Source organism: Aquila chrysaetos, chromosome 26 (genome assembly GCF_900496995.4).
Source record: "Aquila chrysaetos chrysaetos chromosome 26, bAquChr1.4, whole genome shotgun sequence".
In the NCBI taxonomy this organism is placed as follows: Eukaryota; Metazoa; Chordata; class Aves; order Accipitriformes; family Accipitridae; genus Aquila; species Aquila chrysaetos.
The window spans coordinates 10,096,298-10,240,476 of NC_044029.1; the positions used below are offsets into that span (position 1 = coordinate 10,096,298).

A 144,179-nucleotide genomic window follows, 5' to 3' on the forward strand; every position below is an offset into this window, starting at 1 on the left:
GGGTATTCATGTCTTCTTCCTCCTGTGATCAGTTCTATGTTTTTGTAAGGAAAATTGAACTGCAGTCGCCAATGTTGGGCTTTGGGGACCTGTTTTCAAGAAGCCAGTGACTATCCCACAAGGACAACAGTACATTCAGGCTGTTCTAAAATATAAGGATTATATTCCAAAATGGGTAGATCACTGGATTCCTTTTTCTGATTATTTGCGCTATTGATCAAAATGATACATGTTTTTTCCTACGTGACACTTTTAACTTATTTTGAAAAAGTGGAGTTTTTTTCTATAGTGCTAGTTCATATAAAAAAAACCCAGAGTTTTGTTTGACTACCAACTAAAGAATATCTCTCTTAGTCAAAATATAGAAATTCTGGGTTTAGTTCTGGTTTAGAAATTGAAAATTCAGGTTCTGCAGATTTCCTAGTGTATATTATTAAGAAGTAGTCAAATAATACTGTTCAAGAAGTAAAATATAATTTAAATAAACTTTAATATCTGAGAGGTGTTTAAATGAAACTTCTGAGGGAAGGAAGTATAAATTCTGAAGCATAAAATTTTTTTTAAGGGAAAGAAATAGTATGAAAATCCTTTTAGTATTCCACATCAATAAGCGAGGCACAGGCCTTACGATGGCTGTATTCCCTGTGCGTGTCTGAGTAAAGGATTTTAACTTTACACTAAAAATATTTTCAAACCGAAACACTTTCCCTCTACATGCCAAGACCCTCTGGATTATGTTTGTCATACTGTAGTCTTTGGCTATAGCATATATAGGGCATCCCTCTCCTGGCCTGGCCCCACTTTTTTTAGCCAAAATCAATAACCACAACTATATTTTCCTTTAGCTCTGTGACCCAGAATGCCTCTGAAGTAACAGAAGTGCTTTCCTACTCTGGAAGAGTGTTTTTGTTTGAGAAGCACTGGAGTAATGCTAAGCCTCCACACCACGCCTCAGGCCGGATCAAATGTTGCAAAGTCACAGAGGACTCCCTAGAAATACGGGCTTTATAATTCCAGCATAAAGGAAATAAGTTTTTCATGGAAGTGAGAACTTAAAGTGCCAATGCCTCATCTGCAGGCACGTCGGTTGCTTAGGCCACGCAGGGATTTAACACCAAATCAAAGAAATAAGCCAAAAGTTCTTCCTGAACCCCATCGCCTTGTAGACCACGCGCTGCTCGCCTGCTGGGAGCAGGAGACCAACGCAAGCAAGGAAGGCCCCTGGCCCTCAAAGCCATAATCTCCTTTTTTTTCTTACCGCGATAGCCAACCCTGCTCGTTCAGCTGGTATGGGTGACGGTTAGGAAGTCATCCCCAGATGAGGAAAAATCTGGGATCAGGTTCCCCCAAGGACGGTGCCTCCGTGGGACTCCCAGCCGCCGAAGGGGCTGTTCCCTGGGCTCGGGCCGGCTTTGGGAAGGCGGCGAGTCACGCAGGGTTTTGCAGGGTCCGCGCTCTGCCGTGGGACACCAAAAGCGGCCGGGTGAGGAAGGGGCATCCCTGAAAGTTCGGCCCTCCCCGAGGACCGCCATGCCAGCTGGCAGCCCCGCGGCGGCACCGGAGGGAGGTTGAGCAGTGCTGGGGCCGTGCGGGCAGCCTGCGGAGCCCAAAGCCCCGGTCCAGCGGTAGCTAGGAGGGGGTCACGTCTGGACGTGCCTTGATCCCGCTCGCCCAAGCAGCCGAGCGTGTACGTCGCTCTTGGCCATCGCTACTGGTCTCCCCGGGAACGCGGCGTTCCCGTACCGCCACCAGCTACTGAAGGCAACGTGGTGTTTACGCGCCCGGAGAGCAACTTCTGCTCGTTTTGCTGAAGATTATGCTTTCACAGAAAGCGAAAGTCTTTGGAAATCTGAGTGACAAAGGATGAGGTATGCCGCAAAGGATGTGTGGGAGGAGAGGCTAGATAAACTTCAGTAACGCTGTCAAGTATTTGTAATGGTACATATTACTACAGCATAAACATAGAAAGTAAAGCAGCTGTCTTTCTATTAATATTCAGAGCCAGGGATTTAAACACATATGCAAAATTGCATACTTGAGTTCCATTTTCCACTAAAGCTGAATTCTCTCAGTCTGGCCCCTCAGCAGTGCAAAAATCCCAGAAGGAATACTCCTTAGGGGTAAGATGACTCCATCGCTTTTATCTGCTGTGATTTTGTAGTATATATATTTGAAAGGCTGCTAAGGCAGTGGAGAATTGCCGAGGGATAACTGAACCACAAAGGCTGTAGTAATAAAGGAGGACGGAGCAAAATTGAAGCTGTAATTCCAAGATTTCTTTGTTATGTGGGAATGTAAGCAAATTTTAATACTACACTAGCATAGTCCCTGTCTAATTTGTTTCTCACTACAGCTTGTTGCTGAGAGCCTTCTTTGGTGTTTCGCTCAGTAGGAAGCAGCTGAAAATATGTTGTTAAATACCAGGAAAAAAAAGACTTGTGAAGGACTGCTTTTTCTATGCCGCCACCACGGTGGGCTCTTTATTCCTGCTCCAGGAATAAAAAAGTCTGGTCAAATGGTTGAATGTGTTTAATATAGAGCATTTTCCTGATAGTCTAGCTGACTGGCCTATACGTAACTTTACCAAATATTTAATGCCACTGTATTAAAAGTATATTTTAAGCTTTGAGCATGATGTTTTACATACACACTCATTGCTGTCCAGAGAAGCTGCAAGTGCAGGAGTTGGATTGGTATCGGATCAACTCAATAGATATATATCTATGTATATATGTATAAAATTGAGAAACCACATCAATTCCATAATTATAAAAATGTATACACCAGTAAACCACATGGATTTCTGTTGTATATAAGCAATAATTAAAAAAAAATTAACACGGAACTATTAAAGATACAACCAACTCTTAATTAGCCACAGATGACTTATTTAAAATGCTGAATAGCTGTACTCCAGAGACCCTAGAATTGTGTATAGCTGGTCCAGGAGGTTTTGTGTTTCAAACCCAGAGACCACTCAGACCCAGCTGCGTTACATCCGTGCTTGGCTCAGGTCTAGAAGTTGGCTTTTGTGGGCCTTTCTGGGTCATTACCAGACCAGAGCTATGCTAGTCTCAGGAGGAATCTCTGTTTTCTCTCTTCACCAATATCTTCTATTATATGGGTGATCCTTTTATATAGGTTATCCCAATTCTATATTGCTTCAGCTAAGAACAGGCAGAAGCCTTGCCTTTTGTATGTTAGGTGTTTAAAGGGATGAAAAAATGCACCAAGAAAAAACAAAGAAGAGTTGGGAATAGTTTAAGGAATACATTCAAAAAGGGGAAGGAGCTGTATTGTTCACCGGTCTTTTCTATGCCTGTCGGCATGTTTCACTGTTGTTACCCTTAACGAAGAGGCACGGTTGCATCTGTATTGTCCCTACACATACCTCTGCATACGTAACATTTTTTGATCCATTTTTAGACATGAACTTCTGGAAGAAGCTCGAAGAAAGGGTTTGCCTTTTGCACAGTGGGATGGCCCAACAGTGGTTGCCTGGCTGGAGGTGAGTGTTGGCCATAACTTGGAAATGTGAGTCACGTTTGTAGACTGCTTCTGTGTGCTCGTCCTTACAAATTCTAAAGGAGACTATTAAAGTCTCCTCTCTCCCTTGTGTACTGTGCCATGAGCACTAAGAAGATTTTGACACTGGATGGCGTAAAGCAGAGACTAGAGCTGAAAAAAGTAAGACAGGATTACACAGGGGGATGGGGACAGGAAAAAAGGCTTATTAAACACACTCAAACCCCGAATTTATGAAATCTTATAATTTCTCAGTCTCTAAATATCTAGGAACTCCACAGACAGAGTTTATGTAGGGTGATGTGCTAAGGACAAAACAAAAATTAGCTATCAAATTTTATTTGAGCTTAACACAGAAGTTGCATCTTCAGAATTTTTAATAAATTTAAAGAATTTGTAACTTTCTGGGTTTTTTAAAATATAATGGGAAAGGGCTGATTTACCTAGATATCACTCAGAACAGGAAAAAGAGGTGTTCCTCTTGGCACTTTCACCCAGGGTGTGGGAGATCTAGGTTGAAATCTGTCCGATTTGACAGGCAGTACCTTCACCTCTGCAATCTAATCTGCAGAGAGCTCTCCTTGATTTGGAGAGCCTAAATGAGTGGATTTTGGAACCCATCCAGAGAAACATTCAGCAGAGCTGTCCATCAATCTTGACAAAAATCAATGAATGTTTTAGGTGAAAGAACTATTCAAAAAATACCCAGATGCTGAGGGGAGCAGAAGGCAGAAAGTAAGGGTGTTCTTATACAAATACATGGTCATTTTTACATGACAAGGCTGTATCGCTTCAGCGGAGATACAAGCTCTTCGTTTGCTCAAGGAACAGGTGTCTCTATTCCTTGTCTATACCAAGTGTCTCTATGTATTCCCACCAATTCTCAGGTCTGCTGAGGGTATCATCCACCCATCGATCATCAGATAGAATTTGTAGAGTTTTTCCCTGCAATTAAAAAAAAAGGTTCCTCTCCAAAGCTTTAACAGGAGTATGTTCAGGGAATAAATGAAGGATGAGGAATGAAAGCAGCTAATGTCTACAAAATTTCTTCTTCATATTGGAATTGCTGAAGGTACCTAATGAAAAATATGAAACAAAAACCGCAGAAAGGCAGTTCGAGCATTTGCGTATGACCTTGGAAAATGGGATGGTATCTTCCTTCCAAAAAATATCTCTGTTAATATGGAACATTCATTAACTTGGCCACTACCTGACTTTTTCATATGACTTTGAGAGTTCTGTAACCAGATTTGTATCAGTCAGAAATATACAATATTACAGTCAAAGCTGACTTGCTGGACATGTGAACATACAAAGGTCTATACATTTCTGAACACTGAGAAAAATCTGCCCTTGATGTCCTCCAGGGTGACCCAAAATTTGAAGACATTTCTAACAAGTTAAGCCCTAGTCTTTTTTTCCTTTGATTCTTAGCTCTAAAATAGGATATGCTTCCTGTATGTCTCAGAGAGGGGCTGTAAAGAGAAATTGATGTCTATGAACGTCCTGGGAAATATGATGAGAGTAGCACAGGAAAGCCCATGAGGAAGTTTATGTTGCAGTATTCAATGCAGATTGAATACTGATGATAAAAAGATATGAGGACAGAAGTACCGTATTTCTTCAGTGAGCATCAGTGCATTCAGTCAGCAGATGGACACTGTGTGCATTTCATACTCTCCTGGGGAATATATAATATGTGACCCTTCGACTAAAGAACAAAAATAATATTAAAGGAGACAAAGGCCCAAAATAAAGAAGTATATGTGATAGCAATTGTGACTTTTCCAAACTTTTCAGGACATGACTTTTCAGCCGTAGCATTTATTCTGGTCATTTGTATGTAGCACAGATGTAGATGAGATGTATTTTAAGAACTGTGGCTTTTCTTAACTAATTCTGGAAGAGTATATCAATCTTGATATCTGGGTTCTCGGCATAGAAAAATTAGTGTGCCCTCTTCTTAGAGACTGTTTTCATCTAACTGCACTTTTTGGTAGAGACAGCTGTTTGTTAAAGAACTAATTTACCTAATGAGCAGCAAACATTTGAATCTATTTCTGCAGGGTGAATAACTCCCAGTATTTACGCTTTCCTGCTTTCAAGTGCATGTATGAAAAAAATTAATGTCAAATTAAATGAGAATATTAAATACATTTTAAAGCTATGCATAGTTTCCTCATGGCCCTTTGTTTAAGTGCAGCCGGGTGTAATCTACGTAAGTTTTGTTTTCATTTTTGGACTGTCATGAAACTTTGTATTTTGTTAAAGTTAGTTGGAATTAGATCATATTTTTGAGGTTCAGACTAGCATTGGATGGAGGGCAGTGGCTCATCCCATCAGTGGGAAGGGCTTTTTGAAACATGATGCTGTCGTTCCTCAAGCTCTGTGATACATCAGGAGTCAGTACAGAAAAGCCTGACTGAGCTCTTTTGGAATCTGACATTCAAGTCTGTTTTCCCTGTGACATAACAGCGATCTAACAGCTGTCTTTTAAGTAAATGTTTCCCAGATAAGGTATAGACTCGTTAATAACCACACAGTAGTTCCCTGTACTGCAAGAAATTAAATAAAAATCCTTTCAATTGGTCTCTGCTTTCCAGATTTGTTGGTGAATTTACTGATGGCATATCTTGACTCCTTTCCGTGACCTTGTGTCCTCTTTTAGTAAGCCATTATTAAGAGAGAAAATTAAAATAATGAAATGAGCTAATTCTGATGGCCTATTCGAGATGCACCTAGCTAGGCCTGTCTCTGTTTTCCATTGCATTATCCCAAAAATCTCAGTGATTATGGCATTCGCTGCTTACATCCAGTTTTTGCTACAGCATAACGTATTTCATACTGTGACAAAAACTTCCCACGTGTATGTATCCCTGCTATGGAATTATCTCCTTTGGGAGCAAAGAGCTGTAGACGCTGACAGTCGTATTAATGAGGCAGCACAAAGTGAGAAAGCTGAGAAAACCAAGAAGAATTCTTAGTCAGTAGGTCCGAGGAAAGACTGCTAGGAGTGGCGAGTACCTCTTACAAGGAAAGACTAAGTGGTGAAGCAAGGGGCTGTTGCTGACCTCAGCTGGTAAGGCTAACATGAGGAGAGGAAAAGCATGAAGCCGCAAATACGTATCTTCTAAATGCACAGGTGATGTAGCTGTGCTCACGTTTTGCTGCAACTTCTAACCAGTATTTTTAGCTGGGATGTGATGCCATACCAGACTGTTCCCAAATTTACACTAAGCTCAGTCCTCACTAGGTCGGTTATGTGAACTGTGCTTGGTTTATTTCTACCAAGAAAATAAAAGCTGAGAAATGTAAGACTGTGCCCCATGAGTACACCATGGGGACTAAAATGGAAAAAGAGAGAAAGCCATTTTGGTCCAAAAGTGAAAAAATTAATTAATTCCTTTTAGATTGTTTTCCGTATATAAGACAAGACTATCAAATGGGCAGTAACACTGGCATGTGCCACTACTTGCTCCTTAAAGCATAGGAAAGGAGTAGGTGCTGGAGGCACAGCTCTCAAAATAATTCAAAGCATCCCTTGCTTTAAAGTTCTGGTTACAATAAAAGCCACTAAAAGAGTTCATATGAAGCCATGGCAATTTCAAAAGTTCTGAAACAATTCTGGTTAATTAAAGACTATGATATTCATACTTATTTGTGTGTATTACCATGCTGATTCAGGCTGATAGGTGCCTTGATGATTAATTTAATTTGAGAAATGAAGCAATGCTTTGGGTGAATGTGTCCTTTCTCTCAACAGCTCTGGCTAGGCATGCCAGCCTGGTACGTTGCTGCCTGCCGCGCCAACGTGAAGAGCGGAGCTATTATGTCTGCTTTGTCCGATACCGAGATCCAAAGAGAAATTGGAATCAGCAATCCTCTTCATCGCTTAAAGCTGCGATTAGCAATCCAGGAGATGGTATCACTGACAAGTCCATCAGCACCTCCAACATCCAGAACAGTGAGTCCTGTTCAGCTAACTCTTTCTTCCCCACCACCCTGCAGGAGTCTGCAGAAAGACTTCTGTAGTACGAGAGTGGCTCTGTGGTAACGCTCGCTTCCCGGTCAGCGTGAACTGTCCTATACAGACTTAGAAGGACCTGGTCATCACTTGCTTGATTGTTGATCATTGATATTTTTCCTTTAGCAGATACTCTTTTTTTTAAGTCGTGCTTTCGATTAACCTTGATGTTACCTAAATGATCGGTATTGAGCATCTTATTTGTACTTTTGCCTGTCTCTTCCTTTAAGTCATCTCTCCCAACCAAACCAGATTGTGTTTCTCTTTTTTTTGTTTCTCTTTTTTTTTTTTTTTTTTTTTTTTTTTTTTTTTTTGAGGGGGGGGGGGGGGTGGGATGGGGAGGAGCAAGGCAGGAGCGGGGAGATGTTATGTAGGAACACAGCTCCCTTGAATCTTGTTCCCATTCTCCTTTTTTGCATCTTTTCAAATGTATCTAATCTGAGTTGGCTGGCTTTCGGTTCTTCATGCTTTTAAGAGAAGCAGTGATTGGAGGTGTGAAAGGAGAGTCTGGAAGGGAGAAGTGGAGTGTGTGCATTTGGTGAGGAAGGGAGAGAGCACCACAGAAGACGGGAAGGAAGCAAGTAAAGAAGAAACACAGAGATACAAGTCTGAAAGGAAAGGGCAATATATCAAAAAGAGCAAGAAAGTAGATGAGGGGAGAGTAAGAATGTATGTGCTATAGATAAAAAGCACCTTTTAGTGGAAAATGAAGAAAACCAGGCCAAACTGATGAGGAGATAAAGAAACAAGATAACAAAAGGGGAGTTTCATGCTGAGAGGCTGATGGTGATGGCTATGAAAGAGGCAACAGAGACTGTAATAAAAAAAAAAAAAAGTCTTGATCAGATGGGAAACATGGCATAGAAGTGAAGGACAAAGACTACTACTCAAGTAGTGCAGCCCAGACTTCTAATAGTAAGATGATGATGATGATAATAATAATAGTAATAATATTTATTTTTTTTATCTCTTATCTTCATGGAATTCATGGAGAATCTTTTGGTGGAAATGAGGGGTACCAGATCCACTGAGCAGCATAAGCAACTGGGCAACAGGACTCTAATGTTCCTATTGACTGGCCTTTTATCTTCATGTCATATATGTCATAACCATGGTAATACTATGAATCATAATGGATTTCACCTAAATAAAGCAGTATAGATTCAACAGGAATTTGAATTACTAAACAACATTAATTTTGATTTTAAAAGCATAAGAGCATATTTCAAAGCATAAGAGCATTGACAGTTATGAAATGAGAAAACAGTACATTCAACTAGAAACATTGGGAATAATTCTGCCTTGTTTTTTTTTATTTCTTCCTGAGTAATTGGCAGCACAAAGCTGCCCTGCCTTGCAATGTGCATTTCCAAGTCCCAAGTCTTTCTGCCTCCCCTCTTTCTCAGGAAAGGAGTGAATTTACTTCAGCTCTCAAGAAAACACAGCAGACTTCCACACCCCCTCCCTGCCTCATCTCATTGTCCTAGTAATAATCTGACTGAAAACAATAGGATGAGGAAAAATAGTTTTACAAGGGAATTCTCTTGACATTTTTGATTTACAGACATGCAGCGGAAGTAATCATTATTTAGATTACAGTATGAGCATGTGATGTGTGCAGAATATTTAGGCTGGAAAATCTTTGAGAACTGAAGCTTACCTCCAGACAGCTATGAGCTAAAGGTTGTATTTGCCACTTGTGTGTGAAATGCAGCTTTAATTATTCTTCTTTCCTTTGTGACGGTGGTCTGCCAGATTTCATCCATCAGTTCTAGTTGAAACACCCCATCAAGTCTGTTCAGAATCCTCTAATTGAAAGATACAAACCAAGTTGTCTGAAGTTGTCTCTAGTTGCAGCTCGGTAGAGGCAAGGACGTGGTTGTGCTGATGGTGATGCTATACGCTGTTAACTTACAGTGGTGCTGCCTTTCTTCTTTACCACTGCTTACCTAATGTGGATCCCACCTGCCTTCCTGCGGGCCTTGTCCATAGCCCTCAGGCAATGTTTGGGTGACCCATGAAGAAATGGAAAATCTTGCTGCTCCAGCTAAGACGGTTAGTCTTTCCACTTCCATTTAAAATGGTTTCAGTGCTTGAAAGAGAACTAGGATGTATCTCGTCTCCTTTAACACAGATGCCATATCTTCTGTAGGATGCTTCCCAAGCATGCCAGTAGAAGGTTGCAGGGAGAGTCGTGAAATTGAATCTAAAGAACAGTTACATCCTTTCTCAGCAAAAGAAATTACAAAGTGTATTGCAGTCACAAAAATTGTGTGAACCTAAAACCAGTATTGGAGTTTTACAGTACATAATAGTTTCACTGCCAGTGTGAAACCTCATTTAATGAAATGAAATTGTCGCGGTTACAGGTGCAGCATTTCCCCTGTACTCTACTCCCTAAGAAGTACCTCTTCTAAATATAGTTTTATATTTGCTGAAAACAGAAGGAACTAAGAAAAGGCTTGAGAACGGTGCCTTACACAACTCAGTGTTTTCATTAATGCTGAGTCTTTCATGTCCATACTTGTGGATTCATGCTCTTTGATTTAGGGTGCATGGAGTGTGTCATTTAGTTATTGATTTTTGTCAAACCTCTCCCTGCTTTGGGGGGACATAAATAAATATTAATAGATTTTATTCCATAGTTCTGACTTTTTTCTTTTACTTGGAACATATGTTATTTTAGGTTTTGTTTTTAGCATTACATTATAACAACTCCATAACAGTGCTTATAAAACGTAATACAATCCTATAGTGATATGTCTGAAAAACCTGTCTTCAGATTAGAAAATGTTATAGTCAGCCCAGTCCATAAATGGTGGGGGAGGTACTGAAGCTAAATTTTGATGCAATAAAGACTTATTTCTTAGAAATTTATGCTTGCTATACTATTTTAAGTTTTCTCATGAACATTCATGAAGCAGATTTTCATCAATAATTTTTTTTTTTACAGCTGAGCTCATTTTCAATTTTATTATGTTGGTAAAGATAAATACAAATATAATAACACTCAACTAACCAGAAGTAGAGTTGATCCTGTTTAACTGGCCAGCCAGAAAAATATAGTTTTGCCATTAAAAATGTTATATAAAAAGCTCCTTTACAATACATTCACAGGAAGACACCTTTTTGTTGTGAATGTTGCAAAATCTAACTAGAAACAAAAAATGGCATCTCTAATGCCCAATTTTGTAAGTAAATGGTTGTGTTTTGATTGTGAAACCCTAATAAGTGTTTAAGATAATGCTGTAAAGGTTCACCAAACTATAACGATTTTATATCTTGAAAACTTAGCTAGATTTGCCCGGCTAAGATTTTATGGTTTGGGTCTTGTAAACTACCTTAAAGGGTAGTTTAGCCCAGAGCATTGCCGCTGACTGGAGTTATTTTATCGGCACATTTTACATGTATGTCTTCATTGGTTCTAAGATTAACGTACACGTGAAACCCACATCTTTTTATAACTCTTTTTTATTGTCTTTTTACCTGCTTTACTAATTGCTTCCTGCTGATAACACAGAAGGAGTCTGAAGAAGGCAGCTGGGCTCAGGTATGACCCTTTCACGTGATTTTTTTTGAACGGAAAGCTAATAATAATGTAATTAACAGTGTATCAATATGCATAGAGCAGTATAGTATTGTGGCAGTATCTCGACTGAATTATGATTTACACATTTTAGAGTTCTTCTAATACAAAGAAAATATTCTCTGGACAGGTTTCCTAGGAAAAGCACAAAGAGGTACATATGCTGTAAATATTTTTCTTAAAAGAATCAACTACATTCCAGAGACATCTTCTACCTCCCAGCCAAATCTAGAAAAAGTATTTTTGAGAACAGGCTAATTAAATATGCCAAGAGTTTGAGATCTAACATTTCTAAAATTACACCAGATTTTTTTTAGAACAATTGTATAAATCACACCCAAGTATCAGTCTACAAATAGTCTTGTATAATTAGGAACAAAATTTTTCACTTTAGTTAGACTAACAGTTACTTATATTTTTCAGCTTCTTTCTCTAATATATGCACACTCTTACACAATCTTACTGTCTTTATTTATGGCATGGCTTTTCTCTTCAAAATCTCAGGAATGAGAGATGAGGGGACTATATTTTCCCCCATAGAAAATATATCCAGCTCACTGGGTTATCCTTTTGTCTATGACAGAAGACATTAAAAACAAAACCAAAAAGATAATTAGGCTTGAAAGCGATGTTCAAAGCTGAGCACGATCCTATTGAAGAGGTGTTAATTTTTTTATTTATGAGTTCTCTTTTCTGTTAAGTTTTAGTAGTACAAAATAATTGCCAATAGTGAGATGTAAAATCTATTTTGCATCTTAATTGTGCAACCCACATAAAAATAGCTCAACAGGCGTATGTTTTTTTCATATACTTTCTTCCTCACCCTATTGAAATTTCAGCTGAACAATGAAGTCGCTTAATGCCTGAATGCTAGCTTCTAGGAGGAATCCGGTTTGCTTGTATCTTAAAGAATCAATTTATTGAGCTCTGCATATGATGCACTTAGGTTTAAGCTGTTCACAGCTGAAAATATCTCATTAATAGAATGTATTTGGTCACCTGCTCTGACTGATGGTGAAGACTGATGGGGAAGGTAAGCTTGGTTAACAAACAACTGAAATGAACTTTTAGTCCCCAAAGGACTACAGGTGTGTAACCATGAAGTGTCATTAGCTCCTATTTAGGAAATCCTAGCCCCCACTAAACAATGACACAAACTTCAGTGGATTCCCTGGGGCCACGTTGTATTACCAAGTTCAATGTAGGAATTGCCTAGCATAAATATTCTAGAAGGTCAACTGAAAGCAAGTAAGATTATGAAGCAAACACATTTTGATTGTGTAATAAGTTTGCTTGCATTTAAAAGTCAAAATTGAAACTACTATTTCTTATTACAAAAAAATTGCTTAAAATTTACAAAGATAGAAAACAAGACACACCAGGCAAAACTGCTATCGGTAACAAATATCTCACGGTGGCTTCCACATCCAAGGCCAAAACGATGTAAAAATGAAGCGTTGGGGGTTTTTTTAGACAGGATTTCTAAGCTAGGAAGTCTCGCTAGAAACGAGCAGAGCAGATAGATGGATAGATATTCTGTCTTCAGTCTGTGGTGCAACCTGGAAGAAACTCAAGAATTTATTCGCCCTCTCCTTTTTTTTTTTTTCCCTGCAGACCCTGGCTTATGGCGATATGAACCACGAATGGATAGGTAACGAATGGCTCCCCAGTCTGGGTTTACCTCAGTACCGAAGTTATTTTATGGAATGCCTGGTAGATGCGAGGATGTTAGATCACCTGACAAAGAAAGATCTGCGTGTGCACTTAAAAATGGTGGATAGCTTTCATCGGTATGTTGGTATAAAGACTATACCTATAAAGACACACATAGTCTGATGTAGTGTTCAGTGCTGCACAGAATAAAAACTTACTTTCTGTTGTTCTGGTAGAAAACCACACAGAAAAGTGAATGCTGAGTGTCAGAAATCTGAATTGAGAGAGATTCCTTTAGTAATAGCAACCGCATTGCAATTATGTGTCTCAAAACTAAGATATTGGTACAGAGAAATTTCATAATGAGTGGGGAACCATTAATACATAAATAAAACCTTGACACTACAGAAACAGTCATAATTTATTAAGTGGTTTAAAGTATCAGAAAGCGGCAGACTAAGATTTGAAGCCGTGAGATCTCATAATAATGAAAAGCTATTGTGTGTAGCACATAAAAGCTGTTAACAGTACAAGCAAATTGACAGTTGTTCGCGTTATCTAGGGATATAGCCAGGAAGCTAAATTGGAAATATGGAAATAAAGGCATTTAGACTTTAGGGAGAATGATGTTTATGTGACGGGAAAGGGATTTTTTTTTTTTAATGTACTGTCTGTCACTTTTTTGAGGCCTGATTTGACAAAACATTTCACGGCTCGCAAGGGCTGACCTTTTCTGAATGTGATTTTTAATGTTTTGCGTTTCTTATGGTAGAACACTTATTCAAACATACTCATTTTGGTTTTGTCCATTTCATTTTTGAAATCTGTGGAGTTTTTTTAATGGTTTTGCTCTGCCCTCTGTCCTCAAGATTTGCTACATGGGCACCATGAAACACCTCATGTGACATGCAGGAAATACATCCTACATATGTTCCCATCTTCAAAATTATCTTTATTAACTCTGTAAATGTTTCTTTTTAAATAACAGAACAAGCTTGCAATATGGAATCATGTGTTTAAAGAGATTGAATTATGATAGAAAAGAACTGGAAAAGCGAAGAGAAATGAGTCAGCATGAAATAAAAGGTGATAGTTCCTGGGAATGAATACTGGGAATGTTTCTTCTTTTGAAGCTTTGACACTATTAACCCCTTGTCATGCCATTTTAGCAAAGCATTTAAGCATGTGCTTTAAGTAAAACTAACCTAAGTCCATCTGTCTTCAGAACAGAAAATATCTCCTTATATTAGGCACAGTTAAGTACTTTGCTAAATTGGGGCTGCAATTCTGAATGGTGGTTTGATACATACATTTTGCTAAATTGGATTTTGGGGACAGAGCTTATCGTTGCCTCTTTCAGTTTTAGAAGCAGGCGGCCAAATAGCCTGCAGCTCAGTGGGATGTGCTGGGGGCATTGCTGGGAAACGGCAGCACTCAGGACCCTAACGCTGTGCTCCTGCTTTTGAAAAACTTTGCCTTTGATTTCTTGCTTCAAATTATGTACCATAGAAAATGTTGCTTGGAGAGGTGGCCGCTGAGGCAGCTGGTTGGTATATAAGAATAGTTCCTAACAGAACTGGCCTTATGAGAAGATTTAACATCTGATTTTAAAGTATTTTTCTGTGTGAAGCTCTCTAGAGCAGTTGCAGGCTCGCTGCGCGGTTCCTTTTATATGTAACAATTAGTGGTGTTGGTTATTTTTTCCATTACCAGAAGTGAATCCTTTGATTCCTTTAAGCATTTCCAGCTCTAGCAAATACAGCAGTTAACACTTCTCAAGCACAATGCTGACTGGAAGAGCTAAAGAAAAAAAGGGAATTATGAAGGGGGAATGGCTACAGTGAAAGCGTGCATTTGCTCAAGGCAGATGGTGGCCAGCACTAAGGCGAAGCCTTTGCCTTGGATGTGGAGGCATCGGCGTCAGTCAGCCTGAGAGGGTATAGCTGGAGACTGACGTGGGGGAATTGGGCATCGGTCCCAAATTTGGGTGTTGCTTCAAGGCTAGTCACTGCTAGGACAAGGGTGATAACCCCCAGCCTCCTTCACCCAGCGCTGCCCCGGTCGCGGATGGGTCAGTTAGACACGGTCCCAGGTGGGATGCGGTCTCAGCGATCCCTGGCTGCCACGCTGTGTTTCAGCTGATCCCGACCCCAAGGTCTGGGATGCTCTTGGTCGGGCGATGAAGAACGCCTGCTCCCACGACAGCTACGTTAGGGGGACTCCTAAGGGTTCAGGAAAAAGCCTCATCGCTCAGTAACACAAAACTCAGTATTATGTTCCCTACTCACAAGTATAAAGATCAGTATAAGTAACTGTCTTTTAATCTTACAGGCAGGGTAGAATACTTCTTGTTATAATAGCCAAATCCTCAGAAATGGTTTCCTAGCTTGTTTTGCTGCCTCAGCTTTATAATTGGCATGGACCTTAACAGCTCAACCAGCTTTCCGAACAAAAATAGGTTTAGGCTCTAAAATTGTGAACTCATCATTTGCTTTATGGCATGTTATGAAATGGTGACCCGAGTCTCAAAATGTTTAATACAAAACTTTCAAGTGAAGCCTTGAGGAACGGATATTTCTCCTGTGCTCTTGCACTGTTAAACTGTAAAATCTTGGCTAAGAATTGAAAAGGCTATCTACAGGAGGTGGGAGGAATTGCATTCTGGAGATGCCCTCTGGAGGCACCTTTCTCATTTGGACTAAACATTTAACTTGAAGGTAGCTAAAAATCACACAGGATTTTGGAGATATTAAAGCTCTATGAATAGTTTGCTGGCATTCCTCATTTAAGAAGTAAAGCAGTATGACATCCACAGTGCATGCAGAACTACATGCATGCACCTGTAGAGTTTGGAAGTTGTCAGGTATCAGGAGACTGAACTGGTGTTATGTCCTTACAGATGTGCTGGTATGGAGCAATGATCGAGTCATACGCTGGATACAAGCTATCGGCCTCCGGGAATATGCAAATAATATTCTAGAAAGCGGTGTACATGGTTCACTTATAGCGCTGGATGAAAACTTTGATTACAGCAGTTTAGCTTTATTATTACAGATTCCAACACAAAACACCCAGGCAAGTTTGCGCATGCTACTTCTGGTTAATCTGTACGCATTATTGCCTTTGATTCATCTTCAACCATTTTAATTTTTTACTTTGGTATCCCTAGGCACGGCAGATCCTTGAGAGAGAATACAACAACCTTTTAGCACTAGGAACTGAAAGACGACTTGAGGAAGTAATTAATTTTATTTTCAGTATTTATAAAGTATCACAGTATAATATAAAAATTAAATTGAATGCAGGAAGACATGTTAATTTGCACACTGTTAAAAAGAGTCAGTTACAGCTTTAAAAAAAAATTAGGAAATGCCAGTCAAGGTTTTTAAAGTAACCTCAGTATGACTACATATTCATATCATTTTGGATGCTAAATTTGGCAGTGCACTCTTACTTTAAAGACAAACATTTTCCATAGAGGAAACATGCAGAAAGGAGTAGAATTTTCACTGGCCAGAGCAAGTGGTGGTGGGGTGGATGCCTGTGCAACCTGTTCTTTAGGACACTTACACCCTTTCTTTAAAAATAAAGAAGGAAGAAAAGTGGATTTTTTGGTGGGTTTGGTTTTTGGTTTTTTTTTGGTTCTTCAAAGTTAATCTGTATGTAATAGAGTGGGATTTGGGGCAGTTATCTAGGATAGAGAATCTCACATCCACCTATGGAAAATATTCATCTTAAGGTAAGAGTCCAGTGCAAAAATGTTCAAGGCTTGAATTTCTGCATGTGAGGAGGAATAAAATTTTTAAGGACTTGCTGAAAATGTGAGATACCTATGAATTCTGGGCATGCACATGAATGTTTAATTCTTTTTTAGCACTTTATGTAAGCCTCCTAATGCAGTAACAAACCACTTTCTGTTACTATGTTTGGAAGAGAGCTGACTTTTAAGAAAGTTCTCTTTCAGTTGATACTAAAACCCTCTACTATATGGAGCCAGAGGTTTAAGAAGAGTTTTCCACCCTAGCATTTAATATTTCTAAAGCATTTACTTTTACAAGAGTGTCTCAAACGCATTGCAGCTACTGGATGCAGTGCAACAGAGCAGGGTAGGTGTAGAACACATTTGACACTGGGAGAGGCAGCAGACAGCAGGATAATTAATCAAAAAAATTCACTTTGCTTTATCAAGTACAACTCTGTGTTGACAGAGCGATGACAAGAACTTCAGACGCGGCCCCTCCTGGCGACGACAGTTTCCTCCGCGCGAGGTTCATGGGATCAGCATGATGCCGGGCTCGTCGGAAACGCTGCCGGCTGGGTTCAGATTAACCACAACATCAGGGCAGTCACGGAAGATGGCGACTGATGGTATGCAGTCATTTCTGCACTTACTGTTGAAAAGCAAGCGGCTTACTCCAGCATGCTAAATTGACTTTCTGTGCATGTCTGTCTTGCACCAGGATGGCTGTGTTCACATAACTAGGATGAACATAGTCTGGGAGAGTTGAATTAATTGGGGAATGGACAAGCACTGACTTGGCATGCTGTTGATTTTTTTCAGGTTTGCTTCAGAGTGTCAGTGTTTATATATATATATATATAAAAAAAAAAAAAAAAGGCCACCTAGCCATCCTAGATCTGCAAAGGAAACATTAGAAATAGAGGAATTAATTTACTGACTTTCAACTAAGATTGCATATAATATCTAAGCAAATTTTTCAGCTCATTAGTCTCTCCAGCAGGTGGAATGTATTTTAGAGAATGAACTTAGAAAGGGCTATCACCTTTATTTTCCTATTTGCCTTTCAAACTAACTAGCTTAGCCTTGACCATCAAATAATTCAAGTTGCTAGTAATTAATAACAATCAGATGGGTAGTGTAGTTAGCAAATACTGAACTTCAGGTACTAACTGAGTTACTGTATACTAGTCTTCATTTTCTCTGGAAAAATTTTAATTTCCAAAAGATACACTAACTCAGCAATGATTGGAAAAGTAACAAGCAGATCATAATTAAAAAATAAGTCAAATTTAAAAATCATTGTAAGAGGGCAGGCAGAAGGGACAAATCCCATTGCAGCTACTCTGTCAGGTTTATGGATGATAAAGCCAAGTATATCTGCCTGAAGTTCTGAGAAGTACCAGTACACAGATTGGCCCATTTAAAAATACTGCTGTTCATTTCCTCATGAGAGAATTTAGGTCTATGAATATACTTGTCTCAAAGTAATTTAATACACTGCTTGTAGTGATTACATTTTGTAACTCTTGAATAAACTTGGTATGACAATATTGCCATCTAAATTCCATTACAGCCATCTAAATTCCATTAGTTTCTCACCTTTAAAAACAAGACTTCATAGTTGCAGTCACAGATGGAATAATTTACTGGTTGCATCACTGAATTCCATTGACTCCACTGCTCATGTGCACGCTTTGCTTTTAATCCTGTACTTCTTAGCAATGATGAAGCTGAAAGACAAGAATCCATTCCAAGGCAAATTCCATGTACAAATAAAGGTACTAGCTCCCTAGGCACTTCCATGGCCCACATTACTGTAGTAGCCAAGAACCTTACAAACATTCATGGATTTCATCTTCTAGCCATGCTATGATGTAGAAGATATTATTGCCATTTTACAGATGGGGAACTAAGGCACTAGGGAGATTTAGTGATTTACTTGAGGTCTTCCAGACAGTTTATTATTGAGCTGGGTACTGAACTCAGTAGACTTAAAGGTAGGTAGCTTTGAAGACCAATGTCTTCATCCAGGATTTGGTTTCCTATCTCCCAGTGCTAAGAACACTATAGTATTTAAACAGCATGATAGGTACAGTATTAGGACTTCCAACAAAATAAAGACAAAATTGACTTTTAAACTGTAGTCACTTAAGACAGATTTCAATAGTACACCAGATATGAAGAAACTCTCAGTTCTGAACTAGACCATGCCCTGATCATGTCACAGAAAGCCACAGAGCAATTTAAGAGCCACCCTTCCAGTGGGAAACAGACTGATTTATTTTCTTCCTGATTCTAAAGAGGTTCTGGTTTGTTTCTTTTTTTTTGCAATTTGCAGTTGCTTCATCACGACTGCAGAGGTTAGACAGCTCAACAGTTCGCACATACTCATGCTGACAAGGCCTAGCAAAGAAGCCAGCACTGAATTGTTGTGAGTATTCATAAGGGGCCATCATGAAAGCTCCTTATAAAACTGTACACTACACCCAATATTCCTTGGCATTATTCAAGCAAGAGCCAGCATGGCACAGAGGATCTAACTCAGACTCACTAGGGTGGTCATTTGATCATGACAACAGTCTCAAGCTCAGTCTAAGAGAGGCTATGCTATTCTTTTCCCCTTCTCAAACAGCAGATTCTTTCTGCTGAAACCACTTTAGCAGACAAGACAAAAGTTTTCAGAGAACTCTGTTCAGATGATAGCTCACCAACCACAACATATTTTGTACGCTCTCAAACTTAAAGGTAGAGCTGGGGAGACAGCAGTAGGCACAGGGCCTGAATTTACTTTGAGAACTTGAAGGAGTTCTACCAGGAGCTAAGGAGAAGGGGTGGGGGCAAAGCTAGTAAAGCAGAAGAGATTTACTTTTCTTTTTTTTAATGAGAGATATGGCTCAATTTAGAACATCAGGTAGCTGCACAAAGCTAGAACAAAACTTCCCCTATACAGAAAATCTTCCAAAGTTATCTATTACAGAAATTCTTGCACTTCTCAAATCATTCAGAATTGACTAGTGACAAAGAAAGGATATTCTGAGCTGAATGCAACTTTGGATCAGATTTAGTACTGGAATTTATGTTACATTTCTCACCACTTATCTTTTGAATATGGCTATGAATCTCACAAATGCACTCTTCCAGAGTTCTGAGGAAATACAATTTTCTGCTACATCACAAGTTTTGCAAAATACTAACATGATGAGCGCTTTCATCAATATGGCACCATTTCATGCTAATATTTTCTCAGTAAAACAGTTTTGTTTTCCATTTAGTTACTCAGGGGATTGTAGGGGAGCTGGAAAGAATATTTGGATAGCACCAAAACCTCACCAGGTATTAAACATGCTTTGGTAGCTGTTACATATTATAGGCAAGATATGCCAGGATCTGCAAGAAAGTCCTTTTTTTAGACTCCCAAGACTAGGAGAGGCTTGGGGCCATCGAGATTTTACTAATTCTGGGCAGGTTCAAAACGTGTTTAGGAACAGCAAATGTTACCAGTGGAAAATATAGATTGCTCAGGATCCTACTGATGATATAAGCATTACTTCACAGATCTTCAGGAGACTGCAAGAGTATAAAATCTGAAAAATAAGCACAGGAGATTTTATTTTTTTTAAATAGGTATGTTTAGCAGCTGGTCCTACAAAGATGATGATGAAGAAGCACATGAACTATATAAATCTTTTAATGTGTACATATTTATAGATTAGAACTTGGTGTTATGTCAGTGAAACCAATGACAGTACTCTCAGTGGGTTCAGTAGGGGTAGAAACTGATAGCAGAGATGTGTATCTTTTCTCCTATATGCTTCAGAATTGCACTGCTGAAAGCAATAAAGTATGACCAAAAATTAAGTTCAAACACCAAGCTATCTATTAGGCCAATAGTAATAGGCCAGGCACATGAGGTGATATTTTCCAATAGGTTTGAAGAGTGCAGCAAGGGCAGAAATTGAAAATTGGTATGTTAACAAAAATTAACTTAAGATTATCCAAGCTGTTTATTCCCACTGTATTCAAAAACGGTCTAAAGAGTAGCAATCCACAAACAGAAGTAAAGTAGCAAACTTTGCTGGCACTATATATATATGGGAGTTATGCATTTTGAGCAAAAAGATGTTTATACAAAGTTGTACGAGCTGTAGAAGTTAACTTCCATTTCTACAGGAGTTAGTAGTAGTGTTTCAAGTATCAGTGATATGTATCACATTGGTACTTGCTGCTTGTCCACTATTCTGCCAATTACATTCTAATCTTAAGTGCTTGAGAGCTCTATAAGAATATCAAATTTACATCTAAATTGCAAAGGCTAATAAATGAGGAAGACTGACACTAAAATACTACTATTTCTTTTCACTCACCATATACTCCTTTTAAAGAAGCAACAAGATGGTGTGAACTACAACATTAGTATATGCGCTGTTTGTAAGTGCAACTTCAAAATGTCATGCAGGTTAGAAACCAAAGAGCAAGTTAAAATAATTTTGGATTTCAGTAAATTACATTAAAAAATATGCAGGTAAAAGATTTCCTTCATTATTATATCAAACTTGAAAACTTAAACAAATTACCTGAATCTCAAGGATGAATGCATAAACAAAAACTGCTCCTATGGGGGATGTGAAGTTGGCTGAAGGGCAACAGAAGAGTTTTGTGATCACAGTTCCTGAGTAACAGTTTCTTCATGATGCCTCCTGAAATTTTCCAGATCCAGGTCAGACTGAGACCCAGGCTTGTAACACCTTGCCTAGAATACATCAGTAGCTGTGTTACTCTGGTGACTAAATTATCTGCATGCATAGAATCAGGGACTGATTCTAACTAAGAAGCAGAGGGGATGGATAGCTGGATGAGCTATCACACAATAGCAATATAAGAGAATTTTTAATATAGTAAAGGGGAATATGCATATGAAGAGCAGACTGAAAAGAGAGCTGCAAACAGGTTGCACGTGGAACAAATGAGATGATGGCCTGTGATCACAGCAGGCTGCAGATTCTTGCGTTCTGCTACTCACCTTTCTTACAGAGAATGTCAGCACCTCGTATTTCAAAATAGTTTATGCCAACAATACCAACTGGGTGCAACCTTACAGTGTCTTACAGTGTTTCTTCACAACAGCTGGGTTCAATTCATATGCTTTCAAGTTGCATTTCAGGCATTTTTTTAAACATTTGTTGAAACCACCCTGACAAGCTGCCAGAAGCCATGAACTGACCTTCTCAGAACAGTTACATGAGCATACTCTGCGCAGCCCAGCGCGCAGCACTCTCAAGATCAGAAATTTAAGAACACTTAACACTGCTGGTGTCTGGCCATTTAATCTTGCAAAGAAGGTTACCGTAGAGCACATGGGACAGGTCAAGCCTTCTGCTGTGGTGTAGGTTGCCCAGTTGAGCCTCTGCAATGCCATTACACAGCCAGTGGACTGGGCAGTCACACTGTCTAAGCTTTCCCAACGCCTTCTCTTATGAAGTACTTGTCACCACCAAGTCAGAAGTCAGCCAGGACAGTTTTGTTGCCACAGGCTGGGGCAATAGAACACACTAGTTTCACTTTTATCCTAATGAAATGTCAAAGGGGATTTGGCAAAATCAGCAATGCACTTTATCAATGAGGGATTCCAAAGAGGATTTGTAGAGACAGATGGAGAAGAGTTCCAAAAAGATGTGAATAATCTGGAAACAGCTGGTCCATAGCAAAGGAATTGTCAGGGTGAAGGCGGCAAATGCTGTCATGCTGCAGTGAACAAGACTCACAGGGTACATCAACAAAGTCTATAACACTTAAAATGTGTGTTCAGCCTTGTGCCACACAGGCAAAGGTCTCCAGATGCAGGAAACTAACGCCAGTGCTGAATCAAAACAGCAAGAAAACAACTGTAAAATGAACATAAGCAGGAGTCTGTTTTGATCTAGGACAAAAATCAGTATACATTAGTAAAAGATTAAAATGCATTATTAATAGATTTATGTTGCAGATCTAAAATTAAACAACAAATGCATGTCTCGTGTTTTAGTAAAACATGCACTAGCTTACTTAGTGCTATAATATTTTCTGGTGTCATTGCATCCTACACCAAATTAGAATCAAAGCATCTCGCTAATTAATGTTTGTTTGTTTTCTCCCTTAGATGTCATCTCTTTCTTCTACTTTACCTGAAGTGCACTACCACTACTTAGGAAAAAGAGCATTAAAACTCTCTGCAAGAACAGGGTAATAGGGAAGAGAACACATAAGGTTTATCAGACAAACAGATATGATGTTCCTTTCATGTATTGGTTAGTTTAAAAACAAGAATAAAAAAAATACCTAAATTACTATTAAAAAAAAAAAAAGAAAAACAAAACAACCTCCCCCTTTCCTCTCAGCATCTCTGTCATCAGAAATTTGGCAGTAGTGCACATCCAAAGCTTTTATCAAATGAAGCCACTCATTTTTACATTGTTCCATCTGTTTTATTGTAAAATACTAGACATTTACGTATTTACTGTGTATGTATTTCTTTTAAAATGTGTAAGTCTTATGTAAATGGATATAAATATGATTTTTTAAAAATAAAATCTATGGTACATGGGGTCTCAGTGCAAACATTTGACAATACAGTGTCAATAATACTGTTTGTATCTTTCCATTCCACCATTTTTACAGTTTTTGGATTGTAACAGTCAAATGAATATGTTTAGCAGAGTTAGAAGCTTCAACATGTTCCTACTGAGAAAATCTGTCAATATTTAAAGCTGAACACCTGCCTCTGATGATGTATAATAGAATGACATAACCTGGAACTGGAGCCAAAATGGACCTCTAAAGACAAAATGGAAATGTTAGATATCTATAGAGAAGCACCATAATGGCTCACCTCTTAAAAACAAACAAATAAACCCAGAAGAACTGTTTACAAAAAAAAAAAAAAAAAGCAATTTAATAAAACATGATTTATACAAAAAACCAAAAACTTTCTTCTATGTTACCTGCGGACCAAGACGAATCTTGCTTTACCAAGAGCCACCTTTTCGTTCCAGGATCTTCAGACACCAGCCAGCATTGGAAAATTAAATCTAATATTTGCATAGAATCAGATTCTTGTTTCCAGATATAGTCAACAAAGAAAAAGAAAGAAAAGAGAAGCCAAACCCCACCATTTCTTCATAATAACAGGGCATTAGACAGGCTCCTGTCTAACGTTATGCTTTTAGCCAAGATGGCCTTGCTGAGACTTCACAGAAGTCAGTTTTATCAGAGGAAATAACTGAAAGACAGAGTGATTAATATATAGTGTATAAAAGTTTAGAAGAGCAACTATTACCTGCTGTGGCTTTATTTGGTGGTGTTATTGTTGTTTATTCTTTGTTTAAATGGGAAGTTTCAAAGTAAGACCTACTTAATAGTCATTTACCTATTTGCTATTTTTCTGCTGCTTGATCTTAGCTCAAGACCTGTCTTTTAGTTATTTCTTTTAGCAGTTTGATCTGCAATGTTTGCACGTACATAAACATTTGTTTTGTCTATTTTCATTTGGCAAATTTCAGTCAATCAGATGGTGAAAGATTTTTCTCCCCCAATGTCAATAAAAAAGAATTCAGTGCTATTTGTGTTTATAAGTCTATTAAGCTTGGTACGTAGTAGCATTAAAATAGTTTGGATGCCAGATACTTCTCATAGCTAAGCGTAAGCACATTTTGCCACTAACAGGTGGGAGTCACGATGGAGTTACTGGTCAGAATCTGCCACAAGAGGGAGCACGGAACTTGCTGATGGGTGATGGCCTGGGTTAGCACACAGCGCTATACAGACACGGATCTTACACACAGTGCCTGGGGTTTAACCGACATCCTTGCTGATGTTCTGTCTTCTCCTCCCTCAGCCTCCTTTTGGATTACTTTAGTCCAGAATGTCGCGAAGTAAAGCAACGCAAACACCATTTTCAGTGGTTGCAGTATCATTTGAATTCACTTCCCCTCGTAAACACCAGCTCCTATTTTACAGAATTTCTTTTTCAGCCCACGCTGTCACAGCTCACGCTCAAATTCAGGGGGCAGAAGGGGATGAGGTGTGTTGGGGAAAAGAATGAGCAAGACCTTGCAACCAAAGCTGCTTGCAACCAAAGTTGCCCCAGGAGTACGGCAGCCCCAAATTATTTCACACTGGAAGAAAACCAACCAGAAGAATTAAAAATGTATTTTAAAAAGAGGATTATTGTGGACTTCAGTTTTGATCTAAGGCTCACATATAAAGTCTCCTAGTACATGCCTGTCTCCCCCATACGAGCTGAAGCTCTAGTCTCAACAGCTAGAAATTGTGGCTATTCTAAATGTTGTCTAGTTGGCTCCAACCCTTTCACTACGCTGGGAATAATTACTACATCAACCTCTTCCAGCCAAGTTTCAGTAACTCCCTGACCATTCAAATCTACCCACATGCTGCTTCTCTCTAAAAATAAAATTAAGAAAAGCAGTGCTCTCCTACCACTTGTTAAACAGGCTTGTTCTTCCTTGATGGTATAACCAGGTTGCTGGGCAGCACCAGAGCTGTGCACAAGAATGACTACTCCTTCTCCCTTCCTCCAGCTCGGCACAAAGCTAAAGCTGCAGACAAAGCATTCTGCAATCACAGTTCCTCAGCAAAAGGCTCCTCTGGAAAACAAAAGCAATGCCCGTGAAACAACTACTTTTCCATACTGTACTGCTGCAATAACGTGGCTTGCTTTGTCTGGGTTTTCTGAATACTGATGAATGAGACATTTGGCATTTCTGGAATCCTCCACATTACCAGGGCAGGAGCAGAGTGAGTACACCTGACCACTCTGCCCCTCTCTTTTATCCCAGTCTTGATCTTAAATGATTCCCACCAAAACAGAAAATAAAAAATTAAAAAAAAAAAAAAAAAAGAAAAGAAAGAAAATTGAAAAAAAATAAAATAAAAAAAAGTCAGACTTCCACAGAAAGCACAAGTTATTACAAATATTTTTATCGTGGAGACACTCTAAGAATGCTAACTATTCAAGCTCTTCACAAACAGTTCAGAGGACAGATGATTGTTTCTTGTCAATATTAATGAGCAAATAGCCCCTCAGAAAGGTAAGTGCCTAAGTATCCATTACTAATGGGGGTTTTGTTTTGTTTAAAAGGTCCGATATTAATTCTCTCTTCCTTAAAAAGAGAGCCCCAAACTAGAAAACGGGTTACCTTTCCTTACAAGTGGAGAAACTGGTGTAAGAACGAGATGTCATTGGGAAAACTATACAAGTTCTAGGAAATAAATTCTCTTCTCCTACATCCTATTGCAATATCTTTACTAGAGGGCTTGTGCTCTCACTAATTAGTTCCCCTCCCCTGCTTCTGCAATTACAGTGTGATGGCTGCAGCCAGGATAACTACAGCAAACATATACAACTTAACATCTCAGCTTTCATTGTACAAAAAAGTAATGGCCATGCACCTCGTGAATGTGCCAGTTTCTCTGTGATAAGACCCTTGTAGTTTCTCACTGATATAAAAAAAAACCCATCAGGGACAACTCCCAAGATCGACCTCTTGCCCTGTAGCTATTCAGCATAGGTTGCTAAGTTGTAGCATTGTGAAACTGAAAAATACTCAGCAGTCTCTGCACAGCACGCCATTATTTGGCATAGGCCTCCTATTAAAGCCTTGCTACTTAAATAATCCATCCAGAAGAAAATAATATCTTCAACTAACTGCAACTTATATAAAAAAGTATTTAAAGAAAGTTTTCAGGACATCTCTGAGGAGCAAAATTACTCCCACATAGAAGTCACTAACCTGTACAGTTACTGTATCTACCATAAAGCATCATTAGCCTTTACTCACTCTTTAAACGCTTTTACTCCTTGTTCAGATTGTGATTTTCAGTTAAATCAAATAGCTGAACAGGGTGGCTACCTTATGCAATTATTTAGCAAAAAACAAGTACAGTACAGCACAGACTCAAACTAGGCTGTTTTATTATATGACTGTATGACCTGCTTCAACACGGTTGGCTCAGCTGCGTGCAGTCCCTAGTGAAAAAACACATGGACATTTTATTTATTTCCTATGTAACTGGTAGAGCTCATTGACTTTACAAAAAGGTTACAGGCACAAGGCAACACTGGAGTATGGCTCATGTTAATTAGCACCTATCACCTTTTAGCTCCTACATCAATCTGCTGGTTTATTTTATCCCTTAACAGGGCTATCATGCTCACCTCTACGCAACAGGAGGTAACAGTATTTCTGGACTTTTTTGAGGACACACTGCCATAGCAAAATATGTCTAGACTTAAATTCTACCTTAGCTTAGCCTAAGTACAGAACCTCTCTTTTATACCAACATCATCTGAATTTGCATATGGCTTACTGTTTCTTCCTCGGGAAAGCATTGTCGAGTTTGAGTAACTTCTCTGCTTTTACACTTTTCTGTGAATGTGTATTTTAAATAGGATTTTTACATTTATTGTTCAATTAAAAACCTGCAGCTTGAGAAGTAGCGCATGTAGGGAGTGTATCCTCCATCCCCTGCTTTGCTGAGAACCCCATAACTATTATGAAATAGCCTATGAAGTCAAGAATGGGCTGCCTAGTATCTGTATTTGCTAAATTTCCTGGTTATATATAGCTCAGTGAGCCTGAAATGTCTGATTATGTCAGCAAAAGCACATTCTGGTTATCCTTACCATAAGTGATACAAGCCACAACAACCAAATTATCAGAAAATGCAAAGGGTAAATGCCTGCCTTCATTTAAAATACATTGTTTTTATTGAATATTATTATGGAGAAATCAAGATTTTCACAGATTTGAAAGCCAGAAATTATATATCATTCTACAAAAACGACACTTCACAAAGTTATTGAGTAAAAAAATTATAGGAATCTATTTTATAGCAGAAAGACTTAGAAAAAAACAACAGAGGATCAAGAAAACTAATTTTAAAATTTATAAAAATTTAAAAGATATAAAGGCTCATAATTTAGAAGTGAGGACAATTTATGTCTGCAATAATTTTCACAGTAGAATTCCTATTTATTACTGTCCTCAGTTCATGACTTACCTTTTTTAAACTGTTTTAGCCAAAACTCAAGTTACTGGTCACATTATACAATAATGGATTGAAATGTAAGGTTACATGACTTCATATGAGACAGATAATCCAGTGACTCCTTCCATTTAAGGCTATAGAAACATATGAATTCTATTTGCAATTCTTAGCAATCTTAATATCAGCATATAATGACAAAATGCAGAGACTTTAGTATGCTTCATTGGCTGTGACAATATGGTAAAGAACACAGAAACATTTCTGAAGTAAAAAAATTTAGACCCAAATCATTACTAGTTTTTAAAATGTGGTATTTCCTAACAGAAAGTCTCTTTCTGTACTTCAGTAACTGACACATTTGTTATCAACATTATTATCCCATTTAATTTTTCTTTAGCACTTCTTCAATGTGTTTAAACACACTAGCATCTTCAATGGTCGGTGTTATCTGAAAAGGAAGAATATACAGAAGCATGTGATAGTAGATTGTGGTCCTTCAACAGTAAAACAGAATTTCATTCCGAGAATCTTCTAAATCTAGCCATCAAAAGCAAACAAGAAAAAAGTATCTGGAAAGCTCTGGAACAAAAAATCTTTTGGGTAAGCTACAGTAGAAATAAAATACAATGTACTACCTGAAGTCACGGACCAGTTGCAGAATGGTCTAGAGAATTGAAACCGTGATGTTGTGTCTTTGACGTGCACATGTGCCTAATTCATTAAAGCATACACCTCCAGCTTACCTTATAGGGCTTTCCACTGACAAGTGCAGAAAGAGCTGAACGTGGTATCTTGCCAGAGCGTGTTTTCGGTAGCTGTTTCACAAACACCCCCTTCTGGAAAGCTGCTACTGGACCAATGTTAGTTCGAACTTGCTCAACAACCTCTTCCAAAATCTTCTCCTCTTCTGTCTTTACACCTAGTGAAGAAGTTCACATACTTTACCTTTTCTGGGACTTTTGCAAGCCAAAGTAACATCAGCATCAGCGGGCTCTCACCTTCTCTCAGTACACAGAGCGCAAATGGAACATGTCCTTTTAAAGGATCCTCCTGACCCACAACAGCACAGTCTGCCACAGCGTGATGGAGGAGAACACACTGAGGGACAGAAAACAACACTAAACTGAACTAATAATAACTGAACATTTCAGTGAAAAAATTCCATAGGCATGGACATAAAAAATAAACTTATTTCCTACATTTTGACAGCAAGAAGTATTTAATCAGTACACCTCAGGATTCCAATTACACATTGCAGATGCACATGTGTGTATACTTTCATACACACGTGTAGTTTTCAAACAAACATGAGAAATAAAAACTACAGTAACACAAGATACAAATATAGAACAAAGCAAAGGTGATTTCCTGACAGCTTTGGTAGGGTATCACATCTGTGGTTTTGTTAGTGAAATCTTTGCTGGAACAAATAACATTAGTCTAACGTTACCAATAACATGGAGTTAAGTGTGTGGAGTAAGGACCAAAACCACAGAAGCAGGGCTATAAAGTACATTGGTTCATGCTCTCTGACTCCTGTCTTTTTCATTCTTTGCTGCACAAAGGCATAGTTCCAACCAAAGCCAAACACAGGCCCAACCTCAGCTTGCAGCTAGCCTAGTTCAGCTCCTCACTCTCTTGGAAATGCTAGGTCTCAGCCTCCTTAGACAAAAAAGGGAATTAAACAAGAGTCCCCTCCTTCCTACTACATATTTACACAATTATACAAGTGATGGACAGTAGCACTAATATCTCAAACTCTCCTTTAGGGAAAAAAGTGAGAAGATTCTCTTTTCTTTCCAATGAGCCAGCTCAAGTTGTCATTTCCTGGAGAAAAGTCACCAAGAAGTCTCAGTACATACTGAGATGTGTGCCACCAACTCCGGGACAAAGTTGGACTTAAGATACCAGCAGTTGTGAATCCTCTTCCAAAGCAACTGGCTCTTTTCATGTAGATATCAGTGTCCCTTGGGGCATCTTGCTGTCAACAGTGCTTTCAACATGTCCTCTGTAACTCAACCCCAAAGAGGACCTAACATGATCCTACACAAAGGCAATACAGAGGCCACATAATTATTAATTTATCTGTGCATACAAGGATGATGTGTTTGCTAATAGCAGATCTTCACATGCTGGTTGTCAAATCAAAGGCAGTGGGATGATTGAGAGGAAGACTAACTAAAAGAAGTTTTAAGAATAAAGTCTTTTTTTTTTTAATTAAGTAGGAACACCACATTTGCATTGGCTACTCATACAATGGCGTGAGCATGAAGAAGACAACAGGAAAGGTACAGAGAAGACAGGAGAAAAAAACCTGAAGGAATGGAAAGCTTAATCATTGTTGTTCCAATTAACAAAATGAAGGCTCTTGTGTGATCTAGTTGTGAAACTGATGGTGGAGGGAACAATTCAAAGGGTCTCCCATAACCCATCCTCAAAACAGATTTCACCATCCTTAAGATCTGTAGTCAAAACAGGAAGGAGAAACTGGATCTCTGTTCCGTGGTCACTACAACACACACCAACTAGTTTTTAGCAAAAAAATCTGCACAAGATGTGCTTTGTTTGACAGAGGGTATACTCATTTCACAAACTATGATCCTAGAAATGTCCCATGTTACAAAAAAGCAAATGGGAAACACTTAGCTTAATAGTAGAGGCATACCCTATCAAAGTACAAAAGCATGACTGTTTACGCACAGGTTTTGAAACTCTATTTTTCAAAGAAATTAAATGGGATATACACAAGCCATATATAGAACAGCAAGTGCAACAGACTGGAGTTAGTTCTGGTGAGGCTTATCCCAGAACTAGAAGGGCAGAGGAGCCTGCTGCAAAAATGCTGAAGTTAAATATCCATAAGTACATTTGAACTCAGATGCAGCCTACTTTGTCCAGAAGTCATTGTATCCAAACTGACATATCATACAGGAATGAATCTTAGCAACTCCAAATCTCCATCATATTTCAATGCATCACATACACTTAGGCTCTTCGGTCACTTCTAGTCCAGAGCCTCAATAATGCATTCCACTTCCTGCTATAAATACCCATTCTTTCCTGCTCCGACTTCTCGACCCTGACCACAGCAACCTGATTGACATATGTAACACCCCCCACCCCCAAAACCCAAAACAACAACAAAAAAAAAGGAAAGAAAAAGAAGAAAAGGCAATGAATTATGGAAATGTAGACTAGTAAGGTCTACAACTAGAGTAACTATAGTTTTTCACAGAAACGTAGGAAAAAGGATTTCTCATGCTAAATTCCTCGATTTCAAGTCTGTTGCCTCAGATAGGCAAGAATTGATTTGTTTTTTTTCAGGAGTCAAGGCAAGCAGGGACACCATAAATATACAGACAAAAGAGATGGATAGATCAACACAAGCTGAGGTTACCCTAATGGCTAACATTCACTGATTGGCAAGGTAAATAGTAACACCTACTGCACTGCAGTAAAGATGGAGCTCCAATGATACTAATAGATACCTTAGACAAAGAAACTAATTGTCTGGAACATAGTAAAGCTGAAATTCTTAGTGAAAGCACTAAGGAAAACCTTGTTAAGCTTGTAATGCAGCTATAATGTAAATGCAGATAATATACTTGCTCAACAAGGTGACTGTCACTTAATTAGATGGCGATTCAATGAACCTCTAATTCTGTATTTACTGATCTTACTGAAGAGCTAACTGTGGTCTTGTTAATGCTTTCCCATTTAACTAGCAATTTGCTGTGCATGCATTAGCAACACTCTTGTTTTTTTAGCTTTGTTCAAAAGGTGAATAGAAAAGCTTCTAGAATTTTGTAGTGATGAAAATTTTTTTGTTTCTAGGGAAAAGACCTAACTAGCAGGGAGAAAAACAGACACTGAGCTTGGGATGATGGATACAAAGGTAATACAGCTGAGAAGGGGATTCAATTCGTCATTTGTTAAAGGAGCTTCAGATTCAGCCTGAAGTGAAGAAAGAATGCCCAAGCTCAGTCCCTGAGCAGTCGAGCAGTCAGGGGTGGGGATGAGATTCTCCGCCGCGCTTTAGTAGAGCAACACAGAAAACTGACTTCAAAGGGAAAGAGGTTTAAGTGGACTGAAAACCACCTTTATGTCTCCACAGACCCAAGTCAGGGCAGCAGCTGGTTCAGCTCCCTGGCTGACCAATCCTCAAAGGATTGCCTATGTTTACCTGAATTTGTTCACTTCTGTGTAATCAGAATGTCTTCTATTCTAAGTTTTCTAGCCTTTAAAAAAAATAGTCACTAGGCTAATAGACATTATAAAGCAAAAAAATGACTAACAGATTAGTTTGTGATTCAGTGAACAGTTAAATTCTGAGTTCTTAAAAGTGTATTTTTCCCTTGTACGTGCCCAGCACACCTTTTCCTATACTCCCTGAATAAGCAATTGATATGTCATCAGGGAAATTTGTAACTGGCAATCAATCACAGTGGTTCCAGAGAGGTGAGTGAACAATGATATGAAATTCAGATACTATTATGAACTGCACTATTTTCAACTTTTTGAGTTGAATGGGTATTACATTAATACTTTCAATTTAACAGCAGGGGTTTTTTACAGAAATTTTCATTGTTCATTTAACACTGCTCATACAATAAGAGACAAAACAGGTCTCAAGAAACTGTGAAGGAAACTCTTCAAATCAAGAAAAAGCACTGGATGCCAGTCTATGTGAAAAGAATTCAGCCAACACCACGCTCTTTAAAAAAACCCCACAACTAAAATCTGTATTCTAGGAATGAAAGTTTCTACTCCTAAGTAACTACAGTAGCTGGTGAAACTACTTGGCACACTGACCCTATGTTATCTTAATGTATTCCCAAATAAATATGTTGTAAGAGCTTACAGGAATGCTTCCCATGCTACCATATTGCCCCTTAACTCCACCTTCAAATGTCAAATCATGCCTCTCTTATCAATCCCAGGGTACAAACTGCTTATTGTTGCCTAAATTTATTATGGTACTGGAAAGCACCTTAACAGGAAGGACCTGAAACAATTGGTGTTTTGCTTAAAAGTACCAATGGAAATGCAGTCAAAGAAAGCAGAAAGAAAATGAGAGAGTTTGTGAGATTTTCAGTCTCAGCTTGCTTTATTCATCTCTCGCTCTTCTATTTTACTGTCAGGCAACACTAACCTCTTCAATTGCGCCTGCTGAAATTCTGTGTCCGGCAATATTGATCACATCATCAGCTCGAGACAGGACGTATAAATAGCCATCTTCATCCATATAACCTGCATCCATGGTATCATAATACCCCTAAACACAACACAACCAAAAATAAACTCAGAAATAGTACTAGGAACATCCATTCATCTCCCATGAAACCAACAAACAAAACTGACTGTTTCAAATGAAATACAGTTTTGGTGCCTGAAAGATTTAATTCTGTAATATTTTTTACCATTCTTACATCATAATATACCATGCAGCTCCCTTTCCAGAAAGGTTTTGTAGTCTTTGTTAAGACAGAACAGAAGACAACACATAAACCTGGATTTTTTCCAACTCTGCTTACTTTGATCCCTGACAGATTGGAGAAGGATGTTGCCTGAATCGACACAAGGAGAATGGAATGGTTACAATATAATGACAGTTGTCAAATTGTTCCTAAGGATATTCCTGTTCGCTGGATCCAAACATACATCATCATCATCATGCAAGTGCACACAAAAAATAATTTGCCTGATCAATTCACTCATTTACCTTCATTGAGGCAAACCTTCCATTCTGGAAATTCACACGGGACCAATCTATCTATTCCTGTAAGGAAAGGAGGAAGCCAGTCCTTGGATAGTCAATCTGACAAGGAAACATAACTAATGCAGTAAGGAGCCTTCAATGTATTTAGGTGCACAGTGAGCAAGTGTGTATTTTGGACTGATACTAAGTTAGTATGACTGCATGTCAACAGCAGTAGCATATTTGAAGCTATGCTAGTCTAAGGTTGCGAGGCTTGTTTCTTTTATTAGATCAAATGACATGAAACAACTTTTCGGCTCAGGAGCTTGCAGTTTACTTCTTCTGTTTCAGATCTTAAAAAAAAAAAAACAAAAAAAGTGCCCCCAAAAGCTTTAAAGTATGGATGAAGAAAGTTTTACCTTGAAATGTTTTTAACTGTATAACATATATCAAAGATCTCCCATTAAAATATGATAATTTTGTATATTATCCAGTTTAAATCTACTATCGTTCAGTCCTACAGGATTACCAAAAGTTTATATAATTCATTTCATAATTCTTACTGGAAATTTTTGGAAATATAACTTCTGGAACGTTTCCTGATTTTCCCAAAGACCTGAGAATGCTCCAGGAGGCAAAGGCAACCTTAAATTAAAAAGAGCAGAGGGAAGTAGTAAGAAACACAGATATAACAGGTACAACTCATGCTCTCCATTCATACTTCATATTCAAATAAATAGTCATTGGCCATAGAATCAGAAGACAGTTCAGCTTAATAATATGCTGATAACAGATCACAAAGACCATACATTTATTGTGATCACATGCATATAGCTCTGAACTGTATCCAGACCATACCTTATATATAACATAAGCATCTCTGGCATTCAGTAAAACAATGTTTGGTCTAGTAAACACTATATACCGTACTATAAATATGTTATCAGCATTCAGCTTTCAACATTTCCAAGGAAAAAGTATGTCAGAAATGTGTGCATATATGCTATGATACAGACAACTTCGTTATTACAGGTATCTCTCTAACACACATACACACTCACACATGCGTAGACATATTAATTGAATTATCAGACACACAGATCTTCAGTTTCTGTAAAAAGATATAACTCAAATGACTTCAGTCATGAGAATCTGAACAAAAATGCTTTTCTTTATTTAAACTGTGCATAATATTACTGGAATTATTGGAGGAGTTCTTTAAAGTATATTGATACAAGTCACTTTTAGAACTTTCTAAAATAACTGGACTTATTTTTATTTTTTTAAGAAGCGAAGCTCCAAAATTCTGGATGGGTTTATTCACTGAGTTTTCAATGCATATTATACACTCATTCTTCAGTCAAGGACATGGGCATGACAGAATATGGGACACTCCACATACATATCTGCCAGAACAAAAGAAGCTACAGAAGTCTCAGCTAACAAAGAAGTGGTTGTTTCTTCCTTCAAAGCTCTGATAGAGTTAAACACAGCTTACTTGAACTGCCTAAGACACATATTCAGGCATATCAACACAAATTTTATGAAGCTTAACCCCAGTAACAGAGGGAGAATGATCATGCAAGCAAGCATATTTATACAGATAGAATCATACGTGCCTTATACAGGTTTTACTATCATATGCCTGCATTCGTAACCACCAAATCTTTAGCCAGGGGTATTTTATTTTCTACTTCAGTAGTGTCCCTGTGACACGAGAAGGCAACATCTCTCTCTACCACTGAAACACACCTCTGCAGTGTAGCAATACCAGTATCATTACAAGTCTCCTATGATGTTCAGGTCACAAGAATAGGCGCTACCAGCTCAGTGACATGGACATTTCTAACATCACATTTACAAAAAGAATAGGTTTTTCACATATATATATATATATATACACACACACACATTTTTTTTTTTTAACCTAGATTTGCTGTTGTCGTGGTTTAACCCCAGCCAACAACTAAGCACCACGCAGCTGCTCACTCACTCCCCCCCTACCCCCAGTGGGATGGGGGAGAAAATCGGGAAAAGAAGTAAAACTCGTGGGTTGAGATAAGAACAGTTTAATAGAAAAGAAGAAACTAATAATGATAACACTAATAAAATGACAACAGCAATAATAAAAGGATTGGAATGTACAAATGATGCGCAGTGCAACTGCTTACCACCCGCCGATCGACACCCAGCTAGTCCCCGAGCAGCGATCCCCCCAGGCCAACTCCCCCCAGTTTATATACTGGGCGTGACGTCCCATGGTATGGAATACCCCGTTGGCCAGTTTGGGTCAGCTGCCCTGGCTGTGTCCTCTGCCAACTTCTTGTGCCCCTCCAGCTTTCTCGCTGGCTGGGCATGAGAAGCTGAAAAATCCTTGACTTTAGACTAAACACTACTGAGCAACAACTGAAAACATCAGTATGCGAAGAATGTTGATAACGCTGAACTCAAAACATAGCACCGTACCAGCTACTAAGAAAACAATTTGCTCTATCCCAGCTGAAACCAGGACAGCTGTTAATAGTACAAGCTACACTGAAAAGACCGTATCCTCTAGTAATGATTCAAATCCATTATTTTTTACAATCCCAAGTTTTTTCAGTTTAATTCAGCTCGATTAGCATAATAGAACACACTACTATAACTATTACTACTTTCACTGAGGGTTCTGGCTCAACACATCCTATAAATCACATTCCCTGAAAGAATGGTTAAAGCAAGGCCAGAAATGGCAAGACACTTCCCAGGTAGTCACCCAGGCTGCAGGAGGGCAGGTTGGCTTCTGCCCATCTGGAGGGAATTCACTGGCCTATTTTAAGCCTTTCAAGCTTAGTACGCATCTTCGCGATACACAAACATGACCTATAGAGTATTTGCCTGGGAAAAAAATAAATTGGAAAAACAATATATTGATCCTGGTGTCTGTGTATGTACGAGTTCAAAAGAAAAATCTCTTGTTTAGATTCAAGAAAAACCACTACAGAATGGTAGTTACTATGGTTGTTGCCTGGTTGCTAATAGCACAGCAATTCGTAACAGCCTCAGTCACTGCACATTTTGCACTTTAAATTTATTTAACAGTCTGAAGCATCCTTGTGATGGGAGAGAAAGGACAATTCATATTGACAAAGTCCTTAATAATTTCTCCACAGCTCTATTCAGTACTTTGCGGTTAGTCATTAAATAGAAAAACCAATTTCATTGCTGAAATCAGAGAAGCACTTTCCTTTCTGTAACTGCAAGTGTTTAGAAATCTAAACCCAGAAGTACATAACATATCACCAAAAATATAATTCCTGCTCCCACCATTTGGTGGAGTTTGTTTTTTTAGTTGTGGGGTTTTTTGTTTTGGGGGTGATTTTTTTTTTTTTGGGGGGGGGGGGGGGGAGGCCACAGTGTTTGGTTTTCCTGTGGTTGGTTTTTTTTAAAGGAAAATTGCATTGATAAATACATGCACAGTGCATATTTCATAAGTCTATGGAAACCAGACTGCTAAACTACTGGCTACCACAGGTATGTCCATAGTGCAAATCATAGCACAATACAGACACAATCTGAAAATGTGCTTCCATGGCTTTCTGTAAAAGATTATTTGCAGTTTGGACTCCATTCCATCTACAAAGCAAAAACTGAATGCCATCTTCCATGTGTCCATCTTTCAGGCAAAATAATTCCAGAGCAATAGGCACATACAATTCTTCCGTGATAGTAAAGTTCTTAGCATTATGACTGACTAGAATTTCTAGGTGCTGTGCAAACACAAATAATTAATAAAATTAATAAAGGTAGAATTCAGCTTGCCAGAACATAATTACATGTATTGGAATTTTGCCAGGATATCAGAATTAAAATGCCCAGAGCCAAAAATACCTCCATCCCACTGCTCTCAGTGGGAATGCTGCCATGAATTCCAAAGAGAGCAGAACTGGATCATAATTATGTGCAAGGAGCCAAAGAGAGAAAATGAGATAGTGAGAATATAATGGCAACCTGAAAGCAAACACCTCTTCCTTTCCTCAACCCCCCCATAATAAAGGAACATTTTGAGATGTTGGCTTTGGCTCTATTCTCCCTAGGAAACAACACACACCTACAAAAGTTCCGTATTGAAAAACTCTTGCCTCTTTGTCCAAACACTGAGTTGATGCTCAAGGCCTTTTGGGGTTATTTTTATTAAGAGGATATATTGACCAAAAAATGCCAGGTATGCATAAGTAAGCATGATTGCCCCAGAGATGGTCCCGCTTTGCTTTCACAAGTGACGGGACCACGGAAGACCAAGATAGGAGGAGGTAGGTTCCTCCATCATCACTTCCACAACATACAAAGAAGTTGCTTTGCTTGGTTTCCCTTTGGGCCATATTTACTGTATTTCTCTAGCTATCTGTTACCTTCTCTCTCTCTCATGCTGCATTGCCAAGCCACAACCCAGTCAGTGTTGAGCCTTTGCATCTACTGTTAGTTCCAAGATAAACCCACCCTTACACTATTCTTGCTTTGATTTTTCATATGGTCATAACTCTGGTAGCATCTTCTATCTCCTCATTGCTTCCTAATTCTGGAGGGGACAGTCACAAGCTTCAACAAATACAAATCCAAGACAAGCTTGCCAGCTTTTTCTAAAATATGAATGTGTTACCAACTATATTGGATCAGTCTAACTACAGTCAACTCATCCTGTTTAACTAGCAAGAATAGGCAGTTTCAAACCCAAGCAGAGGTTCAAGCCAAAAAACCTACACTGAGCTGAATCAAAACATGTGAACTTGAGAAAAGTTTACCTTTGGATTGCAAAACCTCAAAGAAGATGTATAGGTCTGAATTTTGATCTCACTCATGCCAATTTTTCACCAGTACAACATCAGCAGTATAAATGATGCTATTCTCCATTTACTCCAGTGAAATTAAGATGGTGATTGTAGTACTACAGAAATACAGATCCAGGTCCATTTCTCACTTCAAGGTTGAATACATTTAGAACAGCATCAGGAAAGCTAGGTAAACTGTGTAAATTAATGATGTAAATTATATGGGTTCATTTTGCAAGGATCCACTCTGGTTACATTTTACAAAGATAAGAAGGTAATTTCCTTATAAATTGGAGAAACTAAGACAGATTAGGTGAGCTTGGCAGCATCACAAAAAAAGTCTGAAGTACTTTCACAGTAACTGTTTTCTGCTAGAGAATTTTAAATGACAATCATTATCTGTTTTTTAAGCATTGGTTCACAGTTCATTTATTTCATACAACGGTGGCTGACCTTACACAGAACAGCCCACCTTTAGCTTAGCCCAAGAAAGTCTGACTCCATGTGTCACATCCTTTCAGCATGCCACTCATCAAAATGGTGTAAGATTTCTTTTTGATGGAACAAAGCAATTATAGACACAGCACTCAAAAGATAATTTACACAGAAAAGCAGATTTCTCAAAGTACAAATGAAAGTCAAAAACTAGTAGAGATGCTACCTTGCTGAGTTTCCGAAAAAACATCCTTTTATTTTATGGTAGACAATGGTACTCACAGGCTGTTCATTACAGCCAGTCAAAGCAAGTATAAGCCATTGTTAAATGAGTTTGGGCTTGTGAATGGAGCTAAATCATCTTGACTGGCAGCTATATTATTACTCAGCATTTATGTAGTGCTGTGCATAAACATCACTCAAAAAAATTTTTGATTGCAAGTTCTAAAGCTATCGGGAATCTAGAAGCTTTTTCAGACACTAGGAACAACAGCATAGGAAAAAGGGTGGAGAAGAGGTAAGAGAAGAATAGAGGATCTCAAACATTCATCAGTCTGCATGAAGCACTATTTTAGTTAGCTGAAAAGGGTCACAAAAGTAGTTGGTCTCAGTGTGGATTTTGCAGAAAAAAAATACAGTTTAGTGGGGAAGAGAGAAAGCCATCAAAAACTAGTGAAAGAGCTTGGAAAAAGCTAAAAGTAAAGAAAGTTCAAATGCTACTCACACGTACTCAGCCAGAGATCTGTTAGAAAACTTATCTTGGGCCAAATTGCTCTCACATTGAAAGTCCTACTCATTGTTTCACTCATAAAGGGAAAAGACAAAGCTGATAAACGTGGAAGGCTGGCAGGGAGAGAAATTTTTTGCACAGATTCTTCATGATCATCTAATCTGACCTCCCATGTTACACAGGCTAAAGGATGCCATCTACTAAATCCTGCCTCAATCCTGTAACTTTTAGTTAAAATGGATATGCAGGTTTGACCTAGAGGTATCAAAGAAAACCACCCTATTCCCAATAAATTGTTCCAATGGTTTAATACTTTCACTGTTAAAACTGTGGTTTATTTCTCATCTGAATATATCTAGCTTCAGCTTCCAATCTCTTTATGCTAGATTAAACAGCCAACTCTCAGAGATTTCTTTGTCCTGTAGGTATTTCCTGACCTTGATAAAGTTATCATTTACCTGATCTTGGATGAACTACATACCACAAGTTAATCTGTAAATTTCTTTAAGCCAAGCTTTCCAGCACTCAAGTCACTCTCATATCTTCTCTAAAACCCAGTCACTTTCTCATAGTCTTTTGAAATATGGCCATAAAAACTGAACATAATGCATTAATGGTTTTTCTAACATCATATCCACAGATAGTAATATTAGCTCCTTTTCAGTTTCCCTACTGAATGACAAGGAATCATATTGCCTTAGTCATACTAGCAGCTACATTTCATTCAAAGATCTTGTGTATTCAGAGGTTTATCCACTGTAACATAAAAAGCTCCTCTGAAAGTCACTGCTTTCTAGGGCACAGTCCTTCAGCTTATAAATCTAGCAACTTTTCACTGTTCCTAATTGTATGGCCTTTACTTACAAGAATGTATTGCAAGTGGTCTGTGCAGGATGACACACTTACTTTACACGATTCTGCAAGCAACGCTTTTCTCCCTCCAGCAATCTTCCTTGGGGCCAAGCCACTCAGACCAGTCTGCAACATGTCCTCTGTTGGGTTGCCTTTAATTTTCTGCTACCTTATGTAATTTTTTAATTTGTTTTATATTAAAAAAAAAAACCCAACACATTAAACACCACTTCCAAAATGGCAAAGCACATCATTAAAATGACAAAAAATAAAAACAACTCAAGCAATGGAGATATAGCTTAATCCCCTTCAGACAGTCTAGAACAATCACATATGACAAAGAGAGACATTTCTTAGCACATCTAAGTACTTGAATTTTGGGCATTATGACATTCATAGAAGGAAATCTCAGAATATTGAGTCTTGTTTCTTACCATTGGATAAAATTTAATGATAAAAGTATAGAGTCTTTTAAAAGCACAGAACAGCAATAGCGTCACACTTACAAAAAGAGAAAAATTGACACCATTCATTACTGAGACACTATGTAATGATAAGATCTTCCGTGGCTATTTTGGCATCTCAGGTAGCTTCTATCTAACCGTCTGTCTTCTGAGCTAAGCCTATATACCCCTCTCCTGGCTTCAGATGAAGTCTCCCCTCGCTTTCCTTATCTAAAAACACTGCTATTGCCACCCGGCCTCCTTTTCTTCCTGGGAAAGGGAAGAGTGCAAACGAGAGCTGTGACCTCTCTCATGTGCATATCCCAAGTTAGAATGCCCAAATGCTGATCCATCAAGTCTTACAAGATTTTTCTTTATTTTCTTTAATGAAATACTGAGGTACTATGCTGTGCTACGAAAGATTACATCTTTTTCTTTCCCTTTTCTTTTCTTTAAGCTCTTTTGGTTAGCATTTCTATTGTGCATCTTAATGACTACATTCCTGGCTTCAGGTTGCTTCAGACTTCCATGTAGATACTGATTTATTTTTTTTTTAATGCATTATAAGAAATACTAAATAAGTAAGCTTTTTATTGAACATCTATTTGCTCTCTAAATACTGTATAAAGATTGAACACAGTACCACAAATAGTGAAACTGTGAATGGGTTGCTTGATTCTGAACAATATCTCTTTCACTAAAGGATATTAACTTTATGGTATTTGCTTCAAACTCCTGTCACATTTCTATTCAGCTAACTTAAAATCTAAAATTATAAAAAGCTCTAAGTTTATCATGACCCTTTCTTTATAAAACCTCATGAATAAATATTATTTTTCAATACTTTACACTCTTAGAGCACTGTACAGAAAGTTTTGCATGATTTTACTCTATATAATGGGGTGGGTCACCATTTCAATCATTTTAACTATTGACAGAACATTATAAGTTTCCTTCCTCTTCCTCCACTAATCCCAAATTCACAAAAAAACCCCCACAACATTAATGGTCTGCAGCACCTTTTACACAGTCACTATTCTTAAATGCAATTTAAGCAACACAAGCAAAGCATTTCAGAATCGCTGTATGATGTATCTACATTGTCTTACCTCTTTCTGCATATGGAACACAAATATTTATCAGTAAAACAAATTTGTAAATACTTATCCCATAAAACTCCATTATTATGGCACAAAATTAACTATACAAACACTAGAGGAAATGTAACTAGGATCTACCAGGAAATTTACTCACAGGCATTACTCTCTGAATAGCATGAGTATATGGCAAATGTAGTCCTCTTGCTGTTGTGAGTGAACATAAAGAATAATGCTAGCTAATGAGACAGTGCCAACAACTGCTTCATAAAAAAAACATAATAGGTTTGTGAACTTTATAATGTACAGGAGCAAAACTGAGTTTCCCACTGCACTGGAATTTAAATTGGATTTCTTTTTGCTAATGTTCCTTATAAGAACAGATAACTTTGAAAATTCTCATGGCTAATCATGATTACATATACACACACACACATTTTCAAGTGTGTATTAATTACAGGCAGGTGAGAACAATGCAAGCAGAAGTGTGTCACTAAATCAGACTGGTCTTACTAATGGAAGTGGAGGTCATTGCTGCTATCATTTTCACTTCAGAATAAATCCTCGGTTAATTATCTTTCATGTCCAAAGATTCTAGCTCAAAAAAATGTAAATTTAGAAACAATTCATATGAGCACACTCTCATGAGCTGCAGTTGTCTTCGTTCTCCCTTGTCCTTTCATCATAAATGTTGTGACACTGCATTTGATTACTTTATCCTGAGAGACTTGTGAAGTCAAAAAGTTTACTGTGTTGTCTAGGTAAATTAGCCTGTATGAGAGTTCTTGTCAGCAAAAATCTTTCCAAAGGGCACAGATGATGGTTATATGAAAAAAAAAAAAACCCCGATATCAGTTGGTAGATGAGTAAACAAAAGAATGTACTTGGGGCAGAAAGATGGAGTAATTAGGTGTAAGAATTACTTATCTAAAGTATTTGACTCCTGCAGGATAAAATTAAAGTTTAAAACTATGTTGCAAGCATATTTTAAATACTAAACTTATGAGCACCACGGGCCTCAAGCAGCCCCCAATAGTCTGTACGGGGAGTTAGGCTGGGATAAAAATAACGAAGAGCAGCAGCATCACACTGCTTTTGCACAGCTGGTATTGTAGGCAGTGTGAGGCCAGTCTCCTCTCCAAGAAATACTGAAGAATACTTCTCAACTCACATATGCTGCAGATAAAGCAAACACTTTTGTTTTTTTCTAAAACGGTACACCGTATTTTGCTGCTGAGTGTATGACAGAGTAATAGTTGAAACTATCCTGACTCCCCCATTTTCTTCCAGCTGTATGGGGACATGTCCCTGGGGTGACCAACAAACACTGCTAGTAACAAGGATGATCCCCACTATTTTTAAGGGGCCTGTACATGTAGAAGCCTGCTGAAGAGATGAAGAGCGGAAAGGCTTCTTTGCAGGAGGGCTTTTTGAAAACTAGGTCTAATCAAAAAATGAAAAAAGTTTACAGCTAAATAACTGCTTAGCTGAATGATGCAGAAGATAAAAAAAAAATGTGATGCCTTAACCTAACGGCCAGAGATTTTTATGACCCAAAAAACCAAGTGAACACTGCAGAAAGTTGTCACTTACCAGGAAACCTGGAACAAAATGTTAAGACGCTGCAAACCATAATATCCTAAAACCAACTTCTGTTAACAGTCCACAGATTGAAACCTTGGAAGTGTTAAAAAAATCCACAATTGGCCTCCTAAAGCTGATCAATACCTTTGCCTTGGTTTTGGGGTTTGGTTTTTTTTGGTTAAGCTGCAGAATGAATTTTAAGAGAGCCTATTGTCTCAAAAGAGTAAGTCAGAAAAAAGGTTGGAAGAGAAAGAGGGGTGATAGTTAACCTACCTCACACTTGGTTTCATATCAACTATGTTAATGATACAATTTAATTTCTTCCCCCCCTGCTCTCCCCCCTATTTCAGAACGGACATTACAATACATATGGACATGATAAAATAATAGTGTCCCTGTGCCATTACTCTTTCTTGAGTGATCCAATGAAAAAAAAAAACCAAACCAAAAGTAAAACCAAAAATCTCCCCTTTTTCCCTATCAATTTATTTGACTGCAGCAGAAGTCAAGATAAAACAAAACAAAACAAAACAAACAACAACAACAAAAGTCAATATATAAACACATTTGTAATCCCTTAAGATAAATGCCTAAACATGGGGCCACATTAGGGAAAATAAATTCTGGCTTTAAGAGTTTGACAATAAGCCCAAACAGTATCTTCTAATATGGCAATATCCACTCCTGACCCGCACTTAAAGATAATAATGACTCAGAAACGTATGCACACATCTACCAACATTACCTGTTAGTAGATGTAATTCGGGTTGTTTGGCAGAGTTGCTAAGGATGGAGTTCATTTTATTTTGCTTTTGGTAGATAATGCTAAGCACCTACCCTAAGCTAGCTGTGTTACTCCTGCAGTCAGTGGAGAGACAGGGGCACAGGTAGGCAATTTATTCCATCCTAGCTAAATGCCTAAGACGGCTAGGATCAATTTTCTTACAAAATACCTTTCTCTCTCTCCACTGATTACAAGCTTACGTTTTATTATGGCATCAGGCACTACAGAGGTGAGAGCTTCAAAAGATAGCCCTCCACTCTGACCTGGATTACGGATACTGCAAACCACAGCTTATTAAAGCCCGGAGCAATTTTAATTATTCATATTCAGCAATGGAATGAATGCACAATCTTACATGTGTCACAGGAAAACTACGCCTAAATACAAGTCTGCTGCTTTGGGGGAGATCGTGTGTGCACTTAAACACGTGCCTGTGTGTCTGGTGGCTTAGCCCAAGATGCTGAAAATTAGGCAGGGTATAGACCTCATCCTGAAAACAAATGTTTGTGTCACACAGTACAATAACTTAACGTGAGACTGTCTTAGCCTCCACAGGGGTCTAGTCACATTAGATCAGTAGTACAGCTGAGCAAAAAACCTCTGTACCTTCCCAAGGAAGCGCTCTGCAGCCAGCCAGCCTGCATTTTCAGCGCCGCACGCCTGCAGCACGCTCCGGTGCTTGTCGCTCTCGCGCATCTCATCTCCAGCTCACGTGGCCACTGCCTCAATCCTCAGCTAACTTCTGTCTTCAACGACTCATCAGAATTGGTACACCTCTCCCAACGCTTTGGCTTTTGACAGAATTTCAGTTCACTGAAGGTTAATGCTAATCTTCATATTTCCTTCCATTCATCTAAGCAAGCAGTGAAGACTCTGAGTTACCAAAACTCTCCTAAATTTTATGACAGAAGAAGTGGGTGAATGCATTTCTTTTGGGACTTGTATTTGCTGGCAGTTAGGAAGCGTTCAGAGCTGAAGTATTTTCTGTGACTGAAAACAGAGAAGACTACAGCTAACGTGTTAAACACAAAGTAGGTATCTGTCTCAGAAAAATGCCATTTCCCTAAAAGCCTGTGAAATATCCAGAATCCAGAGCTGGCATGGGCTGTGGGGAGCAGCAGCCTGTCGAGATCTACAGAAGTAAGGAAATGTTCTGTCAACAGTGAGACGGCAGAAGGTAAGATATTAGAAATGTAACTGATGTTCACAATGTTATCTAAACAGAGGCTCCTTTATCCGAGAAAAGGTGCTAAGAAAGGTGTACTTTCAAAAAGAATATTAAAGCTTATGGAACTCATCTGACAGGAGTCTGGTAAATGGTACTAAAAATCACCTACATGATGAACAGCAGGGCTTTTTTTTCTTTCTTTCTCTTTTTGCTGGAGTCTTTTCCTGTATGTATTTTGTCCAAGTACTACCACAACTGAACACTGTTTCATGCAAAGCACATGCAGAGACATCTTGCTGCTTTTACAGAGAACAGAAAACATACATTCTCCCTCTAAGAACGTGCATCAATTTGGATTAGGAGATAGTGAAAGAGGAGGCAGCATCACACCCGTAAACCAAAGCATGTCAATCTGCACTGCTGTACTATTTTACTAAACTGAAAGATAACACAGCGAAGAGAATGATTCAATATCTTGCTCATACATCACAACAGGAAGGCTTCATCCTGTGCCAACAGGCTGGTAATTAAGAAAATGGTAAACTTTGCTGTAGTCTAAGAAAAAAAAACAGCAATCCACACTCATTCACTCACACAAGTTCATCTGCAATTTTTCAACATTAACGGACGTAAAATGTTCTGGCAGTTTGGTATCAATATCAGAGACAGGCATGCTTTTCAACCCTCATTACTTCAATTATTGTTTTTTATATAAATACATATACATAAAAACTTCAGTCAAAAGACAATCAACCCACGCGGGAAGCTTCTCAACTCTAAGATACTTAGTTTGCTTACTTTACCACAATATTTCCCAAAGTCTTCGCCTTCACTGGTTCCTTATTTTCATCCAGAATCATCACTGTAAAAAAGTAATATAGGAAGAGGACTTCTGGTAAGTAGTGTATTTTCAGGTGGAGGACAGCATCTTTCTTCATGCATAACAACTTATGTCACACTTCAGAATGGCAATACACCAAGGAACAAAAGGAATTAAGTAATTTGGGAGTGCCAAACTGGATAATCTCATGACCTAATTAACATTCAGCCTTAAGTATAAAAAGTCTTAAATAATACTCGTGCTTTGGGAGCAGAAATTACACAAGGTCCCAAAAGGGAAAAAACATAGAGCTGATAATTAAAAGATACCTTCATGCTGGAAAATCTAAACTTCCAAATAGCAAAGGACCCTTCAGATACATGACAAATCCAAGAAAAAGTGTGCAGGTAACATGAGTAGAAGTAGCAACCAAGATTACTGGAGGCTAACCCAGTTAACATGAGACATACTATTAGCAGTAAGTAAGTGTGTCTGGTTTTCAAAGGCTCTCAGGAGACCCAGAATAATGCTCCCCCGCTGACAAGGCTTATTCTCCTCTAGCACAAAGAGGTAAAGTAACTCGTGAACCACCCAAAGCCACAGAGCAGGTGATGCTAGAGGACAGCGAAGAATCCAGACCTCAACAGAAGCTTCTTCCCTGGATGACACTGGCCCATCACCTTCAGTGAAAGCATCATGTCCTGGTACTGCGGTTTCTGAGGAAGAACACCTGCAATAGCCTCTTCCATGCAGTCACCTGGGAAATCTACTACAACCACCCATTCTATCTGAAGGTGTGGGCATAAGGAAGGAATGGCAGGTATCAGCTTGGCCTGTGATACATGGAATTAAACAAAGTGAAATGACTAAACCATGGAAAAACAGGGAGGGAAGGTTTTGACAGACTGGGCTGACAAGGATTTAAAAACATGGTTTTTGAAGCCTGCCCAAGCAAAGAAAGCAATGTTCAGCTCAATCTAAATTACTACAAATAATCTTACATTCTGTATTAAAAAGTTCCAGAGGAAATGGGGAAAAGAAGATGACAGACTTCTGATTAAAACCCTGCTAACACTCTTATGAGTAATATCATACCCTATCTGTCCAAACAATGCCAACGTCTGTAATTTACTCTTTCTGGCTGAACCCACTCCTTCAAAAAGGATGGTAATTTTAAAGCAACTGAAGAGCCTGCTGAAAGCAACGGCTCAGCACATAGACACAAGCAAGTACGCAAGGCCAGTTTTACAAATCAGTGACTTGGAAGGAGTAACTGGGATAGGAAATCAAAAGGATGAACGGACACACAGAAGACACTTATGAAAAACAGCAAGAATGGCATAAATAAAACCCATTTATAATCTGTAAACACTTTTTTTTTTTTACTTATATATTTTAGATGGTGTAGAACATGTATAAGAACGTAGTATTGTTAGATTTAGAGAATTTAGGCTCAGAACACACAATGAAAAAGACCCACTCGCATGTAGCTTTCGATGCTTTCTCTCCCATTTTTTCCTATTTTTATTATACTAAAGTAAAATCTAATCAGTTTATTGTAACTATTATCAAGGTAGCAACTCCAGCATTTATTGTCCTCCTTGCAAGCAGTGTATTTCAATGTTAAAAAACGTACTATACTGCTCACTCCTGAATTACTGAAGAACTGACTTAATTCTTCAAAATGTGGGACTTGCTTCAGTTTGAAAACAGTACAATGAAATTATCTGGAAAGGGTTCAAGTAGATCAAAGGGAAAGCACAATATAATGTCTGATTTGAGGCAACAGAGCTAGAAATTAATATGGCATCTTGATTCACTTTTAAATGCAATTTGTGCCACGGCACTTTGATATCATAACTAAATACTGCTTTTATTCTTTATATTCTAAAAAATCAGCAAAGAAATCAGTTTATTTTAGCAATACTGTGACAGGAAAGAATTCAGCTGTGTTTAGAAAAAAAAAAAGTAGATTTTGAAACTTTCTATTTATATCACAGCATAAATACAACATAACTTTAGCAATGTCCGAAACCATTAACAGTTGCATGTACCATCTAAAAATACAGACTCTATCTTCTAAATGGCATAAGGATCTCTTCTAATTAATATAGTAATAGCAGCAAAACAACATCAAAACAGATGTGGGTGACAGCAAGACAGCTGCCAGTACAGGGTAATTTCAAGATCCACTATTTTATGACTGGTTGCATTACAGGACATAATTGGCCTCAAACCAAAGACTGAGAGAAGTAAAGTTCTTTCATAAATTGTTAGTGAATTTTAGTGCTCATTGTATGTTTCCCTTTTAAGGCATGCTAAAGACATTTCCTTCATTCTGTCTGAAGAAATTCTTTACTTACACTAGGCCCGATGTTCCAAAAAATTCATAGGAAATTTTAATATTCTTCCTACTCATACTTTTTTCTAGGCATGACTATCATCTGATAACACGTGTGATGCAATTACATTCTTTCACTCTTCCCTATTTATTACAACTCTGGACAAACTTCGCAGCTTTGTTTTAAAGTTGTTTTTAAGCTACTGCTTGTCTTCATGCCATAACTGTAAATGCCAAAACCCAGAGCTGCTGAAAATGTTTATTTTCTTTAATGTTCACTTCCACTTGTATGTAATTAGAAGAAAAAACAGCTTAGCTCTTTCTGCCCAGTGATGTAACAACTTTTCCTGAAGATGGTTTGATTTTTAATGTAATTATTTTTTGGACTTCAAGTAATTCTTGAAAACTGTATTAAAATCAGGTTTCCCAGGTATGAAAATATTTTTGCATTCTTAATCCTGTGGCTGCACCCTCTGCATGCAAACACCTTCCAGACAATGAGCTCTCAACCTTTTAATGTTGGTCCATAGCCTATCATTTCTCCCAGTTGGAAGTAAAAATGCTCCACAAGTACTGAAAGATAATGTGCTTAACAACTCTCTCAAATATGAGCCCGTATACCTGTACAAAAAGGCAGAAACCTGACTGATTTTCTTCAAGAAAGTATGAGATGAGTTCAAATAGAAGATTTATATCCTTGTCAACCTGCTTGTTAGCTCACTATGATGTATTTGTGGAAGACACAGACCTCAGTAAGAATTTGCTTTATGCACTTCAGAATACTTCTCATAAAATTGTAGGGCCAAAAAAAAATCTAATCAATCTAATCAATGTATCTCTGAGACATAATTTTTCGATGTACATCTCCCAAACCAAAACTATTTAGCCTCTGAAAATTGAAAACACAGGTATAACAGAACACTCAAAGTGTAAGTTACAGCAATTATTTGTCTAGTTAACATTCCCTTTTTTGCTGATAGTTATTACTAATGTTTTTCTTCCTGATTTGCCAATACAAATTTTACTACTGGTCATTTAAAACAGTGCAACTATAAAAAAAAGCCTTAAAGCACAGTATTTTTTTCATATCTATCTTTTTTATATCCAGTGTAGAAATATGTGCTAGCCCTTTCTTATAAGAAAGGTATGAGTAGCTGATCAGTTTTCTTAAATGTAACTCTGAATTTCTTAGTCACAATCACATTCCACAACACAAAAAAGCAGAGCTTCTTGTTACAGGAAAGAGGAAAATGTGTTAATAAGACTGTAATTTGCATTCTCTATGAGGTATGAAAATTAAAGAGCACTTACTCTGGAATATAAGCAATATCCTTTCCTAGTATCATGTTTAGCACAGTCTTACCATTGTATCCTGGCACTGGTTTTCCTGCCTGTCCAGGTGGAGGTGTTGTAGAGTTCCCCAAACCAATACAGGAAGCAGTAATTGCAGAACCAGATTCTGTTAAGAGAACACAAATATTGTCAGTTAAGGTTGTTCTTAGTGTCATTTAGTATTTATTGGTTCTAAGTTTTACCTCTAGTTCCGCACATCAAAATAAAATAAAATAAAATAAAATGAAATAAAATAAAATAATCCCAGACAACCAATGGAAGATTTAGAATTCAGGAGCTCTTATGTATTATCTAATGAATGTAAGTTCACTACAGAAATCTGCATTCTTCAAAATGGAATTTTTTCCATTCCATAGAAGACAGTCAGAAATAAACACTTTCTGTATTACACCTGTAGTTTATTCTGCTAAAGGTATAAGGTCATACCATGCCATTAAGAAACTGCCTACAGCAAAGCCATGATAGAAATACTGTGCGGGGCAGATGTACTTCAAGGGTTATTTCATGAGTCAATATCCTTGGGAAGAATGAAATCCAGAAAAAAACATACATCCATTCTTGGTTGATTGCCTTACTGCTGTAAAGCAATACCAAAGCATCTGTTGTTCTATTTTGGAGCTACACATTCAGAGGTTTGGAAGGTGAATAAATGCCAAATCTTCTCCATGACAATATTGGTCACAAAGATCAGAGAAGAGGTAGTGCCTAACAAAATTTACTGTAAATAATGAAGGCAGGAATAGCTCTTTTATAGTCCTGGAGATCTCACTAGTATTTCTTGGTGGGAACTATTTCAGGTAACAAAAAGGCTCAAAAAGAAACAGGGTAGAAAAGTCAGACCTACATTTTCAGTGTTGCCAAAATAAACTCAAAAAGAACAACCTAAGGAATGGGATTCAAACTGCTGCAAGGTTTTGTGATCATAATCCAGATGTTTTCTCCTCTTCCACCCACAAACATTAAAGTTTTACTAACCACAGCATTTTGGAGTGCATTGGGGGCGGAGATGTGAGAAGACAAACGTCTCTTGTTTTTTTAATCTTACGAAGATATTCATTCACCTAACTGCCAACAGACACGCTGAACACTGGCACTGTGTGCCTGTGCTCCTGCACGGAGCCCATGGAAGGCAGGTCTGGAATCCCGCTGAAGCGCCAGCGTAAAATACCTTGTTTGGGGCTTCCAAATGAGACAGCACAAATATCTCCTGGAATGCCTATGCCTTCCTAATTATCCCCTAGTTAGGCAGCTAAAAATTCCTCCCATTTCACTTTCCTCTTTCTCTTAAGCAAGCTCAATTTCACATAACATTTTTATACTACAAGAGTTGTTATTGTAGAAGAAGAATAAAAACTACCAAGTCATATAACACAGAGTCTAAGTTTGAAAAAAAGACAAGTTGCTCTTCTCTCTTTCCCTCTAAGCAAAAAATCTATAGAAGTTACTTTTAAATGCTGTTGTAACTCTGAGCCACATAAAACAAAGTGTAGGTAGTTGTAAATATTAGCAGAAACACAGTATGAGACCATTACTTTAAAAACATGGCCTTATTCTGGAGATGTCCCAAGTCTCAGGTCACTTGGCCTGGAATTCATAGTCCACGCCACCCTCAAGTGTCAGCACAACAAAGCAGGTTTGTCTTCAGCTCTATATTTATATCTGATCAGTACGGTCAAAACTATTTTCAGTTCTCTTGCATTAGGAAATTACAGTGGTTTTTGCTGTGAATTTTCTCAGCTTCCTTAGCATTCATCTGCCACCTCAGAAGTTGTTAAATGACTACTCAAGTGGTAAAGAAGCAAGAACAAGAACAAAATCACAGAAACTTGTGATGGGTTTACGTTAGGTGTTAGTAAGCCGCTGAAAATTAGCATTAACATAGCATAGTTAAGCTAGGGCCTAACTCCAGCTGTGGGACACAGAATGAGAATTATCAACCCTCAATGCTAATAAAGACAGGCTAAAAATTTTGCTTAGCTGTTTCCCCAACTTTCCCTGTTCCTTCTTCTACATAATGCACATTCCCCGCATGATCCTGAATCCTGATCTTTTCTTCCAACAAGCAGAATACCCAACCTACAATTACAGTGGCGACACAATATCAAAATGATCTAACATACTCCATCCATGATCACACTGAAAGTTGCAGGAAGAGAAACCCACAATTTATTCAACAGTTCGGGAGCTTCATTTTCTGCACAGTACCTACACTGAAGACTTTCTTCCTCTTTTCCTCAGAACAGAATGAAGAATGGTATTTTTCTTAGAGAACAGTGAATTGGAAAAGACAGTGGAAGGGACAGTTTCTTTTCTGACTGCGTTAGGAAGAAAAGAAGTAGCATCATGGAATTATATCTTGCTTTACATATTGCATGGCAAGAGCTAAAAACCATGCTGTAACAGATCAGGTAAGAAGGGTATTCTCCTATTGCCCAAACATAGTAATTGGGTTTGCTACTGAGAGGTAGGGAACACAGCATCACTGTTAACCTGATGTACCAGTGAGATTTGCATGAACTGGGAATTGACAAACATTTCTAATCAAGGGCTCTCAATCAAAAAACCCTGAGGGGAGAGGGAGAATCTGAAATTTCTGAAAATTAGTTTGGATTTGCTTGACTCTCTGATACATTGCTAATGAAAACAATATAAACTAGAAAGGAAACTTCATCATACTAATTAGTCTGTATTTGTCCCTACTTTTCAGACAACAGCGAATAAAACTGAGTGAAAGTCCACTTATTCTAAACAAGAATCACAAGTTCTAAAACTTTGCGAATAGGTCTTTAGAATTGCTGCTTTTTCTTCTATTGTCTTCTCAGTTACCAGTGGATATATCATTTTCATATTCATCCAGTGCTCTAATCTCTAAGCTGTACATTCAGTTCCCATGGGACAGTAAGACTTTTTAAATACATGAAAAAAAAATGGGGTTTTGGTGCCTAGACCAGATATTAATTCAGACAGGGAATCCCAAAAGCATCTGCTCTTTGTGTTAGATTAACAGTTCCTGAATGCTAAAGATTCCCTTACAATGTAGAAGCACAAAGGAGTACTATCAAAGGATAGCATGAATCTTTGTGCTGTACATTTCTTGGGAAATTAATGCATATCTTCCAAACAGGATGCTGGATTGAAATATCAATTTCCCAAACCTATCAGAAAACAGCAACCCCTTTCTAGGACAGCATTTTTTATCACAGAAAAAACAGTCTGACTTGGAAGTGGAATTCAATTAAAAAATCCTGCTGACAAGAAGCCATCACTGTCCAGAAGAACACAGAAAAATTAAGTACTGATGAGAAATTTTCCTTACCAATTACGTGTAATACAAGTACTGTGTGGCCCTTTTATATATTTCCAGTAAGTAAAGTTGCTTAAGAATCTTTGGTTTGAATTAAGGTTGGTTTCTTTACAATTCAAGTCAGGACCTATATGCAGGTCACAAGACACAGGTCTGAAAGTTAAAACAGCAACAGTTTGAAGAAGGATAAAGCTTGTCAAACCAACATTGTATTCCACCTACACCTTACATCAGGTTTCTGAATTCACAAACACACATCCCTTACCTGACCCTCACTTGTTTATCGTTGCAGATTCTCTGAAATGAATACACAGCATCTCAACAGATTCACAATGCTGAAGTCTTTAGGAACTTGCGTATTTTTAATGTAAGGAACAGAAGAGTAGATCTGTCTTCCAGTCAGTCCCTTCTGCAAATGTTTAGGCACTAACCTTCCACTCACTACGCTAGCCAGTTAGCTCACCCTCCGGCTGTGGAAGGCTTTTCAGGGACAACTGGATCATAAAACCAATTTCCTTTTTGCATAACACCTTATAACGTGACAATGAAACAGCTATTTAGAAGAGCAATGTTTTACACCCGAAGAGCAATGTTTCACAACTAGTCTGGCAACTACATTCAACATCTGCTCTGAGTTATAATGGAATGAATACATATACCTCCGAGAATAATGAAAAGCATCTCACTGAGACTTGGAAGAGAGAGTTAGTGAGAGATCATCTTAAAATCATAGCTGTTAAAGTGTCCCAAGTCCCTCCTTACACTTTTACTTTCAGGAGAAGGACTGATGTAAAGAAATAGCCCTCGAAATTTAAAGATGTGGCCTTCTTTGTTTTGTCCCACTCTACATGCAAGTGAAAGACATTATTTTAGCCATATTTCAACATTATTGAGCTATATTGGACAGTTAATAAATAGTCCAATACAGGCATTTTTGTTGCATTTGCACCTCTGGAAGCAATTCTTATGCCAGAGAAGGTGCTGCTGATGCAGAAGGAAGAAGTGCACTCTTGTGAGTAGCAAGGGGAATCTGTAAGGCTACGCCTGACTTTATTCATTAGAAAGCTTCCACCCACCTATGTGCCTGACTTGCAGAAGCTGTGCTCTGCCAAATGATACAGAGCAACAGCTAGTAAGTTCTGTGCTCAAAATTGCCTTGCTCATTCACAGTCAACAGTCAAGTTCAATCAAAATAAACAGTTTTGAAATAACTCATGACTTTAAAGATGCCCTGTACCACTTACATTCCTGATACATTATAATTTCTAGACAGTGTCTCATGTTCCTCAACATAATAGACTGTCACACTGCTGAAATACTCTATTTTCTGGTAGGAAGTACTTAGGGAAAATACGCTGCATTCTGACATTAATATTTGAGTTTGGGCTGCACTAAGTGAGTAATGTAAGGCTGTCTGCTTTGAATTTCTTAGGATGCAATGGATAGACACAAAGCATACTAAAGAGGTGGGAAGTTGTTATGTAGCAGGAGAAAAAAGAGAAGAAAAGGGAGCAATTGTCATACGTTAACACATTAATGAATACAATAAATATAATACACTAAATTCTCACCGTGGCAGTGCTGTTTTGAGCCATTTTCCTGGCAAAGTTGTCATTTTGGTTGAGGGGAATTAAAGGCATTACTACAGCACAAGACAGCACTGGTAAAAAGGAGAAGAGGGTCTATGAAAGAGAGAAAGCTTAGGCAGCAACTGATTACAAATCCATCCACATAGCAAGAATGAAGCTCTGAAGAGACTCCCTACACATGCTCCCTCCACACTGGTTATTTAATTATGCCAGAAAGGGTGGAATGAAAACTTCAATAAAGTCACAGTAACATGTTTTCTAGTACGGCAACAATTACTGGGCATCCAGGAACAAAAAAACACAGTACCAGATGAATTACAGCACTCAAAATCTGCATCACAGCATACCATACTGCTTCCTTATAATAAAACCAAATCTAACATATCACAGAAATAATATGTACTGGGAGGGTCCTGAAGATTCAGGGGCCAGATCAGCAAGTATTCATACAGACCTCATTTCCTTCATCCTTCAGCATATGACTGTGCAGAGCAAAGAAGCCAGTTTCCCAGTCAGTTCTTCATCGCTAAAACCCAAGCAGGTTTCTAAGTCTCTGACTGCACTAGCAGTAGGTGGCCTCACTCACAACTTGTAATTTAGCACTGTTAACCCTGACAAATTTTGTCTAGATAGCCATGCTGCAGGCTGGTAGCTCAAGCACCACTTTAGTCTTACGCTACTGGTGTTGGAAGATAATTTCACGTAATTGTACAGTACAGCTCAGCCATGACTTCAGCAAGGACTCAAAAACGTCCACTGTATAATTCTGCCCTGAAGTTTTCTTCACCTCTTCCCTGGAAGAGATCTATGTTCTCTGCTCAGCTCCAGGTTGGTGCATGAGACATGATGAAGTATTAATGTGTAGAAAGACCAACTACACCTGGCTAGTGCTGAGTATTTAACTACAAACAGTCTGATGCTAATTATCCATCAACACTAAAACAAGGTGATGACACCTGGCCACTATTATCCCAGGGCACTAAAGGGCAGAGGAGAAGAGGTTGGATAACGCCAATACAATGTGATGGGTGACGCTGGGCTGTCAGCTTGCAGACTGCCACAAAAGTCCACAGTATAGCTGCACCCACATTGTTAGTATATGTTGATATGCCAAGATTTTTAGCACCTTCTAAGGGTAAAGGCTAGTGAAAATTACTGGTTAGATCTATGATAATTATATCATGAGCTTCCCCATCCATTTTACTCATTTCCTCTTCATTTTGCTTAAGCCTGTCATCAAATGAAGTAAAATTTAATGACGGAGCTTATATTTACTGAAATTCTCATCTTCTAATATATTTAGCAGGGTACTGCAGCAAATTTTAACAGAAAAGTGAGAGGAGCCACAAGGAGACAAAATGACTGAAGAATCTGGAGAACTCTAAATTCTTAAGGATTCCCTGATTCAGTTTTACCAACTGCCAGAAAGCAAGTCTGAAATTAAATCCATTTCACACATTATGTACAATTAGGTTAGATTAAAAACAATCTGTCATCCTAAACTGTGAAAGGCTTTGCTGCCTAATAGTGAAACTTCACAAACTCTTTCACGCATCATTTGGCATTTCATTTCACCCCTTATTTCTGAGGAGTATGACAGATGCAGCAGAAAAATTCTTGAACAGTGATGGTAATTATTTATTTTTCCTCCATCTGACTGCATTCTTCACCTATTCCCCTTGTGAATTAAGCACATGCAGCATCAACACAATACATACCAGGTGCATACAGAATGCCAAAATATGGTAAGTGAGTAGCAGGGGTCTATCCTAGAGAAACCCCCAAGAAGTATCAAATTTTAGGTGGGGTATGCAAGTTGAGTGATTTGTAATAAAGATTTTCATACTTGTCTTACAAGGAGTTTTTCAACTCCTTACAAACTTCAGTAAGGCTAGGGTAAAGAATATGCAGTAAACCAACTGGAAAGAATTTCAGTTAAGACTTTCTTGCTCAAATATTATTTAGAGAGACTATCACATCTAAAGCATGACAGCATGACCTTGTCCATCAGGCTGCTTACAATTTAGATTACATTCATTTGGCAGAAGATCAGAACAATTTGCTACCTTGAGGTGGGATGGCTGCAAAACATGTTCATTGACCCCACTAGTACTCTACAAAACAGTGTAAAACCTCTACAAGTTAACTGTAAGCCTCATGGAAAAACAACAGTGTTTTTTACCTATTCTTCACATTCAGGTGAAATTAAATTTGACCTTTCTCACTTGGTTAAATTGTATACAGAGCCTTAAAAAACCTCTACTTAACTTTCTCTACTCTGAAACTGTAATGTAGAAACTTCACTCAGAAAACATGGAAAAGATATAAACAGGAAATGAAGCAATTCCTTTTTTAAAGGGTGACTAAGGAAACCAGAAAGATCTGTTAATTAAACAGACTCTCGAGTACAGCTGTATTTGTACAATAGGACCAGTGCGTTGCACAAAAATTTGCTTTTTTTCTGGTTATGAATACTTGCTGTTCAGTATTCGCTTCCACTTGAAGTTCTCCTTATTCTCTATATTCTTTATTGTACAGTAGCACCAAGGGTGCTCAATCAACAACAGGGCCATACACTACAGACACCACAGAAAGTGGTTATTGTCTGAAAGACAGCACAGACAATAGCTAAAAGGGACAATAATGTGACAGCCATATTCATTTTCATTATCCACTATATGAAGAAGGATGATTTTGTAATTAAAATGCACAACTGGACACTGCACAGTTGACTTGAGCTAATTTAAATGCATATCAGTGAAGATTAAAAAAAAAAAGTGTGGTCTCATTATCCTTCTACACCTTGGCTGTACTTTCCCATCTTCCTTTTTCCCCCATTTTTACATGGGATTGGACTGAACTGATTCAGGTTTAAAAAAAAAAAAAACATATTATTCTTTCTTTCAGCCAGGTTAGTTTTTGCCTAAATCAGTGCTCTGATTCTGCTTGCCACGCGGCCACACGCATGGTAGGACGGGTACAAAGGCAGTGCCAGAGCTGAAGGAGGGATGCTCCACTCACTCTTTCACTGGTGGTTTGCCCTTACATAAGCTTAGACCGCTCACAAATCACACACCCAGTTACACACTGCCACCGCCGAGCTATTTATCTCAGTATGTTTCATTTAAAACAGGAATAGTATCACAAGTATTTCCTCCCCCACAATCAATTTGTCCATTTAGTCTTAATTCACAGTTTAGGATATCACTTTACATTTTAATGTCAAATGCAACACAGGTACACACTTAAGTGCTTTCATAAACGAGGCCATTTTTCTGAAACCAAGTTTCAGTGACAAATAGCTTTCTGAAAGCTCATCTATGTAGTTACTCTATTGGTTTAACTTTATATCAGATCCTATCCTGCAGTGGTATTGATGAATGCCTCCCACCTCAGCTGGGACACTATTTCCAATCTTTAAAAGGAAATACTGCATTAGATTCAGTGCTGCACTAATTAAAGTATATTAACATTTAAATAAATGGGCAAGCGTTCCCATATTATTATGCACATATACAGCACTGAGAATGACAGCTTCAAGCTTGTTTGCACAATCTAGGAATTATGATGTTAGTATTAACCTGGCTGTGGAGCCATATTAATACATGTACAACAACAGCTGTGTACAGCTAGCCAGAAGCAGAGTGTTTCCCTCATTTCTTGTGAGTGTACAGAAGCACAGGAGAAAAAAAATCACAAAATAAGCTAAAGGTATTTGAAAATCTGAAGCCTGTTTCTCAAAATAAAATCCATTTTGTTTATAAAGGAATATATTTTCTGAAAGTAGCTGAGTTTCCATGCTTATTCTTAGAATTTAACGTCAGAAGAGAAACCAGCAATTCTTTTAGTATTTTCTAAATGCTTCAAAGCACTTGTAGTCATAATGCTTCTATTACCATGAATACATATTACACTTGTGAAGGCCAAATACTTCTTGTATAACCGTTCCATTGCTATATTCAATCCACTCATTTGAAAACAAAATAAATCCCCAAAACCATTAAAATTCCCTCAAGGCTCGCCTTCACAGTCCTATCCAAACACAGACCGTATTTACAAACTGTGCTGTTTGTGCTATCATACATATACACAAGGCCTCTGAAGATTTCAAAGCACATCCAAATAAAATCTCCAGAATAAACGTACAAAATGTAATGTAAAGAAGCTCTAACGAGCTTAGTTAAAGGTTGGTGGGCCATGACAAGTATTAAAACCAAAGAAGGAAATAAGTTCAGTTATCATGAACTGGCAAGCTAGTCATAAAGCACCAGAAGTTTATGCATTCATTTTGTAAGTACATCAGGCCCTTTTGCCTCCAAATGGTAATTTATAATACACATCTTGTAAGTTGCCTATAGCAAAATGACAGCCAAGATAATCAGAGGAGAATAGAAAGCTTTTTGGTCATATTTTGAAGATGTCAGATGGCATGTTTAAAGATGCGTTAAGTTGGGCAACGCAGTGAATTATAATATATTTTCAGGCTAAAGCTGAATTTCACATTTTTATTTTCCTCGTACTGTAACATCATAACTGATACATAAAGAAATGCTAAGAGATAAATGGAGATTATACAAAGTAATTACACATCTCAGTGCTAACCATTTACTGTTTAATCATTTTGGGGTATCTTAATATATTGTATGCATAGTAATACTGCCAAGATGGAAAAGACAGATAAAATTACTACTGTGCAATTTCAATATTTTTTCCTGTATCAGAGTCTAACATCTTAGAAACTCCTGTTCTCTCTCTTTCTACCTTCACTGGGCAGCCTTAGATCCTGCAAAGGACCATTCCTTCCATGCACTAGATCCATGCAGCTTACTACTAGCTTTCCTGTTCTTAAATCATCAGGAAGTTCATCTACTTTACATTAATAAGGACTTTATTCTCTGAGCAACAGAAAAAGCAGTTGCCATGTGACAAGAATGAGATCAGCAACCTGTAACATCTTCACACATATACATACTGGAGGTGCTGTCACAGCTTGTCTACTTCAGCCAGATGAGACTGCATTATTCTTATTTAACATATCCACTCCTAAAGGTGTCCCCTCTTCTTCATTTGCCTATTCAGTGCATACTAAACATTGTTCATGGCTAAGCTCTGTAACTTCAGGCTGCTTTACAGTTCCTTTTTTTTTTTTTTTTCAGTCATCTAAACCACATCAGTGAAATTCTAAAAAGGAGGAAAACATTTATAATACTTCATTCATATTAATGCATGTCCCCGGCTGCATGTGGAAAGACAATCAGAAAAGATTAAGATTAATAAGCACTGAGAAACTGAAGTCAAATGGGAACAGAAAAGCTTAATACACACTTTCTATCAATTCTAAGTTAGAAAATGTCAGCGCAAATGAGACAGAGTGGCAATGGCACAGCTGATACTGAATTTGTATCAAGACAGGAGGTGCTGACCAGTGGGAAGAAAAGAGTATAGCCAGGAGGCAAAGAGAACCTTCCCAGCAATTTAAAGAACAGAGGTGCATCCTTTTTTTTACCAGAAGGACCTAGTGTGCTTACTGACTTAACCATGCCCAAACTGTAATCAATTCCATAAATAAAAACAAAAGGGATCCATCTTTTTTTCAAGCCACAACACCTCCGACCCAGTATCCTCTTTGCAACGTGGTGCATTTCCCAAAATGCATGGGAGAACTGAATGCCATGTGAAATGCACATCTGAAATAACCCTCAAAAGAGAAACATTTAGGGAGGAGAAAACACACTTCATGAAATGGGGGAGACAGTGAACAGCACTGAAGACCACAACAAACCTGTGCAGCTGTAATGATTCATTCAAAGTAAAAACACCTTGGAGAATATGTATATAATCCAGACATACATCCTTTCATGTCCAACACACACATAAGCAGTACATAGTAATAAACAAGACATTTCTGTAAAAAATACCTCTTAGCTAAGCAAATACAGCCTAAATTTCTGAAGGAGAATGCTCGTCACATGGATTCCACAGAGAAAGCTCATGAAAATTCAAGACTGGAAAGATGAGTATAGATGACTAAGACTGAAACGCTACAGAAGGGAACACAATCAGGGAAGCAACATCACCCATTTTACTAAGGCATGTCACGAATCATATATGATGGAGATGCTAAACTGTGTTAGCATGAGCAGAGATTCAATGCTTTACCATTAGATTAACACGGATTATACCAATAAAATGCCCAGTTCTGAGCACTGGCAGTCTTCATTGCTTAACTCTCTTCTCTGCCCGCCTGGAAACAGGATGCTCCGAGGTAATGTTTTCACAAGTAAGCAATTTTTCCACCTTTACAAATAAAGGCTCATTTAAGATACTTCTGTAATTCTAATGCTCTATGTGACTGCCCATATAGTTCATATCATAACAAAACCCCTTCAACAAAAACTAAGGTGGGGTGGAAGGAGAGTGAGGCAGAGGAAATTTTGTCTCTGCAATTACAGCACGCTCCTGGGATGCAGGCACAGACTGAGGGCTCCCATGTCCCACGCTGAGGAGGGGCAGGTTCCCCCCCGCCTTCCTCCACATCTGAGTGGTAACATGACTGGAATACTGGCACAGAGAGGGACAACTGCTCTTCACAGATTTAAGGGGCTGGTTGGCTCCCCCAAAGCTATTTAGCCCCAATTACTTGGCTCATTAGAAGCACAAGAGTGTCAATTCCTAATTTAAATCCATGTCACTCCCTTCAGTTATGTTAAATTATCATAAGATAAAAATTGCAAGAACTAACAATGCTCCAACCTCAAGAAAGAAGCCAATCATCAGGAGGAGTTAGGAAAGAGCTCCTTGATTTTGACACAGGTTGACCAAACAGACAAATAAAAAATACATTGAAGTTCTGTTCTTTTTTCCTTTCTCTGAAGCTCATGGTACAGGCCACTGTACAGAATGAGACAGCCACACACTACCGAAAGGTCAGCCTCTGCCTTGGCAATGCCCGTGGCCCCTAAAAAAATTTCCTCCTCTCTCTCCTCCAATACGGACAACCAAAAACCTGTTTGAACTGGGTGTCCTAACATGACACTGAAGGAATGACGAGCTACTGTAACTAATGACACGCAGTCCACATCTGCACAAGTCTGATTACGAAGCAGCAAACAATGGCTGAAACAATCTTTATGTTCATACCCTTAAAGGACAGAATGCAAGCCCCCAGGTAGAGACATGATAAATGACCACTTTTCTCCTCTTCCTCTACATGAATACCTGTTATAAGTTCAGTTATCCAGAAAATTATGCTCAGAGGACTCTAACTCAGGGCTGCAGAGCTGCAGAAGTTACTGCAGAGTAATTCCCACTTCTGTAGAACTGTTCTGCAGGATATGAACTTCCACTAAAAAAATATGATCCTAGTCTTGACAGGATACTCACATCTTCAAAAAGCATGAACTGTACCTACACTGAGGCACCACCTGATAACCTAACCAGTAGCCTGGACTTTGGAAGAAATTTGTTTCATCTCAGCTCTGTATTCTTGGGCTCTATAACTCCAGAACTGAATTTTTGGCACTCAAAAAAAAAAAATTTCCAAGAATTGACTCTTTTGCTACAAATTAAACAGCCACCCTTTGTTTAGTTTACCTTTCCTGCTGCCTCTTGGTCCGAAAATGTCACCATATTAAAGGAATGCACTGGACTGGAATGCATCATATTAAGGAATGCACTGGACTGATCTGCACAGTTTTGAATGGGGCAAAGCAGAAGATGATTGAAGAAAAAAATCTGGAGTACAATTGTCAAATGTGGGGAGATAGAGGTCTATACTGACAAGGTAATTCACCTAAAGAACAGTTCTGTAGTGGAAACCTGGAAAAATTAGCTAACAGAATTCAGTTGCAAAATCCATCCTTCCGGATACTCACGAGAAGATTCTGCGCAATGTTGCCAAGACAACACAATGGAAACTGAAGACTGGGGACCACGTCATGCTGCTTGGAGACCACATTAATCATCTCTTCCCCATACATGATTGTGGTAGGAAGTACTTCATAGAAATATATTACAGTGAGTGCACTTAACTATGATTCACATTTTTTACATTTAATTCAATGATACAGTTTTGTTTGCATAGTCCTAATAAAAGACCTGTATAACCATTACTCCTATGTGGAATTACATAATAATAGTATGTTCTAATAAAAAAAAATATTAACAACATAGCATTTGCATGTTTTGGAGGTAGGACACAGAGAAGGAACAAGAACAATTTTAAAAGTGATAGAGTATATTAATTGTGCTACAGAACTTGGGGAATTCCTACCAGTCAATTTTATCACATTATGTCTCAGAGCATCCAAGATATCATTACAACATGCACATACTATAACCTTCTTCTTCAGCAGTGATAATGTAGGAAGCACTATGTGATTTTTGTCCTAATGCCTGCTGCAGACAGCCATTCCTTACTGAATAAGGCAGCTTATTTCCATGAAAACAGAAAACATGCACAATCTTCTCATAGTTCTGCCTGCTAGTGAGCTGACACTCAGAACATAGAAGGTATCTCCAGTTTGAGTCTCCTACGCTTGCATGCTCTGTAACTGATTCCCATAGCACACAACCAAAAAAGTTGTATGGAAACATGTCTCTTGACTGAGATTTTATGCATGTCAAATTTTATCACTGAATTTTCCGTTTCAGTTCTGTTTCATCTGAATTTTCCTATACATCCTCAAAGACAGAGTCTCAAAGTGTTTTTATTTAAAAATATCAAGGAAAAAAACTCTTTACAACCTATACTTGTGAAGAAATGGAAATTTGACTTCTTAACATTTTTTTAAAATGTCAAAAACGATGTGGTAGAGTTTCGGTTTATTTCTTTTTACCACAAAATAGTGAATAGCTAACATGAAAGCGGTTGAGAATGTTTTAACAAGCTTTCAGAGCCTTCGTGCTTCCACAGCTCGTCACAACCTCATGGCTGTTACCCCTTTTTTTTCTTCTAGAATCCAAAGCTGGCTCCAACCCAAACTCACATTTATTTGTGTATTGAGGCCTCTCCCAAGGATGTGACACAGCAGATACAATCCAAACACTGTTTAGGCTACTTCAAATAGATTTGGCAAGGTGCCCTGTAACATACTTACCTGTAATACTGAAACAGAGCTACTGTATCATTTCCTTAAAAGATAACTACACACAGAGACAGAACAAGGTCTAAAAATGTGCATTCCTGTTCCCTTTCAGAGAAAATATCACAAAATATATGTAAATATGACAAGAAAATTTATCTCTGAGCAAGAAAAGCTCTGTTTTCTAAAACTCAGTTTGCAATGGCTTCCTGGATAGCATGGGGCAAGATCCTTGTCCTTCTCTATTTAATGTCTGCAAGACTGCAATAACTTTACTTACTTCATAGGTGTGTTAAAAGAATTAATTTGCTTGTGTTTGCACAATTACTTTGAAAATGAAAGTTGCTATTAAAATGCTAAATGTCATTTTGTATAAATAAGCAAAAACTAAACACCTGCACAAATCCAAAACAAGACTATCCTCTCTCCATGTATGGATGAGTAAAGGATCTGAAAGGACCGTTCTTTCATCCATTGCCACGTCTCCAAAGAAAACAGCAAGTGCTTATCAGTTCTTGCTGCCTCAAATCCTACTTGCTGCTCATTGATCCTGTGGCATACATTTCACAGCTTGTAAGATGTGCTTACTGTACTTGTAACACAAATTTTAACATTTAAAATAAGTGTTATTGATGAAGGCGTATTGACACAAATCAAAGTTTTAATCAATCATACTTTCCAGGTGTAGCTGCTTTGAAGTCCCCTAATGAAAGCCTTCTTCTGTTTCAATGTACTGTTTCAACTCACAGTGATTTCATATACTCCATCAATCTTCCAAAGACAAAATGAAAGAAAACTCTATCTACATTTCTTTGTCCATACTCATTTATTTCTAGTTTCAATATATGGCAAAGGGGCCAAGAACTTTGAAGATATCTTACTGAACCTGAAGCAGCAAGTGGTTTGCACTCCCTTTTTATTTTATAATACTTTTGTTTGTCAGTCTTTTGTTTCCCTTCACTCATTTCTGTCTCCAAATAATGACTCAGTCTCTTCTCGTCTCTACAAAGCTGATCTTTTCCCTCCTTTTCTCAGTCATAAACAAGGGAATAGAAATTACCCCATCATACAAGAAACATGGAAATAGAAATTAGCCCATCATACAGGAAACGCTAATTACCCAGATACTGGATTGCCCTCCTCCTCCATCTTGTACTTTAGTCTCAGTTGAAAGAGCCAACAACTAAGACATAACTGCATAAGTAAGACCTACAGTTTTCAAGTAAAATTAAGTTGCCAACATTTCTCACAGTTTTACAATGCTCTTGTTTTGGAAGAATGCAGACAAATATCAAATCAGGGAATAAGTAACAATTTGCCAGATTATCAAAGGTCAAAAGCATTTTCATATCTAGAAGTAAGTCAGAAGCTTTCAATCTTGGGCATAAAAAAACCACCAATTTATAACTTCAGCTGCAATTTAATTACAAAAAAGGTAATTCATAAAATTCAATAGTTTGGGGGTTTGAATTGAATTTCATTATAAAAAAATTCCATTTTAAAAACTTATTAGCTCTACATAAAAGAGCTAATTGTCTCAACCTCTTCCTGCTAGAAGTGATTACGGCTTTTATTCTGTGCTTTTAGTTGTTATTTTTTATTTTAGAGATGGTTAGGAAAATTGTTATTTCTGAGTTTTTGGGTCCTCTATTCTGTCATCAGTCACTAACCTTGCCTATTTCTAATATGAAGTGAAACAGCCAGTTATCTACTCTGTAAAATATTTCACATTCAGCACGTACAGCTTTAACCTAGCATACTGAAATCCAGTACTATTGGATTGAAAAGGCTTTTCCAGCACAGAAATCCACTTTCAACATTATTTTACCAAGTGACAGACACAGGTAAATGTGACATAACTGCTTGTTGTTTCACAGTTAATGGGATACGTTTCATACTCTGCTAAAAGAGAAGTGACTGAACAGCAGAAGGGAAGGCTGCCTTCGTCCACAACCCTGGTTGTTGTGCTCTGGGACAAGCGAAGCCTTTCAGAGGGGGCAGGACCCACTTCTTCCCCCTGAGCAGTTGAGCATGTTAATCTCAAGGGAAGTCCACGAACACAGGACAGTGTGGGGAGAAGCATTTCTGTTTCATCTCACCTAACAGACCTGACCATTCTCTATTTTAAAAGTTATACAAATCTAGTTCATTAGCTCGTATTCCATTAAGCACTTTTTCCTATGCCTAGGAGGCAAGGAGGGGGTGTTGCACTTTATGTGAGAGGGGCTCAGCCTTGTCAGAGGTCAGGTCAGGAGCCAGTTGAGAACTTCAGAGCGAAGACCAGAAGACCAGCAGGCAGACCAACATTCATGCTCTTGTAGTGAGTATCTGCTGAGGACCTCCCGATCAGGATAAGGCCTGTAGATGAAGCCTTCTTCAAAGAAATGGAAGAAGTCTCACATTCACAGGCCTTCGTCCTGCTGGGGGACTTTAACCACCCTAATATCTTCTTGAAGGACAACACAGCAGGGCACAAGCAATCCAGATTTATGCAGTGCATTGATGACAAATTCCTGACAAAGGTGATCAAGGAGCCAATAAGGAAAGGTGCTCTGCTGGACCTCATCCGTACAAACAAGGAAGAAATGGTCAGGAGCAGCCTTGGCTGCAGTGACCATGAGATGGTGGAGTTAAGGATTCTGAAAAGAGGGAGCAAGGCAAAAGCAAGACCACAGCCTTGGATTTCAGGGCTGACTCTAATCTCTTCAGAGATCTGCTTAGAAGTATCCCACAGGATACAGAGAGAAAAGGGTTCCAGGAGAGCTGATTGATATTCAAGGATCACTTCCTCCAAGCTGAAGAGAAGTCCATCCTGACAAATAGGAAATCAAAGGCAGGAGGCCTGAATGGATGAGCAAGGAGCTCCTCACTGAACTCAGACATAGGAAGGAAGCGTACAAGAGATGGAAGTAGGGGCAGATGGCCCAGAAGGAGTACAAAGATGCTGTCCAATTCTGCAGAGATGGGATTAGGAAAGCCAAGGCTCACCTGAAGTAGAATCTGGCAAAGGCCATGAAGGGCAACAAGAAAAGATTCTACAAGTACATAAACAGCAAAAGGAGGAGTAGGGAAAACATGAGCCTGCTGCTGAACAGGACAGGGGATCTGGTGGCAAAGGTCACAGAAAAGGCTGAGGTACTGAATGCCTTCTTCACCTCAGTCTTTACTGGTAAGACTGACTTTCAGGATTCCCAGACCCCTGAGACCAGAAGTCTGGAGCAAGGAAGACTTACCCTTGGTGGAAGAGGACCGGGTTGGGTAGCACTTAAATAAACTGAACATACATAAGTCCATGGGGCCTCATGAATGGCACCCGGGAGTGCTGAGGGAGCTGACTGATGTCATTGCAATGCTGCTCTCGATTACCTTACCAGGTCATGGCGACTGGGAGAAGTTCCTGAAGACTAGAAGAGAACAAATGTCAGTCCTCTCTCCAAAAAAGGCAAGAAGGAAGATCCACAGAACTACAGGCTGGTCACCCTCACCTTAGCCCCTGGGAAGGTGATGAAGCAACTAATGCTGGAAAGCATTTCCAAACACACAAAGGACAAGAAGGTGATCAGGAGTAGCCAGCATGGATTTATAAAGGGGAAATCATGCTTAATCAACGTGATTGCCTTCTACAATGAGATGACTAGCTTTGTGGATGAGGGGAGAGCAGTGGATGTTGTTTACCTCTACCTTAGTAAGGTTTTTGACACTGCCTCCTGTAGCACTCTCACAGATAAGCTGACAAAGTATGGGTTAGATAAACAGACAGCGAGGTAGACTGAGAACTGTCTGAACAGCCAGGCCCTGAGGGGTGTGACCAGTGGCACAAAGTCCCATTGCAGGCAAATCACTAGTGGTGTACCCCAGGGGTTGATAGTGAGGCCAATACTACTCAATTTCTTCATTAATTACCTGGACAATGGGAAACATTGTGCCCTCAGCAAGTTTGCAGATGACGTAAAACTAGGAGGAGCAGCTGATATATCAGTCGGGTGTGCTGCCATTCAGAGGCACCTCGATAGGCTGGAGAAATAGGTCAACAGGAACCTCATGAAGTTCAACAAAGGGAAGCACAAAGTGTGGGGAGGAATAACCCCAGGCACCACTGCACACTGGGGACCAGCCAGCTGGAAAGAGGAGCATCTGCAGAGAACGAACTCAGGGTCCTGGTGGACAGCAAGATGACTACGAGGTAGCAATGCATCCTCACAGCAAAGGCGGCCAATAGCATCCCGGGCTGTAAAAGGAAGAATGTTGTCAGCAGGCTGAGGGAGATGATCCTTCCTCTCTACCCAGCACTGGTGGGGCCACACGTCAAGGGGCCAGTTCTGGGTTCCCCAGTACAAGAGATGTAGCTACTGGAGAGAATCCAGTGAAAAGCCAGGAAAAGGGACATCTTTTATATGGGGAGAGGCTGAGAGAGCTAGGACTGCTCAGTCTGGAGAAGGCTCAGGGGAGATGTTATCAATGTGTATAAATACTGGATGGGAGGGAATAAAGAGGCACCCAGACTTCTCAGTGGTGCCCACTGACAAGACAAGAGGCAACAGGCACAAACTAAAACACAAGATATTCCAGCTGAGCACAAGAAAAAACGTTTTTACTGTGAGGGCGGTCAAACACTGGCACAGGCTGCCCGGAGAGGTTGGGGAATCCTCATCCATAGAGGTATTCAGAACTGGACAGGATCCTGGGCAACTCTCTCTCTGCCCCTGCTTGAGCAGGGGGCTTGAACTAGATGACATCAGGAGGTCCATCAACCTCAATGATTCTGTGATTCTTCCTTCCTTCTTAGCCCTTGAAATTCAGTTCTCTGATAGAAACTCCGACTTAGTAAATTTCTTCCTTCAGACTGAATGCCTTGCTTTACATTCAACAGCACGCATTTCCACAGAAATCATTTGGACATAAAAATGGATCTTTACTCTAATCAAATTATTAAATGCTCTCAAACACTGTATTTGAAATTGTCTTAGCTTATTAAGTCCTGCTACAGTTTAATTTAAGAGCATGCCATGAATATAAAAATCAAGAAACATAGTGTATCCTGAGCTGGGCTTGTGGTCGTCTTTAAAAATCTCTCATACACAGTCTTACCTCCACACACTATGAGTACAATTACATCCACATGCTTAAGATCTCTCATTGATATCTGAGATATATGTGAATGAATGCAGTAACATTAAACTTCTGCACTAAATATACGTCAAAGCTATAGGCAATTATATATATATAATTGCCTATCTGTGCACAGACACAGACAGATAAAAACACACGCAAAATTACACACAGTAATATTGCTTACTGCCAGTTCAGTAAGCAAAGACATTATTTGACCTTTTAACCTTTTTCAGTTAATTGCTCATTCTGCAGCAGAGGCCTGTTCTTGCCTACAGACATTAGGATCATAGAGAAGTGAGCAAAATATAGGTCTCGTCCCTCTTATTTATCAATTAATTAGCAGATTAAATCAAGATTAAATAAAAAATGATACTACCACCTTCCAGAACTTTCTCAGTATTTATCTAAGATTGGGGGGGGGGGGGGGGGGGGGTGGTGTTAATAAAAATTATGCATTTTAAACCTCCTCAACTGATTTCATTATGTAACATATATTACAGATGAACTAAAGAGTTTTCTACTTTTTATTCTAATCTTATATATCTGCTATCTGACCCATCATGGGGGGATCAAAACATTTTTCACCAGAGAGAGAGAGACCAGAGAAAATCTGCATCTCAAAACAATGATGCACAGAAAATAGAAGAGGTATTCTTGGAAGGAAGCGAAGGATGGCAGGGAGGAGAGAGCTTTTGTAATACACTTCCTTAGCTTAAATAGCAATAATGTCTGTAAGAAGCAAAATCCAAATTTGATCTTGTAATAGTGAAATTTGAAAATATCTTAATCCATAGTTATAAGGAGATACATTTGATCAAGGCTTAATCCAGAATTCAACCAGGATTTTTGCAAAGTTACACGTAGATTGGTACTCCGATTCCTTCATTGCAGTCTAAATATCTAATCCTCCTCCAGTGAAATAAATGGGAAACATTCCAAAATAATCAATAGAAGTTGGATGAGATCCATACAGAACAATATTAAAGACCAAGGAGTCTACTCTGTGCTGCAGATTGTTTATTTTTAATTACACAAAATGAATGTGCAAAAAACTTAAACCTGAAAGCTTCCCTAAATACCAAATTTTCTGTCACAAAATAGTCACGCATGCAAACAATATAAAAATATACCTAGAAAAAAACACCTAGAAAAAACACTGATGCAAACTTTTTTTTTTTTAATATATACAGGCATCAGAAAATACCTTTTTTATATATAAGTAGCTTTTAAAAATGCTGTGTTTTAAATATATCCTGAAATCAGTTTTCAGACCACTTCCAAACAACATTCTTCCTGCTTGAATTTTTATTTTCACACTTGGTCCTGCCTATTTAAATGTTCATGGAAGGAGAAACCAGTTCTACCTGCAGACTCGGGAAACAAGTCTGAAAATATCTCCTCCCCGTACTTTACAACACTCACCAGTTTGCCACCAGTGGTCCAAGACAGGTACCTTGAAGACCTTTTTTGACCATTCTAGCGTGTCCACATCACAGTGCTCACCAGCTACAAATAACGTTCTGAACCTTCAAATAAAAAATAAAAAAAGTATATATCTTGATCTGGATGGGGAAAGGAAAACAAGATAACAAATTCAGTAAATAGCTCTGGTCAGTGTCCCAGATAAAGAGAAAAGGGAAGGGAGGACTCTTACTCTTTGTATGCTCCTTCCTACTAAGTAACAATTAGAATCTTAGCAATATTAATTTATGCTACTTTATACATCATGTAAAAGAAAGTTTATTTTCTGAATGCAAAGACCTTGGGACACCAGAGGCAAGCAACTGTCAATGGAAGTAAAAAATAATTAAATGCTCTGTACACAGGAACTAGGAAGATATCTGTTAAGCAAAACATAAGAATGAACTACCAAAAAAGGGTCAGAAACAGATATCAGAAAAATTAGTAAAGAAAGAAACAAAACTAAAAGGAAATACCTGTAGCATAACTCTTAGTTTTAAGTTGTTAATAATGGTCCATTTAAACAGATTTTGGTATTTTTGAACTGTTGAGTCATCTTTTTATAGACATTTAGAGATTAGTTTTGGGGGAAACAATGGGACATAAAGCCATTTTCCTGTGGAGAGGCAGGCTATATATACATAAACAAACAAACAAACAAAAAGTAATCCTACTAGATAATGCCAATCAGAACAACATTCAGCAGCCTTGGGTCCCTGATCATAGTACTAGACTTCAGCTCATTTGACTGGACGTTCCACAGCCAACTTTGGCAGAAAAGAGATGCAACGCCTGGCAGTCCTGACAGACGTGATCTGCATGTTTGTACCATTAAATTAGGCAGTGCTATATAACTGGGTATTAAACCCACACACAGACTTTAACTTCGGAATCTTTTATCGGATGTTTAGTCACACTTTATCATCCTTCATTAAGCATTAGAAATTCACTTCACACCCTGTTTAGAATGATAAGCTCCTCTATGTCAATGGTAGCTTTCTTAAATACGACTATCAGCACTCAGAAGCTAGACATTACCGTACATTACTGCGTGCTGCTAAGGTTTTGATCTTTCTAACACTTGCACAGTAACTTCATTCATGTCATAGCCGATTATTTGCACTTATTTCCTAACAAGCAATTTAAAACCCTGTTAAATTGCATACAGTGTGGCCTCACCTTGGTACTGTCTGCAGTTCTGGGCCCCACAATTTAAGAAGGATGTTCAGGTCCTTGAATGCATCCAGAGGAGGGCAAGAAAGCTGGTGGCAGGGCTGGAAGGCATGTCCTGTGAGGAGCGGCTGAGGACTTTGGGTTTGTCTAGTTTGGAGAAAAGGAGGCTGAGGGGCGACCTCATTGCTCTCTGCAGCTTCCCGAGGAGGGGACGTGGGGAGGGAGGTGCTGGGCTCTTCTCCCTGGGGTCCAGGGATGGGACACATGGGAATGGTTCAAACCTGCGCCAGGGGAGGTTTAGGCTGGTGTCGTGGTTTCAGCCCAGCCGGTAACAAAGGACCACGCAGCCGCTCGCTCACTCCTCCCGCCCCCTCCGGTGGGATAGGGGGGAGACGGAGGAGAGAAAAGAAAAAAAAACCTGGAACCTCGAGGGTTGGGATAAGGGCAGTTTACTGGGACAACGCAAAAAAGTTACAACAACAACGACGGTACTAATGAAAGAGTATACAGAAAAGAGTGATGCACAGTGCAACTGCTCACCACCCGGGACCCGACGCTCCGCCACTTCCCCCACCGAAAGTCGAGAGCAGGAGAACCCTCCCCCCGGCCCACTCCCCATGTATATACTGAGCATGATGTCACATGGTATGGAATAGCTCCTTGGCTAGTTCAGGTCAGCTGCCCCGGCTATGCCCCCCCCACCTCCCAGGTTCCTGTAAAAATTAACTCTATCCCAGCTGAACCCAGGACAGCTGGACACTAGGAAGCATTTCTTTACTGGGAGGGTGGTCAAACCCTGGAACAGGCTTCCTAGAGAGGTGGTCGGTGCCCCAAGCCTGTCAGTGTTTAAGAGGCATTTGGACAATGCCCTGAAGAACATGCTTTTAACTGTTGGTCAGCCCTGAATTGGTCAGGCAGCTGGACCAGATGATCCTTGTAGGTCCCTTACAACTGAAATTACTCTATTCTACAGTCATGGATTCTCATGACACTGACCAAACATTGTCACCTAATAAGAAGATACTGAGGAAAGAATCATTTACCATCTTTCCCCCACACCTCCAACAAAGAAATAAGCAATCCTTTTCAGGTAGAAACACAGAAGTTTTAATTAAAGGTTCATGATGTACAGATGAAAATGAATGGCCAGCTAAACTTGGATGAACTGCTGATTTATATTCAATACTTTGTCATTAGTACATGCCTAGTTTTATAGTCTGTGTTGTGACAGCATGATTTCTATTGAGAGCAATGCATAGTATTTATCTTACTTGGCTCTTATTATCCAAAAAATAAGGCTATGCTGAACTAGTTCTCTAGGCTTCTTCTACAGTCCACAAAGAACAAGAGGCAACTTTAGAGTAATTTACCTTTCAGAGACTCAGAAGGGTAAGGTTTATTTTTTTACACAACAAAAACAAAATGAAAACCAAAATGAAACAAAATCCAAGGCCCTAGAGCAATACTAACACATGACTAAGCCACAGTATAGAGACTTTGTTAAGCTACTGTTTAAAAAAATAGCAATACACAGAGCTATTAAGTTATTGCATTATAACTTGAAGGGATGTTCCTGCATCTCTGAAAAAGTAAATCAGGAATGTCTGAAAATTTTGGACATTCTTATTCTGCTGCACACTTAAACATGTTCCTATTTAAGCAAGATTTTGGAACAGAAATCAGCTATTGGGGAAAAAAATCTAAACCAGAGGGAAAATTAAGCCGTAAGATTTCTGGTTTCATTTTACAGAAAAATCACAACGGAAAACTGCGTCTCCTTCCCTGGAAGGCTGGTGCAGCAATCTGAAACACTTCAGCCATGTCAATGCCTGTTTCTAACCACCAGGTAGATGCCATCCTGTCATGAGGTATAATGTGAATTCTGAATGCAGAGATGCCACACGCATGCCCTATTACTACAGACCAAAGAACTTGCTTCCCTTCTGTAGTATCTGGACAGGGTGGGCTCGTGCCTTCCCTCTCTCAAATCCTCCCTACTCAGCATATGACCAAGACAGACAGCACTTTCATTTTACCCAGAGATGCAATTTAAAACCTCAAAGAGTAGAGGGAAGAGAGGAAAGATAAGAGGCAAACACAGATTCAGACTCCACATCAGAAGAACTCTGTTTACTAGCAAATAACCTCTTTCTTTCTTTGAGTGAAAGTGTACAGGTATACTCACACTACAAGTGACTAAACATTTCACAAACAGCCTGTCATGCCAAGAGAAACTGCAGAGACACTCTACCAAGCACTGCATCAATCCTCGAGGCTTCCAAGATGACACAATGCCGAAGATATGAATGGAGCTTCATGTGGCCCAACATCAGACCCTGGGATTAAAAATACTTCTCCAAAATGTCCCCTTGTTAGGATTGCAGCACACTCTACCACAGCCAGACCGATATCAGTGACATTTTGTTTCGCTTCAGGTCTTCACACAGTCCGTTATGAATGAAGACAACTGCTGAACAAAGGACTTGATCCTTGTCCTTCAGCAATGGACACAAACTGCATTGATTTTGTAAAACCTGTAGACTTGTGGCCACAAAAAGAATTCTTAGATATGGTGGGCATGAAGCAAATTTCACTTCAGAGGCATTTAGAAATTTAGAAAGAGAACTATGAGAGCCATCTTTCCATGTAGATGAAATCCAGAAAGCAATCTAGGAAATTATGAGAAAAAACAGAGCAAGTAACTCAAGGGCGTCAGAAATGAGAAACGCACAAATCAGCATGTCTGACCATAGAACTGGGAATACCTCTAAGAGGGAACCTAGAGATTGACCTCTCATCTAGAGACCACAGACATCCCATAACAAGGCTGCCGAAACCAAAAAGTATACTTTGAATATTCACACTCCATTCCTCTCCAGAGGATAGGCACATCCCATTAGCATAAAATGCAGCCTCTCACAGTGTAAGGACTAGTGACCTACTTGCCATGTAGATGCAAGGCAGGAGAATGTACAGAGTAAAGCTACATCTGGAGACAACATAAGTAAAACATGGGATGAAACTTCATGAGTGCAATAAGCCACGTGCCCTAAAATTGAACAGAGTTTTTTTCACAGTGATGCTTGGCCTAGACATAAAAAAATTTATGAGTTTATTGTCTTTTAGATCCACTTACAGATCCATAGAATACAGGAAAAGAAACTTCCACAAGCAAAAGATATTGGGAACTCTAATCACCAAGGTAGGGACCCCTGCACCAGCTAAATATAACAAACTGACAATGGTCTCATCTGTGAACTAAGTAGAAGTAACAATCATAGAGGTAGTCATCACCATAACTTTGATATATGAAAATCAACTTACTGCATATCTAGTTACAAAGTTACAAAAGTCAGAAGCTCTTGAAAAATGTTACCATGTTGAATTTGAACATGCAGATGAAAGAATTCAATTTCCTTAATTTCAGAACAGCATTTCAGCCAGCCCTCCTTTCTCACACCCCAAGATGGCTTGGAGTGGCTTCCTTCTTGGAACAGAAGGCAGGGGGTCAAATGTATAAGCAGCTTTCACATCAAATAAGCATAGTTTTCTGTACTCATACATATACAACATCATTTTGGTAAACTGCTTTCTGAGCACGTCTCCCACATTAGAAGATAATGATTGTAATGAGTATGACCCCAATCAATATCTTGCACCTGAATGCTTTTTTATTGTAAAGCACAAGCCATTGCTGATAATTACAGTTAATAGCTAACTGGAAGTTATAACACAGATAAAAGTTTATGATAGAAGAGAACAAAATACTGCATAAAAAAACCACAAATATTTACTTCATGAAAAGTTTTGAGAGACTCATGGTCACATGCAGGGCACTCCTGTTAAGCACTGCTCAATGTACATTACATGGAATGTTCTGTAATTAGGCATGTTGAAGACAACATTTCAGCTATGATGTAAAAATTCAATTTATGAATTCATTAACTTTATAAACTGCTGAAAAATTCTGTGAAGTGTCCTTGTTTTAAAAATAGGGCTATTAAAACACCAAGAACTTAAAAGACTTGACAAGTTAACTAAAAAAGTTAAGACATCATGTTATCCCCTGAGCCAAAAGCAGAATTCCTCTCTTCTGAATCACCAGCTTTAATAATCAGATTTAATAATCTGCAGGCTCAAGAGCAACCTTATGTTGTGAGAAGGAGAGGGATTAGCTCTTTGGCAAATTTACAGCACAAAAGCATCAAAAAGACTATCAGAGCAAAGTGCCACAAGCCTAACAAAGCATAAGAACTATGGAATTATTTTCTCCTATCAAACAGTATAGCAAGAGAGAGGTGGCAATGGTTATAAAATGTCCCACTCTTAAGTGGACTGTCAAAAAATTGTTCACACTTCAAAGTATGTCAGTGCACCTGTTATTGCAATCATCTATCACTGCAATGCAGTTAATCGGGAAGAAAGATCTTAAAACCTCTTGTTAAATAAATATGTCCTAAGCTGTTTTTCTGAAAAACTACATTTCGAACATAGAATTCAGTGCAATCAAGCTTTTAGGCCCTATTCAAGAGTCCAGCAGAGTGGACTTGAAGTATCACCCGATATAGGGGACAGATCAAGGTCCCTAATGGCCCTGATGCAATCTAAATTGTTCAATACAGGATGTACGTTTTGGTGTCACTCCAAGCACAAAAGAAACCACATCTCCAAACTATTTCCCAAAAGCAGAAGTGTTCACATGGGTAATAACCTGAGCTGCACTTTTCCACATTAAAAGATCATGGAAGTGTTTTTAATTCTGGAATGCATATGCCAGTTTTTTTCTGGCAAAGAAAAACTCTATCTGTATCATGTTAAATAAGCTTTTTTTCCTGAAAAGACAGCGAGGAAGGTTCATTTGCACTTCTTAACATAAACTGGAAATAAAGAGCTCTTACTAATTCTTAATGCACCTGGAGACTGCAGACACCTAAACATGTAAAATAAGAAAGTAATATTTTCAGGTCTTCTGATTTTTCTCCATTGATGTGTTTGTTTTCCTCCCTGAATAGATTTTATCTTGGTCATGAGGGTCCAAACACTGGAGGTTTGGGTGACGGAGTCAGAGAGACACAGAACACAGTTACAACTCAGCTCCTTCTCGCGGTGCGGGTGAAGGGGTGCTCCGCAAAGGCTCTTCATGAACACAGCTCAGGACTCACAGGAATGGCCATACATGATCTACCGCAGCCCAGACTAGGGGGTAGCAGGCAGAACTGCATAATGTACTTCAGTCATCCTAAATTCTGGGTCTTAATCACATATCCTCTAGCAGCATATGTGAGACATCAATTATATGAGAAAGTATTTTGTTCTAGCAGTTTTGAATTTGACACTTTAATTTCAAATCCTCTTGTGCCTGTGTTATGAGACAGAAAATGGGAGTTTCTAATCTACTTTATATTCATTATTTCTGCACAGTTTTTATGCAGTCTCATATTTCTTTCTAAAGCAAGTGCATTAATATCTGGTATCAGATGAACAAGCTAGAATCTCTAGGTTGTCTCGATATAAAATGGCAGAACATTCATAATTGGCCAAAAGTGAAGAAAGCCAAGTAGGCTATGGAGTACAAACTGCAAATTATTACTTGTATGTTAATCTAATCTGCCGAGTTGTTGCCCCATTTCATGTAAAACTATCAGTTGTCAATCATTTGGAAATCAGACCTAACCAGTTCATAACAATTAAGTCAATTAAAGGATGAAGTGTGATTCCAAACTTGGGAAGAATTAATGGCTTGCTGTTACAGAGTTACCTCATGAAGACAAGAACAGATTCCAAAAGCTGAACAGAATACCCCCAGGTACATGGGGGTCACAGAATTTGGTAACTGTGTGTTATCAAAAGCCTAGTCTTTAGATCCTCTAGCAATATGTGGTTGAACGGGGCTTTTATCCTACAGTATTATAAATTAAACATCTCTTTTACTGTTACGCATGAGCCATGTTTAAGACATAGGTGACATTTTGTGTCAAAGGCAAACATATTTCAAGATTTGACTCCAATAGCCAACAAGGAATTTGAAGCATACACACTAGAACCTTTGGAAACCTCACATATAATTTTGGATGGAGACCAGTGATGCCACCAACATCAGTTCTTAACAGAAATTTATTTTACTTATGTCATTTCAAAAGAACCCAAGTCTGCTTATAATTCAGTCTACTCCTGTAAATCAAGTACTCCCTTGTATACTAGAAGTTGGCATTGCCTACCAACTCTGTACCTTATCAGTAATTGTCTTTTTTAACAGGATTTTTTAAAAGTGACATTGACCTTTATCAGTTTTTTAATGGAATTTTTCAGGAATGAAATGTACTGTGGTGGAAATCTCTTTCAGGACTGCATTCTTGGACATGTGTTTTGGAGTCTCTAGAGTAAGTAAGGCTACATCTTAGCCCAGGTAGCAGAAAGACATCTCGTTTCAATGATTCTGCACCATGTAACAGAGAAGAAAGCACCATAGATCAAGTAAATGAACTAAAAGTAAGATTGATTTCAAACTAAAACTGACAAAATTCATTTGACCTTGGATGGGAAAGTCCATCCAAATACCACCCAAAAGCAAGGATTTTCCTAGAATGGAAATTTTAATCACCTGTTGGACTCCCATTTCTTAACAACTGCACCTACTAGATACTAAATGCTGCACTACAGGGTTTAGTAAAGAGAAGTCACGGACCACAAAATGACATGGCCCAAAGCTGAGTGAATTATGAGACAACTAAATCTGCAGACAAATGGAGAAGCTCATGCACTGAACAGGAATGATGAAATACCTCTTTACATGTGGGGCAACTGGTATCAGCAAGGAGATTCTTATCTGGAATTCTCCTTTGGCCAGAAAATGCGACAACTTACAGACCAGGTTAGCAGATTTTTCCATTAAATGAATATGCTAAAGGCAGACTAAGTCAGTTTAGTCATTGCCTAAAAAATGCTGAGGAACAGCAATTAAATTTTCTAGCATCTGAATCACTTTCTTGTGACATCATAGAAGAATAGTGCATTAGGGTCTCAAATGAGCTTGTTTCCTATTTCAAGGACAGGTAAGGATTGATGATAGCACTCAAAACAGATGGACGAAAGTAATGATGAACTTGTGATGAATACCTCAGGAATAAATCCAGCTTACTTTCCTGGGCAATTAAGAATGTGAAGGTCTCATGAAGCTACATATGTGGCTTTGCATTTTCCCCTTCCCTCTGGACAAGTGTAATAAAAGATGTTCTTATGACTGAATACTGCCTATACAGTCTGACAGAGTCTGTGTTGAATAATTTGCTCAGCATCAAACTACAAGATTAGATGTGGTCCAAACCCACATATTTTTCATTTTTTTAATGTTTGCCATAAGATACAGAAACTTGGTCTGTAGAAGTACTAAACGCTCATGGATGCAAGCCAGTGTGAAAGGCATTTTATTAATATAATGCTAGTAACACATTTTAACCATATAATGCAAAGAACTCTGAAACAGTGGTAGTTCGGTGGCTCAGACTAGGTATTCAAAACTAACAGAAGACTTTGACCTTAATCTCTCTGTGCCTCAGCTTCCCATCTGCAAAATACAGATAATACTACTCTCTCATCTCACAGGGGATTTGTGAGGATGAACTCAGTCATGATTTTGAAGCATGCTGATAGTATAGTGATAAACACCTTAAAAACAGTACGAGATAGGAAAGATAGGAAATAGCTCAGTCTTTGGAGCACATAACCATAAACAGTAACTAAGTTATGGGGAGATAAACAAAACATTGACTAGCTGCTGATTAAACGAACACTAAAGATCCTGTGCACTCAGTAAAATGAGAGGTCATGTGGGAAAACAGTACGGGGTCATGCAATCCAAGACTGTATTACAGGGTATAAGCACAGTGGAGTAAAATTAAGGTTGAGCAAGCAATCCTAACCCAGTAAGACCTCTTAACCTTAGAGTCATAATCTTTTCAACAGCTTTCATCTCCTCTAAACTATCAATATAAATTTACAAGCAAATACATGTACACCTAAATTGTCATGAATACATTTAAATTCTGCTATACAGAGGTGGGCAAAGCCCCAGACACTCTGCTATTCTTAGTTCATCCAGCCTGTTTCTGTAAGAAACTGCTTCCAGTGTATCCTTAGTTCACCTTTTCAGAGAGTACTGCTTTCCCAAGGCTCCCTCAGGGTCCTGCTGACGGATTGCTCTAATTGCAGTTGGTGAAGTAAAGAAGGCAGCTACTTCATGCTCTGCTAGCACGCGGAAATAGGCACCAGCATCTGGCGTTCCCACAGGCTTCCCCTATGGAGAGAATAATTTAAAATGTCACAGGATAAAAATACCTCATAATTCCTTGACAGTTCAAGGCTTGAACACGTAATAGTAGTGGTAGCACAGCAACAGAAGTAATTTCAAGTAAGACTTTAAAGAAGGCTTTGTTAAAAATAATAATACCACGAGCGTATTCACTTGTAGAAATAAATTCACAAGCTTTGGGCACAATCTCTTGCATGAACACAGCACATACTAGCTGCTACTTAGAAAAATAGGACAAACAGACATGTGAATGAAAAGACAGCCACAAAGAGCTGTTATTACACTGGCAGCAGAGAGAGTCATGTCTACATCTACCCTTATTGCGAAGCAGCCTCTAAAACACCCAGAGTCCCACTGAACTAGGAGTCTCTGGACACAGTGGCACTGCAGCTAAATCTCCATGCACAGGCCCATGGGACATAATAACAGCTTTTTCTCACCTAGAAATTTCCTCCCAATTCTGGAAAAATACCCACTTAACTGCTTACAGCTGGCTTCTTGCAACCTTTGTGCTGCTACCCCCTCCCCCCTCCATGAAGCCTGGAGAGAAGCTGAAGACCCCTTTTCTGTTTTAGTGTGCTACCAGACTGTGGTCTGGTTTGTGGTTGAGTTTTTTTTTAAAAATAAACATGGTCCTGAGCTAAGGGGCATAGTCAAGAGAACTGTAAACAGAAGTAATCTGATGTGACAAATTGTCCAATGCTAAGTAATAATAACAAAAAAATAATCAAAAATACTTTTCTGTGGTGCTGCAAATATGAAAAGCAGTCGGCACAGGATCATATAATCAAATCTTAGTGTATGTAATTACCGCAGTGCATGAACGGCTCCTTACATGTTCTGAAATTATAAAAAGATGATGTTAATGTGGAACGAGTTTTAGCGTTACAGGTGTTGCCATAACCTTTTCACTAGAAAGGCCACACTTGGAAGACGAACTTTAACAGAGTACACAAGTTAGGAGAGACATACACTTTTCACACTGCAAACACAGCTTTGTCAATGTTTTATGCAAGAAGCCACAAACACGGAGAAAGTTTCATCACTGAAATGTCACCACCTTTACAGCAGTTCACCAGTCACAAGACAAATTCATACCTTCACCATCCTTGTGTAAATGCAAATTTGGAATAGACAGATTAATAGGTCCGGGGCAGGGGGGGGGGGGGGGAACAGTATATGAACTCTTAATTAATACTTTTCATTTTACCACGATCCAAAGGAACAGAGGGATATGAATACCTTGAAGAATTTACTAAATTCAGTATTTTTATTCTGATAATGAGGCACTAGTAACACAGTAAATGCCTTTATGAAAAGGCACACTAATCAAGTTAGTTGCCCCATCCCAGCATAAAAAGCAGCATGCTGGCTGCAACACAGGCTCACAGGAATTCATCCCTTTCCCTCTTTCCCATCTGCCCTCCCCATTGTAGTCTTCCCCAGGCTTGCTCTGCCTCCAGCTGTGCCTGAACACTGGCAAGAGCACTGATGAACCATTTGGCAGATTTAAAGCAAGACACCTGAGGTTTGATACGTACCATTGGCTTTGCAGCCCTATGGTGAGATACTGCTGGCAAGAGGAGTGCTGGAGCAGAGGATCACCATAAAAGGAAAAAAAACCAAGACAAAACAGAATGCACAATTGAAAAGTCTTTTTTTTAAAGGATGGAGCAGGCGGTAAGAAGCAAATGGAGAAAATAAACAAAAGAAACAGTTTGCAGCCCAAGTAGCAGGAAGGAGTATCACCAATGCCAAAACCCCTCTTTTTGCTAACAGCCAATCCTAAATTACCAAAGAGAAATGCAAAAGAATGCTATTTGCTTGCTGAAAAAGTGAGTTACGTCCTTTTTTCTGTCAGATAACACACAGTTCCCAAAGAAAAATCTTTCACCAGACTGTCTTTAAGCATCATCCTTGCAGACTTCTTTATCACAACTTTCATGTGTTCAATACTTTTTCACAAACCTATTTATTCAAGTTGATGTCATCTCCCTACAATATTCATTATACCTGCAGATCTGTGACCATCTGGTTAGGAGTTCAAGCCCATATGACTAACTAACACTAAAACAAACGGTCTCAGACTCTGAAAAATTCCAACTTTCCAAAAACTTCTCTTTAACTAATTACATAATTGAACAAGTAGCAATCATCTTGGACAGCAAAAAACCTAACTATGGAGCAATCTGAAATTGGTTAGTCTGCCAGTAATAACGTAGGCTGTATTTTTAACCAAACGGCAATGTCCAGAGCCCATAAAAGGGCTGTGTCTGGCCCTGAGCACACCCACTCCCTCCTAGGGGCTCAGCTGTGGGTGCTCAAGGCCAGGTTTGCCATGGTGCAGCTGTGTAACCTTGGATCAGACCACCAGGAAAACAGCAGAGTTGAGAGAAGAGCTGAAAGGAGCGTCTCCTTCCTCAGGAGGTGATTTATGCTCAGGCCCTCACCCTTGGTCCCTGCCCGAGCTACGTCGCGGCCGTGCCTGTGCCTCACACCTCCAGCAAGCTCGAGCCTGAGAGCATCTTCAACGCAAGCAGCTAAACCTTCAGGAGTGCGTGGCTAGGCATGCAGGGCTCTGACAGGCTGGTATTTATATCTCACAGGTAAGCTACAGCAGCTGTGGTTTGGAGAGGTACCATTCTCAGATCTAGGAGAAAACAAATAAAACGCCAAGAGTGGAAGGAAAGGAATAGAAAATTCACCTGACAGTTGATAGGAAGTAATACCCAAAGAATAAGGCCACACTTAAAATATTCATTTAGGAAAAAAAAAACTGGCCCAGCTGTAAAATATTGTTACTGATTCTGCAGAAAAACTTCCCTGTGCCTTGGCAGCTGTTCACAGTTTAGCAAATGTATAAACAAAAACTGACATAAGCAAAACAAATCTGAGACAGTGCAAATTAATTTCAGAGCCCAAAAAACTACAAATAAAATTGCCAAAGAGAGCTCTCATTCATTACACAAAAATTTTAAGAAGTACTGCAAGATGCCATGAGAGGCTTATTACCACATGCAATTTTGCTTTTTAAAAAGTTAGCAATATAAACAATAAAGCACAGGATAATTGAATTCAGAATATGCTGACAGATTGCTGAGTCAACTGGGGACTATGAGCAAATGAGATGCTTCCACTAGATTTCTGCAGGGATCAGTTCAAGACCTGTTGCTATTCAGTATTTGCATCAATACTGGAGATGAAAATTTATTTTAAAAGTTACTGGCAATAATATCTCTGGTTGGCAGGAATTAAGAGCATGGCAAACAAGAACAAGGCAGTCAGAAAGAGAGTGATCTGCCTCACCTAATTTAAAAAAAGAAAAGTAGAAACAGACACTTCTTGTATCAGCTAGGAGAATTCAAGTAGAAAAGACTTTCTTTCAATAACCTACCACGAGACTCTGAGACAGACAGACAGATAGGAACATCTTTCTGGAAGTACCTAGATTTAGCATGTAATTTATCTGATGTCTACCAGCTGAGCAGACATCCTGAGGCAGAAATGTGTTGATGGCTAATACATGATTACAAAAGCAGATTCATAGTCAGGCAACAAGAATGATCAAGGGGATAGAAAAGTTCTCCTATGGAGAAAGTCAGAATGGATTACTTGAGGAAAAAGACATGTAAGAGGCACTATAATAAAATAGCCAACAATGCATCAGTAACGGCACAGCAATTCCCTTTCCGTCTGACCCCTAACAAGGGGCTGTTCCATTAAAGATAAATTCAAAATCATGAGGAGGAAATTCTCTCTGCATAGCAAGTATTATACATGGAACTCATTGCCACTAAAACCTGTTGATGCCAAAGCACACACAAAATCCTGACATAACAGGATTCAAACGAATATGTTCACAGAAGCATTCACCCTTCTGCTGCTGACCCTGCTGCCAAACCTCCACTAAGGACTTGAGATGATACGTCCTACTGAATTCGCTCCACAAATACAATCAGTATGGACGACGGCAGAAACATCACAAAAGTGGCAAACTTCAGAGACAGTGCTTGCTTTGTAAGCTGATGATAATGGCTTTCAAGAACTGTAGAAAGGCTGGATGCCTCCAAGAGCTGTGCCAAATGAGAGCAGTCAAACCCGTTGCTGCTGTTGTGCACCCCGCAGTTTTGTTGCGACAGCAGATTTGTGTACCCTGCAGATTTGTTGGGGACTGGAAGGACCCCAGTGAGCATTGTGAGGAAGGCTTCACGTGCACAGCAATGTCTTGCTAGAGCTCTGTGTGGGACAACAGCTACTTCTCTGTCCTAGACTGCCCAAATGAAGTCCTTAATGCATGGCTCTTTGGCAAGCGTGGGCATCCTCTCCCTCATCCTAGCTCCAATTCAAAGTGCCAAGCACTGGAACTACAATGCTGCCTTTTTCCTGACATCACAGGGAGTAGCTAGGCTTCCTCTTCACGCTTCCCTGTCGCTTACAGCTTGTGATCCCATTAGCAAGAGCAATCCAGAGTGGGCTCTGAGACTTCAAGTAGCTTATTTATAGCTGAAGTTTGTCATGCCTTGGAGAGAAACAATCCAGGACAGATTATAAAAAAAACAAACCAACCTTGCTGTATTCAAAGGAATTCATTACCGTCTTCACATTCCCAACAGTAGTGTTACAGCAAGTGAAAATTGAAAGCACATAGTTTCCATAGCAAATGTTAAAATGACACATTGTCACCTACTAAGTAATTTAAAAATAAACAAATCTCTTTAAGAAGTTAGGGTATGAAGTCAGCACAGTTTATATTCAATAGTGGTTGTCTCTAGGCAAAGGGGATGAGGTATTCTTTCCCCATACCTAAACAGCACAGTGATAGGCCCTAACCCAAAAGCCGTCATTAGGCAATCATTTAGGAAAAACTTTGACTACAAATTTATGAATATTCACTGTTAAGACAGTCTTCTGAGCAGAAGAAAAATTATACACCATTTGTCTTTTGTAAAGATTATTTTTCTCCCTGTGTATACAGAAGCCTTCCTTTTCTTCCCATTTTTAATCCTCAAAAAGATGACACTGATGTCAGGAACACTGATTGGTGGCACCTCAGAGAAAGAAAAATGGGAAATGTTCTTATTACTGTTTAATAATGCTCTCACCAAGAGCAAAAATCACAAAGCAGACATGTAGGTCAACCAGATATTAACTCTGATTTTTCTTTAATACTCACTGCTAAAGAAATAGGATTTTTACTCTTTTTATTTTCCAAACCCAACACATTTTAAATTCAGAGGTGCCTTTATAATGACAATAACCATCTTGATCCCCATGCATTCACACAGAGATAAAGCTTCACTGTAAGACGACTATGTAACAGAGACTGCTGAAGGAACTCATCACTTTCCTCCCCGTTCCTTCTTGTCTTACTCTACACCTGCTAGAATGAAAACCTCTTCACTGCAGTATTTATTTTAGCAGTTCTCTTCTGCCAAATAAATGCAACAATTTTTGTGTGGCCCAGTGTATCAGTGGTCAAAAATAGCTACTATAAAACTATCAAAGTCTTTCCTTATCTGCAAGAAACTGCGATTTTTCTCACACTGCTTTCCTCTTCTACTTAACTAGTGTGGTGGTGATGAGTTAATCCCTTTGGAATGAAGACTCTAATTAACATCTATTAGGTGTTTAAATATTAATTAGACTATAGTAATTTAATACTCAAGCTAATATGATATTTGATTCTATAAAAGTGCATTTCTGCTACCAGGTGAAGTTTTTGCTCCTTGTTATTCAGAATATCAGAGAAGTCAACCACCATGGTTCCCAGCCTTAAAATTCTATGAATTTAGTGGGAAATCACTGGGGGTTTTCCAGACAAACTAGAAAATGGAACTCTTTTGTAATAGAATTAAACTTGAAAAGGAATAAAACCTATTTCTTTCTATTTTTTTTTACTATTGCACTTCTATTTTTGTAGTGAAAGTCATTTATAACGGGACTTCTCTGTTTAATTATTTGTAGAGATCCTCATGCTACTGAAGCCCCCAGAATTGCATACCAGACCTATATTGAGCATCTGGAGATGAAATAAAGATGGAGATGAGATTTGAAAAGTATCCAACATTAGCTAAATTGTGCAAGTTATAAAATTAGCCCAGAAAAGAGCTCGATTTCTTTCTTCAAATTTCAGCTGAACTCACACATTTAGTGTCGCTACACTCTGAATAGGTATGTGTTCACTGCCTCCAAAATTTCTTGATTAAAAAGCAAAGGAACTTAAAAGAAGACCTTATTATTCATGAAGTAGGATTCTAAAATACAAAAAAAAAATTCAAAGCAATACTTTTTGACTAGTGGATAGAACAGTTGAATAAATCAAGTGAAAACTGTGCATGATTAAATACACTTAGAAATATAAGAAATAGCCATGCACGTGAGGGGGAAAAATAGATTACTATCTATATAGGTACACTTACATAGCATGTAGACTTACCTTTATGAACACCCATCTGCCTATGGGAATGCACATGTATGACACACACTGACACTGCAAGGACGAGCTCTTAACAGCATATGCTGAAATTTCTCACACTCCTACACAGACAAATAAGAATTTGGTCTACAAATTCTTTAGTCAAAACAGCTGACAGTTTACTATTTCATGGACTGCAAAACCAGCAGTGATCCTAACTAGAGGACTCTTATATACTATAGAGTTAGTGATCCACATAACAGTTGACCCGAGAAGGTGCAGCCCTGTGCTGTGCTTGTCTATCTCTTAACTTGCCCAGAAGATCTGTTCTGAGTAAATCCAAGCGAAGTAAGAAAACAAAGATTTCTAGCTTGTGTAGAGACCATATACCAGAAAATTAACCTCACATATTGATCCATACTATCTAACACAAAAAATGTCTTCAGCTGTAAGATCAGTGAAGAATATTCTTTTCCTAGAGTGTATTTCTGCTTCATAAATCTTGAACATATTAACTCTTATTAACTCTGATTACCTATACATACAATTTAAGTTACTGGTAAAGTAGATTCAAGATAGGACAGCATGTTAGTAGTTAATTAAATATAGCTTACAGTGATGACCATACATCCTTTTAAGCCTTCATTTCCAAACAACAGAACAAGGTCAAAATAAGTAACAGGGTTTTTTGCTCAAGATACTGAATTTCCAAAGATTTCACAGGGTCTTTACATACTATGAAGATGTAACAGCAAAGATTGTTACCACCCGACAGGAGAGGCACAAATGGAGTCTTGTGGGATTTAAGTGCAGCACACAGACTGTTCTTCCTCACTCATTCACCTCAGGAAAAGGCAAGTGAAAAATGCACACTAAATACCTCAGTATGCAAAGCCATGCATACTCCAGTTAATTTTTCAGAGCCAAAGCTTGTTTCTCTTGTTCACAGTGATCTCTTCTGACACCACAATAATGCAGAAAAGAGTGTCCAGACCGTTTCTCTTCTTCACAGGAAAAATGATCTTTTTATACGCAATAGAACATCGCAAGGATCTCTTTCTTTCATAAGTAGTTAACTGAGAGCCTACATGACTTAAGATACTAAAATCAATCCCCAAATTATTTAGTGAACCTTCAGGAGTTCTAACAGATGTATCCATGCTTGCCCTACATAAGCGAACACCACACAGGAAGAATCTGACAAGCATGACCTCTGGGAAGAGCAAAAGGTATAGGACAGCTGTACAGTATGTACACACGTACTACAAAATATCAGGAATCCACCTCTGCATCCGGAGTTATTTACAAGTTCAAGTACACAAGTATATAGTGTTAGTTCTTCTGGACATTTTTATCCATCTATGCAAATGTATGTATTTGAACATATGAACTGTGGTAAATTTACTGTACTCCCTTTTCCACATAAAGATATAGTTACTAAGGGATCCTTTCTGCAAAAGAGTCTATTTCATGAGTTCAACATATTCTCTCACCTACCTGTTCCTCTTGAATTCTGCCTTTTTTTCTTTTCCTAGGATTTTGCCCTACTGCTTTTAAACAAACGCCTTCCTCCTTTTTTTAAAAACCTACTTGATTACTTTTAATTTGCAATGTCCTAGAAATAACCTTGCTTCCTCATGTCCTTCAGAACTTGTACGTGCACTAAGAACCAAGCGTCACTCCTGCAATCAGCAAGCTGACACTTGTCATTGACTCAAAAGCTTTCAGAAGTTCCACAGTGAGCTGGTTTGTAAATTCACAGAAGCAAGTGGATTCCACCAGCTTAGCACATCAGAGACTCTTCAAAAAAGAGCTAAGCATAAGCAATACTCAAACAAATGGCTGATTTTTACTGCCATAGTTGCACTGTAGATATTCTCTGCATCATGTATTTCAATAATGCATTCATTGTAAGCTTTCATGCTGAATGCCGAAAGTAAGCAAGTCAGTAAACTTTATCTGGACAGAAGGTACATTGAGATTCAAATTAAGAATAACTATTTGTTTAAGTTTTCTCCAGCTGCTGCAATCATTGGCTGGGAGCATTAAGGCATGCGAGCTTCTCTGTCTTAGCCATTTAGAGAAAAAACCCCTTGTGCTTGTCATTATCACTTTGTGTACTTCAATAAAAAAATACTTGTTTTGCAAACCTGCTTTTCAGAGAGATTACTGAAAAATCAATCCAATGCCTAGAAGCTAAAAAACAAAGTTATTTGCCTCAGATCCTACAGATCACAAAATAATGAGGAAAAAAACCATCCTGACAAAAGCTCATTTCCTATTTCATAAAACAACTTAACACACTACCCACAGTCTTTTCATGAACAGAAGAAAAAGTTAACACTTTTAAAAGTTAACCACAAAGACAAGAACACATTCCAAAACACATTTTTAAGACCTCAAGATTTGCTTTGCTTTTAAACATTGCATTTTGTTTCCTATTTTACATTTTTCTGTTACAAAAATGATAAACAACAGGATTTTGTACAAAGCAACATACACAGGTGTCACGTAGGCACAATCTGCTGTTCTGTAAGAGATTATCAATCTTCTTCCTACTACAGGCACTGGTAAAAATAAACTTAGTACCACATGAAATAATAACATGAAACATGAATGCGAGCACATATGGTGTCACAGACTTTGTTTACATAGCAAGTACTGAGGTGAATTAGAGCAGATTAGTAGATCAAGCCATTTAATGCCAATGCTCTTTACCTCTTCCATTAGATGTTATTTGAGGGTTATTTTAGACTAGACTTAGCCTTGTTTACTGGACCAAAAATGCAGTTCAAAGTTTTCTGATGGAAAGCTAACCAACAGATCTTTGCTTCCTTGACTGAATGGACTTTTCTTCTAGGAAGCGTCGTGCTGTCCTTTTCACCTCTTTCATACAGATGACAGTAGCATGTCAGTTCACACACTGCCAGTAGACTCCACCATAAAGTTTCTATATACCCACATTCCGTATCTCTGGTCACAGAACCAAAACATATGCCAGTGCCTTCTTGCCAAGAAGGAACAGGATCATTCATGACGTCCTCAATGCCAATGAGCATCATGAGAGATGCTGCATATCCTTGTGCCCCACACCGTAAGGTACACTCTGACAATGGTGCAGCACAGGCCTAACATAATTGTGCTTTTACTGAATGCATAATGGAACCGCAGTCTACATTTGGTCAACTGAAAGACACTAGGCTATGTGGGACACACACTGTGCAAATGTTTCCAATACCTTCCAAATTGAGGGTATCACTTTTAGTCTGAACCATCTGTGAGGACATCCTTGAGACCTTCTTTCAGACTGAAACACTGAGCACAACTTCTGCAGTAACTGTATGAAGAGTTCTCTGCTCTCTTTGCCATAGGTGGGGCATCCAGCAATGCACTTGTGTCAGGACTTTGCTCCTTCACTGAATACAGCCATCAACCCACCGAGCATTCAGGTGTGGAGTGGAATGGGAGGAACACTACTGGACATCAATGTCTTTCAATCTGGCAAATGTTATGCAATGATTAAAAAGGAACTGATTCCAAATACTTCTCTCTGTCCTTAGTTTTCCCCTCTTCCACACTTGTGTGCTTCACACACTCCCTTGCTGCATTCAATCCATTTGTTTTGGGTAAACCCGGCTAATTCAACTATGCCTTACCCCAGCCTGCAGTGCCCGTCCCTTTATGACCTTTCCTGAGTGTGACTTGGGGCAGAGGAAAAGACAATATATTGCCACCAACAACCTTAACCACTGCATTTCAAAGAAATGGTAATCATCCTGAATGGTATTTGTTGTACAAGCAACTGACTCCAGGACAGGACAGGATCTGACATGTGGCCAGAAGTACCAGCATGACTACCACCACAAGGTAGGTCCTTTATACACGGCATTTGAGGAGAGGAAGAGACAGTGTGGCAAAAGCCTAGGAGAGCTGTTATCAAGCCATGCCACTTCCATGACTTACGCAGTTGCCAGGACTGTGCCTGGCACACAGGCAGAGCTGGGATGGGGCAGGTGGTCTCTGATGGAGCTTGTTGCTCCACAGAACTTCCCTCACAGCTCACGGCCCCTGGGGAGTCGTCTCTCAAACCATAGCAGCTCTCACAGTCAATCCAGAGACTCACACTGCCTTTCCACAGCTCTGCGACCAGTGCCCTAATTCTACCAGAAACCTCCTAAACACAGTCCCGCGCTCAACACGTGTACAGGAAAGGAGTATGCACCCTTACTCATGCAGGCATCCGGACCCCTGATTTTGCAGTTCCCATTGCCTGCCGTGGCGGAGGAGGGATGTTCCTGCATGTTGTCTCGTGGGGGTCCTCTGGGGGTTGCAGGCATGTACATGTGTGCAGCACTGTAGGCACACTTTTCCCTGGACTTTTCTCCTGGACTGTTGGTCCTGGGACTAAGGGTGTGGATGGCTTCATGAGCAGTGGGCTTAGTGGAGTGCTCTCCCATCCCCTGACAATCTGTTTAAGATCTCTGTGGTAGCAGCACACGCACCATGCCACCTCTGAAGCATGGTTTTCCCACCTCATCAAGAACATGGTCTTCATCTACTTGAAATGAATGCAGCACTGCTTGTCAGTCATCTCCCACTCTACAGCAGGCTTGACATTAGCAACAGGGTGGTTCATCTGCTGGAGAAACTTTTGGGCCTTTCAGAGCACATGCTGTCAAGCTCCAGGTTGCCCCTTGCTCAATATTCTGCAAGGTCAATGCAACAGTTTTCACTATTGCAAAATGCAGCAGTCGGAAAGGAGGAATAATTTTAATAAGGTTGTAAGAAAGATGTTCATAAAGGAGGAACAGCAAAAGAAATAGGGCTGGTGAAGATGATAGAAGCAAAAGCTTGGGAGAAATAAAGGAGCAGCTGAAAGTCAGAACAAGCAGACATCTGGCGGTCATTAGGAAATATGAAACCGCACATAGCATTTGGCCCTTTTGCATAGCACAAGTACTGCAGAATAAGGTGGGAGCTCTTGACAGTTTTAAAGCTTTCTGTTGGCAGATGTAGTTTTCATTTGTTCTGGAAAACTTCACAGCAATGCAGTCCCACTCATTGGATCCTACTCTTTTATCCCAAGTGGCAAAGCTTCTGTCTTAGCTTTCTCTGTAAAGATGTCATTCATATGTCTAAAACCACTCAGTGAACCAAATCAATAAGCAAGGACAATCAGACGACTTATTTCAGAACTGCACTACTGCTGCAATTTGAAATATCATGTAGACACACCCCTAATGACTACTGCTTTTCTGGACTTGAGGACTCTTGACCCACTTCGAGAGGCATCTTCTGCTTGAGAATCTCACTTATAAGGTTATAAAGAGAGTGAACTTCGAGCAGTAAAGTATACTTCTAACTTCCAAAACAGGATGCAGCAAGCCATAGTCAGTTCTGTAGTGTCTGATGCAGCGGCATCCAAACAATTTTGGGGGCAACCTCATCTTACTACAACTGTCCATGCTTCTTCAGTATCCCCAGGATTCAGAAACATATTTACTCAAAATTCAGGCACAAGCCCAGCAACAGCTACCCACTAACAGCAATGTTGGTAACTGTGAAGCACATCTCAACCAATACCAACTTAACTGGTTGTGGAAACACCAAAGGATTGTTTTGATAATGCTTGTTCCTGAAAACAGTAACAATCCATTTCTGTTCTAGTATGGTCATCTTCAGTTGTATGGTGTAATAGCAGGAAGATGGAGAAAGCTTAATTGTAATATCCATTTTCTTATGCAGAACTTCTGCACCTATGATGGTCTGTAGAACAGTATGTTTCCACCATGTCATGCTGACTCCCCTGCTCCAGAAGCACTGGGTACACGTGGTGCTCTAACAATTGCTATATTCACAATGTCATCAAAGCTTGTTTCATGTGCTTTTTCATGCCCTTGGTATCCAGTACATTTACTATACTTCTGCAGTTCTTGTATGCTCTGAGTTACCACTGGATTCCTCTTAACGGTTCACATGTTTCTAATTACCACTACAAATCAACAGAGGTAACCAGCATGCCACGATGGCAGAGCTAAAACAACTCCTGCCTCTAGGACTGTTGAACAAGACAGACCAATTACTAGGTGGGCGTCATGCTGCACAGTGTCGGAGAAGTTGGGATATACCTAGAATTCCTAATGTCAGGTGAATGCAGACAACCAAGTCTCAGCATGCTGAAGAGCTAACAATGTTGGCGCTTCTACATAAAATGTCTTTCACTATCACTGATGGATACTGGATTCACTCCCTGAATAATAAAGAGGATGATTCAAGCAACACTGTATTTTCTTCCCTGGCGATTAGAGAATCAACAATAACTTCTGAAAAAATAACAACGTAAGGCAGCGTGATTGCTTTTTTGAGCACCAAAGTTGGGAAGCAGCAGGCCACTCTAATTGGACTAGTCTCCTCTCCACCCCACTGAGTTTCATCCCCCAAGGAGAAGGACCAAGACCTGAATGTCATTTCAGTCTTGGCTTCAGGTGCCTTGAGTGGTAGAGGGAGGAAAGAAGACACAAGTCTCCTTAAAAGTTCTGGCTCCAACCATAGAGCTGCCAATTGCCTCCAACTCAGATCCAGTAAGAATTTGTCATCTCCAGACATGCAAAACACAACATCCTCACCCAGATACATAATAAAGACAGACTAACGGCCTGTGGCTGAAGCCTCAACAACACAAGTACACTCCACCACCTGCCATTTCTAGGTCTGTTGTTTTGGAGTTCCTTGCCCCATCAACCATCACCAGTCACACAGATGAAGCAGACATGTTTGAAGGATAGTGAAGTAAGTTTTCCTTAAGAATTACTACAATAGACAGGAGAGTAAAAACACTGAAGATATACACACAATTTAAACATATGTGGCATGAAGAATAGACAGGCATAAACAGGATCATCAGGATCATCAACCAGGGGAGATATTGCCTTTTCAAAGGCTGGCTTTTTAGAATGCATCATACCTCATACAAAACTGTAGTATTCCCATGAAGGAGAGGCCCATAGCAAATGTAGGAATGACCAACAACCCAGCCTAAATCAGAAGCTGCCCACCACACCTAAAATGAAATAAAAACGTAAATATCGTGAGGATTTATTAAGAGGAGTTCAAAAACATTTACAGGACATTTAAACAGAATTACCTCACCAGGTTTGAGTCCATATACAGCTGACATTGTCCAGTTCAGCATAACTGCGTAGCCACCTGTTGGTCTGACAACACCCTAAATGAGAAAATTTGAATATTTAAGACCATTTGAAGGATGCAATGATATTCCTGCCTTCAAAGAAATTTTGGGGTTTTAGCAGCAATCGACTTAAAGTTGCCTAATTCCAATGCTCCTCACTTAAAGAAAAGGATCCGTTCCAACAAGTACATGCTTGTGCTAGCATTCCCACTGAAGAAGTAATTTTGGAAAACAAACAAACAAATAAACAAACATACATTAAGACAAACATAAAAACCCAACCCAAGACCTAGATGACAACAGTTTTCAGAAGATAACTAACAAAACTAGAATTCTCTCATTAAAATTGGATATAGAAATATTTAGTCAACATATGCTGACAAAAAATAAGATATTATTTACCTCACTTAAACTGTGGCCATCTAAATGCTAGGCATGTTTTAAATTCATTGCCTAGTCTCTCTGTATCATCACTGGAAAAGAGGTGGAGTAGCCAATCCTTAAAATAACCAGGGTGAATTACTCCCTGAAATGTACCCCTCTTTCTGCACTGACTCTTTTTAAAGATGTCAGAAAATTGACTTAAACCAGCTGTCTATTTTTGAAAGGTTTATTATCTAGCCCAAAGTATACATACAAATGCAAAACAAAGAACATCCCAGTCTTAGTCTAAAAGAGGGATTTGAAAATCAGAATGAGAGAGTATCAATAGCATCATGCACCTTGGTAAGCTGAAAATCAGCTCTGGAACCGTTAACGGGAAAAATTTACAAATATTTTGTAATATTTCTATGCTTAATATACATTTCATCATCTTCTAGTACACTGTTTCTAGAAGACAGAATTAAGTAAACTATGTCCTGAACTAAAATTCAGATGAGATTGATCAGACCAAACAGCTATCTACAGTGCAGACATTACAATGCAGCTCTCTGTCTGTGCTATGTAGACTCTCTGTCTTTATGTAGTTAATAGAATGAAGTAGGCACTTCCAGACCTCACTCAAAAAACAAGGGACTGTGGAGACAATATATTAACTCATTAAAATGGAGGTTGCCACAGCAGAGAATGGTTAACTAACAATCCACGAATTTCAGAAAGCAGATTGCCTTTGTTAGTCTCAGCTTCTAACTTAGTCCCTGCTCTCAGATTAACAAAACTTTTGTTATGAAGGTCATAACTGAGTAATTTTACTTGCATGACCATTTAAAAGCAAGTTCCTTAAATGAATAAAAAGTTATTTTATTCATTGTTACTTACTGCACTTAGTACTAGTTGACAATCTCCCTCTTATAAGGGTAATTCATTCAAGGTGCCTATTTTTCTCTGGAGAGCCAACACAGTGAAGTAAACTTCTGAGAACTTTTATCTCTGATATACTGTATTTTTGAACTAACAGTCAAGGAAAATACCTGTTGTAACAAAGGATCTTACCTTGGACCTTTATAATGAAATAAATCAAGATACATATGTTGCTTTAAAGTGCCCACGTTCAAGGCAAAATCAGAAGACATTTTTCTCAGCAAAACTGATGTTTGTTTTCCCTTACCTCCCCACAGATTCTGAACTTTATAGGCCACATCATTAAATAATTTTCTAGTAGTAGTTTAAGCACTGCCATATCCAGGGATGTGTGATACTGTCTCTGAATTTGTGGTGGTAAGACCACTGCCAGAAAATTCTATTCAGCTTGCCATCTACACTTGAAAAGAGAATTGTAAGTACCAAGCAAACACTCAAGAGTTTGCTTTTAAATTAAGATCTTTTAAAAATACATCATTAAGACTAATTGACATTTGAAAGCAAACATTTTCAAAGAATGCCCTGTTAGTTTTTGCTTACTCAATCTAAACTTTCATTTTCACGGGAATTATGTTCTCAGAACTGTTCAGTAACACAAGCCTTCAGAGCACGCTTAAATCCATTTAATCTGTAATGTCATTCACTACATCTTATCTATGGGAAGATGAGCTACTATGTAAATAACAAATAAGCAAAGACTATTCAGCAATAAATGCTATCACACAAGTGATATATGAAGTAATCTTGCCATTAAGTGACTATACTATGCTTATCTGAAACAGTTAAAACACAGAAGATATTAATGGATAAAAGACATTCTGCTGTCCTCAAAAGTTTATACTGTACAAACATTTTGAAGTAAATGCAGTTTATCTTTAGATTATTACTATTTAAATAAACAAACATGATTTACTCCTAGACACTGACTGTAAAGTAGTGAAATGTGAATAAATGAGATTAAACCATTTCTAGCAATGCTTATCATTTATAGCACTGAGCTCTGGCAAACAATTTCAACCTTGTTAATTAAATATTTTCTCAAGTGGAACTGCAAATAGGTTGGTCACAGACACTTAGACTACAGATAGTCCTTTACCTTGGGCAAGCCTGTTGTTCCAGATGTATACAGAATATAAAGTGGATGGTCTGAGGGAATGGAGACACATTTATAACACTGTGCTTTTGCAAGCTCTTCTTCCCAGTCAAGATCGCGACCTGGGGCAAGAGGAACATGGCCCTGCCCATTGAAAAATAGAATATTGTCAAAAGAAAAACAGATGGAATAAATGGAATTGGGTCACAAAACATGTACTATTCAATTCTTTTGTACTATTCAACTTTCTGAACAATAATCTCTCTGCTGCATTAGTTCGATTTACTATTTAAATCTTACAACTACAAACTTCTCCCATAACATTCAAAAACAAACTACAACAGATACACTAAAAATTTTACTTGTACAAGAGAAAAGGCACATGCACTACATACACATCTGAAAGTTAACATAAAGGCACAACAACTGTACACCCACCAAATTAGGTCGCTTGTAAATGAGAACTTTATCAGGTTTGCTCTGTGCCCTTGCCAGTGCTCCATCGAGGAGGGATATGTATTCCACTTTCCTTTTTGGTTCTACTCCAAAACTTGCTGTTACAATAAGTTTCGGCTAAAATAAAGAAGTTAGATTGTTAATATACACATTTGCAATATATTTCATATATGTAACCTAATAACATGTTTTCCATGAAATTCTTTGATTAATGATGTTCAATGTAAAAAATCTATCTTCACATAATTAGAAACAGGGCGTTAGATCAGTATTCTAAGGAAATCAAGCTTGTGTGATCTTGCTGTCCATGCACCTGTTTTTTGTTCAGGAGCACACTAATAACTTCTGACACTCTTCACCATTTTCAACCAAATTTGAGTAAGGAATCAGCAATATTAAGTTCTTGTAAGTTGCATAAAAATTAATGAACAGAGACAAAAACCCATCTGCACCTTAGCCCCTCCATTAAGGAAAAGTGGTACAGTGATGTTAACAATTATCTGTCCTGTTTAGCCTGCTTTCTAATTATCTGCCTGCACCCAATGGCATATTTCAAAACTAGCTGTAGCACTTTGCTGGCTCTTTTTCAGCCTGCAATTAAATGGCATGGGAGGGAAAACAGGAGAAAGAGGAAAAAGGCGGCAAACGAGATGACAGGAAACTAGAAACACAGGAAGAGAATAAGCTAAAGTCATAAGGCAAATGAGGGAAGTAAAGCTAGAGTCTTTCAAGTGATGGTTGTGGGACTCAGGATGCAAAACCACTAAAAATCAGTTTTCCATAGTTCAGGGGTTTTTTAGAATAATTTCTATTTCCAAATGTGGATTTAGCATCCTTGTCATTAAATTAACCTCAGGTTTTATGTAAGATTTCCTAAGTCAAGAAATCTGCATACAAACTATTTTGACTTAGGTCCTAAGATCAGTATTTTTATTTCTTGTATTTCAGGAAATAAAAGGTAGCACCAAAGAAACTATGTGTTAGAACACATTTTAATTGGAGAAGAATGAGTCTTCAATCTCCTTGCTTTTGGGGTTTTAGAATTATATTTATCTTATGCCCCTCAGTTTGATCAAGCTAGTTTACTAATTGTAGGCATTAGCATAAATCTCATTAAGTAGGCACAAACCACAATGCCACAGTTAAGGCTGCATTAAACTCAGAACAGAAAGCACAGATTAAATTGTTTTCTTGTGCAATAATAAAAAGTTTCCTGTCCAAATCTGCCATTCAGGGAAGTTTGCTAATTAGTGTGTATTCAAAATAAAGATTTCAGATGAGCTTTAACATTTCAGCATGTGTCTTCTTTCTCTTTTGGTATGCACTGATTTTAATAAAAGATGATACAATACAATGCAGTTAAACTGAAAATTCATCTGGAGGCTACCCTGAAATTAGACCGTAATTAATGTAAGATAATAACACAGTTCTACTCAATTGTTAAGATGAAAGACTGTTGTCAACACTAGGTTTACAGTCATTTGTAAATGGTGCCACCTCTGCTCATCAACTGTTTTGTATGCAGTAATGAGGTCTAAAAATAACCAATACTAAATTGGCTAAGGTGATGTATTTCCCAAGTGAGGGTTGCTACTTGGAAGCATCAAAGATCACTCTGTGCAAATCAAAGGTCCATTACTGGCTTTAACTGCTGTTTTCTAGTGTTTTACCTCTCTGCTTACTGACATTACTTCCCCTGCATCTCTTCTGCTCCCATACTGCTTTTATACACCCACTTCCCACCTCTTCTGTGGCTCCATGTAGTCCTGCACAATAAGATTAGATAGAAATATAACTAGCTTGAACAAAAACCAGGAAAGTTCAAAGGTTTGCTGGAGAAGGAATGTCAGCGATAGCTGTAGAAAAAAAAAAAGAAAAAAATATGAAGAAGTAGAAATGAGATAAAGCAAGGCCCAATAGTACCAGACCAACAATTTTATTCTGTTGTAAAGACTCCTCCTACAAATTCTTCTACAGTCCCTAACAGCATTCAAGGCAAAGTTTAGAAAAAGCTATAAATACATTTTATTGGGCCAGCTAATAAACCTGCAAAAAGCCCAAACTGAAAATCAACTAGCTTTGGGGCACAAAATGTCAGGAGTGTCATGAAGATGTTTACTGAGAGATCCAGCACTTGGGCCCTCATTATTTAACACACAACGCTTGTTCCTCCTCATGCCCCAGCAGCACATCTGATCACAAGCGTATGCTCAAACTTACTGCACTTTTGTTGTGCCTCACTCCTCCTTAAAAGGTGACAAGCATTTTAATGAAATCCAGTGCCTATGCAGTCATTATATAGCTCTGCTGCACCTGCTGGTACTGCACTGGCTTTGTGGTGAGATGATCCATGTCAGACTGCCATGCACATTAAATCCTGCCAATATTATACAGTGCTCTAAAGAAAGAGACCTGAATCATACCATACAAGTAGTTAAAAATAAAACACAAGCTAGTGCCTTCTAATCTACAATACATATTCCAAAAATAAACAGTGCAAGACAAGAAAAGACCAGACTGCAACTATTGTAAGGCAATTGTGTATCTTAAGTATCAGCAGCTGAGCTTGCAGCCTAATCACTCAAAAGGTTTGATCGTCTTATGATGAGTAGGGGTAACCATTCATAGCCATACCTGTGCACAGGAACTATGTCTTATTCAGAATAAACTATTACAAAAGATTAGGTCATTTTTTTCAAGGAGGTCTTACTAAAATTTCCAGATGTGTCAACTGTAAATAAGTGAGGAATACAGTATTTCCAACCTCAATGAAAGATAGTAACAGTTTTGAGTTAACTTTGGTGTCTCGTACATTTTGTCCTGTTGCGACAGGACAAGGGGTGATGGTTTTAAACTAAAAGAGGGTAGATTCAGACTAGATATAATGAAGAAATTTTTTTACAGTGAAGGTGGTGAAACACCAGCACAGGTTGCCCAGAGAGGTGGTTGATGCCACATCCATGGAAACATTCAAGGTCAGGCTGGACGGGGCTCTGAGCAACCTGATCCAGTTGAAGATGTCCCTGGTCACTGCAGGGGGGTTGGACTAGATGGGCTTTAAAGGTCCCTTCCAACGCAAACTATTCTATGATTCTATGAAACTATCTACTCTTTCAATATTGCAAACTATATATTCCCAGATTCAGGTGAAAGGAAAGATGACAAGAAATGCCTGTTCTCACGCCTGTATCACTTCATCACAATTCACAGCAGAATGTCTGTAACTGCTAATACCTGACGAGTAGAAATTATCAGCTGCAGGACTTTGCAGCATTCCCAGACCTACTTAAAATTCAAGATAAATTAAGGTAAGCTGGTAAAATATATGTACCTTTTCATAGTCACTAGAAAGTGCTTGTTATTTCTTTCACTTAAATATTCCAATAAAATATGAAGTTCGACCTTTCTTCCACAAGAGCATCTCACAGCCAGCTTTCCATTGCACATCTTTAACTCCTTCTAATTAATCTCAGCAACATTAGATCCTGTACTGCAGCATCTAAACCAATTCACATAAAAGCCTAAAAGAAAGGTTAGGGTTTTTTGAGACTGCTTCAGTTAACTCCTGAGTTCAGCAGAATATCATCTATCACAGCTACTTATATACATATCTGAAAGATAATCTCAGTAGCATGCAATTCACTTATCAAGAAAGCTTTACCGTGTTGCAAAATTGGGGCATGTTTTGAAATTTAGATTGAGGATGTGCCTCTCCACTTACACTTTCATTACACATCAGATGGACCAAAAATCATCCACAATATTTAGATGTGCCTTTTAAAGAAACAAAAAGGCAATATAAATTAGGATTTAATCCATGGCCTGCAGCTAGTAATTCTATAGCTAACCCTTTGAAAGACTTGCTATGTGACCTTGGGTAAATCACTTAAACTTCCTCTGTTTTCTTTTTAATGCATGAAGCAAGGATTATGATTACTGTGCTGTCTCCCTTTGTTCCTCAGAGAAAATCCATTGGGATTAATTAGTTAATATTTGCAAGATACTCTAAAAGTAAATGTGCTAGATGATTTGTATTGTAGTAACCTTCATTTTAAAAGTTTATCATTTTTTCTTCTACAGCATTTTTCCCTAATTCTATGAGTTAAAATTAATTTTTATAGCTTGTTAAAAAAGTGGGGGAGTGGGAAGAAAGACAGGGAAAACTATGGAGCTGTTGTTAGCTCTCCCCCAGGTTTTTTTCACAATTCCAACAAACCATTTCAGCCATTTTATTAACTTCTTTGTTAAAACATCAAGGCAAGGAGGGGGGATGCATTCAACTTTCTATTTACAGATATTCATAAAATTCAAGCCTTGGTGATGTGAAAAGCACTTCCATACACAAAAATCTAAGTAAAAGTTCCACAAATCCTGTGGACTTTACCCTGCATATTGTTTTGGTTTATATGTCTAACCAACGGGATTCAGTGATAGATGGCCACCATGGATAGTCCGAATGATCTAGATGACTCATCACGATGACAAAGACTCATCTTGTTCACTGGTAGAAAACAAGAACAGAAACTTCCAGTACAAACATTGTTAGCTGGTTTGCAACTAATGCACATACAAGCTACTAAGATGCACATGTAAGCTACTAAATAGATTATTAAAGTACTGTTTGCATTTTCATTTACAAAGACTTACATAATGCTTCATAAACAAGTTCAACTTGTGCCGAACTTGGAAGCCTTTAAAGCATTCAGCTCTATCAATTATGTTCTCTGCAGAGTCACTTACTTAAGGCAACTGGTTCCCTAGCTGCCTTGATTCATGTAGAAATTAGATGAAGTAGATTTATAGCTAAAAAAATGTACTACTTAATATGTCTAAACATCAAGTAAAATAATGAAGTCATTTAGGGTAGGCAGCATTTTCCTCATAGACTTGAGGAAAATGCTGGGCGAAAAGCCAATTTTAAGGGGATGCTTAGTAGAAAAAGACTGACAAATGGGAGAAGAAAGTATGCTCTAAACAGACAGCAGCATGTTAAACTCATGCTTTTTCAAAAGAGGTCAAAATTTGTATCTCAATGTCTGTTATAAAAATATCAACCTCAGCACAGATGTAGTACTTTGTTCACATTGCAATGTTAGGTATTATAAACAAATTGAGACTGCATGCCACACAAACACAAATGTTGTTACCCTCTCTGGAAAAAAAGCAGGTTTTTTGGCATTCACTTACATAAGTAACTAATGCAATGGTGTTTGTTGTTCCAAATACGTATTACCTTTGCATGATCAATGCGAACAGAAAGCTCTTTAGACGCAAATCCACCAAAAATCAGGCTATGGATGGCTCCTATTCTTGCACAAGCCAGCATACAGTACACTGTCTGTGGAATCATGGGCATGTAGATGACCACACGATCTCCTTTCTTCACACCATGTCTGACCATGACATCAGCTAACTTGGAGACCTGTACTGACAAAACATTCCCAACATATTAAAAGTTTCTCCAGATCTGCTGTTGCCCCATAAAAAATAACTTTCACACAATCAACAGACGTGGGACATTAAGACGATGAGCCAGTATGATATGGAAAGTTGATGAACGATGCAATCCAGGTTCAATAAATTTAGGACAATTTCCTTTTTGCAAAAAAACACTGTAATACATTTTTATTTTGTAAAATGGGAATGGATTGAAACTAATTATTTTACACATTAGAGCAATCAAAATCAATAGCGATGTTTTGCAAATTTTTAAATGACACTCTAACCTCTCATTCTTTTATCCAGATAACTGCTTATATTTCTTAATTTTAGCTTTTAAGAATGGATGAAAACAGGGCATTTCATAATGCAAATTCTGTCCTAACTAGCTAAGTCTGAAACACAAATCAATATGTAGTAATATTTTCTCTACTACAGTGTTGTAAACTTTGCAGAATCTGCGATAAGAAATCTTACACACTGAACTAAATGTAAATACAAATTCAGAGAAACATGTTTAGATTTAAGAAGTCATTTTTCCTCTCCTTTTCAGATTTTCATTTTTGGTATGCGGAACCCTGAAGACAGACTATGCATGGCAGCAAAGGACTGGAACTCAAGAAATGTGATAGATGAGCAGCAATGTCAGCCATCTGTATCACCATGAGAAAATATTTATTACCTCAACAGTGTATAGTATTCTGTCACAAAACTAGTATTGAATATTTCATTAGTACATCAGGACGGACAATTTACCACATAGTAAGTTCTGTTAGAGTGAGCATGGGAGCCTGTGACAAGCACTGCGCACTTGTCCCAACCTGCTTGTTGCGGCATGGAAACGTGGCATCTTCTGAAGGAAAAGCAAATTACGAATTCCCCAAGAGCGACTGAATGAAGTCAGCTGTCAGAGGTTTCTCAAGTTCCAGAGGCTGACAGCTGTGTAACACTCAGTATCTAAACCTGCTCACTGCCTTTAAATTTTTCAATTAGACATCAGTGTGTAGAGGTGTATAAGTAATAGAGGTAAAACTGCACGTAACTGTGCACAAAACATATGTTAATAGGTTAACAAGAAAAACTGTAGACTAAGAAGAAGCAAAGTAGACTAATAAGCTAGGGAACAGGATGGAAGTAGAAACATCCCAGGAAGTCGTGAGCTGGAATACTGCATAAGCATGGTTGTTTACATGCCAGTCAGATGTAACAAGAACAGGAGTTCTGCTTGCAATAGTTTTACATTAGTGATAAGACTAAAAAGTTAAATTCTCGAGGAAGTGCTTGGGATATCTGAAGACATAAATCTAAGTTGAGAACAAAGGAGTTGCTCTGTCTTACAGGGGAACTCTTCTTACCTACAGCAGTAAAACTTTTCTTTAAGAGGTTGCCATTCACGAGAAAATACTACAATAAACATAAGAAGTTTAAACATTCTAATTTCTTTCACTATCAGTGTAACATGAATCTACTCATATATGAATTCCTTACATCTTACCTGTACTGCATTATTCCTTATTTATTCATTTATCACATACATAATGTTTCAAGTAAAACTTAGTCTCGTGAAAGACTCTTCTTCAGGTACTATCAGACTGGAGAGAAAGGAAAGGGGAGACAAACTCCTGAGAGCAGCAGGGGGATGTTGCCTGTAGAATAGAAAATACCCAAGCTCCTGAAGCAGTAAGAGATGTTTCAGTGACTCAGCAAATAATGCAAGCAATGGGAGCAGCCTAGGCCAATAATATACATTGTGCAAGCAGGACAGGTGGGAAGGACCCTCTTTTTCAAGGATGAGCTAGTCAGGAGGGTAGATTTTATTTGAAATGTTTTGCTTTCATTTATATTATTCATCAAATTTGAGTTTTCTCTATTTAAAGAGTTACTTTTTTCCTGTTTAATATTTCAAATTTCAGTACCACTATTACTTTCCGAGATTTGTAGGCATTAGGCTCTTCCTTTTATCGTCATATTCAAGAAAATTTGGGGCAATTACATCCAATCCTAGAAACCTATCTGATACATGTACTGAAGACGATAATATAGCATTACTCACTGCTTCTCTCTTCAGTGGGAACACATGTTCAGATTTTCAGCAACCTGAGACAGTAACATCCAGAAGCTCCAGATGTATCTGACCTGTGTTTGCATTAAATACAGAGCTCATCCACAATAAACTGCATATTTCTACACTTCTGCCTGAGGATTTAAGAAAATGGAAACATAGGAGGTCCAAGCACCCATTGCTTGCATCAGAAGATAACAGCATAGCTTCCATTTTTTATAAACATTTCATAAATCCCTGCTGTTATTTTCAAACACAAGAGTGAATATGTTTATAAGGCAAAGTCATCACCATACCAAGCTGAAAACTCACACAAACTAAGGTATGTATATGATTTATTTGTAACAGACCTCTTATATTAAATGTTACTGATTATCAAAAGAAAATATTTTTAATTCTACACCTATTAATACCCATCTATGAAACTGACATATGCTGTTAAAACCCAACAAAAATCAACAAGGCCTGGACATGTACACAAGTAGAATTTATTGCCATACTACTGGCATTTACAGTCATTTCTAGATAGGACTGGTGAATGTAATTGTAAGTAAGGATAACAACTCTACTTCCAAAGGCAAATTACTTTTCTATACTTCCTACTGTGAACACATTAAAATCTGCAAACTCATTGTAACACAGAGCTAATATCACCTATCTCAAAGAACTGAGAAAACTAATCCTTATCTTTGCTGCTTATGAGACTCTCAAGCAGAGTGTTGACAAAAAGGCCAGAGGCAATGAAAACAATATTTAATGAGTAATTTTATAGTCAGTGTAAGTATGCATAGTAGGCAATAAGGAGTTATACACAATGGATGAGTATTATTATTCATTGTTATTATTTTATAATTATTAATGATGATGAAAAGGGTAATGTTTGCCTGCTAAAGGAAAAAGGTATCATTTAAAGATCATAATTAGTAATTTTGTAATAGAAGATTCCCAGTACCTGTATACAAGCTATATAACTGGTACTTGGTTGTAGGAGGGAGACAGTGACAAGATCTGCATGTACTTAAGTCATTTTTATTGAAACCTATCATAGGTAAATTGTACTTAAAGCCGCATAGATGTAGCATGCTGTAGACAGGAACCACGTCTTCCATGCAAACCCAGTAGTCACCTGTCTGCACTTAATGTCCCCACCCTAGAGAGTTTAATGCCACTGAAGACAATAACCCAATACAGTATGTAGGTATCTGATTTTCCTTGTGCCCTTTCCCTCATCCTTCCGACAGCTGGGGAACATTTGGGCTACATAATAAAACACTGTCTCTATCTGCAACTATTTGGAAGACTAGGGAACATCATAAAGCAGGTTTACATTGACCTTAAGACTGATGTGGAAACCCTGAAACATCCAAGCAATCACTCTTTCAAAAAAAAAAAAAGGGGGGGGGGGGGGGGCAGAGGAAAGAGTGAGTAGTAACATTTCATTAAACTGTTAAAAGCCATGAAACCTTCCACTTTGTTACAGTGTGTTGTCATTTATGGTTTACATTAAGACAATGTACTTTATCACTCAAGATTTTACAGTTGCTATTTTCCTACCAGCATGCTGTTTCTCCGCTCTTCTTCAAGTTTAAGATTGCTCTATCACTTTAATATATTTGACACTTCAGTAATAAAATCCTTCAGACCAAGTGATATAATAAGAAACTCAAGTAGGCTTTCAGCTTTGAAGATCTGGGCTTAAATTACATTTTATCAAATGCAAGCCCCCAGTGAGCATGGCTTTATTTTTACCCAGCCACCAAAAAAATACTACATCTGTGTTAGCAGTGCAGGTTTGGAGAAGTACTGCAGTTCTGAGGTAAACCACCTGGCTGTCCCTAGTACAAAAAGCAGTTTTGGTCCATGCCAAAAGAATTCTTCTTAGAAGATACTAAAACAGAAATTCCACTCAAAACGCTCAAAAGAGGGATTTCAAACCTTCCTGGGTTGAACAATGACTGGGTCTCACCAGTGTCGAGTCCTTCAATGCAAGCTAAACACAAAAGGATTCTTCAAATACCAAGAGCTCCTGAAATATCCTGAAGTGCATCTCATGGCGTAAAAAGAGCCACGTCACATACACATTCCTCTAAACCAAAGGAAGCAAGTCACCTTATGCTCTTCAGCTTCTCCACTGTGTTGTTCTTCCAAGACTACTAAAGGAAGTACTCCTTCCTACTCCCCCACCTCTTGATCAGCCTCTTCACTCTTCTGTTACTCTTCTTAATTATTGTTTCCTCCTTTTACTACTGCTGCAAAAGCTTCTCCAGCAGATGCACCACCCTGTTGCTGACATCAAGCCTGCTGCAGAGTGGCAGCGGACCGACAAGTGGTGCTGCGTTCATTTCAAGTACATGAAGACCACCCTTCAGAGGTGGCATGGTGCATATATGCCCCTACCGCAGAGATCTTGAACAGATCGTCAGGGGAGGGGAAAGCACTCCACCAAGACCCACTGCTCATCCACAGACATCCAAGGGCATCCACGGTCATCCATGCCCTTGGTACCAGGATCCGTAGTCCTGGGACACAGTCAAGGGAAAAGCATGGCAATGGTGCTGCACATGTCTACGTGCCTGCAACCCCCACAGGACCCCCACAAGACAACATGCAGGAACATCCCTCCTCCGCCACGGCAGGCAATGGGAACTGCAAAATCAGGGGTCCGGATGCCTGCATGAGTAAGGGTGCATGCTCCTTTCCTGTACACGTGTTGAGCGCGGGACTGTGTTTAGGAGGTTTCTGGTAGAATTAGGGCACTGGTCGCAGAGCTGTGGAAAGGCAGTGTGAGTCTCTGGATTGACTGTGAGAGCTGCTATGGTTTGAGAGACGACTCCCCAGGGGCCGTGAGCTGTGAGGGAAGTTCTGTGGAGCAACAAGCTCCATCAGAGACCACCTGCCCCATCCCAGCTCTGCCTGTGTGCCAGGCACAGTCCTGGCAACTGCGTAAGTCATGGAAGTGGCATGGCTTGATAACAGCTCTCCTAGGCTTTTGCCACACTGTCTCTTCCTCTCCTCAAATGCCGTGTATAAAGGACCTGCCTTGTGGTGGTAGTTGTGCTGGTACCCTCTTTCACAAGTAATAAGAAAAAATATAAATCAGGATGATTTATATTTCTTTCTCATACAGCCAGACAGCTGCTGGGATTGCAGCTAGTTGCAGTAATTTCTCCTTCCTTCTTTCAGATGCCAAGAAGTTCTTTGGATTGAGAGGAAGCTGGGGATTTTGGGGAAAGGCCATTTTCCTTCCTGGTTTGGGAGGCCGGCTGTGGACTGTGTGTCTCCAAGGAGGGACTGGGATGAGATGGGGATTCTATAATACTTATCAGCTTGGCATGGATTTAATGTTTGATCAGAAGTGATGCCATGGCATTCACTCTGCAGAAGAGATGGGTTCCAGACAACCATTTGCCTCAGAAGGGATTTCTGGTACTTGTGAAGGATGGCCCAAAGTGTTCTGCACAACTCCTACAGCATCTATGTTCCCCTAAAAGGGAAATATCCACTCGGGGTGGGGAGAGAAATCAAGCAGCAGTGAGAGAGATGAGGGGTGAGCATGGCACTTCCTAAAGGAATCCACAAGTCAAGGAAGCAAAGATTTGTGGGGTGGCTATGTTCAGACAGCTTTGAAGTGAGCGATGGGACATTCAGTTCAAAGCATGAAACTAAACCTAGTCCAAAGTAAAACTCACAAGCCACATATAGTGGAAATGTCAGGAGCCTCAGCAGTTAATTTAGCATGGCTTTGCTTCACTCATCTGCCCAAGCTGCACCAAATTATACATTACTGTCGGCATTGCTGACATTGACGTGCTGCAGTACAACTACCTTCAGTCAGGGGAGATCAAGTTCCAGCTGCTTCTTCAGACTTTTACAGTGCACTTGGAAGTCTTTTGTGTGGAATGTGAAAAACCCAAGACACCACTCTTCGTAAATTCCTGATTAGTCTCATCCTTTAAAGAATACTAATATTGATATTTTTTAAGAGCTACCCCAGCGACATCGCAGTTAAATCTTTCTAGGACATGCACTAAAGAATGCCATTTGAGATTTAAATAAGATAAGGAAAACCAGCATTAAAGAAGTCTAATACATAGTTTTATGAAGATAATGTTGCTTTACCAGAAAGAGGATAAAAAGTTGGGTTGTCAGTCTCAGTAGGATTTTCTGTCCGCATTCTAGTTTTGATTCTAAATCAGCTCTGAGAAAAAATATCTACAAATGAAAGTCACTATTTCTAGCTAAGAAGGAATTGGTCATTTTTCAAGGCAGAAGGCAAAGAAAGAAGATGGAGTAAAGCATGAAGAATGAGAAAGACTACTAGAAACAGAACAATCTGGGCGATTCCTCAGTCACGTACAGGAGATACGAGCAGAGCAAGACAGATACACATATAAATCCAAACTGACAATGGCTAATACAGCTATTTTGGAAGAATATGCTTTTAAGGTGGGTAATTATGGAAAAAACCTTCCTACAGAAGAAATTACATCCTAGTCCACTGTTGATAACCTGAAGCCCTTCTTTCTCATCCATGTTTTTGTAACATTCAAAGCTGTCAGAGGCTTGGGGGGGTGCTGGTTTTACTAATCCCGTCACGTTACTGCACTCAGAAATTGTTTATTACGACACTGAATTCAACATGTTAACTGTGAATTGTTATTGAATCACAGAGAGAAATCATACTGCTTTTGTGCACATGATCTGTCAAGCGTCAACAACTGCAAATAATATGACTCTCAAATTCTTGAGATTTCTTTTTAGCAAGTGAGGTATTCTAGAGAATACACCCAATGATGTAAACAGAAGGGTTTTTTACCTAACAACCTTTGCCTTAACTTGAAAATGGTAGTATTTTCCAACACAATCAGAAAATTTGTTTTTAAATGAACAGAAGCTATTGCTCCTTATTTCTTCCGGGTGTCTTTATATTTCCCTAATACTACACAGGCTCAGTAATATTTCTAACAGAATTTGTGTCTCCCTTATCTTTTCCTGCCACCTCACTACTGGAATTAGAGAATCTCCCAAGGCATACTCAAAACTTTCACCTACATCCCATTTCACTGGCTTCAGTCCAACATTGTAATCCCCTTTTAAAGGCCTGTAACAGGCATCAGTAAAGAAAAAAGTCCAATCAGTACATTTCAGAAGACTGTTATGTCTTAAATTTGCCAAATTTCTCCACTCTGCATTTGGAAGATTTCATCTGTAACAACATATAATTAACACACTTAAAATGCAACTGTATGCACTACGTACAACTTCACTTTTAACTGACTGTAATTCTCAAGACTTTCCAAGTGTGAAGACAGTATAGTTGTACAGAATATCAACATGAACTGATCTCTTGCCATTATTTATATCAATAAAGAATTGCTGAAATTGTCCTACAATCCTTCTGTTCCAGTTCTGCCAAAAAAAGAAGTTTCCCACAGGTTGGGCATCAAACATCCACAAGCTTCCAACATTTCTCTCAATTATTTATAGTTTAGTGGTGCTTAACTTCAAAATTGCAGCATCACTGTAGCTCATAGGTCTGAACAGCAGTAAAACAAGTAAAAAGGGTAGGGATAATTTGAAAACAGCAGGCTTCCTGAGTACATAGCTCAAGCTATCCCACCCTCCCTAAGGAGCCTTATTACCTCCAGCCAAGCACCTATGTCATTTTTTTCATCCTTACCATGAGTTTGATCCTGGAACAAATGATCCAACCTGCTACAAAACTCTGCCTCTTCCCATCCTGCGACCCACAGTTATCCTACATAACTTCTGGTGAATCCATCCATAAACTCCACTTTTATTACGAATTCCACCACTTCAAGTGCTGATCTCTTGTAGAGACACTTTGAACAGGCAGCCTCTCTGAAAAGACATCGTCATTACACTAACAGCTTACTGGCCAGACAGAATACTACATATTCGTTGGATATGGACAGTCCAAACAACAGTCTGAACACAGACACACACTGTCAGGCTATTTTAAATTGGGAAAGGAACTCAGGAAAGAAGGCAAAAGGCTTCTTTGCCCGCCAAGAGGTTCATCAACTTTGGTCATATGTCTGATCTGCACTCATACTGATCTACAATGAAACATTCGGAGCACTGAAAGTCTTTTTCAAAATGACAAGATACAGTACTTTTAGCTTACGCTGAGCAGACTGAGAACACAGTGACAAGCAGTGACTGAGGGCTGTGAGCCAAACGTCATCACCCACGCTCCACAGGGGTTTTGGTAGGCCTTTTCTAAGTCTCTCCTAGCACCTACAAGATCCATGACACAAAATACAGCAGCCCACGTCTCTCCCACTTTCAGCAGATCTCTTTGTGAATACCTTTGTTATCAGGTGTCCAGTAGTTACCAGGTAAGCCAAGTTAAATTTAGTCCACAAGAGTGGACTAGAAAACTTTGACAGACAAGATATTAATCTCAAATCCTGCCTTTCACTTATATTCCCTTGATTAAGGGAATTAATTAATCCCTTTGATTAAGGGAATTAAATCCCTTTGATTAAGAAGAAGAGCAAACTGTAGAGAATTCAAAAATGTTATTTAGATAGGAGTCAACTACCAGCAAGATTATAATGAAAGTCTGAATGAATTCTGCTATATACTCCCAGAAAACTTAAACCAGTTCTTCTGTTCAGTTTGGTAATGCTGCTGTAAGAGGAAATGTGGAGGAAAGGATGTGTACGTCAACTAGCAAAATCTTCTCATTCTGCACAAATCTGCCATATCCTAAAATATCTAATACACTTATAGAGAATAGAGACACAAACTTAGGAGACTTAATACCAACATCAAGCTTAAAAAGCAAAGCAAAGGCTACTTTTCAAGTGCTTTTCAGAGGAAAGTTCTACAGAGAGAGTCCTTTAAGATAATTTACATTAAAATGTTGTATTACTTCATTAAAATAAAACAAGAATGTATTTTTATATGTTTATGTATGTATAAACTTATTTCATATATACGTGTATATATTATGTATATATTTATATATGGCATATGACACAAAATTGTATATATAAAAGTATAACTTTATATATATTCTATATATTATATACATATAAAATAATAAATAGAATTAGATAAGGAGCTGGGCCCTTTTAACATCTTCTGATTTCTTAAAACACCGAAGCTAGTTGTTCTAGCTCCAGCACACTGTATGGTAACTTCCAACTTCTTTTTTGGACTTGGTAAACCAAGAGAAAACTGCTGAGGAGTAAATGTTTTCTATATTTTCCTTAAAAAGTTGAGTGCAGTACAGGTTTATCAGTTTTTGTAGCTGTATGACTTCTCTTTTCTTGCAACAGTGGAATAAAATCCTCACAAACTGAACTACTGTATTGTGAACCTTATTTCACATTTCAAACCACAGGTTCACATTACTCCAGACACTACATGCGTATCTGAGGCAGAGTGAGTGTGTTCCATTTGCTGTAATGCATCTTGCACATTGAAATACATTAAGGAAGAACGTGAGTCTGACTCCAACGTTTCTTTGTACTCAGTGTTAAGTGCAACCGCTACATATAACTGGAAGAAAAAAGCCAGCTAAACAGAGGAGCGGCGTGCGGGCAAACCACCAGCTGACAGCTGTGAGAGCAGAGGACCTTGAATGGGGCAGACTGCAAACACCCATGGTGGCAACAACCCGCGGTCAGGCACTGAGTAAATCTGAATGGGCTGATGCAGAACTGGGTATTCAGGACCCCAGCTGGGGGTAAGCTACCTCAGCCGATGGGAGGTCGAAATCCACACTTTCCAGACAGAAAGCTAGTGCAGGGCCACCAGCACCCCCACTACAGCCTGCAATGGGGCAGGTGACGCAGCTTGCTTTAGAGCTCCTCCCTGTTAAATTTCATTTGGTTTTACACTCAGTTATGTGCAGCAATAGCCAAGGTACACATCTTCATTTCTACAGAACTGAATTTTTGTCCATTGTAGCAACCGTCAAGTGACTTGACTAATACTTTGCTTTACCTTTGAAATATGAAATAAGAACTGTTGGGGGGGGAAGAAATCCTATAGCAAAAAGTTCAAAATTTAACCAACTAGGAAAAAAATTATTAAACTGCAGAAGATAAAGAAGAACTAGAGGAAGATCAAAACCTCTTAGATGCAGTATAATTGGGTACAGGTAGTGAAGCTTATAAATCAATACTGAGCACAGCAAAAGGAACAAACTAGCAAGGTAGACCATTTCTACCTCTCTCGTATCTACCTGCTGTGCAATATTTACTGCCCATTTTCAGTAACAAGGTTATTCTCAAACATACCTGTTCCAGAAGTTCCTTATATGTTATTTTCTCTTTGGTATTTGTTACAGGACTGTCATAAATAATGGCAATTTGGTCTCCTTGTCCATTCTCAACATGACGATCTACAGCATTGTAACAGATATTCAGCTCTCCACCTACAAACCTAAAAAAGAAGTTGGAAGTATGTAACAGCCAGCCTTCCAAACTAATAAGACTATTTTTTTGCATTTTATGGGTTTTTTTAAGGAATGAGAGCATGCAATTAAAATATAGCTCATAAAACATTATACTCTTTTATATATTTTATTTATATATATATTTGTATATATTTATATATATTATATATATACATTTTTTATTCTATAATCTCACCATTTACTCAAAAAGCTAAATAAGCTTATTAATGAAAACAGTGAAAGTAAAGTACTGTACTGTAATTGACTTAACTAAGAACCTGCTAAACTTGGTCCCAATTTAACTTACTTTTCATCAATCATTCTGATTTTTATAGCTAAGATTTCACAGAAAAAGCACACATTCACATAAAATAATCTGACATTATGAAAATACGTTATTACACTACTTTGTATCGGCATGCACACATACCCTTTTTAAGAAAAACAGGTTCAGGACTCAAAATATTCTTATTCATCTCTTGGCAATAACAGTTAAGAATACAAGCATCTGCATCTAAATGAAACTGACCCCACCAGTTATAAGATCTTATAAATTTGTCTGACATTCATAATGCATTTGACATTACCGTGTTTTACATCAGTGACTCAAAATCCCCTGTAAAGCGATGTGAGTCAGTCTCTTCAACAGCCAGATATTTACAGAAAATTGTCATCTTCTAATTAAAGAAAAACGCTTCACAAACTCAGGTTCCATTTTTATTGTCATTTTACACAGAAAAAGAAAATTCAAGTGCAGCATAATCCTCAAGTAAGAAAATACAGAAGGCATCAGATACAAAGATGACTCTACTAACTGAAGGATGGCACAAAATCTAACAATTAAAGTTCATGCTAAATAATGCTCTCTGTGTTTATTTTCCTATCTGCACGTATCTCTCTACAGCAATAAGAGCAACACACAGAAAAAACACAGTTGAGAGTTTCCAAAAAGTTCTATGGGGATGCTCTACTGTGATAATGTATTGTTATAATTTAACTAGAAATAAAAACAAGACGGCCTGAAGTAAGCCACTACTAGTTGAAAAAGTATTTCCCTTTTCACCTTTCCTGTCTAGTAAAGGACTGCTCTAAATCAGGATATTTTATATATTATTCGTCTATCCATATGCACAGAAGTCAAAGAATGGCAATTATTAAACCAAAACCAGTTAGGATGTTTAGGATGCAGCAGTCTTTTATTATGACACCTTTACAATGCCATTAATAAGTAGAAAGTGGGGGACCACGAAAGTAACAAAAACATTCTGTACTACAAACCCCTTTCCATAAAAGAAGCACTGTATGAACAATAAAGGATTGGTGGTTGTTTCATGTAATATAGAGAAACTCTGTATTACTGTCATAAAAAGTTGTGTAGGATTCAGGTCATCCATTGATTTTATATCAAATGACTGCAGGATGATATGAACAAGGGAACAAGGGAGTGCAGCACCTGGGCTACTATGTGTAACCACCTAAGAACAGTCAAAACATGAGCAAGCACTGGAGCTTTGATTCTTCTAAAGATATATGGCAACATCAACTCTGTCACATAAATTTTTAACAATCGTTTGCGAACAAGTATGTGAAAGAGATGTGACTGCAAGTTGAAACAAAACCCAAGACTATCTGGACAGTGTAATGAGAGCTTTGCTACCCCATTCAGGAGGAGGGAGGCTCTTATGGGATCAGAGAAACAGAGATGCACCTACCATGACCGTAACTGCAAGACTTTCACTTCTCTACTGTCACCCAAGGACATGCTCAAATACCTCATTCTGGCTGACAAATAAAAGCTGCTTGGCTTTGAAAAGCTGCCCTGTGCTGCTGCAAACTTCGGTTGATACAGCGATTCCCAAGGAGATGAATACCTGTGAGGAACTCTGATTTGCTTGAATAAGCTTTAGTTGGAAAGAAACAGCAGCATGAAACCAGGAGCCAGTCTTGGAATAAGGACGTCAATGAGATGCTCCTATTTAAAACAGAGGTCTAGAATCAAAAAGAAAATATTCCAATAGACTACAGAAAGATCAGAGGTGGATCTGCAGGATGTTTGTAAGAACTGCCAGTAAATCTTGCCATAACAGGCAGGACTGTAAAATGCTAATCTGTTGCTAACCAGACAATTATCTCAATGAGGCTTACCGACTGAATCCAAGTCTGAAGAACCTTATTTTAGACCATGTTCCTAATGCTGAGAAATTAATAACATTCAACAAATGGAGCAGAGGAAGAGTAAAACAAATAAAAAGAGTAAACAGTAACAACTCTAATACATAAAAGAAACTGCATTCAGTTCACTAGCAGTCTCTTTGAAGAGCTCATCTACCGTTCACTGGTGCTATGGTGGAAAAATATGACAAGGTTCTTCCTGTCAAAAATCACAGCAGAATTTAAAACTGGTTATAACATCAAAACAGCTTGCTTTACAGCAACAGTTTAAACCAATATTCTGACAATATCTACCTATCCTTTTGATAAGTCTTTTTCCCCATACAACCATGAAAGCAGCTGCCTTTGATAATCGACATTATGCATAACTAAGATATAATAAGGCATCTTTTTAATAATTGGAGTGCAGTTACCCACATTAGGACCCTCTTAAGCCTCTTCAAAGCTGCCTACAGCAGTCACCTAGGTCTTACTGCTTCTTTGTGAGTGGGGCTCGGCACCTCCCGTCTCACCCCGGCCCTGAGGTCTCACACAGTTTCTGTTGTTTCACAAACAGGAATCTCAAGCACATGCACCTACCTCTTTAATCATACTTTAAAATGACTAGTCTGTTAACCTTTTAGAGGTAGGAGTAGAAGAGGGCATGAAAGCACTGATCTCCTGTTCATTTTTTACTCTTGGCAAGTCAGTCTGTTAGGTCTTCCATAGCAGGACTCCCATTACATACGGCTTAACACCTACCACCTATGGCCTGGAAATTTTTTTTTACTGCATTCAGTATTTTTTTGGATGTGACAACAGCCTACTTGCTAGTAACTAAATAAGTATAGTAGTGAAGAAGGCAACACATAATTACGCCTTAATTCACCTCACTCAAATATTCAAAAGTTATGCTTTTATTTCCAACACTATCTGCTATCTGAAGAATCAAAGTAGTTGTATTCAGAGACAATTTTTAGTCTTCATTCAATGGTTCAGAAGCAGAGATAATTAAGAATAAAAAAAGAAAGAAAGTAAAGGCTCTGAATAAAGCTGGCATATATGCAAAAGAAAAAACTACATTAAAATTATTTTGCACCACAACTGTAAAAAAAGCATATTGCTAAAATCCTTTTTTGCCATGCCGGGTACATATACTTCTCCAAGCCAGCTTCCCAGGAATCAACGGGATGGTTTTTTAATTTTTCTAGATGAAGCAAGAACAGAAGCTGAATAAAATGTTAGACAAAACCACAACAATATTAGATATTTTGAGATAATACTATGTTAATTGATCCAGTCACATTTTTTAAAAGTGTAAGCAACATTTGAATAGCAATCTGTGCAACATTCCTAAAGTTCAAAGGGGATTTTATATTGCACTTACATCTTAGAATCAGGGAAAAACATAACTTGCAAAATTGCCCTCTGCCTGCACGCGTTAGGAAAAACTGTTTCCACGTTCCTAAAGAAATACTTGCTTTAACCTTTCTAACTGGGATTCCACAAGATCCCAAAATAATCTGTTGAAGTGTTTCACTTTCTTTAGCATTAAAAAGAATTTTCTTTCTAACACCTAAAATCTACATCTCCCTTGTTGCAATTTAAGACTTCTAGTTTTGACCTCTTCAAAGCCAACTCAAAGAACAGTTTTTCCTTCAACTTTGTAGCCAAATTCTACATGTTTTAAAACTTAGGTCTCCTTTTTGGCTTCTACACCAATTTCAATTCCTCCATCCTTTCCTTGACCAATCATGCTTTTTTGCTCTTCTCGTTATTTTTGATGTGGACAAAAACAGATGATGTTTTGCGCCATACCAGCCACTGATGCAGGTCAGAACACTCAATGGTACCTGGGATTACTGCCTCAACAAAACAGCCAGGGGGTGGTGACATTGATCACATAGCTTTCGGAAATCATTTTGCATCCTACTGACAAAATACTGGTATTTCCAATGGCAGAGACTAAAGCAAACACACTAGGGCATGCTGCACGTTTATTCTGTGCTCTTACAGTATTTAGAGAGGATGAATTGGCATTTCGCTTATAGCTACATTTTACATATGTTAACCACCTCCTTCAACTTCTTCAACTGAAGTAAATGAGACTGGAAAATATATGAAAACTATGTTTCCGTAAGTATCAGGTTTGGCAACCAAAAACATAGATACTGCAAGAAATGGGTATTTATTAATTGACCTAATAATATGTTATGAATAGATAAATTCTAAGTCAAGAAGCACATACACGAACTTCTTAATACTATTTTTAAGGTCTCCATAAACTGCTTCCTAGGTAAACCTCAGAACCAGAGCTACATCTTCACCCTGTTAGACCAGCAAGCTATGTTTTTCTTGGAAGCCTGGCCTCTTCCTCACTTATGTTCTGTCCTCTTCATTTTCTCTTCAACACGTCCTCTGAAAGAGCCTCTAGTATCCTCTCTCTCTCTTATATTCAGTCTTTTCCTCAAAGAACTTATCTATCTGTTGTCCTGCTGAGCACACTGAATGCTGGTAACCATGTGGGACTTCAGAGGCACTACAGTACTACACTAGTATCACATACAGCCTGTTATCACTTAAGGTGAACTTCAATAAAAAAAGTTGCATATTAAGACATTAAAGAGGATTACAAAAATCTGAATTGCTTAATGTTCTATTATCCATAACAGAACAACAGATACCTGACATCGAAACAATAATATGGCCTGATGTTGAGTCTTCAGAGACTTCCGTCTTTGCATAATCCCACAGAATCATGGACTGGTTGAGGTTGGAAGGGACCTCTGGAGGGAAACTGGTCCAACCCCCTGCTCAAGCAGGTCCATCTGGAGCCAGCAGACCAGGACCGTGTCCCGATGGCTTTTGACTATCTCCAAGGATGGAGACCCCACAACCAACTCTGTGTCAGTGCTCAGTCACTCTCACATTAAAAAAGTGTTTCCTGATGTTTGGAAGGAACCCCCTGTGTTTCAGTTTGTGCCCGTTGCCTCTGGTCCTGTCACTGGGCACCACTGAAAAGAACCTGGCTCCGTCTTCTGTACACCCTCCCTTCAGGTATTTGCCCACATTAGCAAGATAATTTCAGTCTGTGGCAATTTGCATCCACAGAGGGAGAAGGATGCAAGTGAGAAGTGAGGCCAGAAAAGACCCTTGGAAGATAAGTCTGACTTCAGCCCATGAAACTTTATCCAGTTATCCCTGCTGTAAGGCCAAATAACTTCCATCTGAGAAGTCACAATGCTTTACAAAGACCTAACCTTGTTACTTTCAGCTAGCAAGCTTATCATTCTCAGCAAATCAAACCATTTGTTTGACACAATCTGATAGCAAAATCATGCTCACTAGCATGTAATAATTCTCATTACTTAGTTCTTTAAAAGTAACCATTGTATTGACTTCTTCATTATTCTGTTCAGGAATGCCAGAGCCAGGGAGCTTTACCGGTCTTTAATCATAGAACCATTTACACTGGAAAAGACCCTTAAGCTCCTTGAGTCCAACCGTTAACTTAGCACTGCCAAGTCCACCACTAAACCATGTCCCTAAGGGCCACATCTACATGTCTTTTAAATACCTCCAGGGATGGTGACTCAACCACTTCCCCGGGCAGCCTGGTCCAATGCTTGACAGCCCTTTTAGTAAAGAAAGTTTTCCTAATATCCAACTTAAACCTCCCCTGGCACAACTTGAGGCCGTTTCCCCTTGTTCTATTGCTTATTACTTGGGAGAAGAGACCAGCACTCACCTCACTACAACCTCCTTTCAGGTAGTTGTAGAGAGCGATAAGGTCTCCCCCCAGCCTCCTTTTCTCCAGGCTAAACAACCCCACGTCCCTCAGCTGCTCCTCATCAGACTTGTGCTCTAGACCCTTCTCTAGACCCTAATTATGCAGGCAATCCTACCTGACCTTTTTGCATAGTGCCGTGACCTAAAAATCAAGGTCAGTGGGCCCTATCCATCTGTTTTAGGCCTTCTGACTGTTATACAGCCCTGCAGACTTAAAGAGATTTATCCTGGCTAGGTGCTGTTTAACATTCAGCTTAAGACATACAAACAATTTTCACTACTAGAGGTGCCAAGCAGTAATGTCAGACACCAACAAGAAAGCAAGCTCCACTCTACTGGTTCTGTATCTCTTCATGCGGGCAGACTTGAGAATGATTAATATTTTTAATTATATTTTTAGAATGATTAGTATTTTTAAATTAAAATCAAACCAGAAAAATATAAAAATGGCAAAGAATGTCAATGTACCAAAGAAGACCTTCATCCTGCTTTGCCTTTTTCATTCTATACTGGCTTCTCCTTGAGAAGAGATCAAAGAGCATGATGTAAACTTGCTGAAAAAGAGGCGGTGGTGGTCAACACAAAACTTTAACAGGGCAACTGCCTTTGAGGAAGTACTGAAAATCCTATCTGGCAATTTATAAGAAGGATATCACATTTTGTCTCAGGGCACTCTGCCATTCGCCACACGGGTATATACATCGCAACGCCAATGCTTCTGCCAAACACTACCTTAACCACATCCTCTAGATTATGACCTACTTAGATAGTTCAAGCAACTCTGAAAGCCACCGTGTCTGTCTTTTCGCACACCTGCCTCCCCCGGCACCTGTTTTCCCGTGCTCGCAGCAGCCCGCTCCCCACCCGGGCCCGAAAGGGGACAGACGGGAGAGCGCGGGGCACGCTCACCCGCGTCACCCGGGCACGCGTGGGCTCACGCAGGCGTATGTCACCCCCGCCCCGGCGCCCGCCAGCCGCCCTCTCACCCCAACACGCTCATCCCTGCCGCTTTTAATCATTAAGCGGGACCAAGGGTAATCATTAAACTCCTCCGTGCTCTGCAGCCACCTCCTCCCGCCGCAGCCCACCCCAAATACGTGCCGGGGCAGTTTCGTCTCAACCACACGACCCCCGCACCCAGCACACCCGCAGCCCCCGCCGCAGGCAGCCCTCCCCGCCACGGCAGAGCCCCGGGCCCCGGCCCCGCACCGGGGAGGACACGGGCAGACTCACCAGGAGGCGCTCCCCGGGCCGCCCCTCTCCAGGGCCCGGGCCCAGGGCTTGTACCACTGGATCTGCTCGGCGGCAGCTCCCCACACCTTCTCGGGCTCCCTCACGGAGGACCTGAAAACTTCCTCGTACTCGCCCAGCGCCCGGGAGGAGGCGGCGCGGCCGCCGGGCGGCGGGCGGCGGGCGGCGGCGGCGGGCCGGCCCGGGAGCGGGCTCCCCGCGCAGGGCCCTCCCGGCCGCCTCCAGGCACCGCCGCCGCCCCGGCCCGCCGCCGCCCCGACAAGTTTCGGCAGCGCCGCCAGCCTGCCCAGGAAGCCCATCTTCCGCGGCCTTCAAGGGCGAGGAGCCGCACGGGCTTCGCTAAGGCTCCGCAAAGCCCTCGGACGGCACAAGGCGGAGCGGCGGCGGCCGTTCGCCGGGGCGCGGCGGGGCTGCCCCCGGACGCCGGCTCCCCTCAGACGAGGGGACGCGGAAGCGACTCGGAGCCGGGCGGGCAGCGTCGCCCCGCCGGGCCGAGCGGGGGCGGGCGGGAAGGCGGGAAGGGAGGGCGGGAGGGCGGCGGCGGCTGCCCCCGGTGGAGCCGCGGGAGGGTCGGGGCGGGCGCCATGTCGGGGCGGCCGGCCTCGTCAGCGCTCGGCGGCGGAGGGGGACGGAGAAGGGGGCGACCCGAGATTATGTTTGACTTGATGGTTTGCATGACAGGTAGCCATAACGCTCCTCGAGTATTTGTTTTGACAGACGTTCTTGCTTTGAGGAAACTTCGGTGTGACGAAGTGAGGCGTGCTGTTTGTGCCAGGAGGAATGTTTGCTCTGTTTGCCAGAAGACCTCCATCTTCAGTAGCGGATCTTTCGGTTTGCGCATCTTGGCATATATTTAGAAACCCTTCCTGAGTTTCGGCGGTGATGTTTCAGAGTATTATAATGCACAAGTCAGCTAAGACATACACCTGCTTCAAAGATGTTATTTTGTTCCTTACGAAATTATTTTAGCGCTATGATAAGTCTGTCCATTACAGGTCTCTCAGGAAATTCTTCCTGCAGTCACATTATAAAAATGTCATATGGCTAAGGGGGAGTCTATGGTAGGTTTTATATTCATGGTTAACTTAGGCGTCTGTTACCTGGCTGTTGTTGAATTAGTGTGATAGGAACATAACAATTTATCACGTTGCAGGTAAAGGAATAAGGGGATGAGAAAAACTAGACTGCTTACCTACTACAGTAGGTTTAATATAGGAAATCAATTTCTTATCCTGGCTCAAAAAAACAAGAGGGGTGGAGGTTTGGCCTACAGAGTTGAAGTTCATCAGAACTTTTAGGTCGCCTTCAAAAGCACTAATAGTCTTTCAGCATAAAGACTGGTTGCTGCTTCTGTTTTCTGAGGCAAATATAATTAACTCACAGAGAGTTTCCCATGGCTTGTAGAGTCTATTATCATTGCCCAGTGTGGTATGGACTACCTGTCCCACACTGCACTGCCGTTCACCTCTCTTTCCTCCCCATCAGTGCCACAATAACGTACAGCCCTGAGCGGCATAATGCGCTTTCCAAAATGTCCAAGTCAAGCATCAGAGACTTATTTCTAAAAAGAAGTTAATACCCCCAAACCCTAAAACACCTGAAGGGCTAAGCGGACATTTTATGAAAACTTCCTTACTGCAAGGTAAAGGCTACAGCATGCCAGCAAAGCAAGAAAATAGAAGATATGTTTCTCAAAAAAAAAAAAAGAAAATGAAAAATACATGTTCTCAAATGTAATAATTTTATGATTACATTTGAGAACACTGCTTTCTCACACACTTTCACCACTGTGACAGGACAATTGCTGTCAATAGAATCCATGAGCCAAGTTTTAAAAAATAAATAAAATAAAGAGGGAAGCTTGCAGAGACTGTAAACACTGTGACACCATGACAGCCCTGAAATCAGATGCCACTGATGGATGCCTGGTAGTATTGCATGCATTGTACAAATGTGCCTGAAGAACACAAGTTCCCGGTCAGGTCACATGTAGTTGATCTTGGCATTTTAAAAATATTCCCAGAATTATCTCTTTTATTTCCTACCTTTATGATGGCTAGACTAATTTTGACTTGAAAGAACCATTCTGACTGAAAATTGTTATGTAAACTCGATTAATTTTTTTGGTGCCTGCTCAGAATTCAGCACACACAGCCTTAGACTTGAGGGTGTTCACAAGCCCACTATGTGGCTGAATCCAGTGCGATGACTGTCTACCTGAGGCATGCAACTGGTGGACTTAATGAGAGGTATCAATTGCCTCAGCCCAATTTGTGAAGCCCACTCCCCCAAATCAAATTGTTAGAGTACATTATGTCCACTCCTGAGGAGTAACCCTTCAGATTAATTGCCTTATAAGCTACGTTCTTTGGATCACCAACACTTTGATGCCCATCTAGTTAGGGAGGGACCTATAGCAGTTGGATGCAGCCAGCCTCTGGGTGGTGATAGCAATCTGTTTCTGAGCTGGAACATCTCCCTTTTCTTTACTGGGGAGAAGACTGTGGAGGCCAGGCTAGCTAAAATATTTAAGTATGTGTATTCTGTAACATGTTAATTGTAGGCACTAACACTGAAAGAAGTATCCTGAGATTAAACACCTGCTGGGTTGTGTCTGCTGATGCGGTGTTGAAGAGCAACGCTAACCATTTTTCCACTGTGTCCATAGTGTGTGTTTATTGTGAAGGTATAAGCATTTGGCAAAGGAATTTGCATTGCAACAGTAAACGCGCTGGTATTCATTTTGAATATACGTCCTACTAGAAATAATACACCAGAGGTGTAGGGGATACAAATGAACTTAATTGGAACATGAAGTGAATTAAATTCCTATTTTAGCTAACATCCTAATATTGGTTTCCTGAAGGAGTGTTTCTAATGAGTATCTGTGGAATGTACTTTGTTAATTAAACTCATCACAGCCCGTACTGATAGCTAAAAGGGTAAAGAAGGGATTGCTACTTCTCCCAATTGCTTACTAGCAATTTAAGGTTCACCTACAAATGCCATTGTAGCAGATTTCTGAACTGATGAATTTTCCCTCTAAGGATTTTTTTATTTTTTTGCAGAACCTGATGCTCCTGAAATTCATTCTGAACAAAGAATTTTGAAGTAATGTCAAGTGATGTGAGTAGCAATTACCCTTGTAGCTGTAGACTTCCTTGAAAAATACATGTATGTTTCTAGGCATAGATTAGCAAAGAACAAACTGTGAAACATGGCCTGGGTACTTCTGCAATTGCAAAATCATTTATCTGAAGCCTTTCTTTCATTTAAAAAAACATTTTTGCTGCAACTGTATCCTTTAGTGTAAGGCATGCATGTTTGAAGATACATGTATGTTGAAAAAAGATTAGCAGAAAAGTATTACAAATATCCCCTCCTGTATACGAAATGCTCTGACTGTCCTAGTGTACAAGACTTCCAAACTTTCATAATTCAAATTTGTGCTTTTGTAAGCACAAAGTAAAACTGTAGTTTAAGAATTAGTACATTTTTTAAATCACTTTGCTATAGTTCTATACCATCTTTTGTCCAACTCTTAGACTCTATCTATCCTGAAGAACTGCCAGTCTTGTACAAGGAAGTTTCACAGTCCTGTATATCGTTGATGTCTAAAAAATAGAGGCAGGCACAGTTTTCTACAATATGCAGTAGTGTGCAGAGTTAAGTTCAAGTCAAAATAAACTTTTCCATTTTCCTGAAAGGTGATGGAAGTAGTAGTAGTAACCAGCACCTTCTATGGTATATAAATAGATATAGTTATTCTTCCAGTTTAATATCCAGTCTTAGAATATTAAACATATCACAGCTTTACTTGAAATCCACTAAAAATCTTGTACAGAATTCAAAATAATTAAATTATTACTGGAAAAAATACATATTTTGAAATAGAACTTTTCAAGTAGATATTTTGACTATTTTAAGTGAATGTAAAAGATGGCATGGTTTGTTCTGCAATAGTAAGATCTGGTCATAGGGAAAAACAAAACAAAACAAAACAAGCAAACAAAAAACAAAACAAACAAAAAACCCCACAGAAATACCTGTACTCACCGTTCTTCTTTGACTGCTGCCTTCCAGCCTAAAGATGCCTTCATGTCAGAGGTCTTAGGTATACTTAGTTTTTGCAGCATTTAGAATAGTGATGCAGTGCAAAGTAGTGAAATCAATGTGCCCATGGTGGATGACCCGCCTGCCCACTGAAGTGCTGGAAATTCATGACCTTCCGTTTATTTCTGTCTTCTGGAAAGGAGTGTATAGTGTGCTGGGAGACAAACGATGAGAACTTATAAAAATGCTAAAATATCTGTCTCTGCAGGCAGAAGCCACTTTTTACAGACTTCTGGAAACTGCTGAAATGAAAGTCTGACTCAATCCAGGTGACAATGAGTTAGAGATCCTCTGGGATGAAAATGTGATTTTAGTATCAATTATTACTGATGTTATCATTTGATTCCTCCCCAAGGAGGTCTTACAGTTCAGGACAACCTGTATTTCATCCATATTTTTCCAGATCTAAGTTCTATTTCAGAAAGCTTCTCAGGCATATGCTGAGCTTTATTCATGCAAGTAGTCTTACTCACATGAGACCCTGATAAATCCGAGTCAAATGTTCAGACAGCTTTGATAAAACTCTGCTGGGCAATGAACTTCCATACTTTTAAGTTATAAGAAGACTTCGAAAATGTGAGAAGCAAAACCAGATAGATAATGGGGATTTCTTAATTTTTAAAAAAACACTAAAAGAACCAACATACCACATAACAAATCAAGCACATGAAAGCAAAATAGTTTCACACAAAAGCAAAATTTATGATATGTTCTTCAGTATTTAAGCATGCTTGAGGAAAAGAGTCCATGGTAAATTCCATGGAGGACAAATAGAATTTTAGCTTCTGCTTTGCATTTCTGCTGTTGTGTGTGGACTTAACTTACAAACTTGCTGATGTAATTTTATAAAGACTGTCATTGAACTTTGATATTTAGGTAATCCATGTCCCTGGGCTGCCTAGCTTCCTGAAATTGCAGATTATTGATTGTTTGTCTCTGCAAGAGTAAAATCTGCTGTTTTATCCAAAGCTGTTCCCACTTCTTTGGTATGCCTCTACCACTGTTTTCCAGATCACTGCATCAGAACCATCACAGGCACAGTTTTGTTATTACAAAACCTTCAACATTCAACATATATTCTTTGAAGGGGACAAAAGGACTTCACCTGTATTCTTATTGATGTTCCTTTTCAACTTGATAACAAAAATAACCATGGATTTTGCAACCCTTTTTTTACCCAGAAAGTTATCTTTTTCACAGAACTAGGAAAGAGTCCATTATCCCTCAATCTAAGTGTTAATGTCACTATTGGCATAAAAATAATTTTTAAATTACCTGTTATATCAATATTTCTTATCAGCAACACTTTCTCAAATTGAGAATACAGCCCAAGAAGTATGAAGAAGTTAGCCACTACTGGAGGAACTCTGTGCTTAAAAATTGCAGTGACTCTAAGTTGTATTTTCAACCTTCCTTGGCTAAGATAAAACAGGCGGGCTGATTTTTCCCAGACTATCCAGACTTCCCTGGGTCTAAAGTACAGAGATTCTGTCTCCTGTCTTGGAGGGGCTGGGGAGGGTGAGGGGGATATGGTTTGTATGTAGCTAAAGATGGGAAAAAAAAGACATATGCTTGAGATTTTCAGTACTAAAATCTAGTACTGAGCTGCTTTCGCACTCAAAGCCCTGCGTTTCACACGAGAGCTCTGGGTGCACAAGGAGTGCAGAACTTGTATTATTGGCTGGGCTAAAGACTCCTGGGATGCTCCTAGGAGCACGGAGTTAGTTGGCACAGCTTTAGTACTTATCTCGTCACCTGTCACATCCCTCTGCAAGAAGCTATCAGTCGTATTGCAAGGGCAGCAAACTTGCCTAGGAGCCTGGCCCATGGCAAATTATGGCTCAGCGTGTTAACATATACTGAAGGGCTTTTTTTTGTATAACTGATGTTGGCTTAGTCTGCTCCATTTCTTGTTATCTCCCAAAGTTTCATTCTTGCAATCCCATTCTCAATAGTTGCTGGATTTTGTCCTTGTGACATATTTCATGATCCTTACTCCACTTAGGAATCCTTATTCCTTATATTCACTCACTGCATGACAAGAAAAGCTAATGTACAAACACTGTGGCAATGTGCTGGTGTAGTTCATCTGCAGAATTATCTTGCAAGCAAACAAGAAATGAACACGTAAATTGACTAAGTGCAAAGTCAATAGCATAATCCATTACAACTGTCATTTATTAATGTGTGCTATATTTTTAAGAATGCGAGTTCATCCAGAGCCATACAACAAATAAATCTGTGAATTTCTTGAATGATCCCAGTTTTGAGCAGCTCAGACTGGTGAAGAATGGATGAAATTTCACAGCAGCTTAGGGAAGAAATAGTAGCTGTCACTCAGTTTGCCCCAAATAACATCAGTAATAATGTCTGGAAATAGCTTTTTCTATAGCTCATCTTGCAAATTAGCATGTCACAGGATTCTGGAAGAATCTAAATAAAAAAAAAAGGCATTAATTCAGGCCCGAGAATCATTATATGAAGCAGAAAAACTCTTTAACTGGTAAGCCAGCAGCAAAACCATACATCCAAATACATTCAGTTGTACATTCAAGTCCACATTTTCTCATGGCCTCCCTCTCTTATGGTGCTGAACTAGGCTGCCAGTCATTTACGTTTGCACCCTCAGAAATAAGATTCCAGAATTAAATTTCGTGGCTATGGGGATTTTAGATTGCAAGGTAAAATTTTAGACTCACCAGAGGCCAAAAGTCATTGATTATAACAGAGCAGAGGCTACAAAAGGTACTATATTTTAGTCTCTGTAGATATTTATACTAGTGTAAAATAAGTATAGCAGATTCATGGACACTTACCCTACTTTTCACACATCAAGGAGAAATTCAAGGTAAAAGGCAGTGAAGAATCTTCTGCCATCAGATAACCTATTTAAGCTCCCTGGAACTGAAAAAAAGGCAGGAAAACAAATTCCTTTGTCAAATTAGTATCATAGAAGTGGGATTCAATCAGGCAGACATCCCACATTGAAACCTGATCATTTGCCTTATCACTGTTGTGCTATTTTTCCTTCTCCAGGCACCCTGAAGTTTACTTGAAGTACCTATACGGTTCTGCTTTTTCAGGGTCAAGGAAAGGAATTTCAACATGCACACTGCGTGTTCAAATATTTGCTCACGCCTGTTAAGGAAAAGCAGTGAATGACTTCTAGGTATATGTTTTAGATAATGCACAATATTGGATCTTCAAGATTTATTTTTCAGTAATAGCTTTAGGGGGCTTATAGTCAATATTTCTGCTCACTGGAATAGCTGGGTTACTTATAAATCTAAGGGACATTCAGCTGGGTCTTGCTCAGTTATCCAGTGTCTGTACTTGGAATTATATAACAAACAACATTTTACTGTATAATTTAATAGCGGAGGCTAAATTTCCCATTCATTTTGAAGGTCTAGCTCTCTAGTGGACTCTTCTTAAGCCATGCAGTTGTTATCACAGCCTTTGACAAGACTGAATTCATGAATATTTTTGTGAAATATTTAGATGTGCATTACAGAGGGCAGCTTAAGCATCCAATGTGAGCTTGGGAATTTGTTAGAATTTTAGAACCAAGTCTTACGGGCTGTACCCGAACAGATTGCTTTATTGGCTGTCAAACCCCAAGCAGCCCATTTAAACTTTTGTGTCCATGTATAATGGTCTCTAGAAACCAGAGTCCAAAGTATGACTTCTTGACCACTAGGTATATTAGGTCAGCAAAACCAATGTCCAGGCTTTACATCTCATGGTGAATATAAAAAAAGTCCTTGAGCAAAAGCTGAGTCCTTACTTTTTAAATAGATTTGTTTTTCATCTCATATAAAAATTCTACATGGACTCATTAACAGCTGAAAATAATTTTTATATGTAGTTAATTGTCTGATATTTTAAAAAGTCTCTTTTCTTGTAAAGAGCCACCCTGAAGGATATCTCTCCCTCTATAGAACACTATGATATTTCATACAAAACAAACAAAAAAGCATCCTTCCTTGTAACAATTGGAAAAGCCAGATGGCATCTTCTGTAAAATTCAGTTCCCAAAAAGTTGACCTATTTTCTTGACAGTTAACATATTTAATGAAAAATGAATTCACAGGATTCTATTTTCCCAATAACAATATCTGCTCCCTTTTTACACTAGCTATGGTTTGCTACTGAATGTCTTCTTTCCTTATTTAAGTGTAGGTAAATGTGGAAAAGAAAAGCTATAAACCTATCTCCTCTCATTCTGGCACTAACATAGACGGGACAGTAGATAAAACATCATGAATAAAATGGAAAAGCTTGCTATTTCTGCTTGCTGACTGCACCGTAACCAAATATCACAAGGTTCAGTATTAATACCTATACAAACAATTGACACCCTGTGAGCTACACAATCTCTGACCAACCTGAACTACTTTTTAAATTCTTAGAAAGAGCTTGTTATACAGAGTATGAAACTATTGTGGATATTTTCCAAGTCTAATTTGATCAGCCCTTACTTTCTGTTTCTGGCAATCAAGAGGAAAAATGAATATCAAGTCATGTCTCCTTCCAAAGCTAACAGCATGCACGTATATAGGTTAACTTTTTTAGGACAACTACAGGGTGGTTTTCTGTACATCACTACCTAGTTTGTTATGGGGTTTTACCAGTCTTAAAAATCTGCAGATCCAAGAACCCCCCGTGTACGGAAAAACATTCCAATCATACACATTTCTGTACATTTTAGTAACAAAACAGCCTGACTTAACACAAGGGATAGTAAAATACATGGATAAATTTAAAGAACTAAATTCATTTAAAATAAATCAATCAGAGAAACAAATACTTCTTCATAAACTTTGTCTGCTAATTTGTGGCAGTAACAGTCTTATTTTCCTAGCAGCTCCAAGTATAAGAACAAAATCACAGTCTCAATATCAACCAATAGATTTATTTCCAGCCGTCAGATCAAGGACGTGTTAGGGTAAGGATCAATACCCTCTGATTTCTGTCTCAATACCTGTAAGTGCCAATTCAAGCAACAGGCTTGCCTAAACTAAACAGCTAAAAACCAATCATTATCCTCAGCCTTACTCCTCAGTAAAAAGGGTCATGATAATTCCATTGTAGTTTCAATTATGATATTTTGGAAAAAAAAAATCCCTCCTCTTCATATGCTGAATATTTTTTGCATACGTATACCTCTAGATCTAGGAATATTTTGCAAAAGCAGGTTTAATTGAGGAAAAAAAGGTGTTGCAATATATAGAATACAAACAAGTGGCAAAACCAGAAGCATTAGTTTTCTTAATAACTTGTTTGTATCTTAGCCAAAGGAAGAATAACTCCATTATAACATGTCTTCACGGATATTGGTCATCAAATTTTGGTTTCTTTCTGTACTTCTATATCAAAAGGATTAGGTAGTGTCATGTAACAATACAAAAATAAAAAGCAGATTCTAGTATAACTTCAATTTAACAAGCTATCCGAACTCGAAATTTCATTCTCTGTCACAAACTTAGCAACAAAGCAAAGAGATGCCAATTCCACTTTCCATCTTCCTTACACCTTTGAAGGTACAGATAGAAAGCTCCGTATGACAGATTTGTTTATGATTCTATTTCACCCATTCAGTTACACGGAATCTCACTTAATCTTCTATTTTTTCCCAGCTACCCTAACCTTTTGGGTCTTCTCTTCTGACAGAGTTCAGTTCTGGCATTATTTTTTTGTCCTCTGAGGGTTTAAAGACCATCTCATTTTCATTGAACTAGTATATACACTATTCTTTAGAGCATTTCATGGTCAAGTCCAAACTGTTTTCTTCTTTTTTGGTTTCTGTGAGCCAATTTCACTTCTGGAGCTCTGACTTTTGATGTATTGCACATGGTCATCATTGCAGTGTGGAAAAAAATACAAAGGCTTGAATATGCCTCTGAACATTTTCCATATATTCAAAATTAACTGCCTCTTTGACACGTCAAAATATTGCCAGCTGAATTTTAAACGTCAAGATTCTCTTAGATAATAACTTTGCATTTTGAAAGCCTTCATTTGAGGACCATAACCATCCTATAAACTTTAATGAATTTATTTTCTCAGTAACACTGTGAGATAGTATGCATTAGAACCACATTTACACTAGGGTAAAGTAAAACATTAAATACTCCAGTGTTATATGAATATAGCTCCACTAGCCATAACGATTTTTTTCCCAATTTACAACCATCACGAACTAAAACAAGTCAGGTGCTGCTCCTTAGCCAAAATCAAACAGGAAGGCTTATGTCTAAGAAAGTGTTTAGTTATGTATCCAAATAAATATCTAGGCAGAATCTCTGCATCTAAATTCAAGAGAACAATCAAAGAAAGCCCTGAGGCACCATAAACTATTCCACCACATTGCCCAGTATGGTTACTCATGACACCGAACATAGGGGATACCTAGGTCCTTCTCAAAGGCACTAGGTCACCTAAGTCGGGCATCTGAATTGCTCCCTAACTTTATCTCCTGCTTTATGAGCATGCTAATCAGATGCAACCCAGGCTATGGACAATAGTACCACCTCCTCCTCTTCCACCATTAACAGCAAACAGTGAGGCCTCTTTGGTTACTTGAAGGAACTTTTGCACACATTGATTTTTCAAGACAAGATTTTAGGCTCAAAAAACAATGGCAACGTCAAGCTACAACCTCGACCTGGGTGCCTAAATTCCAGGAGCAGGGAGGGAAAGGGAACTCAGACATAGATTTCTACTCATTTCCTTCTGGCTCTCTGTAGGAACCTGTTTTGTTGTTTTGGTTGTCTGAAGAAAATAAAGGTATAAGTATGAGTGAAAATCTTTGTCAATTAAAGAAGCCTGACTTTCTGTAAATCAAAAATAACTAAAGCAGTCCTTTGTCAGTCTGAAGCGGCTCCAGGCCACACCTCCTCTCTCCTAATTGCCGTAGCTAACCTGTGCAATGCAAAGGGGAGCAGGGACAGGAGGAAGAAGAAGCCTCATTTTGTTGTCCAAGGGACAGTGACTTGGAGGTTGGAGCTGGGTTTGCATTCCAGGCTTAGCTCTCAAGGTTACCTCACAGAATCACAGACTGGTTGAGGTTGGAAGGGACCTCTGGAGGGAAACTGGTCCATCCCTCCTGCTTAAGCAGGGCCACCTGGAGCCAGTAGACCAGGACCACGTCCAGATGGCTTTTGAATATCTCCAAGGATGTGCCAGTGCTTAGTCACCTTCACATTAAAAAAGTGTTTCCTGATGTTTGGAGGGAACCTCCTGTGTTTCAGTTTGTGCCCGTTGCCTCTTGTCCTGTCACTGGGCACCACTGAAAAGAGCCTGGCTCCATCCTCTATGCTATACACTCTTCCTTCAGGTATTTATATACATTGATGAGATCCCCCCCTGAGCCTTCTCTTCTTCAGGCTCAGCAGCCCCAGCTCTCCCAGCCTTTCCTCAGAGGAGAGATTTTCCAGCCCCTTAATCATCTTAGTGGCCCTTCACTGGACTCTCTCCTCTCCTGCTAGCAGCCAAGGACACCATTCACCTTCTTGGCCGCAAGAGCATGTTGCTGGCTCATGTTCAACTTGGTATCCACCAGGACCCCCAGGTCCTTTTCTGCCAAGCTGCTTTCCAGCTCAGTGGTCCCCGGAATATACTGGTGCATGGGGTTGTTCCTCTCCAGGTGCAGAACTTTACCCTTCCCCTTGTTGAATTTCATGAGGTTCCTGTCAGCCCATTTCTCCAGCCTGTTGAGGTCCATCCAGATGGCAGCACGACCCTCTGTCGTATCAGCCATTCGTCCTGGTTTGGTGTCATCCACAAACTTGCTGAGGGTACATCCTGCCCCATCATCCTGGCCACTAATGAAGATGGATTGACCCCTGGGGTACACTGCTAGTTACTGGCCTCCAACTAGGCTTTGCGTTGCTGATCACCACCCTCTGGGCTCTGCCATTCATCCAGTTTTCAGTCCACCTCACTGTCTGCTTATTCAGCCCATTCAGCCATCAACAGTTTCTCTTTGAGGATCTTATGGGAGACAGTGTTAAATGCCTTACTGAAGTCCAGGTAGACAATATCCACTGCTAGCCCCTCATCTACCAGGCCAGTCATTTCATCATAGAAGTTTATCAAGTTGGTCAAGCATGACTTCCCATTGGTGATCATTCTTGATTACTCCTGAGGATTTTCTTGTCCTTGATGACACTGGAAATGGTTTCATCACCATTCATCACAGGGATGGAGGTGAGACTGACCAGCCTGTAGTTCCCTGGGTCCTCCTTTTTGCCCTTCTTGAAGATATGAGTGACATTTGCTTTCCTCCGGTCTTCGTGCACTTGTCCCAGTTGCCATGTCTGATCAAAGATTATCAAGAGTAGCCTCACAATGGCAGCAGGCAGCTCCCTCACCACTTGTGGGGTGCATCCCATCAGGGCCCATGGTCTTATGTATGTCCAGTTTGCTTAAGTATTCCCTGACCTGATCCTCTTCCACCAAGGGTACCTCTTCCTTGTTCCAGGCTTTTCCCGTGGTGTCTGGGACCTGAGATTCCTGAAGGATGGTCTTGCTAGTAAAGACTGAGACAAAGAAGGCATTTAGTACCTCAGCCCTTTCCTGTAACCAGGTCCCCTGTCTCGTTGAGCAATGGGCCCATATTTTCCCTAGTCGTCCTTTTGTCCCTTATGTACTTACAGAAGCCCTTCTTGTTTTTGACATCCCTGGCCAGATTCAATTACATTTGGGCTTTAGCTTTCCAAATGTCATCCCTGGATGCTCAGACAATGTTTCTGTATTCCTCCCATGTTACCCATCCTTCCTTCCACCCTCTATATGCTTCCTTTTAGTGTTTTGAGTTTGGCCAGGAGTTCCTTGTTCATCCACACAGGCCTCCTGGCATTTTTGTGTGCCTTCATATTCTTTGGGATAGAACTCTCCTTAGCTTGGTGAAGGAGATTTCTGGTTTTATTCTATGCATTTTATATAAAATCCACAAAAGGGAAAAGGGACAAAGCCATTCCTCACCTACTGCCTTGCCCACAAAAGACACACTCATGCGTGTGAGACACGGTGCTGGAGGTACTTGGTTCACTTTGCAAATTACACCACCTGCAGTTTTCCCCCAGCCGTTAAACAGAGAAGTTCAGACTGCAGGTTTGGAGTTAATTGCCTCATCTACCTAAACATTGATTTAGACATCTCAAACTTTTTAAAAATGTTTTAAACCCATATAGCCCTTATGTACTTGCACTTCAGTCAGTTGAACCTGAGGACTTTTTAAAAGGGGGATGTATGTTTAGATGGTCTGTTGAACTGGAACTCTCAACAGCCTTGTAAAAGATGTACAACACAGTCATGTTAGAATGTATCCTCATTTATAGACAGTACCAGCATTTTTACACCTGTTTTGCATGGGTCTTATGATTAAATAAGCACAAAACAGTAACAAATAAATCCTCTTTTTTGTTTTTGAACTTGTGATCTAGAGATGATTAATGGTAGCTCATTAATCAGGCTGAGTTATTTATTTCACTCAATTCTAAGGCTTATGTTCTAATGAATTCTTTACAAGAAAAACACATACTGGTTATGTAATAGCTGTGTGTGCTTGAGAGGGTATTTGTGCTTTGTTGTTGCTTTTTAATCATCTTTAAATTTACTACTTCTTGTAATGGACACTTGTGTATTTACAACAATATTCTGTTTACCCCTTAGATTATTCATGCCTGAGTGGCTAGGCTACTGCGGGAAAAGGTTTAATGAGTTTCAAGGGGATAGCACTGTAAAAACAGGAAAAATATAAAACAAGTGCCTGAATACTAATGTAACCCTGTAGCTAAAGCATATCGTCCAAGCCTATGATAATAGACAGTCGTCCCATGATGTACCTAATTTTTAATAGGATACCTTTATTCCTAATTGTACAGTATCTCCTTACCTGATGTCTTTCTAAATGAACCACACTGTAGCTAAGCATTTCAACAAAGCACACCTTAAAACTGAGATGGTTGCCCCTACCCTGAATCTTTTACATGTGAGAGCTCCACATATTAGCAGGCTCTTCTATTTCACATTTCGATTTTCAGAAAATTGAGCTGTTTTGTCATGGTGACTCCTATGGACAATGGACAACTGTCACAATGAAATCCAATATTGCCATACTCATGTTTGAATTAGACGCATAACCCCTTAATTTGTTTGCTTCAATTGTTTTTATTCAGGAAAACACAGATTTCACTTAGCTACTTATTTCTTTTCATAAAAGAAGTTTATTGTTTCTCCCGTGCTAAATTTATAATTAATCTTCACAACATTTTATCTAATTGTGTTTTCACAGAGCTCAATAACTTTTTTTGGCTAAAAAATGCAAAATCAGAATGTCCAATTTGCCACAAAACTAAAATCTACATATTCACACCAGTGGTTTACATTTCATATTTAATTCCTTCTCTCAGTCACCTACAAGGATTTTGAGACTTCTTGAAGTTTTTTCTATTTCTGCTCTCCTCTAGGGTTCCTGAAGTCTTCTCTGGTCTTGGTAGTGCCACAAAGTATCCTGCAATTGGCTTCTAAAGTATGTTAAATATGCTATCACAGCAAACTCTTCTGATCCTGCATTACTGAAGGCTCAAAAAAATTTTTTTTCACTTCGTCCACTGTTAATCTGGCCTCTCATCCTGCTGTCTTTGAAATGTAAAGTTTATCTCCACTGACTGCTAAGCAAAAAGCTTCACAGTGCATGCTGGATCTTCAACTCTTCTTAAATTCACTGCAGTTTCTCCTGTTTTCTTTTGACCCACATTTCTGCAGATGAACAAAAATGAACAGAATGAAATCACCTATACAATATTCTTATCCACCACCTGTTGATTTCATTGCCTACCTCTTCTTATTTTCACAAGGTCTTTGTCCCATTCTCTAATCTGTCAGTAGAACACCCTGAGACTGAGGCTGCCCTGTCCCTTGTCCTGGGTCACCAAATACTTCTTTACCCTTTGCACAGCAGGGGCAGGTGTTGCACATCTGAAGAAACAATGTCATGAAAAGCTGGAAGAAAAAACGGAAGTTTTGGCCATCACTTGAGTCTGATATGAGATCTAGCGTGCTACTTTCACACATCTTTTCTGATCAATAGTAAGGGTTTGTATATTTATGCATCTAGAGGCAGCAGAGTAAGGCCTTTATTCCACATCATCCTTATATTGATCCAACAAAAATAACTCACACAAGTGAACATAAAGAAAATCCATTTAAGTAATGACATATGTGACATACAATATGTCACCTCCCCTTTTAAGTAGATCTGGAAAAGCTCATCTTGCTCTATAGGTAAAGGTATAGCAGAGGCACCACAGCCAAAGCTTAGCAACAAAAAAGCACAGCATGGAGGATCCTATCCACCTCCCGTTTGCTGGGTAATTTACAGGCTGGATTTGTACAGTATTTGTACAGTGATCCATTCACAGTCTCCCCAAAAAAGTGAAGATCTCCGTGAAAAGATGCTTTCAGAACAGAATGTCAGTTTTCTAGTTGTGGAAGAAAGCTGGCAGCGGGTCTGCTATTTCCATCTATTGCCACTGCAGGATTGCTGTATATGGCCACACAAAATGAATCCAGGGCCATAGAATCCACAAACTGAATTATTCTCACAAGACTGCTGCCAAGCTAATAGCCATCCAGAGAGGAATGTCATGCATCTACCGTGCTTTTGAATTTCTGATACTTCCCCCTCATCCAAACCCAGATGAACGGCTTTTGAAGGAGTTCCTGCATTGTGTGGGGGAATACAAAGATTTTTAGCCCCAGGGCCCCTTACTTTGTTGGAAGGGGTTATGAAAAGAACTGTGTGAGATGCACTCCTGAAAAGGGTTTTTTATTACCAGACTTATATCTAATAACTTTGTCATGGATTTCTACACTGTAGTAAGCCTTTGGAGAACTCCAGAAGAGACATGACAATATCAGTAGTATAACGAACAGACAATTGATGGGACTCAAGAGACCAACGTTTACTGCTGAGCTGCTAGCAAGTCATTTAAACTCTGTGCTTGAGCCTCTTCCTCTATAAAACGCAGTCTTGACAGTCATCTCCCTTGAAAGCATTTTCAGATCAATTGGTAATATCCGAGTTACTAACCACTGCTTTTGTGCAGCAGCGTGGTGATCGCTGTGCCCTTTATCTACAGGTTTCAACAGCCTGAGGGTCTTTGCCACTTCCCCGAGTTACCGTGGGCCACTGACATCAAGACTATTTGAATAAATTCATGCTAAAAGTTAAGACACTTCTGGCTGCTTTGCTTTCTATCTTTGTGCTGGTTTTATATCAGTAGTGCTTTCTGATAGACGATTTTCCCCCTGCTTCCACACTACTCACAACATTGCAGCCAGACTTCGGGATAACTGTAATAACAAATGACTCCTCAGTTGTCATATTAACTGGGTTTTGCTCCTGCATACATTTAATGCAATCAACAAAAATCTACCTCAAGAAGTTTCAATCACAAGCTAGATGGCAGATCCATCGCTTCCCTCAGAACCAGCTGTATTAAATATCAGGAAGTGAAAAATAGTCAGAATATGGCGAGTGTCACAAGAACACAGCCTTCTCCTTGCACAGCCCAGGAAAACTTCTACATGAAGCTTCACTCCAAAATTCTTTTCTATTTCTCACCTGGGAAACGGGAAGTTTTAACAGATATTAAATTGATATTTATAAGTCACATGATAAATTATAAACATAACCTATAATCACAAGTGATTTAATTATAGGGGCAACCAGCCATAAGATATGTGCAGGGCTATACATATAAATATCCCAAACAGTAATGCATTATTACAGTAGTTTCTAGGACAACATGTCTTGGGCAATAGAAGTTATATTTAAATTAGCAAGTCATGCGGCACAATGGGAATGGATATATAGAAGGAAAAAGTTGCTGCTGAGAACCTTAATGGCTAAAATACACTTTTTTAAAGAAATCTTACTTTGGATTCCCTTTAATCTGGTCCCAAGCATTACATTGCTATTAACAGCTGAAATGCATTAAGTGCACCTTGGAGCATATCTTCTGCTTTATCATCATCTGAAGGGAATTCCACTTGCCTGCCCAAGGTCTGGTCTGTCATGTGAAATTCCAGAAATTGTCATAGAATATGCCTTATGCTGAATTTCTTTCTGAACATGTTACAGAAGTTTTGAACTTCAGACTGTGGCTTTGCATAAAATGTTAAAAGAAGGTCTTTAAATGTTTTGTGGTATCAGCCTACCTCCTCTCTCTAACAGAACAGAAGTGCTGCCCAAGGCCGCGAACCATCACTAAATGCACTACTGGCCAACTGGTGCTCAGTCACAGCTCAAATGTGCAGCATGAGAAGGCACACTGCCTTGAATGTACTGATTGCTTAAGAAAGACTTTTCTGGTTGAGAAACAAAAGAAAAAACAGCTGTTAATTTTAGAGTGTGCATTTTGGTTATTTGTTTAACATGAATTACACCACTAGTAAGTAAAAGTCTTATTTCAGTGCAGTTCTTTAAAAGCAAACTAACAACAAAAGGCAGTTTCTTCCTGTGATTTTAATTTATTATCCACTTTCCTCTTGCTTACTAACACTAAGCTGGTTTTATATCAACCAGTGCTCTTTTCAGCAACAGAGCATTTGATAGCTGCCCTAGCGTTGATAGTGATGCAAGAAATGAGATATGTTGATCCCTCCTAGTTCTGATGGAAGAACAAAAGAAAGTGGCAAAGAAGTGAGAAACAGAACTCTTTCTGACAAATCAGGCAGCTAAAGCTCAAGAAATCAGTAATTAAGAGCACAGATAATTGAATTTATTGAGTTCGACTGATACAGGGGAGAAACTTGGTGAATCTTGTGCAGACATGAACAAGAGGTAATCAAAGGCAGCACATCTGACTCCCCTTCCTTAGAGAAAAGAAAGGAGAAGAAATTTAGTCACCCTTCAGCATGTACCACAAAAATCTATCCAATGACAATGAAAATCAGAACAATCAGAAACAGATCTTTTTTCTTAAACACACTTTCAAATAGAAAGATAAACTTCAAAAAATTCTTTGTAGAAACAACTTTTTTGTTACAATCTATGATTTTAGTATCTAAGCTGATGCAATTTGATTCCTATTTGTGAGGGAGATGCTTAACTGCAAAATTGAATGTTATATTAAGATAGCTTTATAGCCAATCATGGCAATTATTTCACTCACATTAAATCATCTGCTGCTGGTTTTTTCTACATGACATTTTTATAGGCTATCTTTGAAACATTTATTATTCCTAAAAAAAGCTCTGATGAAGTGATGTGGCCAGGAGAATATTTATGTAATCAAGCTTGCTTTTGGCTAATATCTCCAAGATTTCATTTAATCCAAACATAAGAAATGCAAAGCCTGCCCATCTACAAAAAGTAACCTCTTTTTCTACTTTGGACATGACATTCTAATGGAAGGTGAATCCTAGTAGTGAGTAAACACAGGACTTCTGTGGAGCCCATAGCTGCAAAAAGTTCACACTTCTCCATAACATAGGGAATCAGAGGTCATAATCTTTCCTCTCATCTCTCAGACCCAACGTAAAAGCTGAGCACTTTCCAAGGCACTAACTCACTTCCCCAGCAATACACTTTGCTAGCCAAGAGAGCTCCACTTTCTACCACCCATTACTAATGGTCAAAACTGTTAATGCGTTCCAGCTCGCTCACTTTTATGGCCAAAGCACTATCAGTATATAGGATACTGCTTTGTAGAGTTCTGGCAGTGTGAAAATGAGATCTTACTGTGCCTTTCCCACCAAATTAGTCTCCTATTGTTTTTTTTCTTTGAGCATCCCACATCATTTCACAGCAACACATTGCATTGTCTCAGTTAAAGTGACAGATTCCCATGACAATTTTGATATGAGCACTGCTAATGAATTGTGAACCTTTCTGAACCACAAACAAAAAAATTTATGGTCAATTAATCATAAAACACATATTTCATACGTTGGAGGTCTGAGGAGAGAAAACTCAGAGTTCCACATGAGTGAGTGAGGACCAGAGAGCTCATTGCTCCAGTAAGGGCTGGGACACAACTGAGCAGCAGGGTCTTAGGGCAACCAGTATCAGCCATTGGATGCTCACCTGGGGGTTGAGAGTATTCAGCAGCTTCCCAGTTGCCATAGTGCCAGTTACGGGAGCTGCATTTGATCTACTTGCAGATGTATGCGAGATACACAGGTGGGTCACCTGTGGTTTTGGTCTTGCTCATTTGCGTCAATGAAAGTCTTGAATTACAGGACCATCCTACACCAGTAATGATCCATAGATTCTATTTTCAGATCAGTGAAGTAAATGTATTAGATTTGGTTCAGCACAAGAATAGGATGCATGCATGGTGGACAGAGGGGAGTAGAAACACTGTTAGATCCTTGACGACTAAAGCCCTTCAATCCTTGCTATTTAGGGTAATCAGGATACGGGAAGGGACTTGAGGTAGCTCCTTCTAAAAGTAAAGGTTGTACAGCTGTAGATCCTTTAAAAAGATTGTCATATACAAACTTCTATCAAAATTAGTTTACAACATTTTAATGGTATAAAATATGCACTTTTCCTTTCCTATTTTAAATAGAAAACTGTCACTTACTTTATACTAGTGTTATGTATACCAAATCAATACAAATATAATCAGCATTCTCCTTATGAAAAAAATGAAGTTATCTCGAAGACCAGGCATTATTTAAGATTTTCATTTAAAAATAGTGTAAACCCTAACTTTGAAATAAGAAGTGTCAACAAACCATGCATCTTTAATTAGATTTTCATTTATTTGCATTTAAAAAGAATAAAAACTTTTGAGATACTGTTTTTCTCATTTGAAATTCTTGAAGCGTTTCTAAGGATGGAGTGGCCTGCTGCTTTGATATTGCTACTTATTCACAGAATTATCAAAACTCAAGCCTTAAAAATTTACCTCTTTTTCTCTAAAACTAACAATATAATCACTTCTTAAAAAAAATTATTGCAATTTTAATTTAATGCAGCAGATTTTTTTTTAATACAGCATCAAAGAGAACAACAAATCAAAATAAAAAAATAGCCTTGGCTTATTTCTAAAATATGGTCTGTTATCCAGAAAGACTTAAAAGAAAAGTAATATAGAAATTGTTTGAGAATATTTTCTAAAATCATTAAAGAAAGAAAGTCATAGTAAACTGCCTTCATAATACTGTACTTCATTTCTATTCAGTGGTATTAGACAAATTCATATTTGTTTTCCTCCTGTTTTTTTTCTAATTCTTGTGTAGTATGTTTTGCTGGTGACTTATTTGTCCTAATTATAAACTTCCATGCTGCACTCTCTCCATGTTCTTTTTACAGAGATGAGTGCCTGAAAAGTTTTATTTAAGGACATCAGAAAAATAGCAAGATGCTCTAATTGGGTTTGTAATTTTCAAATTATTTATGCTCTTTGCCTTATTTTACGAGTACAGCAGAGCAGAAATATTTGTCAGATTCAAACAGTATTTTCTAAAAATCTTTCTGGAATAGAGATGCAGAGGCTCATGCCTTCTGATTCACTTGTGATGCCTAAACATTCATCAACAAAAATTGACCCTCTTGATTTTTGTTAGTCTCATTTTCGAGTTTTGTAACAATTCTGTTGCACTGAAATGTAGGTGGGGTTTTGGCAGGGGGCAGGGTATTTTGGTTTGGTTTGGTTTCGTTCGGTTTTGACAAAACATTGGATGGTCTTGCTATGGAAAAATCTAAGATAGAAACACAAAGCCCAGAAATGCATATATAATGACTGAATCCCTCCATTAAGAATGCAAGTACTAGAACTCAGACAATTCGAACATATTTTTCTTCATTCAAAGCTAACCTGGTTTAATGTTCATCTTCACTCTGTTTATTTAATTTGCTGAACTAGAATTTGTTAAATATATATATTTTAAGGTAAAATATATTTTTTTCCTTCCCATCACAGACATTTCCTGAGCATTAGGGTAGGACAGTAAAGACAAGAATTGCTCAAAGTGTCTCAGTTTCCCTCCTGGGAAGGGTGGATATAATATTCAGGATAACAGGACTGTTGCTGCAGCTTACGTATTCTGGTACGCTAGCTTTTCCCTTTTGCTCCCTGCTACATACAACACTGTAATCCAGAGCCTTAGGGGAGGGAAACCTTGAGCATGGAAATGTAATGACAGCCGAGACCTCGGGAAGTCACCCGTCCCGTCACCACAAAGACTACCGAGTGTGCCTGAACCTGAGACACGGCTTGTTAGCCTGCTCTGCAGAACGTCCACCACCGCTGCCTCCAGGATTTCCCCCTGTGCTCCCCTCCTGTTCTCCATAGCTAATGAGCTTTCCCTCGTACCCTACTTACAACTTCATTATGGCAAGCTGAGCTCATTATTGTTCACCGTGCTAGCAGACATACAGAATGTATGACCGCTATCTTCATCGGAACAACTTTCCACGTGTTTGAAGACAGCTCTTATGTCCTCTCACAGGTTTCTGGTTTCAAGACTAAAGAAGTACAACTCTTTCAACCTGCTTTCATGTTTTATAATCCTTTTATTCTTGTTGCCCTGTTTTGAACTCTCTTCAGTTTGTCTACGTGTCTAAAATAGTTATAGCATTTCAGATGAGCAGGTGAGGACTACTTGCTTAGATCAAGCAGAGCGAACTACTTATCATCCATGTCTTTTCTCCCTTCTTCTTTGCATCAATATCATACAGTAATTCATAGTCTGATTCTTTTGTACGGTACTTGGTCAATTATTTTCCATTCCTGTTTGAAAGTAGGATTTCATTCTAGGGAAGTCATACTTTACAAATGTGAATGTTCTGCACCAGGGGTGGGGAGGGCAGAAGAGAGAGATGGTGAAGGGGTTTGCGGGGGGATTTCAGTTTAAAATGCCCAACAAAAAGTGGCACGATAACATAGCTGTTTTAATAAGATAGAATAAAAAGAGGAGTATAGATAGTGAGTAAATCTTGCATCCCGTCAGATGCTGGGAAGCCCACTTTCACACAGCATCACACAGACCGCAGATGGATTTTCCCCCAGCACGCTGCGCAGATCCTGTCCGTGGAGGGGTTCCTTCTCCCTCCCATGCTGCAGTGCCTTTAATTTTGTGTAACCAGCAAAACCGTGCATCTTCTCCTGACAGGCTGGACTGTTATCTCCGTCGTAACGTCCACCAGCACGCAGCACGGGCTGGTACGGGGCACTCCAGCAGATTTCCTTGCAGCGGCTGCCATGCTAACGTGTGGGCTGCTCCAGCCTTAGGCACGGGGCCCGGCAGAGCAGACACGGCCTGCTCAAGATCGCTAACTTCTCAAATACAATGTCTTCCACAAGGCTCCCAATATAACGAAGGACACTCAGTTTTGCACCGTTGATTTCAGACCATTTCCCTAGTTTTATCAAAATAATACTCCGTGTGAGCACCCAAGCCAACTTTTCAGAAGCTGGCTTTTCAGAAGCTGCCATGGCCTCCCGTTCGTAATGCTCTCATTCATTCACCGAGGTGAGTAAGCATGATAGACCTCCTGAAGCATCTCCTAGGAAGCAGCTTGGCATCACCTTTATCCACAATGCTTTTATCTCATCAAACACGTACATGGGATGGTATTCCCTGCCTGTAGAGAAAAATCAGAAAATCCACTTTCTTCTTTATCACTTTTGCCCAGTGTTTTTACTGTGGTAGGGTGAAGGATTTAGAAATGTGTGCATTTTTTCTTTTTGCTTTGTAGTGACAAAAAAGAAATCAAGTATTCAGCTGGACTAGGAAAGAATTCACTTGCTCTCTTAACGTCTTGAGCTCCATTAAGTTTCTGTCCTTTCAGAGGTCTAAGAATGGCTAGAGATCCAGGTAAAAGTAATCAGTTGTCCTGGTAATAGAATTGCAAATGTTATTCTTGTTTTTAAAGTTCAGAATATCGGTTCTCTGTTTAGTTTAGCACTTAGAGATTGTCAGGTACTGCAGTAAATAAATTCATAAGAAATGACATTTCTGCAATTTTGCAAAACACAAGGATGATCTTTATGTCAAACAAAGGAAATGTGGATTTGTCCAGCAAATTCTGTAGTACTGCTGAGAGGATAAGCGTTACAGAAACAGGCTCAAAGTTTGTTCTTATTGGGTGTAGATTTGTGTACTAGCCATTGAACTTCTGCTGTTGAAAAAGATGTCAGAAAACTTACACAAACAGAAAATGGAAAAATAGCATGTGTGATTCTTTAATCAATTGCAAGGTGAAATAAGGAATGGAATAGCTTTTTTTCTTCCTTTTTTGTTACTTGAGTCTAGCAGCAAGGGTCCTGCAACTTAGGTCTCAACATATATTTAGTAGAATCAGGAAACAAGGTCAGTATGTATTGTACTAGCATGTATAAAAATACATAGAAAATATTAAAGAAAATACTAAGAATGAAATGGCATTATATAAATTGAAACATACATCTTCACCTGCAATATCAGCAGCATCAAAAGATATTAAAAATGAGTGCAGAGTGCCATATGACATAATACTAAAAAAGATGTGAATTGTATAATTCAAAGAGAAAGAAAATAAAGATAATTGTTAGAAATACAGAAGAGAATGAATGGATCATGTAAGTAGGTTACTTAGATGCTCCTATGTACACTCTCAGAGTATAAAGGTAGGTAATAAGTGTTGAAAATGAAAGAAAACACCTATCTTGTTAAGGATCCATTTCATTCTCACCCTTTCATAAGAACAATTTTTCCAAGATGGAAAAAGTCCTGTGATACATCTGTTTTTCACAGGCTCTTGCAAAACCAGTTTTTTGATACTTCGTCTCAGTTCTGCCCATCCACACACCGATACATCACCATTAGCTCCGTGACTACGATGAAAGATTTAGCAGTAAAAGGGCTGCCCACTGCACCTGATCTGAGAGCTCTTTCTGCAGCAAGCAATGGTAAGAGCGCAAGGAACCCTTTCATCCAACTCTGTAGAGCGGCTTGATCAAATTATAGCTGGCCTGAGAACCAGGTATTTCATTGTTCACCTTGCTTCACATACCTCTCAACATAACACTTTAGGTGGATGTCTCCAGTTTTGTTAAAGAATTGAAAAAAAGGAACCCCAAAGAAAGCTCATTTCTGTATTTTCAACAGAGTCTCATGAAGTATTCACATTGTGATAGTACATTGGTCTCCTCAGGTAGCACCTGTTAAAGACTAGAAGGATTTTTCTATTTTGGGACAGTATTTTTCTATACATGGTTTTGACTCAAAAATAATCGAGTTGGTTCAGTGCAGACTGACTGGATTCTTCTTTGCTTGGAAACCAGAAATAGAAAATTACAACCCAAGAAGTAGTGAGTCACAAAATGATTATTTGAAATCAGGTTTTAAAGCAGAAAACATTTTGTAACCCTAGCATCACTATTGCCCATGCAGGAATTCAAGTTATTAAAATCAAAAGCGTAAGGGAGAAAAGCAGGACAAGCAAGGTAGGTTGTTTTGAACCTAGATATCTGTAATAGCACCAACAACAGTATTGCTTATAGATGTTCTCAGCTGGAAAAAGAGAAAATGGAATTGTAACATAGATTTTTCTCCCTCAAAACCTATTCGTGTATTATTGTGGAGGCTTTCCATGAACAGCTTTAGCTCAATTTGAGCATATAGGTATTAAATACAGAGTGAATGAAAGAGAACATTCAGACAGGAGCAGTAGCACAGACCCACAAAAGGATTTTGGTGGCTGACATGGGGTGTAGGCTGAAATGGCAGTCTGATCTATTTGCTGTTATCACTGTTCTGTGG

General features: G+C 39.0%; 2 protein-coding genes and 2 long non-coding RNA genes across 24 annotated transcripts in view; 1 reads left to right on the forward strand and 3 right to left on the reverse strand.

Annotated features, from left to right (window-relative positions):
* PPFIA2 (PTPRF interacting protein alpha 2) overlaps positions 1-24,124 on the forward strand; it is a 344,800-nt gene extending 320,676 nt beyond the window's left edge. For 13 of the 19 annotated variants that reach the window (XM_030002986.1, XM_030002985.1, XM_030002988.1 and 10 more), the window contains 11 exons: positions 3,427-3,508; positions 7,289-7,489; positions 9,542-9,604; positions 11,070-11,099; positions 12,750-12,925; positions 13,777-13,874; positions 15,688-15,863; positions 15,958-16,026; positions 16,997-17,156; positions 18,869-18,961; positions 22,667-24,124. In XM_030002986.1, the coding sequence (XP_029858846.1) occupies positions 3,427-3,508; positions 7,289-7,489; positions 9,542-9,604; positions 11,070-11,099; positions 12,750-12,925; positions 13,777-13,874; positions 15,688-15,863; positions 15,958-16,026; positions 16,997-17,156; positions 18,869-18,927 (1,114 nt within the window). In that variant the 3' untranslated portion in view covers positions 18,928-18,961; positions 22,667-24,124. The remainder of the gene's footprint in view (positions 1-3,426; positions 3,509-7,288; positions 7,490-9,541; positions 9,605-11,069; positions 11,100-12,749; positions 12,926-13,776; positions 13,875-15,687; positions 15,864-15,957; positions 16,027-16,996; positions 17,157-18,868; positions 18,962-22,666) is intronic. The other 6 variants (XM_030002990.1, XM_030003002.1, XM_030002987.1 and 3 more) reach the window with 2 other exon arrangements.
* Positions 16,430-22,672, reverse strand: LOC115336286. 2 transcript variants are annotated; one of them, XR_003921683.1, is made up of 3 exons: positions 21,105-22,672; positions 18,130-20,114; positions 16,430-17,179 (listed from the first exon to the last, which is right to left on the reverse strand). It is a non-coding gene; the product is annotated as an uncharacterized LOC115336286 (long non-coding RNA). The 2 variants fall into 2 exon arrangements; XR_003921682.1 differs by having other exon boundaries at positions 16,430-17,426.
* A 3,145-nt stretch (positions 24,125-27,269) lies between the features above and the next one.
* Positions 27,270-119,726, reverse strand: ACSS3 (acyl-CoA synthetase short chain family member 3). Of its 2 annotated transcripts, XM_030003004.1 has the most exons (18): positions 119,280-119,726; positions 111,949-112,093; positions 101,405-101,593; positions 96,154-96,288; positions 95,719-95,859; positions 93,276-93,356; positions 93,096-93,191; positions 81,258-81,304; positions 80,815-80,824; positions 79,550-79,701; positions 70,197-70,300; positions 49,697-49,792; positions 45,971-46,034; positions 33,835-33,916; positions 32,726-32,848; positions 28,572-28,671; positions 28,317-28,492; positions 27,270-28,021 (listed from the first exon to the last, which is right to left on the reverse strand). In XM_030003004.1, the coding sequence occupies exons 1-18, from the start codon at positions 119,594-119,596 to the stop codon at positions 27,956-27,958; spliced, it is 2,124 nt and encodes a 707-aa protein (XP_029858864.1). In that variant the 5' UTR covers positions 119,597-119,726; the 3' UTR covers positions 27,270-27,955. The 2 variants fall into 2 exon arrangements, with proteins under 2 accessions (XP_029858864.1, XP_029858865.1); XM_030003005.1 differs by lacking the exons at positions 80,815-80,824; positions 81,258-81,304.
* Positions 119,727-133,589: 13,863 nt separating this feature from the next.
* LOC115336287 lies at positions 133,590-139,363 on the reverse strand. Its single transcript, XR_003921684.1, has 3 exons — positions 135,857-139,363; positions 134,257-134,420; positions 133,590-134,177 (listed from the first exon to the last, which is right to left on the reverse strand). It is a non-coding gene; the product is annotated as an uncharacterized LOC115336287 (long non-coding RNA).
* Positions 139,364-144,179: the final 4,816 nt, after the last annotated feature.

What these genes read in the sequence shown, in the direction of transcription:
- ACSS3 (XM_030003004.1), bottom strand. Translation starts at nt 119,596, where the DNA reads ATGGGCTTCCTGGGCAGGCTGGCGGCGCTGCCGAAACTTGTCGGGGCG. An exon ending in TTTACAAGCGACCTAATTTG is followed by an intron (nt 95,860 to 96,153) that starts GTGGGTGTACAG and finishes TTCAATGGGCAG; the next exon opens with GGCCATGTTCCTCTTGCCCC. An exon ending in CAGCAGGCGCAATTGAAGAG is followed by an intron (nt 28,672 to 32,725) that starts GTTAGTGTTGCC and finishes TCTGTCCCTCAG; the next exon opens with TGTGTTCTCCTCCATCACGC.